Here is a 144,179-nt window from a genome sequence, read left to right as displayed (position 1 = left end):
CAATCGGAGGCGGTCCTCAACCCAATCCCAGAAGGAATCGTTGATGCCAGTGTCCAAGATTTTAAGCAGGAAATGAAGGAGCCGAGCAGAGTTACTCCCGTCAGCTGGGGGGACGCGTCCGACATCACGGTATACAATCAAAATACGTTAAATTTGGATAAAATATTTAATTTCAAAAAGAAACAGCGAGATCTAAACGTAGATAAGAAAGATGAATCTAGTGAAAATAATCAGAATAACTAATTAAGCGTGAAAAAGACTGAACGAAAGTTGATGTAATTATTGTTAATGAAGGAATGCAACTACGTAACACGGATGTACTGGTGTTCTTTATTTTATACTCGATTCAAACAAATTAATAGCAATAAAATGTTTGCTACAATTAATATACGAATTAGTTCTTTAACTAGTAAAATATTTAAAAAAAAATAACTACTACTACTGTAATTAGTTTAGAGATTATACTGATCAAACCCCAATGTAATTTTTTTTTAAGGTTGATATGTAAGTAAATTTAGGCCTTGTATATAATAATAAAATTAAAAAGTAAAAAGTAGTCTTATACTTTATAAAAGAATTAATTAACGGATTTATATAAATAATTTGGCCTAATACGTATCCGATCACGCGAGCTGCTCTCTAGATTTAACTAATTGTAAATATGTTTTCTCTATAGTAATGAATAATGATTAATTATCTATATTACACGAAAGGTTCTGTATTCGATCAATCGTGGTTTTCTACGTTAATACGATATAATTCCGACAATTTAATTACTGCCGAATGACAGATTATCAATGAATAAAAAAAAAATCCAAGGTCCAACCGCAAACGGCTTAGAGAAATAGTTTGGAATTAGTGACGAATATTTGCGATTGATTAATTTAGTATTTTAAAAACGTATGTTTTAGAGTAACCTTACAAGTGTAACGTGAGCTTATAAAAAGTCTAATATTACGGCGACTAGTCGATACTTGTTTTTTTTTTTTTGTAAACACGTTCTGATTTAAATTTTATGTATTTTTATAATAAATACTAAACATATGTAGTACTACAGTTTTCGGTGTTCATATTAATGTATTTATATACATATTGTAAGTCGCAATAATAGGACAGTTTTATAATTGATTTGCATTGAAACAAAGTACACGCGTACTATTGTGAGTCAATTTATTTTAATTGCACGCAAAGATGGCCGCCTATCAACTATATTTAATGTTTCCTGAATGTATATTGACAATTATTTTTCCTACACTATTATGTAGCTGAGAACTGATATGTTAATCGCAGATTGCGGATTCAATAACGAGTCGATTCAAGTCGCGTATACATATTATTGATGACAATTTTGATGCGTTTAAAATATCTTACTCCAATAACTCGCTCCCGATCTCTGTTTCGTATATATTCTGTATTATATAATCTGTGGGTTGTAATAAATATAACAATTATTGTAAGTGAAGCCTAAAGCGCCATATGGTACTTTTTGGGAAATTAGGTTTAAAGTTAAGTTGGTAAACTTCATTTTCCAAAAGGACCCTCTTCAACTATCAATTTATATTTATGAATTCAAGTTTATGGTTGAAAACTTTATGTAACGAAATAAAAATAGATTTGTAAATATGTAATGGAATTTTTAAGATTTATTCCAATGATGTAAAAATGTATGTTAATCGGCATTTATTTTGTACTTTCTTATCAAATGATTTTTTATTAGAATTTTGTTTTTTTTTTTTCGTATTTTAATATTTCCTATAAAGGGTTATTTTAAATAAAGGGTTCAAGGTTTGGGTAGCATTTTTAAGATAACCAATAGATGAGTAACAACAGATTAAACCTTAGAAGATTTAACCATTGACACAGTAATATTTTATTAATATTAATGCAGTATATACTAATATAATAGATTAATATGTTTCAATGACATTATTAATTTCATACGACAATATGTAGATTTCCGGATGATGTTTTTCTTCGCCGACCACGAGATGAATTAAGCACAGGATAACTCAAGCACTATCCTATAAAGCCAGGCAGGGCTTGAACCCTCATCTTTGGTAAATAAAGAAATAAATAAAATATGATTTTTTTTTATTGATATTTAAAAAAACGAAATCAAATTCCATCAATTGAATCATTATATTCAATGAATAATTAAAGAAATAGGGAAGAGGGGTCGTTTTATTGAAATAGTGCGTAATCTGTGAACTCACAAATTGTATGATAATGTTTTGTATGCCAGCGATACCTTTTTATACATTTCACAGCAGATTAAGCTTTTTCCGGGACTGTGTTGTAATTCAAATCAAATAAAATACCTTTATTTATTGTCAAACCAAATGCTACAACCGGTTCGGAAAAGAAAATACCCTGATCTGAGAAGAACCGGCAGGAGAAACTCAGCGGGTTTTTTGTCAATCAATTGTCTCTTTGCAGTCGACAGGAGTAATTAGTTTGTTTGTTCCTTGTACCAAGGTTATGAGTATCTCATATTCACACAAATCATTTAAATCGTTGTCCTCTATTGTTTAAATACTAGTTTTACTATTGTACATATACAGGAGACAAAAAATATGAGCCAAAGCTATGTAATTAAAAAATGCGTGAGTTTAAGTACTAAGTTGTAAAAACTCGTAAATGCAGCGTCGTCTAAAGCACAACAAGCACTCGAATTGTGTTCTTGCGATCTCTCCCCCAAAAAAATGTTTAAGAGACCTTTTGTGGCGCCTGGATGGTTTCAGTCTTGAACATTTACGGCGGGTCCTCTGCACCCCGGGTTAAAACAGTGAAGACTTAAACCACCACGATGCTCGATCGTCGAAAGGTATACATTCCTACATTCGACACATGAAAATTTCATAATTGTCATCAGCCCTAAGTTCGATGTGACTTATTAACACAAATTAAGCAAGTAAAATTCTGTGCTACTTGCGAAACTTTCAACCCAGAAGCGTCAATAACGATTGAAGTAAATTAAATACATTAAAACAAATTTGTGATGGTATAAAAAGTACCTTTATATGACATTAATGAAAATCTTCGCAAACAATGAAAAAAAAATCAATTGGTATTTTAAGTCAGTCAATTTCATTGGCACGAGGAGTAAAGATTAACAAACAAATTTGACCTTGAACTAAATTGTCGTTAGTCCGAAGATATATAGTACTCATAATTGATATTGGATACTTATATCTAGTTAAATTAATTGAATAGTGTTTTATAATATATATAAAAGAAGGATTCATTTTCTGCAGAGGAACGGAATTCCGATTCAACGGGGAAATGCTGCTAGCATTCTTGCCACCATTCCACGCGGTAATGAAATGTACAGTAACTATTTTTAATTCTCATTAGTATATAGTTAAGGTCTTAATGTTAATAATACTTTAGTAGTGCTTAATATCAGCAAATCGCATAGAATATGTAAAATTAAAATTATTTTAACTCCTCCTGCCATCGAAATATAGTATTATTATTTTTTGTAAATCTTCGCGTTAGTTCGTCGAACTGCACGTAAAAAATGTAACACATTTCTATAACAAATGAACGCTTTATACTCTTAAATTGCATTAGAATTTTTAATTTAAATTTTACTAATAGGAACAGAGAATAAAAAGGTACGACTTGTGTTCCAATTATTTAAAAAATAATTAGTTAAAAGTAGGTGCAGTGGTATTATGTAAGAAATCACTTCGTATTTCACTTGTGGAATATTGAAAACTGACTAACGGTGATACTACTACGCTACGCTATTTTCACGCGTGTATCCTTTAAGTATTATAATTTTATAGTGAATGTTGCAACACTCGGGACATCTCACGCTCGTGTTCAGCGGTGAGTGAGAGTTTGTTTTTACAGAATACCTCTAACAGCATTCCGAACATATTTTCGTGTTATTGTTACGTTCATCTAAGTATTTTAGATGATTTATTATCACGTAATGTTGAGTGGTCACAGTTACCGTGTTTACCACTTTTTATGCCGTCAATGCGTCACCGTCGGTCATTTTAAAATCTTTAATCAAAATAAGCGTTAGATTTGTTCATTGACTGTCATAATAATACACCACCGGTTCGACATACCTTAGACATTAGTAGAACCGGCAACAGAATCCTAGCAGGATCAGGGCCGGATCTACCATATGGCTTTTTGGGCTTCAGACCTGGATTCAAGGGGGTCCCAGCTAAGTCAAAGTCAAAAATAGAGGATAATGCGAAAGAATTACATAATTTTATTAAATTAAACAGATCGTATGGTTTGCAGCGCTGCGAGTCCTGCAATTAATCAAATCCATTCAATTAATTTCATTGAAATCTACGTTCCGATATGTCTTAGATGGGCCCGTATGTAGTGTTAGCCCAGAGCCCCCTAAAATTACGGTCCGGCCCTGAGCAGGATTTCACTTTATTATTGAAAATCAAAATATATGTATTCGAGTAGGCTTTTACAAGCACTTTTGAATCGTCATTTAACAAACTATTTAAAGTAAAGCTACCACCGGTTCGGAATGTTGATAATTTGTTTTTGAATAAAATTTATATTTTTTTGTTTCAAATGACGCAAAGGCCGCCGTTAATTTCTCACGTTGTTTCAAACATTTATTGTCTATTGATTTCGTATAATATCTGAAGTCAAGGAACCAGCTGAAAACACCGATTCAGCTGTACTCATCTGGCTCCATTTGCCATACGTATTAACGTGAAATTGAAATGGTCATTATGTATACAATTCTTTGCAATAAAAAGATTTTATGTAATAAAGTTCTTTTATGCGGTTTACAGTGAACATATTCGTCACGTCAGATTTGCTCCAGACAATATGCCTTTCCCTTTCTCATCTCTTCGTCTCTTTCTATTGTATACGTTTTTTTTATTATTTTAAAATAAGCATTGTTTTAATTGACCCGGGCTTTCATTAAAAATGTTGTCATTGTCATTTATTTATTCTCAAACGTTGTTAATTTAAGAAAGATTAAGAAAGAAAGCGACTTTGTACAAACACCGTCGCCTCTCGTTTTTTTCCATTCATATAGCAGTAATAAATAGAGCTTAGTAGCGTTTATAGTTATACAAGTTACCTTACAAACTTTTAGAGCAAAAATAAACACTAATTGAGCTATTAAATGCGTTCACAATATTGAACTTGAACGTCCCATAACAGATCTTGTACTTTACTTTTTTTAAGGTTGACGGTGGCATATGGGCCACCCGATAGTAAATCGTCACCACACCACACCACACACACCACAGGCAATGGCTCTGTAAGAAATTTTAACCATTCCTTACATCACTAACGCGCCACCAACCTTGGCAACTAACCCTTGTGCCTGTAGTTACACTGGCACACTCACCCTTCAAACCAGAACACATTACACAACAACACTGAGTACTGTTATTTGGCGGTGAAATTTGTAATGAGTAGGTGGTACCCAAACGGGCTTGCACAAAGCCCTACCAAGAGTAATCTCTCGTCTTTAGTATTTATGAAATACAAACTCCCGATGTTTTGTATACTTGATACCTTTTGTTATTCGATAACTTTCTCATTGAGTAATATGATATAGGAGGTATGCTCTTGGAAATATATATAATAATTATTGTTTATATCGAGTAATGTCACGCCCTGACCATGCCCCGTGAACAGTGTGTCTAAGCAAACGCTTCTTGGTTTTACTTGAGTATTGTATTATTTATATATTCTACTAGAGGTCACTTCCGTCTTCGTTCGCGTTTAGGGGTTTAGGGGTTGGTCGTATATACTCTTTGTCTTCCTTGAAGTTCAACCTTGCTTCATACCAGTCATCAAATTGGGTTCAGCGGCTTAACCGTAATGGGCAGACAGACAGTTTCGTAATTATCATATTAGTACAGATTATCTATTATTAAAAAGTAATGTATAATTATTTTCATAAAGTTAATATTCAAACTTAATTTGAAGTATTTTAACTAATTTACACTTCTGATTCTAACAATTGTAATGTAAAGGCGATAGTGCAGAGCAGTCTTTAAGAACTCGAGTGTTGCCATGGACAAATACTAGAATGTTAGACATTGTATAACAAAAATCAGTTTCGAAATATACTAGCGACCCGTCCTGGCTGCGCGCGAGTGCAATTTATTCATTTAATATATATATATATTTAGCGTACGAAGTGAAATAGATTAAAAAAAGACAAGAATGTAAGTTAGTTTAAACAATTTACTAACAAACCAAACAGTTCTAACTTCGAATGTATCTTAACATAAATAAATCACCAAATCATACATATTGAAGTAAATTACTTACTCAGTTGAGCTTACAAATCCAAATAAAACACAAATAACACTTTTAACAAATTACAAGTCGCGCCAATATTGACCTTACTGTCCGCGCCTAAAAAGCCAAAGTAATGACGGCTTGATACGGTTTCGCGCGCTTTTTTTTTTTTTATTTTATTCATTCCAGCCAATTGTATAGTTAAAGGAATCTCCTAAATATATGATATAATGTACCTTATATCACTGACGAATAAGATTTTCAGAACTGAATATTTAGTTTCCCATATTCTACATACAAGCAAATATTTCCTCTTTGTAATACTATTGAAATTGTGAATACGTGAACTTCGGTGAAATCGCTTGTTACAACACACAGTCATTGATTTAAATAGAATTCATGAATTGTTTTACATATCTTAACGTCGTTTTAATCATTACGCCCTTCCAATCGAAGGACTAAAGGCAAACAAACCTTAGGTTTATACATTCCATGCGATTTGCTAATAGCTCATCCGTATTATGCACTGCGGACAGTTCTCGATTAATATATATTTATACATAATATAATACTTCACGTAACTCGTAACTTAAATTTATTAAATTTAAACTTCGAAAGTTCCAATAACTGTTTCGGTGATTCAAAACGTATTTTTTTCGAAAATCCATAGTGAATATCATTTAAAATATCAACCAATGATATCGCATCATTTCGATGTCAAATATTGTTTATTTGGCTGCTGTCCTCTTGTGTTTTTAATAGACTATACTTAACTACTTATATCCAATTTTACTTTCAAACTTCCGAAGTCGATTTTGTCGAAATTCAAAATCCTATTTTTTATTTTACAAGCCCTACGATATCACGTCAATTCAGTGACAATTGTGTATATTTTTTATATTATACCTTTACTAAGCATGATAAGTATTAAAACTCCATAGAATACCCAAGATTAAGTATTGCATAAGACTGGCGACAGACATTGAAACGCTGAATCGTTAAACGTGGGCCGCAGTTGAAACAAATAAAAGCATCAAATTCAAGGGTGGGAATCGGCTCAACGTGACCCGCGGCTGCGACAAACATCGGCATCGAATTCAGAACTCCTCTCCACTTTCCATTCTCAAATCGAATAGGACGGTCATATTTTATAATTAGAATTTAAATTAGTTTATAATTTCATTAAATAATTGTATGCCGGACTACATTTTACATTTCGCCTGTCATTGGAATCCTTACTAATATTACAAATGCGAAAGTTCTTTTACTTTGTTCACTTGACGGTAGTCAACTATTTCACTTGGTAGGGTTTCACTGGGTAGTAATTCTTAGTATTGTTGTGTTCCGGTTTGAAGGGTAAGTGAGCCGTATAAAGGCTTCACTCCCAAGGTTGGAGCGCATTGGCGCTGCAAGGAATGTTTAATATTTCTTACAGCGATAATAAAATCTATGGACATTGGCCGGTGCACTGGCTCACTCACCATTCAAAACAAAACACAAAGTATTGCTGTTTGATTGTAGACAATTTGATGAGTGTTATCTACCAAGTTCATCTTACTTTTGAAATACATAAAGACACAACATTAATTCTTGAAATAATTTTATTCAACAGTACAAAGTATTAAAAAATAAATTTGTATAATATTAATAAATATATAATAATTAATGATATTCAAATGTCGGTTGTGTTCGAATTTCGACTGGCGTTGTGTAACTTCTCTTGAATATTTCCTGAAATAAATAAATATCATTATTTAGTATGGTAACATCGTTATAAAAAATGTTGGTAGTTTACAATAAATATTGTCTATGAATAATTGCAATGAAAAAAAACCATTTATAGTAAAAATTTTTTAATGGTTAATTCAAATTCTTTGCAAATATATATAATAGTTGCACAAATGTGAGTTTAATCTTATCGTATTTAATATTAGAAAAGTTAAAGTTTGGACAAAGAACAAAGAACTTATAGTCCTTGAAATATATTCTTAACATCTGCTGTCACCTCCGAGCTAGCGCTGTCCACTAGCGGGCACTAGTATTACATAAACAACTCACTCAAATCGTCACCAATGGGACATTTCTTGAGATGCTGTGTGATGATCAGTTTGAGGACCGCCTTCTCAGCGTTCAGCTTCTGATTGAGTTCCCGAAGGTGTCTGTTCTCTTCGCTCTGTTTATGCATCGCTTCTTTTAACTTTTGCCTGTTTAAAACAATACATAAGACTATTTTAGTATTACTGAATAAATTTCCCGCTGCTGGGATAAGGCCTGTTCTCGTGTTTAGAGGTTTGGTACATCCAATTCCAATCACAGGAGAAGTAACCCAAATGGGACAATTTTGAGATTAAATTGTCACGTTATCTTTGGTATCAAACCGTAATCTATATTATTGGCAATTCTTGAAAAAATGACATTTTGAATATCAGCAAAGTTGACATCGGAACTTTGAAAGCAAAATTTAAGTCAACACAAGTAGTTGAGTCGAACAGTATTGTATTATAAATAAAGATACATTCATCAAGAGCTGTTTGTATACCCTATTCCAATGGAAGTAGGAAAAAATATAAACAAACCTTAGATTTACGTATTTCAGCTATATCTATAACTCAGCTATATTTTGCACTACTAAGAGTTTATGATTTATATACCTTTATTACAATACAACAAAATTGCACTTAACCAATAATTTCCACTTTAATTTTACTTCCAAAATTCCGATAACAGTTTCGTCGACGTTCAAAACGCCATTTTTCCGCAAATCCATAGTGAATACCATAGATTAATCAAGATCTCAACATTGGTTGTTGTAATGTTATTCATTTGGGTTTTTTCCTGTTATGGTTCGAATAGACTATAGTGCATTATACAGCTGAACTATTAGCAAATCGCGTGTAAATCGAAGGTTTCTTCATATTATAACGGCTCCTTTCGCGATCGGAATAGGGTATGGATACATGACAGATTTCCTTCCTCCCATTGACAAACAACCCACATGAAAATTCTCCCATGAACTCACCCTCACATGAAGGTGCTTTTGCTCGGATATGAGCCGCAATCAAGTATTCTCTTCACAGAACCGTTGGGAAATTTCACTTGGACTATTAAAAATTAAGTGCTTCTATATTGAGTAAATTCGAAGTAAATAATATATCTATCTATAGATTTAAAAACTATCAATCTAAACTTAATAAACTACAACTCACCTATATCTTCTAGACGCGGCGCTTCGACTCTCCAGGAGCTGTCTAGCGTTCCTCTTAACGAGATCAGCTTTGTCCCAGTCACCGAAATGTTTTGCATCCGATTTTGTTTTGTCATCAAAACTTTTAACTCCATCGTTGTTGATTTTTCGCTTTACAGATTTATAATTAGTTTTAACAGTCGACGGAAGGGGTTCTATAGGTATCTTCTGGAGGGGACTAGCTACTATAGGTAGCGGGGGGTTGAGCACGGTCACCGGTATCAGAGTACCGGCCGTTATCGGTATGATATTCTGTACAATTGCATTCGGCATCGTTTGTTTCGGTTTGTTCTTAATGGATTTACTTTTGATAACTTTTTTTAATATCTCCTTCGTATTCTTCTGTACCGCTCTTTCGTTCTCATCCATACATTTCCTTCTATCGCGTTTACCGTCCGGTTGTTCGATTACAACGTCGTAGTCTTTCTTCCCTTTCATATTTTCAGATTTTATTGCATCGTTTTGAAGTATTTTCGTTTTAACCTTATCGTTATCACGACAGACATCCGACGTTAGACTGTCGACGACAAAATCTAGTGATTTCTGACTCATTATCGGCGGTAATTTGTCTTTTTTGTTTGTCAGCGACGCATCTTTCGTTGTCGAATCTTTTATAACTGAATCTGTGTATATAACCGTAGGCGTCTTATTAGCGTCTATGTTAACTAAGCTATATTTCCTTATTTCGACATTACTATGTATGTTTATGACATTATTTGTGTAGGAAACTGATGTTTCGTTAGCTCCGTCTTTGTTTTTAGCTAACTCCTCGTGACTGACGACGGACACGTCGTCTGTCGTCTTGACTCTGTCAATCGCATCTTTACCGACAACTCTACTTATCGTGGTGACTTCGTTTGTTAGTTTCGATATAGTTGTTGTTTCATATTCTTTGACGGCGCCGGATTCGTCACTTGATGATCTAGATGTTAAAATTATTTGAATTGTATTATAATCACAACTATTTTTTGTTATCACAATCTGCAGCGATATTCTGTAAAAACGAACTCGTATTTCAACAAAAGGATGAAGGTATGTTGGTGAAGAGTAACTACTGAGTTTCTTGCCAGTTATGCTCGGTAAAATCTACATTCCGAACCGGTGGTAGCTTTAAATTTAATTTATTCACGTAAAATGACGATCCAAAGTTCTAGCAAGAACCTTGAACAAGCTTGAATAGAGTATAATTTGATTTGATTTGGAGATAAATCGTGAGTTCTTACAGAATTGCACTGCTAGTATCTTTATGACAAAGGAGGTTATTTTAATTAAGGTTATTTTGTAAAATATTCTCATGCATTAACATTATATTAAATTAGAACATTTTAAACATACAATAATTGAATACAGCCACAAAGATACATATTACGATTTATGAAATAATCATCACATACCTGCTGATTGTGATGTTGCGTTGATTGTTAGCGGTGTACAGCGTACAGTCGCCTGGCTCCAGGGGGAAGAGGAGGTGTGGGGTGTGTAAAGCATCCTCCGTCGACGATCCAGCCTCCAGAGATAGTATGCCATGTCTGGAAGATCAACCTAGTCTTATATATTTACGTTAAGGTCACCACATGCACATCAAACATACCCACTCACGCATACATACAGTTTTTCTTCGCCGTCAATTTGAATTCATCATTAATTTAAATTATCTTTTCTTTATTTATATTAATTAAAAGTTATATATTCTTTTGTTGATTTTTTATAACAAACAGAGTTATGGAAGAGTTTGTTTCATGCTCACTAGAGTCGCAACATTAAATATTCGATGTATACTGTAGTAAAAAATAATATATTGTATATCATATCACAGTAAAAATTTATTTTCAAAGGTTATTGGTTATATATATCGAATGATATTAAAAAGAAAATAATAGAGATCCTGTCAAAAAGAAATTGCACCTTAACGGACCTAACTGAGACATATCGGTTAAGTACATTATAATTTCAGAATCCGTCAGACGAGGTGCTAAATTGACAGAGGTGGACATTGGTCAAATGGTGTCGAATTCTTTGAAACCCAAACAGATACATCATCTGTATGTAACGTACGTAAGTATATAGCCCTAAAAATGGGCGGAGCTAGCTACGTCACGGTGACGTTGTGGCGCCATTTGTGGGCGGAGTTGGATTGCACTCTGTTCAAAAGCCGGATCCATTCTTGTGATTGACATCAGGGCGGGTGGACGTGTTTAATAGACATTGATTTATAACTTAATACCCAATTAATTATTTTTATACTTTCTTAAAACAAATATCTGATTTCTATAATTAGAAAATATCTTCTTTGTGAAAGTGAAATTGTCGCACAAAACCTAAATTACAATCATAAAAATAATAAAAAAACACTAGGTTCATTTCACAAGATACTCTTACGTCTCAGAAATGCCTCAGAACCGACGGTAGATTTTATAAATCAACAACAAGCAAGTGTACCTAATCTATAAGGTAGAAAATTCAGGCGGTGAACTCTCTCATGTTCGATTGCCGTCCCAATGCGCATACTTACTGCTACCTGCACAAAGATACCATTCCACCGCCAAACAGCAACACTTAGTCGTGTTGTTTGAAAGGTCAGTCAGGCACAAGGGACATAACATCTTAGATCCCAAGGTTGTGGGCCAATTGTGATAATAAATAAATAAATAAATAAACATTGGACAACATCACATACATCACTCTGATCCCAATGTAAGTAGCTAAAGCACTCGTGTTATGGAAAATCAGAAGTAACGACGGTACCACAAACACCCAGACCCGAGACGACGTAGAGAACTAATGAACTTTTTCTACATCGACTCGGCCGGGAATCGAACCCGGGACCTCGGAGTGGCGTACCCATGAAAACCGGTGTACACACTTCTCGACCACGGAGGTCGTCGATCGAAGGGATGGTTAATATATTTTACAGCACCAATGGCTGTGTGCGGTGGTGACCACTTATCGTCAGCTGGCAGACTTCTTATCAATCAATAAGTTAAATAAATAGCACATACTTAGTCTCCATAGCTCTCTTAAAGCCTTCATCGAAGGGGTTCACATTCTGAAGATCTTGGAAGAGTCCGACCTCTTCGCAGTTCCGTATGAAGCGAGTCGGTGTCGGAGTTTGATCAGCTGTGAACAAGAAACACGTTTTATAATTCATTTCATTAATCTATATGAATATGAAACTGAAGAGTTTGTTTGTTTGAACGAACAAATCTTAAGATCCACCAGTCTGATTCAAAAAAACATAAGTGAGCGTCGCCGGGCGGCCGACAGAAGTGACAACTTAAACTATCTTAAATACGCCCAGCGCTGTGGGTTTGATTGCTGCCGTAGGCGTAAGAGTAAGGGAAGCCAAACAGACTGGCGCCGTAACGCGTTACGTTACGTTGTTATCGCTACAAAAATATTTTTGAGTTATGTGGCCCATTTATTGAGAAGCGTTATAAGCCACTTTCAAACCGAAGATGATAACAGAATCCAAGCAGGTAGACATTGTCATCAATGTAAACCTATTTGAATAGAGTACTCAAATATTTGAGGCAAATAATATCTTGATGACAGAAGATGACGAAGTCAGTAAGAGGATAAAGCACATGGCCGGCAGGAATATTTGTTGCTGAAAGAAGTTATGAAAATACCTATAAAGAATATACCTTTGGCACATGTGTTTTGCAATGATTACATATGGCTGCGAGTCTACGGCACTAACAAACTTTTATAGGGAGGAACTGTCGAAACTCCGTGCAATGGAACGCAGTGTGCAGGGGTGAGGCTAGATGACAAACTGACTGAAAACTATTAATGAAAACTAATATTACTAGCATAAGCGTCTGATTATGCTAGTAAATTCGGTCGTAATAAATAAGTCGGTCGATTCGGGCGAATTGACCGACTTAAATTGAAGTGGACAGGCACCCAGTGAGATGCAACACAGAACAATGGATGGATGTCACGCAGTGGTATCACACAGACAGTAAATGCCAAAGAGAATGCCAGCTACGAAGATGACGACGAAATTCGTTAAATAATAGGACAACTAAAGTTGCAATCGATTGAGTCCAGTCACTTCTAAGTGACGAATTTTTTTCGAAAAGGGACAAAGAAATCATAGATCCATTCAACGTCTTTTCATGTCAAATGCTTCCAGGACGAGACCATATGAGTCGCACTGTCAAAAAATTATCGGATCTCATGTAGAGTCAAGCTTTTAAGTCTACAAAGCCTAACTCCACAAACTCTACCTTAGTCAAAATAAGTGGTTTGGCAATTTTGTTACTACAAGAACTATTGTATAAGTTTACAACTACAACATTAAGTCTACCTAAAGATTTTTAAATTGAATTAGCTGTTATTTAAGAAACACTAAAAACGGTATCAACATCGGATTCAACATTAGCGTCGCCTCAGGGCCCAGTAAAAAATACCACCCATTATCAAGATGAAATGAAGAAGAGAATTGTTAAATTAATAAAACAACACATTCAGAGCAGAAAAATTTATTATAATATTTTTAAATTATTCATATTTTGGAAGAGATGAAAAGCTAACTTTTGTTAATTAAATTCAAATGATTTTTTTTCAACTAGGCTCGTAAAAGTGGGCTACGACTAGTTCGGAAAGTAGGTTCTATTGAGACAAACTGGCAAGAAACACAAAGTTGCTCTTTCCCAAAATTTTAATCACAGAGTAAGTCAAAGTATAATTTAATTATTAAAGACTCTGCCTATGAATAAATAAATGCAAAGAAAAAAACTAATTATCATCTTCTTCATACTAATGGGAGGAGTCCCCAGTGGCCCTAGTGTATGACCGGCCCTGGTAGTTGTGCTAAATGCCAATAGTATATAAGAAACGACTATCAAAAATCAAAAAACTACTATCAAATATATATATTTTACTGTAGTTTATTTTATTTCTAAAAAAATATAACATTTCTTAATACTTAAGTTTAACACTGTTGTCAAAAACTTTCTCGTGAAATAAGGGCTGATTAATTTTCTTGCCCAAAGGATCGGATTCCGATTCAAGGGGGAATTGCTGCTAGTATTCTAGCCTCCTTTCCACATTGTCAAAATTTATACAATAACTATTTTTAATTAATGTTGTTTACACCTTTAAAGACGTATCATTTTGTATGTTACCCAACAGATATTAATTTTAAGTGCTTAGTGATATGTTGATGGTGTAACTTTTCCAATAAATAAATAAATAATTCATATTTGTATATATTTAAGAACTTAATGTTAATAAATTTCTGTAAAGTTTAACCGTTTATAGAATATTAAATTTCTCTAGGGTGTCATAGCTATCTTGTAAAATATTTGTATACTTATTATTAATGTAATGATCTCTGGAGAGATTTTATGATTCAAGAATAAATAATAATACTGACATTTTGTATTCCATTTTATTTCTTATGAGAATAAAACTGCAGCTTTATTTGGAGTATAGGTGGTAGGTTTTATGTGTACAACTTTGTGCAAGCCCTCAAGTCTGGGTGAGCACCACCCACTCATCAGACATTCTACTACTAAACAGAAATATTTGGTGTTGTCTTATTCTGGTTTGAAAGAAGCCAGTGTAACAGCAGGCACAGAGGACATCTTATTTTCCAAAGGTCGGTTCCACATTGGTAATGTAAGGGATAGTAAATATTACTTAGTGCCAATATTTACAGGCAGTGGTGACCACTTAACATCAAATGGCTCCTTTTTCAGACTCAACCAACCTTCAATAAAAAATTATGTTTCTCCAGTGTATTTAACTAATCATATATTATATACATATATATATATTATATACCTACGAAAGCCGCCTTCTGTTCCATGCCCAACTGAAGCACCATGTCGTGTTTTTTCGTATGAACATGTAAATGATCTTCATTCGTGAATGTCATCCCACAATCGGGAAGTGTACAAGCGAATGGTTTCTGTGGCTCCATTTTTTGTCCACAATTTAAATTAGGAATGATAATATTTTTATTTTATTTTTTTCAATTTCGAGACTCTTATTCATTTTTCTGCTCATGTTTTACTATATATACAGCGTTTCTTCAATTTGTCTTGTATCATTCATTCTAATTATTGTTATATTATTAACAGTAAGTAGGATTATCCTTATTGATACTGTTGTAACATCTTATCGGAAATTAAATCTTTGAAATAGTTTGTTTATACACACAAACATCGTACACACAACACAAATGTCCAAATAAATATTTTATTAATATTATTATATAATCTTCATATAAACATTGTTTTTAATGTTTATTTAAATATAATTGTATTTCGATTCAAACAATCGAAGTATTTCGAAATATTGACATGTCTATTATGTCAGCGCTGTCAAAGTCTTATGACGTTTAATTTACAAAATATTTATATGCGTTCAATTTTTAAATTCATAAAGTAAAGTGTTAAAAGGCAAAAAAATATTTGTAAATATAATTAAATAAGACATAATTTTATTAAAATAAACAAGAATAAATTTACAAACAATAAAAAATTGCATTAATATCACTTACACATAATTTAATAATTGATTCTTAAAAGTAAAAATATACATAAACTTTTTAAGACATGTTTATCTGTAATTTAGAATTAGAAATGCTTTTGACGGTATTCGGAAAATAAGACGTATATCGTTCAGGGGAATAACCGTTTAGTTTTACTTGATGGGGCTGATAAGAGCGACCGTCTTTGACAGTTTCTCTGTTAAATAAAGGGTATATAGTTGATCTTTTTTTTCTTGGCGAGTCTTGTATCTGCTGGTTCGGGTACGGATCGACGAATCTGCGTGCACTAATATCGTTGCCATCCACTGTCGGGAATATCGTTGGCTAGATTAATGAAATATATGCATTAGGGGTTTATAAATGCTCGAGTTCGTAACTGTTAATTATTGAAGACCCAATCTTTTTTAAATTTCATTAGATTTAAAATTTTTGTTTTAAAAGAAAAATAATACTCGAATACTCATATTATTAAGTTCAAAAGCAATATTGGATGAAAATATCGGATATAACCATTCATAATTAACAAATAAAAGATCTAAAACAAGAAAATTATCAATTGGAATATGATCCAAATGATATTTCATGTAGAGTTCTGACAATAGTAAGCAGATAAGTCAATGACAAATCAATAAACTAATTAAGTTTGATACAGGTATAACTTTTGGTAAAAAAATTCTAACAATGCCTTTATTACATTATAGGATAATCTCCTACTTGTCCTCTATTCCAGCTGATGTTACGATCCATTCTGCTTCCACATCGCTAAGAAGCTTGTCTAATGTTGGACTACAGAGCAATTATCGAGTTGCATAAAAATCAATCAACGACTATAAGTATCTCACTTGGCTTGCCGGCACCTCTGCTGTTGAAAATGCCGGGAGCAGACTGCGTCTGAGGCTCCCCGCTCACTGTGTTCTGTTGTATGTTGGGCATGCCAACTACAGCTGGGTTGGGTTCGTTCTGTTGTCCTTTCCAAGGTCTAAACAAAAATATTCAATGTTTTGAAATTTATTTTTAAATACGGAAATAATATAACATACATTATATTCAGGGTTTATTAAGAAACTTACTAAACATTCATATTTGAGTGTGACAATTTTAATATTAAAAAAGCTTACTTATCCGGGAATAGTTCTCCAGGTTGTCCTCTAGTTTGAACAATCCGTTCACCATTAGCTTCCACGACGCACCTCAATCGAGCACAACACGTCGGAAACTCTTAAATAACAAATCAAAACCTTCAACAAAACCTACAATAGTCGTAGAGGTTTTACGATATCACATATCCTACGAATACATACCAACGTTCTCATCTTCGATATATTCGTGACATTCCAAAGCATTCTCCGGTATTTTCGGTTTACGGCAACTGAATTACACAAAATAATAAAATTATAAGTGCCGAGTGCCATATTACAATTTTAGATGCTATATTTAAGCGGTTATGACGCGTGTCACAGGAAATTGCTTCGTGAAAGTTATTTGTTTACAAAACATATAATGAAATGAAATAAATACATTATTTCATCTTTCAGCAATTGCACTTTTTACGAAAAATTGCTTATTTAATTGGTTGTATCCAACAATCCCCAGTGTGGAAAATCTAAATTTTTCACTTTCCCTTCTATAAGGGATTAGGTTAGGGATTCAAGAGTTGAATATAAACATATTTTTTTAATTTACCCGACAGCAGCTATAAAGTATTTCCCATCACGTATTTCGCATCTATAACGATGGCATGTATAGTGATCCGACCATTCCTGCCATGGCTGATAGCCTTTTCTTGAGTATTTATCGACGCATGCTTGATCTATAAAAACATATAGTTGCTATAAGAAATTTGCAGGAAATATTATAGTAAATAAGTGTGTGCGCCAACAAACTAAATCTACTATATATTCCCTCACTCTCAAAATCCAAACGAGCAGCAATTTTAAACAACTAGAGAGATTGTATGTGCTGGAACAACGACTTTACGTGTACAGTAGTGTAAACACTGCCAACTTTCAAACTTAGTGCTACTATAAAATATTTATTGGCACATATACTTAATAACAAAATCAAGATTAATCCTGCAGACGCTGCAGACTTAGTACTCTGGGTCTGCAGCATCATAAGCTCATCGCTGATTGGCGGATTTAAAAATAATTTTTAATTACCAACGGTTTTTCAAATGTCGGTATTTTAAATAAAAAGAATACTCACAGCTAACATCCTCTGCAAAAGTCAAAGTTAAAGCGATGTAAAATGGAAATAAAATAACAAAACGCTGCATTGTATTACTAAAGCTGGTCTGCAAAAAATATGTACGCTTCAATACACTAATACAAGAAAATCTCTTCAAAACTGAAAATATATAACATTTTCCGCCTAGAAATACACTTGGGGAAAGTTAATTATTTTGAAAACATTGAACTGAACGGTTTTGGTAAAAAAGATAATATTTTGTGAACCTCGTAGTGTTCGTTGATTATGTTGAAAAACATTTACTTAATCTTTATAAACATGCGTTTCCAATTTTTTTTTTTACATTGAGTTTTTTTTAATGAGAGTCAATTTAAAATAAGTGTAAAATACTTTCACTTTTCGTTTCAAATTATTTTCACTTTTATTTTAAAAAAATAAAGTTTTTTCACTTATTCATTGAAGTCTTACTATAATAATTATATATTTGTGCCTTGGGCTTTGTCAAAGAACGCCCGCTAAACTGAAAATCTTTGGAATAAGTGATAAACTGAATTGCATACAGTTCCTTTGTTTTCAAAAGAAAATTCTTAGAATTATAGCATTGTTTTCACTTCTTATTGTTGGATTTATGCTGTCAAGTTACTTTAATTTTGCGAAATGTATTATCAAATTATGTTGAAGTAAGAAGTCATTAAAACCAATAAGAAAACTTTTAATAATTTCAACTATTTAAATATAAAGTTATAATGTTAATTTTCCTTGAATTATTTACTTATCGGTTTAATAATCTGTTAAATTAAATATACAACTTGATTATTTATAATGACTTGGGAACCCTGATTTATTAATTCCGTGTAATTTGAACGCAGCGAAATTAGAAGCGAATGGTGAAATATCAAACCAAAAATAATACAATCCGTGATCCGTCAGAATGCGTCAGTCAAGAAGCGATTCACTATGAATGATTGCTCTTACAATTTAGGAAAAATAAAAAATATAATTATATGTAATTTTATAAATTTATTTAACATTTTTCGTGCTACAAATACCTTCAAATTCAGTGCTTTAATTAATAAGTTGTTAAGTTTAATAAGAAGATACAAATGAAGTAAGTTGTTTTTATTTATTGACGTAAATATTTTGTCGAGAACGGTTTTTGTGTTTTTTTGTTCAATATATTATTATTTTTTTCGCTGAAAAGCAGTGGAATATTTTCTCGTTAACTTAAGATTGCGTCAGCTATATAAGAATTTCGATTCGTCAACAAATTATAATGAAAAATTTGGTTCCACCCTCATTTGATTGAATATAATTATTGTAAACCGATCGCAAAATTGATTCCTACCTATATATACGATACCTAATTTAAATTTGGTAACATTTTTATAATCCAACCTTATTATAATTTAGCAAACTTTATGCTTCATTATTAATATCAATAAATAGTAGCTTTTTCAATTTTTTTGCAGGAATGTCAATAAAAACAATACAAATTATGATCTTGTAGGATATAAAAAAAATAAGACTTGAGAGACAAGCTAAGATGTAACATCAGGCAACTTTTGTAATTTAAAAAAAGTTTTTTTTTTTTATAAAATATATCCTTTGTATTAATTTTATTGATTATATCTCCACAATACAAACCAAAAGTTTGTTTGAAATATATTAATTAAGATATAAATAAAAATATTGTGACCAAAACACTTAAATTGACAATAATTAACAAAATTAAATTAATATAAAAAAAAATATAAAGAAATTCGAATCTACAGGAAAACTGATAAGAAACTTAGTAGTTACATTTTTATTATGAATAAAATAAATAAATATGAACAAAAGCCCTTTTGTCGTTTAAAAAATTATCACAGATAACAATATACAATATTTAATATATACATACATATTTACAAGTTATATATCAATCAAGATCTTAAGAACTTAAGGTTGGTTGTCCAAAATCTGAATTCAATATAAACTGTATGCCTTATTTATAGAAGTAAATATATATTATTTTACTAGTATATGTAGGCAGTCAGGCAAATGGGCCATCCGATGGTACCACCACTGGCCCCAGACATTGGCACTGTAGGAAATATTAACCATTCCTTACATCCCCAATGTGCAGCCAAGCTCGAGAGCTAAGTTATAATGTCCCTTGTGTCTGTAATCATCCATCCCTCTAACCAGAACAAAACTATCAACAATGCATAAAATAAAAATGTATATCGTAGCGAACACATCTTAAGAAATTTAAACCTGTCACAACTGACAGAGATGTATCTGCCATTAACACAATCTCATTTAAAATGACTAAACTATACTATTATATAAAAGGCAAATAATTAAAAGCGCGTCTGCCAAACAATGCCATAAAAAAAATGGATAAATAATTTAATAGTCTAAACGTATTATAAATGACCGGGAATGTTTGCTTGCATGTTATGAAATCATCTAAGAAGATTACTCCTTCGAATATTGGATATTGAGAAAACAATTCAAAATCTAAATATTCTTCATTCAAGTAGATTCATAAAAGCATTTAATGTAAAGCTAACACCAGTTCGGAAAATAGACATTGAAGAAGCATTTCGACAGGGGCAAGAAATTCACTCTTTTCCACCATTTTAATCACAGAGTATGTCTGTAATGTACAGTTAAATATATATATCCTCCATACAAAACAACAAATACTATGTACACAATTTTTTTACATCAATACAATGTATTGAGTAATATTACTTATTTTTATTTATCAATGGTTTTTGTCATGCGCTTTAAATTTTTTAAATGGCTAAGTAAGGAAATAACAGTGGAATTTTATTATGGAAACAAATACGGTGCCCCAGGAAGGATGTGACACAGCGATGTCGGAAACTAGGTGTTATTAGTTTACCTTTCCTCCTCATGTCTATACAATGTCATAATTTCTTTTAAAACTATCTATATTATTGTGAATATGTGTAATATTGTTGTAAACATACTGTGAAGCAGCTGTAAATATACTTCATAATAAACATCCCGGAGCGAGTCTCAAGATCATGATTAGATTCACAATATTATATGAAAAAAAAAAGTCCTAATGTGTTTCTTATGTTATTTGTCAGGGTATTTTGTTTTTAAAAAGGTTAGTAGGAACAACATGTAGGTGTTCCATATTGAATATGGTACTGTAAGGAGTCTCCGTACATGATTATCTAAAATCCATTTCCGATGCTAAGTATGTTAAAACCATTTTCCTGGATTTATTGGAACTATAGACTTTAAACAACACTTAAATACTTCTGTTTTGTTCTCTTAAATTATTCCGAGACACAAAACAATCTGTTACCTGCATATTTATTTATTTATTTATTTATTTATTTATTTATTGGAAAAGTTACACCATCAACATATCACTAAGCACTTAAAATTAATATCTGTTGGGTAACATACAAAATGATACGTCATTAAAGGTGTAAACAACATATATGCAGGATAAATTAATAGAAAGGGAAAATTGATTATTATATTTGTAATTACATTCTTGATCAAAATTAATAATTAGTATATTATTAACGTTAACATTATAAAGATAATAATTAAATTTTTTGATAGTGTTTATTAGCTTTAATGAGGGTCAGATAGATAAAGTTTTATTGTATTTGTAAATTAAATTATTGTTTTATACCAGTGGCTCTTGATCTTTCAATGGTTTGGTACCATTTGGTATTTTTTTTGTGTTGCCATGGATCACATCCTGTTTGAAATTAAGGATTGTTCTATCGTTCATTAAATAAATAATAAATATAAATATAAATATTGGACAACATCACATACATTACTCTGATCCCAATGTAAGTAGCTAAAGAACTTGTGTTATGGGCATCAGAAGTAACGACGGTACCACAAACACCCAGACCCAAGACAACATAGAAAACTAATGTAGTTTTTCTACATCGACTCGGCCGGGAATCGAACCCGGGACCTCGGAGTGGCGTACCCATGAAAACCGGTGTACACACTACTCGACCACGGAGGTCGTCGTTAAATAAAACAAACAGCTATTCAAATACATTATTATTTTTAATTTATGGCGGAATTAAACATTAGAGAGATAGTACGTGAGGTATTTTAGTGCAATTGTAGCCTGGAATTGGAAAGTTTTTACTTGGTGGTCTCTTTGCTAGCTCGGCAGCGTACTCCGCCTCGTACATCAGGTATTCTACCGACAAGCAGCAACATTTCGTATAGTGATCCGGTTCAAATGGTCGATTGAGTCAGCGTTACTACTGGTACCAGAGACATAACACCTTGGTTTCCAAGGTTGGTTGTGTATTCACGATATAAGGACTGGTTATTATTTTTTACATTACCAATGTCTTTGACAGTCACGAACTCTTACCGTCACGTGGCCCATTTGATATTTCGTTTACCTGCATGACAATAAAATACATTCTCGTGTCTAAGAAAAGACGTAATGAAATGGATTTGATTGATATATGTTTATCCAACACATCGGACTATAGTACTATGCACTAAAATATATCCAGCAACATGTCCAGCTCTTGAGATTTGCTCGTATGTTTAATGCTCGCCCAGTATTTGTTAATAAAGTATTTAGTGAACGATTTCAAAGCAAATTAACTCTTAAACTATTCCTACGTGCTCCGGGTACTAGAGACAAATTATATTTGATGAGGTTAATAGACTAACTACTAAGTTTCTTGGCGGTTGGTTGATATACATTTAACTTAAACTTGTTATTTCCTTTTAAATGTATTTACTTGGTAAATAAGAACCAATATTATTGAAGTATACATATATGTACATACACTCCCGGCTTCACATAGTACAATAAGAGTCTATACAGCTTTTACATAGAAGGGCAAAACTAAAAAGAAACATTCTTTTTTTCCGGTATGACATTTGTATCACTCTGTATATAGATGAATATAGCATTAAAATCCGTTGCGTTGTTTAAAAGATCTAGCCGTATAGATGGCGGGATGCGATTTTGTTCTGCGACTACTTGGTGGGAGGGCTTCGTGCAAGCCCGTTTGGGTAGCAAAACAAACAGCAATACATTCTATTATTGTGTTCCGGCTGTGTAGTCAGTGAATCTTCATTCTTCAGGCATAAGGGACATAATAACTTAGTTGCCAAGATTGGTGGCGCATTGGAGATGTGAGATGATGCGCCAAAGCCTATAGGCGGCGGTGACCACTTACCATCAGGTTGCCCGTATTGCCCGTATTGCCTACCGTATGTTTTTAGAGATTTAAAACAGCTGGTTTTGGTTACTGACTTTACGTGTTAAATTAATAAATCTATTTCCCCTTAAAGTTAAAATTAGTTTCGTCTGTGTCAGTCAGTAAGGACAAACAACTTTATATGTTTAGATTTTAGGTAGACTGACGAGCCAATAGTCTAGTACAGTAAATGGTCACCATTACCTTGCCATTGCCGACCATTTGACCAGACCACACGTGCCTGTAATAATACTGAATCACTCATCCTTCAATCCTGAATATATACAGAGCAATGCTTGTCAAATTTATGACTGTTGTTTAATTAAATCCTCGTTACAATATTTATGACTTGAATATCACCGTATAATATGACGCCATTTTATATTTAAGATAAGGCACGGAAAACAGATTCAATGATTCATCTCAACTTATCGTACAGTTGATTTTTTTTATTCATATAACTCGTGTTCAAATAAGCTTGATGATTAAAAATGTAATCAGAACAGCTGAGTAGATGATAAACGTCGGTCTCAGCTTCAATAAACTGTCGTGTGCTTCATCTGTGTGGACCTTCTCCTCAAAGGGACAGGAAACCTTTAGCAGTTTGAGAATGATTTATAGGTCTTTTCTTTTACGATATAACCGGTTATTATTTTGTTGAAAAAGTACCACCTCTAAGGATAAAAAGATTCATATTTTGTATGTGTTGGAATTTTATTTATATTTTCTCAAAGTATTGGAGTTATAGTAGGACCCAGCGGCGAGAGCTTTGTAAACAGACCTGCTCGAGTCAATATGTGCCACATGTCTGCCCAGCAACGAGTAAGTTCGAAATCATCTCAAGAGATGCCTTTGTTCATCAGCAGTAAAATCCCTGTAAATGTTTAACAGACTGTTACTATAATTTTCTATTGATATGATGGATGAATGTTACTATGAAGGATATCGCCATATAATATTTTTTATTGCATTCAATTACTTTCAAATTCATTTCTCTTTCTCATTATCATTCTACTCTTGTGGTCTTCTACTTCCTCTTCCATCATGTTATCAGTCAGAACCCATTCATATTTGGATCGGTCTTCCTCTTAAGAAAAAAATATGCTATAAAAGTACCAGTGCACCCAGTGTATAATCTATTCCAGCCATAAGAGGAGAAAAGCTAAATAAACAATATTTGACAGCAAATTGACGCGATATCATTGGTCGAGACGGGACGCGATATCTTTATTAATCTATGGATTTGCGAAAAAAATGCTTTTTGAATGTCGACAAAATGTCGGAATTTTGGAAGTCAAATTAAAGTGGATATAATTAGTTAAGTGTAATAGTATTGTAGTATAATTAAATATATATTAATCATAATCTCTAAATAGTGCACAGTATAACTGAGTTATTTGCATGATATACGTGAATCTAAGGTTTGTTTACCGTTATTCCTACTTCGATTGGAATAGGCTATAGTTGGACTGACTCACTCATTCAAATAGATAAGAAAATACAAAGTAATCCTTTTTGGAGGTCGCATACGTCCCCACCATACGTCACCACACATAACTAATTTTAAGAGTGAATGAAAAAGTTTAGTTAGAGGTACGAAAGTTACAGCACATCCGATGATCATTTTTGCGAACTAAAGCCTTTGCACATTTTTCGTCTAGAAATTAAGTAACCAAGACTACTGTGACACAATGATATCGTCATAAAATCTTACTCCGCAATAGTTCTGTAATAGTTTATCGGTACATACTGTAAGAGTTACTTCATTGATTACAATATTATATTTATAGATACCGTCCGTGGATTCGCCCGCGTGTTGGGATGTCAGATGTTAGGTTGGGTATCCGGTCTCCTATTTTTTTTTTCCCTGACAACGTGTGTCCACAATTTCGTCATCAGTTGATTAGTTATAGTAGTATCTTACTAATACTTATAGCAAACTTTTAGGGGAGTAGGCTGGAAGGGGGGGGGCGTTCTTAGGTTTTAGACGGAAAAAAGTAACTTTCGCATTTATAACATTATAACATAAGTATTATTACTAGCAGGTGAAATGAGGATTGTGATGGAATAAAACTAAATTTTACCTCATAATTAATAATGCATTCATTCTCCTAAATTGTTTTACGATCAAAACTGATACAGAAATAGTTCTTTAAAGTAAGAATGTCAATTTAAACGTTAACAAGCCCCTCCCCGTAATGTAGCAACATCCGGTTTTGATCTATTTTAAAATACAATTATTTTAATTAATATTTTTAATACATAACAACTATAAAATATAATCATATTAAAATATATATGCTAACAATTATATATATTGTTTAACTGTTGATATACAAACATTTAATACGTCAACCGATCAATTCGTCCGTACGTTAGTTTAAACATCACGCAATATTTCTATAACTGCCATTTAGAATAGCAAACTGTAAATTAAATATTTTATCGAAATATAATGTTATTTATGTTGATAAGAATGACTTTGGTTAAATTAAACGAATGCACTTGTTTTTTCATGACTCTTTTATGAAAAAAACTTGCTGTATGTTACCTCAAACTCTGGATTCCACATGTGGAATATTTTCATCTGCAACATGTAGGTTTCATCACGATGTTTGGCTTGACACGAAACGAATTATAGAAACAAATCGAGCACATGAAACTTCAATGGTGTTCTAACCACTGTCATGTCGGCTGTTATCACAGCTGAATCATTTTATTTTATTTATTTATTTGGGAAATAAACAATTGTAATTACACTCATTAATAAAAAACAAATATAAGAAAAACATAAATCGATCGAATTTCCACTTAAAATTAATACAAAAACCGAAAGTATACAAAGTAAGTAAAAGAGTTAGCTAAACTAACGTAAACTAAATTGAAATTCACTTATATTTGAGTCAAATATGTCTAATTCTTTACAGTGTTTATAATTTTCACATGCACGTAACAAGAACATATTCTTTGACTAGTCACACTTACAACGGCGTACCAATTATAAAGATTGTTGATAATTGACATTTAATATGTAAATTATTAAGGAGACTCTTAGAATCAAAAACTTTGTCACATTTATATCGAACCCATAGTCTATACAGCTATCCTAGGTGAGACGAAGCGAGAACAAATTCCAGCTTCATGGTTTCTGTACGAGCGAAGCAGTTCGTGTTAAATATACATGGTGTTTTTAAAGCGAATTTATGATCGCATTGATTTTACTCGACGCGACATTTTGCTCGCGTGAAATGTCAGTCACACTATGTATACTAATGTTTATATAATGTTTAGGTTATGTCGATACCTAATCCTTCTAGTATAATATTTATTTATTTGCATAAGACATGGACATTTTTACATGGTGGTTGTGCTTCGTGCAAATTCTGTCGTCTGGGTAGCCACTTATAACATTCTTTCGCCAAACGGCAGTTAGCCTGTGTTAGTACGGTAGTTAGGCTGCTTCAAATAACTAAAATATAATTATCATTGTACATAATAATGGTTAAAAAAAAATATATATATATATATATCCCGCTGAGTTTCTTTCGCCGGTTCTTCTCAGGTCCGAGGTGCTAAATTCCGAACCGGTGGTAGATTTTTGACAATCAATAAGCAAGTGTAAACACTTCTATATTGAATAAAGATTTTTGACTTTTTGACTTTTTGACTTTACTACAGGCACAAGGGGCATAAAATCTTACTTTCCGTATTTGGTGGCGAATTGTCGATGTAAGGAATGGTTAATGTTTTTGTTTATGATGTCAGTAGGCGGACGAGCAAATGGGCCACCTGATGGTAATTGGTCACCACCGCCCAAAGACAATGGCGCTGTAAAAAATATTAACTATTCCCTACATCACCCATGTGCCACCAACCTGGGGAACTAAGATCTTATGTCAACAATACTGAGTACTGCTTCTTGGCGGTAGAATATTTGATGAAGGGGTGGTACCTATCCAGCCGGGCTTGCAAAGGCCCTACCACCAAGCAGTTTCTTAGTTTATGTTTCTCACAACGGCAATGTCTATGAGCGGAGGTGACATCAGACTCATTTGCTCGTAATTAAATGTCAAAACGCATTCTCTTGTAATCGCTCGTTAGTTGAACAGATAATATACTGTGCATGTATTACGGAGTAAGACATTTGTCTTTTAATGATGACAGCAATAAGCACACACACACAAATAATACAAAAAAAAATAAAAGTGATATACGTGCACACGTGTTTGTTATAAAAAAAAACAAATGAACTCAAGGTTAAATTCATCATCACACATCACAATCTATTCCAATGAAAAGAGGATTTTAGACAAAATACATTTGACATCGATTTGAAGCGTCAGTGGTCGAGAGCTTGAGTAATCTATGATCTATCATTATGGATTTGCGAATAAATGCGTTTTGAATGTCGTCGAAGCTGTTATTGGAACTATATTTAGTGTACAGCTAATTGGATTAGTGTTGTGTTCAATAAAGTAGGAGAGTAAGGGGCTAGTTGTAACAATTAAACGCTTCTTGGCTATGGAATCTTACTTGTCGGGTATTTATGAAATCTAGCAGTACTATTCCAATTAACAACTATTCAACTATCGATCCCATATAAAATTTTGATCAAACATGTAACGATTTTGTAGAAACTGCTTTGAAAAGAAACTGACAAGTGTTACAACTGACCCCGTGATTGGGGATAGTCGTAACTGTGTCAATATAATAAAACAAATTTATATATGTCTTGCCTGAAAATCAACAAATACTAAGTCGGCACTTTTTCGTAATGAATATAACTTTGAATTGATCAATATAACAAAGCTTCAAACTTATAAATGACTAAAACAATACGATTAGCTAATTATTCATAACTTCCGTGAATGTTGACACTTTAAGAAAACAATAAACATCTTTTAAATCGCCGCAAAACACTTTATGTTTACTTTTTGTTCACAGGCTCACTCACTTTTCAACCCGAAATACAAAAATATTAAGCTATTTAGCAGTAGATTTCCTTGTACAAAGTCGTACCATATGAATAAATCTATTCCGGAAAAAAACATCCAAGGTTTAATTTCAAAATTCACCCTTTTTGAACTCCTCGTCCTGTTTTCCAGGCTTTAGTAAGGGTAGCTGTTGAAACCCCACTTGACATGTTCTGCCGTGAACTTAAAACATGACTCGGGTGGGAAGTGCGAGCGAGACAACAACAGGGTCGACACTACATTTGCGATGGAATGGATGACATTTTAAATACGAAATATATTTTTATGTGTAAATTGGAATACGTGGTAATTTTATTAAAATAGAAGGTATTAACTGATTAGTTATTGGCAAATCTTTTCGGTAGAATCTATACTTTTAGTAGAAGTTTTTTGTATAACAAGTTGTCGCCTGCGGGTTTTTTTGTCAGGTATAAAAAGTGACTTGTTTATTCTTGAAGTTCAAGCTTCTTTCATACCCCCATATATTTATTATACCCCCAATCAACAATCCTTGCTATTGTTGTGTTTATTATCGTTTATATTTATCACTAATGTCTATGGGCGGCGGTGACCACTTAACACCAAGTGGCCCAGTTCAAGAAACGATAGGTATTTGCTCTGGGATAGTAGAATCTTAATTAGTATTAATTCTTAATAAATTCGAAATTGAGTTTGTTTTTTTGTTAGACTTTAACGTCTTAACTTATCATCATTAAATTTAGCGTACATTAAAGGGTTACAGATAATGCACAAATGTACGTTACGTTACGTTACGTTATACATACATACAAGGTAGGATTTGATCCGAAACACACAGGTCTCATAATTACGTTTTTAAAATCAAAATAAACTTTATTCAAAGCACTGATAAGCAGATTTGAATCGTCATTTTACAAGATTAAATGTGTAATAAAAACCTGTTCGTAACGTAGATTCTGCCGAGAACAGACTAGAAACCAAGAAGTTTCTCGTTAGTACACATTAAATTAAATAGTTATGTATGAATAATAGAGCGGATATAGAATTTTCACGTGCTTAATTAATATTTATAATTAATCTCGAGGTGAAGGAAAACATGACCCGGCAAACCTGTATTTGTCGGATAAAATACAGCCTCGTGTTGCCAACAACCGGCATTGGAGCTGCGTGGTGGGATAAGCTCCATTCTCCTCAAAGGAGACGAAGCCTTAGCCCAGCTAAGGGATATATAAGTCCATTACGATGTTTCATTATTATATAAACAAGTTATTATTTTTATTGATAAAATAACTAATGATTTTCATATTTAATGCACCTCGACGGGAAGTTAATTACGATCGTTTCTATGTTTACATTTAAAGTGTTGGAAAAGGTTAATATATACACGTCAACCACGCACGCATATAAAACGTATTCCAATTAAAAGATGTATTCATAGTTGTATATCTTCCTATATATGCAGTGAATTATTCAAAACATATTCAGGCATTTACATTACATTAACAGTCTGTAAATTTCCCACTGCTGGGCTATGGCCTCCTGTCCCTTTGAGGAGAAGGTTTGGAGCATATTCACATGTGGCAGGATTTCGTTGAAATTAGACACATGCAGGTTTCCTCACGATGTTTTCCTTCACCGCCGACCACGAGATGAATTAGAAACACAAATTAAGCACATGATAATTCAGTGGTGCTTGCCTGGGTTTGAATCCGAAATCATCGGTTAAGATGTACGCGTTCTAACCACTGGGCCATCTCGGCTCCATTTTATTATTCGGGCATAACTACGATATATGTACATACTTACTAAACACGCGGCTTGTTCCGCGCGAGATATAAACTGTATAACTTCAACAACAATATTACGTATATTCACAGTAGCTTTGATCACTTTGATAGAATCAGTGATAAAATCATTGTATGTACACAAGAGGTGAGGATAAGCTTAGAACGCCAAGTTTCCGACTCCGCAAAGTCAATAAATCATTCTTGGGGCAAGGTATCCGTTTCTATAATAAAATTCCGCAGACATTTTTCACTTTGTCGTTTCATAGATTCAAATCATTTGTAAAAAATACATTGATAAAGAAGGCATATTATTCGATACAAGATTATATTGATGATAAAAAAGCGTGGAGCTAATGTTGTTGACTTCCAGGCAGGAGACATGACATACATATATAATTGTATTTAACTAACATGACTGTATTTTTATATGTTGAAAAAGAGTAACTACTGCGGCTTAAGCGTAAAACAAACAGGATTGCTTAAGTATTTACGATATTAGCAGGGAATTGCGTATGAATTTATTTAAGTACATAAGATTTATTATACACAAATAACAGTTAAAAATAGTTACTGCATAAATCTTGACCGCGTGGAATGGCGGCAAGGATGCTAGCATTTCGCCGTTCAATCGCAGTTCCGGGGGCAATAAATTAACCCCTGTCGCCAGTGGACGCAATAAACTCCTCGCAGGTTTACTTATAATGAAGGTTTTTGCACTATTACTCCGATCTCCGAATGTTTCTCTATTGTATTCGTGTAATTTTTATTTATCTGCTTACTAGCTGGGTTAAAAAAATTTACTGGACACTGAAACGATTTTGATGTAATTATCTTTATTATATAAAATCATAAACGGTACCTTGGGATACTAATATAATTCCGCAGATTAATTTTGCCGATTCATAAATGAAAATCATTTGTAAAAAATACATTAATAAATATACTTTATTTTCTATTATTATTCAAAACAAAATTATATAGATGATAAAAAAGCGTTAAGTTAATACTTGTTGACATCCAGGTAGGATGTATTATATACATAGGTATATAATTGTATTTAACTAACATTCAAATATTGGCAATGGTTAACTACTTAGTTTCTTGCCGGTTCTTTTCTATAGAATCTACATTCCGAATTGGTGGTAGCTTTATTTATTAATATAGTTCCATGAAATGACGATTACAAAGTGCCTGTAAAAGCCTACTTGAATTAAATATATTTTGATTCCATTTGACTAATCTATCATAATCAGACATACAGACTAAAATAAAAATAAGGGTTATTTTGATAGTTTACAAACGGGCTGCTCATTAATTTCAAAAGGGCAGTTACTATAAAATCACTGACATATAATTTAATCATTTATGTACTCATTTATTTAATAATTTATTTACTTTTACAAAAACTTTCAAATAAAATCAAATCAATTTTATTCAAGTATACTTCACAATTAAGCGTTTTTGAATCGTCAATATTTAAACACTACCACCGTTTCGGAAAGCAGCCTCCAGCGAGAAGAAATTTCAAGAAACTCGCATAGTTGCTCAAACAGATTTACAATGATTTCGATTTGAGTGTACGAGAACTCAAATGTCGCTCAACTGATGCACTGACGTTCCTCGCCTTTTTAAATTAGTGTTGCCAACTGCAATTAACGAACTATCCATCACGTTAATAGCGTTCCTAAACGAAATTCTGTGTTAACGCAAACAAAGCAAGCAAGAGCTATAACGAATACGACACAATTATTATTTTTCACAACAGAGGGTGTGTTGCTTGCGTTAGAAGCTATTGAAATGAGTGTGACGTCACATAACCTATAATCTCTAAATAAATGAAAAAGCTCAGGACGCTTCCAATGATATCTAACTTGTCACACTTTGATTGGTAGTTTAGAAGATATGCCGGAACAGACGAACAGACATACATTGTCTATTGAAATCATAACCCTCATTTGGCGTCATTGTAGTTTGGTATCAATTAAAAACCGGTACGATGTGTTAAAAATTTTCATTACGATTGTGTATAATTTAAACATGGCGACCACCTTTTCCTGGTTGTTTCCTGAAAGTACGGAAGGGAAAGTAGATAGCGAATTCAATTGTACTTCTAGACTTTATGCAAGTTTCGGTCCGTATAATTTCACGTTCATATAATTAAGAATACCTATTTGTAAAACAAAACCAGAATCTTGAACTAAAAATTGTCTGACTAAATTATTTTTACTAGAGGTAGGGTTTTGATAAGGCCCTTTCGGGTTACCCTCAATTCACAAGCTATTCCACTATATTGCAATGAAAAAAGGACCTTGAAAGTAAATAGTTAAAATTGGTATTAATGTTATTTTAAAAGTTTGTAAATAAAGAAATATTTAATTTGATTTAGCATTAGTCAAAATAGTTGTTCAATAAAGAATCATTACACTTGCTTCATTATTGTTTGAAATATAAATTTGTGAATTCGTTGAATATCATCATCCTCCTGCCCTTATCCCAATTTTACTCGGGGTCGGAGCAGCATGTCTTCTTCTTCCATACTTCTCTGTCGGACGTCATCTCACAAGTAACATTCTTTCTAACCATATCGTCTTTCACAATTTATTTATTTGTGAATTCGTTGAATGACGTTAAAAATAAGTATCCTACGAGTAGGACATCTAGAGTAGAATTAAATGGTGTTTGAATATGTTAAGACCTTTTTCGCTTAGTCTCCTTAGATGGTTATCGATTTTTACTTTATATTAAAACAACTGTTTTTGTTCCAGTAGCCTCCAACCATCAAGGCTCAGCGAGGACGACCTCTACAGTTCTCTGTCCTCAGATGAAAAGATGGACACAGCGTCCGAATCATTACGATCGACTCAAGACACTCCGAATTCGATCCTTTCCGATTCAGAGGAACGGGAAACTGAAGTCCTGAGGCTCCAAAATCCGAACGTCCTAAGATTATTAGAACCAGAAAAATTAGACAATAAATTACCATTAAAACCAGAACTCAACGATAGTCTTGTTACTCGAATGTCGAATTTAAGGATCGAGTCTCCGATCCGACCCAAGAACTTAGGGATAAGTCCGCCCAGACTCAGTTCGACCCTCACATTAACGACTAGTCATCCATTGATGACGTTAAGTAGTCCGGACGAAAATTTTCCGGACGTCGTCCCGAAAAAGGTGCCCAAAATCGATGAGGACAAAGATCTGAGTCTATCCAGTATAGAAGACGAAAGAGGTCCAACAAATGGGTACGAACTTTACACACCGTTACGGAATACTTCGAAGAATAACTTGTACTTTTCGGATAACTTCGTGACAGCAGACAGTCACATGTTAAGCGAATCTCTCAACGTGCCGCCGGATGTCGCGAGGGTCGAACAGAAGGAGAGGCGGAAGATCATACCGAGGTTCACGGAAACTCCGACGACTGATATTTCGACGCCTCATAAGAACATGGGTCGTTTGTCCGACGGAGATAAAGACTGTGCCATAAAATACAACGAAGAAAGACATAAGTTATCTAGTCATAGCACGCCCAAAACTATGGGCGTAGACGTTTCCGAATCGGAGGAGTTTCATTCGGTAAGTGGCTTATTATTTTGGAAAATTTCGCAAGTGTTCTCCGTGACGGTATTTGACAGAAAGTAAATATACGATCCGAAAATCATGGAATCTGAGGTCCATTAGTACACGTGGATCGCTGATATAGTTATTTTGTTTTCTTGTAAAATATTTTGTGTCTATAAATAAGTGATACCTATCATGGAGAGATGTGATGGTTGTGTTAGTCCTTATTTGCATAATAGCTCGTAAATAATTAATGCTATAATTTAATGACATATTTAGTTTTTTTTTTTAGAGCCGAGATGGCCCAGTGGTTAGAACGCGTGCATCTTAACTGATGATTTCGGGTTCAAACCCAGGCAGGAACCACTGAATTTTCATGTGCTTAATTTGTGTTTATAATTCATCTCGTGCTCGGCGGTGAAGGAAAACATCGTGAGGAAACCTGCATGTGTGTAATGTCAACGAAATTCTGCCACACGTGTATTCCACCAACCCGCATTGTAGCAGCGTGGTGGAATATGCTCCATACCTTCTCCTCAACGGGAGAGGAGGCCTTAGCCCAGCAGTGGGAAATTTACAGGCTGATTATGTTATGTTTATGTATTTATTTAGTTTTTATTTTCTTACAACTACTGTTTTATCAAATTGAAAATGTACTGCCATGGCAGCCAGTGTTATCCAAAAGAGCCTAGCAGAGTGCTCAGGGTCATATCGTTATTCTCCAAGTATACTGCTGCCACCTGTGCAGGACATATTTAGTGCATACGTTTATTTGGTAGTAGTGCTTTGTGCAAGCCTATCTGGTCAGGTGCCATCCAGGCATCATATCTACCGCAAAAGATCTATTAGTATTGTAATGTACCGGTTTGAAGGGTAAGTGAGCCAGTCCCTTGCAGGCGCAAGGGACATAATATCTTAGTTCCCAATACACCGCCAGTATTGGTGATGTAAGGAATGGTCAATGTTTCTTACAGCGCCAATGTCTATGGGTGGTGATGAGCGACGGTAAGTGATCATCACCGCCCATGGACCTTTCGCTAGTCCGCCTACCTATGTTATAAAAAAAAAACTTCGTCTTCCCACTAGAGATGAATTATGGTTAAAAAAAAAAAAAAACAAAAAAATAAATATATATATATATATCCCGCTGAGTTTCTTTCGCCGGTTCTTCTCAGGTCCGAGGTGTTAAATTCCGAACCGGTGGTAGATTTTTGACTATAAATAAGCAAGTGTAAACACTTCTATATTGAATAAAAAATTTTGACTTTGACTTTGACTTATTAACGTTTAACGCGCAGAGGTGAGCGAGCTGGTGTTGTGTGCATATGTGCCACGCATGTCATTGCTTGCGGCTTACGAAATACGACTATACCTAAACTATAAAAAGTTATCACTTTGAAGATAATAATTAAACTAGACGGTGCGTCGATGGTTTTGAAAGGAAATCGATTCGTATTGTTTTGCTTTCTAATAACAAACTAGGTCAGTATTTTGCATTAATTTCACTTCGAGCATCATTTGTTGGTAGTACAATCATAGGTTTAGGCTGACTGTCTCGTCGGTCTCGTGGCTAGAAAAGGCTACAGATACCGAGGGTCTTGGTTCAAACCCTAAGTCGGACCGATAGAGTTTTTGAGTTTTTGTGTTTAAAAATTCTCAGCAACAGCCCAGTCTGTAATTTGGAACAGTATACACTTCCATGCTTCGGAGCACGTGTGACCGTTGGTCCTGCATCTGAAATCTTTGCAGTCCTGTCGAATTAGCCGTTCCGAGTGAAGGAATAGAGAGTGGTAGACGAGCATGTGAGCCACCTTATGGTATGTGGTCACCACCGCCCATAGACAATGGCGCTGTAAGAAATATTAGCCACTCCTTGCATCGCTAATGTGCCACCAACTTTGGAAATTAAAATGTTATATCTCTTGTGCCTGTAGTTAAACTGGCTCACTCAACCTTCAAACCGGAACACAATAATACTGAGTACTGTTGTTTGGTGATAGAATATCTGATGTGTGGGTGGTACCTACATAGACAGGCTTGCACAAAGCCCTACCACCAAGAACTTGTGCAGTATAATGTCCTGTGTATTTGGCTCATTTCTCTTAAGATGGTGACCGAAATCGGTCAGGACGGCATCTAACTCTAGGCTTAAAATTTATTATTTTCAACAAGCTCTGACGCTTATCGGCGACGGTGACCACTCACCATCGCGTTGGCTCTTCTGTCTTGATAGGATGTTTGTGTGACTTTTGTATAATGATCTTATAGTAATCCGATTATATAATTTTTATGTTATTTTGAAGATTTCAATATTGGTATTTTTAATTTCTTAACCTTGTGTTTCAATTTTAAATCTTAACAAATTTTTATTTCTGTTATTATGGTTTGGTTAACTGCACAAATTGTCTGGTGCGACCGTATTTGTTGATTAAGTTGGTAAATATCGTGACGCCTGAGAGCTTACATAGCGTGCGCTAAGTAAATCGATAAAGTTAAATGCATATATATTTATATAAAGAGTGCATGGTATACTTGATGCTGTTCCTGCAAATCCGGTGCTCTACTAATCAGATAAAGCTTATCCGTTGTGAGTGACTAAATACTTCTTGGTGGATCTATCGAGATTCAGTGAAAGATATCTGTTAGATGCTGGCAGTTCCTTGTTATATGTGTTGTTCCAAGGTCGCGGAATGGTGCGAGTCCCCGGCCCACATCCGCGCGAGGCCGAACTTCGATCTTCCAATCGAGATGTCAAGCAATGTCGGAATACAGAATGTAAGTACTTGAATAATAGCTAGTTTTAATCAGTCTAATACAAATATTCTGTATTAAAGTAGGCTTTCACGAGCAATCGTAATTTTATGAGATTTTATTAAGTTTAAAGCTACCGGTTCGGAATGTATACCTAACCATATTCAGTATTGTTGTGTTCCGATTTGAAGGGTGAGTGTTCCAGTGTAACTACAGGCACAGGGGACGTAACATCTCAGTTCCAAAAATGGGTGGCGCGTTATTTATACCGCGTCTTACCACTAGGGAGCCTCCTATATGCATTATTGCATTAACAGTCCTTTTTGAGGAGAAGTTTTGGAGCATATTCCACCACGCTGCTCCAATGTGGTTTGGTGGATACACGTGTGGCAGACACATGCAGGTTTCCTGACGATGTTTTCCTTCACCGCCGAGCACGAGATGAATTATAAACACAAATTAAGCGCATGAAAATTCAGTGGTGCTTGCCTGGGCTTGAAACCGAAATCATCAGTTAAAATGCACGCGTTCTAACCACTGGGCCATCTCGGCTCCCTTATGCACGTCTTACCGATTTTATAAAATAACATATTCAAGTCAATAGTCAATTTGGAACAGGATCTGGATTCACCGGACGTGATATCATCGTCGACGCAGGAAGACAGGTCGGCGTACCAGGCGCTGCTCGACCCGTACACGGGATCGGTGGCGCTGCGCCACACCGCGCCCAAGAGCAACCCGCCCAGAAGGAAAGTGCAACTGGTGAGCGTTCTATTTCATGATCTGAACCAATCAATAGCTCTGTCTGTTTGTTAATCCGTCACGGTCAAATCACTTCAAGAAATTTGTTAATAAGCGAGTTTGAACCACAAGGAACGACGTGGACTTTTTTATGTCCAACCCCCAAAACGGGAGCAAAGCCGCGGGCGACATCTTCTATTTTGTAGCGTTACTAGAACCTGCGGCTTTACTTTGAAATTTATAATTATATTAGGCACCCCTAAGGGGGACATCCGCCAAAATTTTAGGAAATTCCGTGGAAATCTTAGTCTACACTCTATAAGGCACCTACTTGCCAAATTTCGAGTTTGTACGTGTTATAGTTTCTGAGATTTCGTGATTAATTAGTGAGCGGTATTTCGCTTTTATAGAGATTGTGAATTACTACACACAAATGTTTATCAAAATCAAAATATTCTTTATTCAAGTGGGCTCATAAAAACACTTGAATCGTCATGTTAAAGTGTTGAATTGTTGTAAAGCCATCGGTTCGGAATGTTAATTCTACCGAGAAGAACCGGCAAGAAACTCAGTAGTTACTCTTTTGCGACATTTTTATTACAGAGTTTGTCAGTGAAGTAATTAATCTTTAAGTATCGTGCCTAGAAGTCAACAAATACTGAGTACACGCTTTTTGATCTTTAATATAATCTTGTATTGAATATGCCTTATTTATCAATGTATTTTTGACATGAGCTTTAAATTTTTAAATACACAATGAAACATGAAATTCACGAGTAAAACTGCAACACACAGCCTGTACACTAAAACCTTTTTCGAAACGCGTTGTATGTTCTGGTATAAGTTTTATAATAATATTAAATTATTATTTTTTTAATTTCAAGTAACATCCACTCATTTTGTTCGTAACACAAAACTTAAATGTCTATGTTAGTACTTAACCTAAGGTTATCTAAAAATGAAAATAAAAATATGAATCTTTTGAAATTTATGGATATTGGTTAATTTTTTCAACTAGCCATGACAAAACGCGTCGCCTTATTTTGAAGCTACGTTTATATATAAATATATATGCTATAATAAAATGTTAACGTTGTAATGGAAAATATATTTCGCGAATTGAACAGATGTGTGTGTTTTGCACGTCGTTTCCGAGTATATTGTTTACAAACACACCGTGAGACCGCGTCGTTACAACATCAATTTCACAATCGCTCAGTTCATTAGTTTATGGCGAACGACGTAATCCCAGCGGCCTAAAGATATGTATATAAAAATCTTCCGTACGGATAAATCAAAATATATGTATTCGAGTAGGCTTTTACAAGCACTTTTGAATCGTCATTTAACAAACTATTTAAAGTAAAGCTACCACCGGTTCGGAATGTCGATTCTACCGAGAAGAACCGGCATGAAACTCAGTAGTTACTCTTTTTCAACATATAAATATACAGTCATGTTAGTTAAATACAATTATACATGTATGTCATGTCTCCTGCCTGGAAGTCAACGAGCGTTAACTCCACGCTTTTTTATCATCAATATAATCTTGTGTCGAATAATATGCCTTCTTTACGAATGTATTTTTTACAATTAACTTGAATCTACGAAACGGCAAAGTTAAAAACGTACGTTTGTAACTAAAGTTTTATACTGACTGATGAAATTTTTTGGGTGTACTTGGTTGGGTCGTTGAGACCAATCTCAAATTATTAAATATATTCTTTTTCTACTCAGCCACCGGAAGACGAAGACGACAGATGCAGCCTGGACAGCATCAGCGGTTGTTCCATGGACTCAGAAGACGAGCCCCCCCCTCCCGCACAGCAACCTGACACCAGCGAGGAGGACAACACCAAGAGGTTTGTGGGCTGCACTCTAATGTTAGATTAGCATTTATTTCGCATCGTGGTAGGTATTTTGCTTCATCACAGAGTAAAAAATGATCATATTGTTTAATTGGTGGAAAATACCAGCAATGAGTCTTGCTGGTAGCTCTTGGTAGAATCAACATTGAACTTTGAAATTGAGTCGAATGTTGTATATAAAATGACGACTACGTAAGAGCCGACTCGACTGAAGTATATTTTTATTACTTTGTCAAATGATATCGAAATATCTCGATTATACAGACATTTTTAACTTTGCCGTTTCGTAGATTCAAGTCATTTGTAACAAATACATCGGTAAAGAAGGCATATTATTCGATACAAGATTATATAGATGATAAAAAAGCCTGGAGTTAATGCTTGTTGACTTCCAGGCAGGAGACATGACATACATATATAATTGTATTTAACTAACATGACTGTATTTTTAAATCTTGAAAAAGAGTAACTACTAAGTTTCTTGTTGGTTCTTCTCGGTAGAATCTGCATTCTGAGCCGGTGGTAGCTTTACTTAATAAAGTTTGTTAAATGACGATTCAAAAGTGCTTGCAAAAGCCTAATTGAATAAAGTATATTTGATGAGATCACAGTAAGTCGGTTGTCAATATATCTCGAGTGAGATACGAAGTGATTTCTTACAGAATCGCACCGCTGACTCGATATCATTGGTCGAGATCTTAAATTAAATGTGGTATTTATTATGTATACGTAAAAATCATGGCGTTTTGAGTGTCGTCGAAGTTGTCATCGGAACTTTGGAAGTGAAATAAAAGTGGGGAGCAATGTTGAATTATAAATGAAGATTTAATCAAGAACGGCGCATAATATCTCATAGACCAGTATCATTAATTAGAATAGATAAACACTCCTCCACCCGACCGTGCCGAGGAAAGTTTGGTTATATAATTCGTAATTAATAATGGCGTTCAAGATTGGGTTGTTTAGGAGATGTTTTTCTTCAAACACGCAAGGTCTGGCCGATAATGGCCCAGTGGTTAGAACGCGTACATCTTAACCTACGATTGCGGGTTCAAACCCAGGCAAGCACTGAATTTTCATGTGCTTAATTTGTGTTTTTTATTTCATCTCGAGTGTGGTGAAGGAAAATATCGTGAGGAAAACTGCATGTGTTTAATTTCAACGAAATTCTGCCACATGTGTATCCACCGACCCTCATTGGAGCAAGGTGGAATACTCCATACCTTGTCCTCAAAAGGAGAGGAGGTCTTAGCCCAGTAGTGGGAATTTACAGGCTGTTAATGTTGATTACAAGAAAACAAAAGTTAAGTACTGTATCAGCCCTTCAATGTCCCATTGTTGGGTATTTCCTTCCGTGCTCAGGAATAAAGGCAAATAATGTGAGGTAACCTGCACGCGTCGAATGTAGATAGATTATATGTCGACCAACAATAACTGGAGACATGGTAGAATAAATTCTGAGTCTTCATAAGAGGAATCAAGGTTTTTGTCCAGCTGTGAAAAGTGTTCGGTGGGTACTTTACTTCTTTCCGCTCAATTACAGATCCAAATCAACAAACACAGTGAGCGAGTGCAGTGACCCGATACCGGAGTACTCCGCCGCCGAGGAGTTCAGAGACGAGCGGTCATGGCTCACTGTGCAGCACAGCGGGGGGAGGGCTATTTGTGATATGAAGGTGAGTCTAATTATGGGAGGGGCTCGTAAGGTTATTTTTTTATGTAATAGTAGTTTATAGGCGAACGGTCAAATGGACCACCTTATGGTAAGTGCTCATAACTGCCTATCGACTTTGGCGCTGGAAGAAATAGTAACCTTTCCTTATGCCAATGCGCCACCAAGCTTGGGAGCTGAGATGTTATGTCCCTTGTGCCAGTTGTTTGGCGGTAGAATATCTGATAAGTGGGCAGTGCCCACAAGACGGGCTTGCACAGAACCCTACCACCACATAAGATAAGTTAAGTCAGTAAATGCCCATGAGGATTATGGCTCAAGGATCACTTTTAGGTCCTCTTATTCTTAGTATATACAATTGATTTTCTTTTCTTTATTGTGAGGTTGTGAATTTGTACTGTTTGCCAATGTAATGACTAGATCGTCTACATAATAAGGTCTCGTATTTCGAGGTCCTTTTCCGTTCCCCCCACGTGAGGTGAAGTGGGCAGGGCGGCCAGCATATCTCAAGGTCCGGGCGCCCCCGCAGGTGATCGAGCCGTTCAAGCGCGTGGTGTCGCACGGCGGCTACGAGGCGGGCGGCGCCGCGCTCATCGTGTTCAGCGCCTGCCACCTGCCCGACTCGGCGCGCCCCGACTACCGCTACGTCATGGACAACCTGTTCCTGTGAGTAGCGCCTCTGCAGATCCGCACGGTCGCTCGTGCCGACCTGCTGCCGCTTCCGCACACTGTCGGCGGTGTCGTCGACGACAGATGGTTCGGTGGAGAAGTGGGTACTCACCGACCTGGTCTGGAGCAGCGTGATGGAATACAATCTACACTTGTACAAGTGTGATGTTTACAAGTACTTACTAAATAAGTAAGTTAAGACACATCCCTCCCCCCGTGTCGCAGGTACGTGATGTGGAGCCTGGAGCGGCTGGTGACGGACGAGTACGTGCTGGTGTACCTGCACGGGAGCGCCGGCCGCCGACGGATGCCGACCTTCGCGTGGCTGCACGAGTGCTACAAACTGCTAGATAGGAGGTGATGACGAGCTCCTCCAATGAGTACTAAATACCCCCTTAAATATATAAGTAACTAGAGAATTGAATGATTCACAATGTTTAGTTAGAGCCGTACGAATTGTATTTAAACTCCATCATACGTCCATCTGATATTAATATATTTCAAATAAATACTACCTACGTGTATCAAATACAATTTCATACATTTACTAATTTTGCTTTACTGACTCTGTAAGTGATGGAAAAGAGTAACTACTGAGTTTCTGGCCGGTTCTTCTCGTTTGAATCTACTTTCCAAACCGATGGCTCTACATTTAATTCAACACAGTAATATAATGATTCGAGAGTGTTTTTATTAGTGACTTGAATAAAGTATATTTTGATTTCTATTGTCAAACTAAACAGTACCGCCGGTTCAGAACAAACAAACCTCTGATTTGTTACCGGCTCAGAGGATTTTTTTGTCAATTTGTCATTGTATATTCAATATCATAATGTTATATACACATGTATATATAATATATGTAGTATTAGTATTTGTCTTATATCCCCCCCCCCCCCCCCCGTTATCGCACGAGGACGAATTTAAAGGGTGGGCGGTTATTTGTACCTGATCTCGTTTCAGGTTAAGAAAGAGTCTGAAACACTTGTACCTGGTGCACCCGACGTTCTGGCTGAAGTCGTTCGTGATCGTCACCAAGCCCTTCGTGAGGTGAGCACGAGACACGGCATACCCATCTGGACTGTTATTGTATGTATATCAAGTGCATTGAGCAGGACTTTGCAAGCCCGTCTGCCTGTAGACATCCTACCGACGAACAGCAATACTAGTATCGTTGTTTTCCGGTTTGAAGGGTGAGTGAGCCAGTGTAACTACAGGCAGAAGATAGAAGACGTATCCGTTTCCAGGATTTAGTCATATTTATTTTTTTACTCTTTATATGTTTGTGTGTATGTTTTCATGTTTCGAATAATGATGTTTAATTTTTTTTAAATTTCAGTTCCAAATTCTTCCGAAAGTTGACGTACGTGAAAAGTCTCGAGGAGCTGCTGGAGAAGGTGCCCGTCGAGCCGAACGCTATTCCCGAAATCGTGAAACAGTACGATGCGAACAGACGATAGGGCTCCGGGAAACGTTTGAATCCAACCGACTATATACAAAATATCTTTGCATAAATCGTTCTAATTTATACATAAAAAAATCTTTTAAAGTTAATAATATTTTGGTGAACAATAAAAAAAGCGGCGGTGTGTCCGAGTCATAAAATTACGCTGAAGACATGTCGCACGTGTGCCCGACGCTTTATAACGCTACGGTGACGTAAGCAACGCGGTTTCTAATGGATTTTACACATTACAGCTTGTAAATATTTACCATTTGATGTAATCCGCGCGTAATTTTCGGTTCCCGACCGAAGGAGCGTCAGCAAAAAAAGGTTTAATAATAATTATCTGTCCGTGGCATTATCCATAGTTGGTATTGTACTCTGACATTGTTTATGGAAAAGAATTGTTACTAGAGGTTGTGCTAACTTAACTTTTGCATAGTTATTTCGTTATTTGGTTTTAAAATCTAAATTGCCCCGTTATAAGACAACAAATATAAGATTAAATCGTGTTTTGCGACACGCTTCAGTCTGCGTCTGTATAACTTGCTCTTTTAAAGAAGTTATATCGAAGTTTTGCTCGTGATTTTAAATTGTAACTCGACTGAGGAACTGATCTCGCGTATGCCATACGTCAAAAAGTGATGAAAATTTATGCAACAACTCACGACGTGTACCGAAATCGTTGAAGTTGATCTTTGTTAAATAATATTTTATTCGTATAACATAGGACCTGATTGTGCAGATATTTTGTATATCGTCGAAGGTTTTTGTAAGATATTTCCTCCGCTAGAGGGCGTAGTCAAAATTTAGAGAATATTTTCTTTTTCGACGCACAGAAAGATTTGATCCGCGAGAGCATGGCGTTCAAGCTTTAAAACCAATGCTTTAATGAGAATGCCATTTAAAATATTTTTTATTAGATATAAATATATATAAATCTATTAAATATTAGACTAATGCAATATTAGGCGCCATTGTGTTTGAGAAATTTGATAAGAAATACCCGACAGTACGAATAGTGCTCAGAGTAAGAGTACGTTAGAAGTGGCAACGTGCTCATTGCAAACGTATCCGTCCCGTCCGCACGGTTAGAAATATATATCAGGTTTATATTGAAGGAGAAACGTGCGAAAAATATTGTTTCATTGAACCAGAAATGCAGAACATTTCGCCAAAGTTTGATCACAATCGAAAGGATCGTTCAGGGCGTAAAGACTAATATTATGTTTTATTTATTGAGATAATGTTAAACGCGTTAGCGCAATGGCTTTAAAATTGAAGTGTTTCAACTTAATTCAAAGTTCAAACTTATTTAAAAAATGATATACAAAAAAAAAACATTTTAAACCATTTATTTACATAAGTAGTGTTTACATTAAGGATTAATACTGATTGAATAAGTGACCCTCCCTGTCACCAGTGGAGGGAATAAGAGAGGGTGATATTTGTTTTAGGAATGCTGCGAGGCTATCACCCAAAGATTCAACTGTTTCAGCTGCGAATTCATTTATATCACAGCTCGCTCTATTCTCTTAATATACTAAAACCGACGAATGTGTTGCATTCGTAGTAACGCGTGTCACTTCTGACGTGTTCTTGTTCTGTGCTCGCGCGCAGACGCAGCGCGGTGAACATTTTTTATAACAATAGCTTTTTATAGAATTTTGCACAATTTGATATCGTTTGGAGGTAAAAATTCAGTAACAAAATAATTTGTACGAATCCAATGAGTGGTTAGTGATAGGTTCTGTCACGAATGCTCAAATCGCTACAAATTTTACAATATGGTAGAGATTTTTTTAATATGGCTTAAATGTTTCAATATAATGGTTACTATGATGTGGTCTAAAAATTGGAGTTTTCTTTAAATTGGAGTTTAAAATTTTGCGGTGTCGTCTGCAATATTCAATTCATCGTGACGTCATAAACTCATACACGGCACATATATTTACGGAGAAAATACTGTTTATTGCTTCGTACAAATTATTTTCTTACATAAAAATAGATTTTAGAGTTACAACGATAGCGAGATAAGATTTTTTTTTTAATTAATATTGTATTTTTGTACTTTTCTCTCCCCCCTCTCTCAACCCCCTACTCGTAATCTCATTAAATATACACTTTTATTTTATAACCTTTGCCCAGCTGTGGGATTGTTTACTTAGTATTTCTGTGCGATGAAGCCATTGATATCGCGCCCAAATGCAACTTCTATTCGATACTATATAACTATAATTAGATTTTAGTCTAAAACTCTATTTTTTCTAATTCCCACTTTCAAAAAGATCTCGTATATTTTAAAATTCTATTTTTTATCTTCGTTCATTAATAAATATATTATGTGAAATGTCGTGTCACTAAAGAAAACCAACTTCTGTCCGCAGTCGTGTTGTTTGTACTCGTTGGTCCTGAGGCGCGTAACCGCACACCAACAGTCGGAATCGGATTAGAGAGTGTTTCTGTCTACTTGCATAATTATACCATGATATTTTCCTATAAATGACAACTACAGACTAAAATATATATCAGGATTATTCAAGATAAGTGGGCGTATATTCAAACGATTTTATATAAACAAATCAATTACACTGATATATACACAATAGTCATCAATATCGATTCGTTAGTTAATCATACACACAAACACACATAAATCACTGAATCTATTACAATAGAATAATGTTGGAAATTAGCGATTCGTCGCAAACGTGGTGCGCGGGAAAATGTAACCGTCGATCCAAGATGGCCGCCGCGCCCTCGACGCGACGACGCCGCTCCACTAGAGCGCCGGTCAGCTCCCATTGGCGCTCTTTTCCGACGAGTACGAATAAACAAGATGGCGCACCACGCGCCGTCACATAAACTCGAAAAATAATAAATGACAGTTGGCAGAATATTTTATGCAGAGTTCAAGTTTCCCGGTGACATGACATGACCTCCCCGCGCGCACGACTTTGTTGCCATATCATAAATAATGTACATAATTTATTTTTAGTGAAATTTTTAGTATTAATTGTATTTAAATAATTCGTTCGGTCACGACAACGAATTAAGATAACTTCTTTTCTTAGATTATTTAAAATTAAATCGGAAGCAATAAAAATACGTTATACAATACAATACAGATAATAAAATAAAAAGAAATTAAAATAAGCATATATTTTAGTAGTAACACTTTGATATTGTGACAGAAACAAACGTAACTTTATCATATCTCCTGCTTAAGATCGCTTTGAAACGGCGATATTTAAAAGAGCTTTTAACATTATACTCGAGACGAAAAGGGTAAAATTTCATATCCTGCATAAAGATATATTTTGAATCTAATACTCGAATGTTTTATGTCAAAAGAAAATTCAAATTATATGTCACAAACGATAATCAAACCTGCAACGCTCACCACTGCCACGACAGTAGTGACTTGTAACGATATATAAAGCATCGTGTAATATAATATATAAATGATTCTATAATAAAAGCAATAATTTGTGTTAGAACCGTATCGCAGTCGTACTTCGATCGAGGTCGTATGTAGTACTTTGATATGTTATTGTGACACAGTTGTATATGTAATGAATATATAATGTTTACTATATGCCAATTGCAGGAGTCGAGATAAACAACTCTTATATTTACATATTCCATGTGCTTTGCTAATAGTTCTGTTATCTACAGACAGTGACTTGATTAGTATATATTTATTTATAATACAACACTTCCGCTTAACTACCACTTTAATAAATATGTATATCCACATATACATATATACTCTTTAATTTTACTTCCAAAGTTCAGATGATAGAGATTGTTTAACTCAACTCCTTCCATTGGAACCGACTATCTTTATCTAAACATAATATTACCGTAAGGGAATTCTATGTCCGGAATTAATTTTAAGTTATACAAAATAGATATTTAATTTGAAACAATAACTCGGTAAGTGTCATTCAACATTCCAAGTTGTTCGTAACGTTTGTTGGAACGAAGGTCCTTATTGCGTCAGACCCCGCACACGAATCAGAGCGAGGCGGAAATAAGTTTAAGAATTCTACCGTCGCGACACTCGCTTTAACATATCGCAGCCCCGCGTGAGAGCGTCACTTTTGCGAGAATGCAATTGTACAGGAGAAGCATTTAAAACTTTGACATTGTCCAAGCGTCGCCGTGATTCGCGCCAAAACCTAATGACACGCCATCTTACGGAAACTACACCAAGTAAAGGGTTGGTTCAGGATACTTATTACGCATTTAACAAAAGTGACGGTCTCGCAACGGGGATGCGATATGTATTTATAAAGTATATTTCTGCAGTACAAACGTGCGGGGTTGCCAGTTGTCTTTATTTTATAATTATCACGTGGCCCGGTGTTGCCAGGGCCAAAGTACGTTTTTAAGTTAATTGTAAACCAAACGTAGCCTTTAATTTGTGTTTAAACGACATGAACTTAATATTATCAACACAGATGCAGTTGGATACACAGCCGACTTGACTTATGTCTGTTCTGATTATCAAAAGGATATTGGCCCTTTTAACACTAGGACACTTATATTAATCATTATTTAACTATCTTCGTACGTTTTTCATGTAATTGTTCTCAAACTGAGTGAATAACTAATTTAATATATATATAATAGCAAAGGAACTTCGTTCCGTCCGGGTGTCGGTGCACCGCGACGGCGCTCTTTAATTGTATGGGAACATTGAGTACACATTATGTTTAAGTGTATAAGAGTATATTACAAATCCAATACGTTTTTATGATTATATTATTGTAAGTAAATATATATATATATATACATGTGCGAAGTGATTCGTATGTTTAAGTGTATTTGTGTGATAGATGCGTTATCGAGATCGCGGGCTCGTTACAGAGTATATCTGCTTTTTGTTTTGCAATGGATACCTACAATTTTTAAGAATTGTGTTTAGTTAAACAGTGAGATTAGAGAACAGAAAGATACATAATTTCTTAATTCACCATGCACCCCCCCCCCCCCCCCCCCCACATCCCTTCTTGAAGTTCTTTTATAGATTAAGCATTTAGTTTTTAAACGAATCCGTGTATCTTCGTATGTCTTGTGTGTAGAAAGTTTAATAAATCGAATATATAAAGGATTGTAAACGAAATTATCGTGAGTGTAGAAAATATATTTAACAAAATGATGCGCAAAGAATTCAAGGCTTTAATTTTTTTTTGTAAAATTTGTTAAGTGATTTTGATAATTTAATCGACTGTTGTACTGCATTCCATTTTCGCGTAATTGCTTGATTTTGCACATTTCGTGGAAAATAAATAAAAACTGTTTGTATTTAATTTTTCGTGCAAATCGTCTCCATCCAAAAAGACGAGACCAAAAATATCAGTTATTATTGTCAACAAAATAAACAGTGCTAAATAATGTGTCGTTTTATTTACCTTATTTTCTTTGCTTCAATTTTTCTTTATTTCAACTTGGCATCAACGGTTTGGCCAAGAAATTCAGCGACTCAACTGGATCCATCGATAATTACAGCTTTACATTTTTCACATTTGGTGAACTAAATTTTATAATATTGTTATTTACGCTAAACTAGTGTACTATATCTGAGGTGGCATTGCTCATCGTCATACTGTAACTACTTTATAATATTTTTAAAACTATGGATGCATAATCAGCAAACATCAAATCATGTTTGTTCACAACAAGAAACGACAAGTTATTTATTTATAAAAGGAATAGAAAAGATCCAAGAATTGATCCCTTAGGGGACCATACCAAGTGAGAACCCAGGATACCCTATATTGTTGAGATAAAAAGTCAAAAGGTAGAGCGCACATTTTCTAATTTCGTAGTGATAGTTTCCTGACCAGAGATAAATTGTATATTGGATAAGGGATTTTAATTCGATTTTTAACTTTGCTGTTTCGTAGATTCAAGTCATTTGTAAAAAAATCATTGGTAAATAAGGCATATTATTCGATACAAGATTATATTGATGATAAAAAAGCGTGGAGTTAATGCTTGTTGACTTCCAGGCAGGAGACATGACATACATATATAATTGTATTTAACTAACATGACTGTATTTTTATATGTTGAAAAAAAGTAACTACTGAATTTCTTGCCGGTTCTCCTTGGTAGAATCTACATTCCGGACCGGTGGTAGCTTTACTTTAAATGGTTTGTTAAATAACGATTCAAAAGTGCTTGTAAAAGCCTACTTGAATAGAGTATATTTTGATTGATCATCTAAATATATTTGTATGCCGGATACTCTTACAGTGTTTACTTGGGGATACAGGGTCACAGTCACGGGTTATAGTTGAGTATTTACTATAATTCAGTATGTGTATAACGATTTTCACTAAAATTCGAGTTAGCGTAGTATAAATTGTAGGTGTCGAAATAATGGTGATGATTATTATATTAGCACCAAATGTAATATTACTCGTTGAATAAAGGATTTTGATTTGTTTTAACAATGCGATTGTCTTTGTCTTTGTATGCTAGATAGGTACTCTTACAGTGACTAATATATATATATATTTAATTTAGAGACGAATTCTGACAATAATATAGTAAGAATAAGCATAAAAAAGCTTTTAAGAGGAGTTTCATTGCATTCATAGCAACCGACATTCTCGTGGGGCCCAGATGGAATGGATGGAATTTACCAATTTCTGCTATATGAATTAATTATAATAATTAATATGACAATAATGTTTCATGAAATGTCTAATTTAAAATTAAATTTGTTTTTTGATTTCATAATACTATTTTTGTCAAGTTGTCACATAAAATATTATCAATCAATTATACATAGATATCGTCAGGCTAGAATTATACATGATGAAATTCTTATAAAGGCGGATGGTTGTAAATAAAAACGTCAAGTAGAATTAGTAAATATTTATTACAGATATAAGTCATACAATGCCCCAACTACACGTGACAGCTACCGGCGGAGCGCAATTGGATAAAATCTCTAAATAATATTAACAAATACTAATCCGTTAGTACAAAAATCAAAACGATGAAATTATTACTAAGGAAATATTGAAAATTAGTACAAATTTATTTGGTTCATTATACTGAGATTATATACCGTACTATATACTTAAAACTATGTAATTATATATCAATTTGAAATTACATACTAAAAAAGTATTAATTTTGACATGACTCTGTAAGATTATAAAAAAAAATTAACAATTTCATATAGAATTTAAACAACATTTTAAATAAAATTGAATTGTTAAAATATTATTTGAACGTATTATAATTCAGAATGGAATACAACTTTACACAGATACAAAATACGATACAGGTATAAAATACACGTTACTCCTAGTTATAATAACGTAAACTACAGATAATAATCATGTTACTGTTAAAAGCAATTACATTATAATTTGAAATGGTATCTCTTAACATTAGACGAAGTTTAAAATATTTAATTAGCCCTTTAAATAGAAAATATACATATATGTTGCCATTACTAAAAATATATGATTAAATGCGACTTGTATATTTCGTATGAAAAGAGCTGGTTCTTACCTACGAATTATTTGAGTATATATTTTGCATCAAGACATTGTACTTGAAATACAGATTTAAAAGTGTTTTTTTTTCTTTTACGTCAATGCAAACGTGTCAAAATATATACAAGTTCATTAATGTATTATAATTGGTGTTTCCATACCTCCAGTGGACGTATCGCTTTCGCGGGCATCGCTTTACTTAATACTATTATATTTAAATAAATAAGCTGCGTTAAGGCACCGTTCGTTTACTTAATATTATTTATAACCTGTCGAGACGCTCACGAGACTCGTCGATGTCGACACTACACTTCTACAAAGAAAATACATAATATTTTTTTATATATTTATTTTTAATTCAAATTTCATCTTAACGTTTATAAATAATCGTGCATTTTGTTAATTTTAAGAGATTTCATAAGCTTTTTTTTTTAAATCAGCTGCTCAATCATTTTTTCTATATTGATGTTTCAACGTTTCCATAAAAAAACCTCAAAAAGTATATAGTCCCATTAACTTCGTGATTTCATTTCAATATTTGAATATTTTAGATTGAACTGTTCAAAATCTTTACGATATACAAATTTGAGTTTTTAAGCCATAAAAAGGTGAAAATTATAGTTTTAATAGCAGCTTATGAAATCAGTCAGAATATTAAACATATTTAGTCCGTTAGTTAAATAAAATCATACACATTAGTTATATTAAATGTTGAATTACATAAACGATTGCACCAAACATCACTACACACTAAACGTACATCGTATTATATACACTTAAGTTAGGGCTGTCTATGGCACTTGTTATATGCTATATTTTAAAACTAATAGAATATAAAAAAAAACATATGAGTAGACATACTCCGTACAAAATAGCGACCACATTGCTAATTCATAAACAATTTGTTTTAAATCTTTTACGGTCGGTTTTTTGTGGAATTTCATAGTCCACATACGTTGTATAGTCTGTCAAATTAAAAAAAAACAGTAATTTATGTGCGATTACATATATCTATATATTTGTTATTTCTCTTAAAGGCACTCCCGTATTAAAATTTAGGTGGCACACGTTTTAGGCACAGTATGAGATTTTTAATAAATATTTTCTGACGTGAAGACTTTCACTATCTTCCAAACATTATCAAACATCATCAGTAGCAGAAATGCCACGACCTACACATTAGGAAGTTCACCGAACCCCTTAAGTGTATGGATACACAGTCACAATTAGTTTTACAAATTGTTTTATTAATTTTGACAAAATATATTTTATTTAAGGCAACTCTAGTAAGGATCCCGGAGGATTACACTTCGTGAGATTTATTTCGGCCAGAATGTTTTTAAATGTGTTTTATATCCAATGAATTCCCGCTGTTTGGAATATGGTGGTTGGTTTAGATCCGAAAATAGATACTCATTTATATTGATGGCAGGTATTGATCAATAAACTATTAACCTCTGGCCGAGTTTCCTTTAAAACCGTAAATTTTAATAAATAATTTTTCGCAAATCTTAATTCAAGTCTTTAGGCACCGAGTGTCTAATCTAAGAGCACCGAAGATTATATTAATTATAAATAATTCGTGTTAATAATTTCCGTATTATTATATTATAATATTTATTAATTAACGAACTACTAGCCACACTAATTTAAATACAAAACCACTTCATTTTAAATATTAATATTTTTAGAATCACACGAGACGTGCACACGAAATGACTGAACGACAACACACACAAAGCCAGTAACGATTAGATGTATGTATGTATGTCAAGTAGTTTGGAAGCTCGAAACTACGAAACTACGAATGCATAAATGATGATAAACTTCAAACACACCGATACTAATGCTCAAACCTTTAAAAGTTCCCAAACTTCTTGGTGACCGTCGAACTCGTCTCGGATTTGTGCGAGCTGGTCATCACCGACTTCTTCTCGATGATTTCGGAGGTGATCGTCTGCTTGGAGAACTTCTTGTCCAAGCTATCGATCTCTTTCACCAGATCGGAGGGTTTCTTCGCAGTGGTGCTGGTTGTCGCCTGGTAGTCGGACGACTGAAACTCCGAGGGTCTCATGAAGGAGCGACTCGTGTCCGAGCTCATCTTCGACTCCAACGTGTTGAAGCGAGAGTCGAGCGTGCTGTACCTCGAATCGTTATCGAATTTCGACAATTCGTCGATCCCTTCGAGTTTTATCGGTTCGTACTTCGTGCTGGTGCTCGTCAAGTTGACGGGCGAGGAGCTGTATATCTTCGTCATTGTAATCTTTTGGGTACCATTCGGTATCTCCTTGACTTCGGTGGTCGTCTCCTCGAAGAAATTCGGTCCACCGTAGCTATGGACGTCTTTGCCATAGGGGGACGATATTCTTTCGTACTCCGGCGTGGGAGCTTTCACGAGGTCCATGTTTTTGGAGAAGTCAGCGTAGTCCGTCTTGTCGAACTTCGATGGAGTCGAAGTCGCGAACGGAGATTTAACCTCTTGTCGCGTTTCCGTTTTAAAGAATTCCGTCTTTGGGTAACTTTGATACGATTCGCTCTTCACGGTAAATTCCGACTGCTTGGTGCCTCCGGGGATCGCCTCGGTAGACTTCCGGTGCTCGGAGAAAGTCTGCCCGACACCATCGAACGTAGAAGTCGGTTTTTTGAGAGTGGAATAAATAGGTTCGGGTTTTTCATCGAATTTAAGATCGCGGGCATTGAACTTGGGACTCATTGGCGCTTTCGGGGCGTCGTAGCCGCCGAACTTCTGTTCCTTATAATATTGGTTGGTCGATTCAAAGTGGCGTTGTTCGTCCGTCTTCGCGTAATACTCGTTGATGGGTCGCGGCGTGTCGTACAGTTTCGTCTCGTAGCTGAAATGTCACCGTCGTCTATTATACCGTCAGGTTAGCTTATGGGTAAGAAAACAGTGTTATTCCCACAACCCGCGTTTGTTAAACCGACACCAACATGCCATGCTCTGTTGTTAAACACAAAACACGTAATTAATAAAACAAATCGATGATAAATTGTCGTCCATGTCATGAATGATATTTAACCCCCTTTTACATATTGAACATGATAGATTGTAGTTCGACGTGCTATCCCCCCCCCCCCCCTGTGCGTATATAAATAGTCTAGAACGAACCAAAATCACGAACTAGCTTCGTCTTCGTACTTTAGTAGCGAGACGCGCCTCGGTGGTGGCGGCGGTGGTCTCTCGCGACGGTAGAATATCTTCTCGGCCGTCTCGCCCTCCTCTATCAAATAGGCCGTACGAACCTCCGGCAGTTGCAACGACTTGACGACCACCGTCTCCTCGGTCATGCTCGTCCTAATATTACATCAGTCACCCGCATGCAGGTTAGGAGGGAAAAGACAAAAAACATTAAACATGTTAGTAGCTACGGCGTCGCTACGTCGCATGTAAACAGACATATCGACATCGTATTATCATATATCGACGCACAGACGTCCGACATGTCTAATTACATTGCTATTAATTATTAGATAATTCATTAATTATAAAAGCTTCATTAAATAAAATTTAGACATTGAAAGCTTTATTCGATGCGATTTTTTATTTATTTAATATCAGATTAATTTAGATGCGGTAAAAGAGAAAAAAAAGATAGATAGGAAATAAAGATTAACAGATAGATTGATATTTAAATAAACGCGTAAATATGTACAGAACGATGTTTTTTATATAACAATGTATGACGCTGTTGCAATCTTCAGTCACCATATCAAAAGTTCCGCCGCAGCAGACGAGCTCAGTAATAATATTCTGTTGAATCTATGTTATGCTGCGTCGCGACTTTCGATACGATTACGTATCGATACAAGCGTGTCAAGGATAAAACGATGACAACATTCGGGGAAAGCGCCGTTCAAACAATATTCAACGACTTACTTAGATCCCATCGTTCTGTCATTGGTTGTTTTTTCTCTGGAAAACGAAACAACTAAACGTAAACTACGGAAAAGATCTAGACGGAAGTGTAGTCGGAGCAGAATTTAAAAAGATCTTCAGCATATTTGACTAATACGACGAAATATTTCCAAAAGAAGTTGTGTTGGCAAGTTTTTATTTTAACCAATTAGTTGACCACCAACTGTCAGTTTATTTAAATTTAATTCGTCGCTTTTTTCCGATCCGGGGTGACCTTAGGATGTGCATCCCTAAAAGCTAGCCAGTAGACCCATTAAACCGAAGGACACATCATGTATTTATACTGATGTTAGTGAACATAAATCCATGTGTAATCACAAGAATGGCAAAGAAATTACGTGATTTTTGGCCTAGAGTGGATAATCAGGGGGACCGATTTTTATCATCACCGAAAATCACACAGACGTGACATATAAACAGCCTCGATACTGAAGATCTTTTACACATTTACGACAGAAAATGTTAATTTAGAAGATCCTTACACCGATGGGCCACAACGTTTTCGACCTTGAAACATTCTCAACCGACTTACATTGAAACAATGTCTTGATAAAAAATTGAGCTGTTTAAAGTACTTAACAATTGCTATTTCTCCCTGTCTCTGTGAATGTGTACGTGAATGTCTGTATATATATTCGTGACCACATATAATTGTCGTAGTAAAATATTTAAAGTTCTTCTCTGTGTTTGTCAAATTTGGTGTCTGTGAATGTGTATTTATATTTCAATGTTAATGTTAATTTGTACTTACGATTATACCGGAAATAACTGTAACCTTGTAAGTAAAATCAGCGACAGGGCGGAGGATGGTGTCTGTTTTGTAACATTGCATCGAGATAGTTTCAAATGTTTCAAGGTCAAATTAAACGTTTCGAATAATCGTTTTATAAACCTGGTCCTGACAGTTTTAAGCGGTAAAGAGCATGCTCAGAACTGTAGCGTATATAGACAACAATACATTTTATCAAAATGTTATAAACTCCATCGAAATCGTCAAATTCTTATGACTATACATTGTTTCTTTTTTTTTTTTGGTAATTTTGTTTTTTTTTTGTTTGCATTTGAAAGGCCAATTACATCGAATTAGTTCAGCGTAACAATGCGTAGACAATTTTGAATAATATTCCTTCTAATGCTATATTTTTAAAACATTGAATATTTATACAGAATGTTACAAAAAATCTGTTTGTAATATTCAATATTTTAATTTAACTTACACTAATGAATATTATAAACTAAACTTAAATCTAATGTGTAGGCACTGATCATAAGTCGGAAGGCACTTTATACAGGATGTTCAGAAGTATATTAATCATCTATTTGTGATGTCCAGCAGCGTGTAAGAGAAGCAAATGATTAGAAATATGTTAATGAGGTATTATGGTTGAGACGTTTTGGTCAAAATTTAATTTAAGTAATAAAAACTATCATTTCAACAACGTTCAATTATGATATTATTAAAATTGATTAATAAGCATAATGTAATATTACGAACTAATTATTATTTAAGTCATTAGTTAAATTGCAAGTTAAAAAGTGATATCATTTTTAGATGATTGTTTGTGATACGAATTAAAAGTTAAATTTGAAATGTTTTTGTCACAATTGAACGCAAATTAGATTACGAATAAAATTAAATTTTGACCATTAAAACTTCAGCGAATACAACTCACCGTGTCGTGAACCCCTCGTAGTTCTGCTTCGGGGTGTCCTCCTGGGGTCGGAAGCTGGTGAAGGAGGGGCTGCGCGGTTTGTCGTCGCGCTGGTAGCCGTTCGTGGACTGCGGGGGGCGCGGGCTGGGCGACGTGGGCGAGGCCGGCGCGCCGTGCACGGCCTGGCTCAGGTTGGACACGTGCTGGCTGAGGTTGGTCACGTGCTGGCTCAGGTTGGTCACGTGCTGGCTGCTGTTGGTCACGTGCTGGCTGCTGTTGGTCACGTTCTGCGTGGTGTGCTGCGACGTGTACGTGCTGTTGGGACTGTACGTCGTGTTCGCGAAGCTGCTGTTCGGGGTCTTGAACCTGCGAATAATGTTTAGTCGAATCATTCATTCCCGAGACAAATACTCCGCAGTCGAGCAGATCACTGACGAATATAACACGATAACAAGATCGTCGTGATAGACAAAGTGAGCAGCGACCGCACCTGTTGGGCCCGGGCGAGGCGTCGCTGGAGTAGCCGGCGTGGTCGGGGTCGGTGTCGTCGCCGGAGGTGTCGCGCAGCTTGTACTTGGCCTGGCGGATGGCCGTGAGCCTCCCGCGGGCCTCCTCCAGCTCCCGCTCGATGCGCAGCACCTCGGAGCGCGCGTCGATCTCCTGCGCGATGCCGCCCACCATGCGGCGGTTGAGCACCAGGCTGCGCTCGTCGTCGCACGTGATGGCGTCGCGCGCGGCGCGCACCAGGTTGTCGGTGGAGCGGATCACCTCCGCGCCCGCCGCCTGCAGGCGCCGCGTGGACTCCGACGTGGGGTCCGCCTTCACCTTGCAGGCGACCAGCAGTTGCGCCGTGGAGGAGGCCACCTGCCTGGCGCTGGATATGAGCCTCTCCTCGGAGGCGGCTCCCTGCACGAGGGCGTTGGCCGCCTCCACCAGAGCGTGAGCGGCCGCCGCCACCAGTCGCGCCGCGGACACCAGTCCCTCCGACCACTGACCGTCGTCCGACGACGACGCCGGCCGGCGGGCCACCTTGCCCTGCAAAAATAATAACGTGTTGTACTAATGGTCCTTCTGGCCGGATATCAATCGCGAGTGCTAACCCAGCATCGAGAAGAAAATAGAGTGCACAAGAGTTTGTTGTATCTATTCGGTACTGTCATAGTGAGATGTAACACTCGTAGACACAGAGAAAGAGAGAGAGACCAACGCTTTACAGTTCTAGAGCTAAACCTTGAAACTGTTATCCTTAAGCCGTGTTAATCGGCTATCGATATAAACTGATCGTGTCCACCTTGACTTAAGAGTTTTATGACGACGCGGAGTCGGGTGATGTTACCTGGTCAATGAGTTCCCTCTGTGCGGCGGATGCGGCCCTCACGAGAGCGGAGGTCGCCGCGATGATAGACTTGGCCGCCTCCAGGATCATCTCGTCGAAGTTCAAATTCTCGTCCGTCTCCTAAACGAGATATACATAACTTATTTTATAAATTTCCATTATGATTTATATTAATATATATTATAATGGAAATATAACTTTAATAACTTGCACACATAATATATATTCTGAGAAAATCACTAGTTTGTATAACTACAATGACATAGTATAATTGCTGGTCTACACTTATGTTCCAATAAAATATATATAAATAAAATAGTTGATCAGAATCTTTGTTTCAGGCCGCGTCTCCACAATTTCTATGTTGTCAACACGCGATGCAGACAAAATTCATAAGCTTTTGTCCACAAAAATCGATAAAATACTACACAATTTTTATGTTAAATAACAGGCAGATTGTCACAGTCCGTCGTAACTACATCGTGTACCATTGAAAATCACCGTTAGTTTTGGAACCCAACTTGGGAGCTGAATTATACACGGTTCATTGCTTATCAAATCTTTTTTTGTTTTGTTTTTTTTTTCTTTTATTCTTTTCTTTGGATGTATTGTAGATAAAGTAGTATATAGGTTGTTTATTTTTAACTATGTTTTTTATTATCATAATATATATGTGTTTTTTTTTTAATATACTTTTTATAATCGTGCAGTATTTTCTAAACAAACTTTTCTTTTCTTCCTTTCAATCGTTGGTGATTTTATGAAGATTTGCTAACATAGAAATTTCAGTGGAAATGCATCAATTGTTAAGAGTTGCATACATGTAGTATCAATACGGGTACAGGGCAATGTCATAATACATAGGGAAGTACAAGGCAGGCTGCGATCCACGTTTTCGTATAATCTCGTCACGTCGTCCGCGCCACGGTCGATGGGTAATATGTTTGATTCCTGGGTGATACGAAAACAACCAAGAATATCAAACATATCTCACCGACGCGTGGCATTTTCTCTCTTCATGTTGTTCTTCTGAATGTTTCGATTTTCAATTCCATACGAGTATTGGCAGATGTTCTACATTCCCGACGACGGCAAAGGGTCACGTAACGGGAGAGATGCATACAGAGGTACATAGAGAGGAGTAAGACGCGAGCGGCTGACCTGGGTGTTGGGGGCGACGCGCGGGCGGAGCGCGTCCAGCTTGCGCGCCGCCGCGTCGATGGAGGCCGCGGCGCCCAGCAGCTCCTGCTCCGCGATCACCGTGGGGTCGGCCGGGTCCACCCACTCGGAGCCTGCGCAGGGAGCGGGGCGGTCAGCGGTCGGCGGGCGGGTGAGGGCGTGAGGGGGCGAGGGGGCGTCGGGCACTCACCCTTGAGCAGGTCGGCGGCGGCCAGCATGTCGGCCACGGCGCGCGCCACGCGGCGGCTGAGCTCGGGCAGCTGCGCGCGCGCGCCGGGCGCCAGCAGCGCCGCCAGCAGCGCGCGGTAGGCCTCGGCCGCCGTCTGCGTGGCCGCCAGCGTGCGCGTGCGCAGCTCCTCCGTCTCCGCGCCGTGCGCCGCGCCCTGCCGGCGACGGTTGGATTACGTTAATGATTAAATAAAAACATGTCTATTAGAGAAGAACCTCATATCCTCACGGAACACCCACTTTTAGTTCAGATCCACGGGACCGTTCCTTTGATGTGAGGCGTTTGAACACTTTGAATCGAGTACGAAGCAATGAGGTCGAGATCTATAGCTCGAATACGGTGACGTTTTCGCGTAATAGTCCAAGGGCCCTCGCGTACCTTGGCGGCGGCCAGCATGTCGAGCACGGTGCGGCGACCCAGGTTGGCGGCGGCCACGAGCTGGTCCTGCCCGGCGGCGGCCACGGCGCGCGCGGTGGCGGCCGTCATGAGGCGCGTGCAGCGCATCAGCTCCTCCACGGACGCCGTGTTCTTGGGCGCCGCCGGCGACATCAGCACCTGGCGACGGAGCATCGTTCAGTACGTGCCTCCAGCGAGTGGGCGGGACTAAATTGCCGTCGAGGTGATCCTGGACGGAATAAACTGACCTCGATTTCCTGGGATATGGCCTCAATGGTCGACTCCAGGGCTCGGGTGCCACGAGTGTGCTCGTCTTCCACCGCCTTCACGGTTTTCAGCAGTGACGTCACATTGGTCACCATCACCTTTAATACGTTTAATATTATATTACAGAGTACACGATTGCAAACGATTTTTCTTACTTTGAACTCATATTTGAAAACACGAACGTATCAATTAGAAATTTATTACGAATAATTAATACTTTTAACAGTTACAAAAGCTTTGGGTTGCCAACTAAGTTAGGGCAGACATTGAAAAAAAAAACAACAAAATTAAATAATAAAAATTAATTAAAAAAAAACAAAAAAAATTACACCCAGTGCGAAAAAGCTCATGCCATAGCGGGAAACCCATAAGCTTTCAACCATAGATACATATATAAACATAAAAAGCTCGTCGAATGTACGTCAATATTGGACTTCCAAAGCTCCGCTGTGACATAACCTCCTCGGTCGGAGTCGGTTAATAAAATGCTTGTGGCTTTTAGTAATACACTCGATGGTATTCAAAATAACATGATATGAATGGCTAGAAGGGTGAAATGTGTTTAGGAAATGGGGGTTGGAGGGGGGGGGGGTACCGACTATTATACAAAAGATAATATACTTAAAAGATTCATCGTAATAAATATCTACATAAGATCACAGAAACAATAATAAATGTTCAGTAATATAGGACGTATAGACAAGGAATACAATAGTGGGCAAGTGTATATCAAGTGCGCACACACAACAGACAGACAGCTAAACACATTTCTGTCATCGCATGATTCTGTGATGGGCGATCGGTGTGGTGTGAATGAATGAAGCTGTTTAAGTTCCAATTATTTTGTCAAAAGCTGAATCACTTGTCGACATAGCAGTACTTACAGACTACAGCTGCCCCTTCAACTGACTGCAAAATATTCGATCTTGTTCACATTTAAACGGAACATTTATTATAAAGAACTCATAATCTTCCATTGGTATTTGTTAAATGCACGACATTTGTAATGTAATGACGTCATCAAGTCCAAACTGTTTATTGCAATTGTTGTGAAGAGTCCTCCTAGCACAAGTAGTCTTTTACTTAAAAAGAAAACCTTACTTAGGTTCATTTATGTTTGTAGATCTTGTATAGTTTTTATCTACGATGATCAAATTGATGATCGACAAGAGGATCGTGAAGCTGGAGGTCTAAATACATACACAACATTTTGTTTCGTTTAGTCAGGTGTTCTAAAATTTCTGAGACGATTTGCTGAATCAAGGGATTGTTGGCCAACTCTAATGTTACTACGAAGAACTATTAAAACAATTGGAACTCAAACAGCTGTTGATAGTGAAAACATCTTCATACACCACAAGTTAAAATGAGACGATGGAACGATGAAAGCTATTGAACAGCATGCCATCCATCGCGTGCTCGCTCGCGTGTTAGATCGACCGTGCGTTGTCAGCGGTTAATGTACACCAATGTATCAGTTCTGACCGATTCGTTTCCGCTGGTCGCCACGTCCTCGCTCTCGTGGAACTGCGCGTTCTTCACTTCGTCTAGCATCTTTAGCTGCTCCTCCATTCGACTGTTTGGTCGTTTCTTTAGTCTACTTTCGACGATCGCGCGTATTCGTCTCAAGTCGTCATCACTCGTGTCTCCCCTGTTCAACATCGCTTCGTAGAAACTCCACCAATTATCGATACTGCCGAATTGTTGTTCCCGATTTTTGAGAACGTCTTCGTAAATTTTCCACCAGTTGTTCGCGTAATATTCGCTAGGGTAAGTTCGTGTGAGGTCGAAGATTTCCAAATTATTTCCGACGTTATCTCTTTTTAAAGTGTTGCTCTTTGAGATACTTCGTGTACTGTAATCGTTTATCGTTGCTAGTAAATTGTGTCTGGAACGTTCGACGGTAATGTTCTCGTTACTATTGGGGGGAGCTGTTCGTGTGATATTTTCTCTATTGACTTGTTCAATGGGAATAATATTCTCTTTCCGACGCGTCTCACTTTTGTATTTCCTGATAATTTCTTTGTAATATTTCTCCAACAAGCAAAGTTCTTCGTATGTGTATTTGGATATATCAATCTTTGTATAGACGTCGATTATTTCCTCAATATTGACGAGCTTTTTCTTTCGTCCTTCAACATGTATATTGGATAAGAGTTTTAATTTCTCAATGAGAGGATCGAAACCCTTATAAACAAAGTCTTTCTTAGCGAATTCTATTAATTTTAAGACCATATCTTCATACTTCTGGTCGTATTCTAAATCTTTATTGACTGCTTTAGATTTGTCAACTTCTTCGATAAAGTTTTGCAATGTCTCTTTCTCTCTCTCATATTTGTCTATTTCCGTCTTTATCTCGCCCAGAACCAGCTCATGTCCGCTGAAACGTTCCAATTCACGTCTCGTTTCTTCCATTTTGTCTAAATTACGTTTTGCCAGAGCCTTCCACCATTCGGTATCATCCTTGAACATGTTCCAGAAGTAATGTTTATTTTCTTTATGGATTTCAACTTTATTTACTTTAATATCGTCTGTTTGATCTTTTATATCATTTTGAGACGATTTCGGCTCCGCACTAAGCTCCACATTGACTGTTAAGTTAATCGGTTTCACCTTTTTAACTTTAAATACTGGACTTTTTAATTTAGGCTTCTCGAATTTAGATTTTTTGGACACGCTGTGTACCGTTGTCGTTACTGTTGTTCTGACGTTCTCATTAACAACATCCTGCCAATCTAAATCGTCCATAACCTGCGACAGCCTCTTCATCTCAATGTCTAGGTCTGTGCTAGGTTTATTAGCGTCTTGGGCGTTTCTTCTCTTTCTACTATCGGCTTTATCAAAGGAGTCGACACATAAATCGACCAATTTTCGTAGCTCCCCCAGGAATATGCTCTCCCCGTATTTCAGTACGCGCCATTCCATATCGAAAAGACTATTCCTCGATGTCAGATTATATCTCATATTGACATCGTCGTTGATGAGTCTCGGTGATGGTTTTAACATTTTACTCTCAATATACGAGATCATTTCTTCACAACTATCGTGAAATATCGTCGGAGACACGTCATCATCGTGGCTAGAGTAGTCTAGGAGTTTTATTAGTTCATCTTCTTGATCAGATTGGAATATATCCGTCTCTGAATCGCACGAATTGTAATCCCTTATGTTAATAGAGCGTCGCTTGCTTCTAGGTATAGTGTTAGTTTTGACGGGTAGGCTCCAACGCTTCGGATCCGACAAACGCTATAAGGCAAGAAAGTCCAATATTGACATATACAGAGACGAACACAAACATAAAACAACACGTGTGTGTGAAGTGAGTGACAAAACCTAGAATTTCGAACATAATGAAAGATAAAATATATTAAAACGAAATCGAATATGTACAGGAGTCCAGATAGACTTCATAATTAAAATTAATGCCTCAGTTATTCCACAGTGAGTAGTGCTTTTCGATAAAAATAAATTAATACCTATTAGACTGTACCAAGTATTAGACCTGATTTATTATACTGATGGTGGTCTCGTCTACTCACCCCGTGGGATCGACCGTCCTACCCAATGAGCATCCATCATCGCAGTTATATATCGTTAGTGAGGTCTAGAGGTCCAGTTCAGAAATGGTATCGGACCACTTCTGAACCGAATTTCGGATTAGGTGTCAATAGGCGGTCGTCACCGGGGGAGGGGGTGGGGGCGTACCTTGGCGGCGTGCTTGAGGCGCTGCATGTCGGGGTGCGCGACGTGCTTGCCGCTGGCGGCGGCGGTGGCGGCGGCCAGGTCCCGCAGCGCGGCCGCCGCGTCCCGCGCCGCGTGCAGCACCAGCACCTGCGGCTCCGCGCCGCCGTCGCTCAGCGACGTGGCGCCCTGCTTCACCACCTCGCACAGTTGCACTGCGCACACGCCACGCACATTGTAGGAATCAACTCGTAAATTAACCGGTCGAGATAACAGGTGTCAACTTCGGCTCTATTTCGACTTTATTCTAATGAGAGAGAATCTCGCACAAAGAGAAGGTATACAAAATAAGCTGAAAGATTTTTTATCAAAACATGCAGTATTTTGTCAAACTTGAGTCACTTACCGATAGTACTGACTGCGCTCTGGGCTGCAGCAGCCAGCTGCTCCTGGCTGCCTGCAGCACCTCCGACCAAGGTCTTGGTGTCCTCGACCAGGGTCTTGGCAGTTTTTAGAATGTTCTCCCGATGGTTAGAGAATGTATCGCCTTCCTTGTCCGATTGAAGTGTACCTGGATGATTTAAAAAAAAACATTTCAATTAGAAATACCGTTGACAGCGATGAAAGGGATAAGATGGCGACAAATCGACAAGCGGATAATGTTTTTGCTATTCTATGAACGACCATAACTATTCTAAATTAAAAAATATATACTGATCGCCGACAAACCTTTTAAAAAAGGTATTTTTTTTACGCTTGATAATTACAAGTGAATATTTTACCTGCACTCGCGAAGAGGATGGTGGTGTCGAGGTCCCCGAGGATGGTGGCGATGGTGGCGGCGGCGTCGATGCAGGCCTGCGTGCCGCGGGAGCCCGCCTGAAGCGCGCTCAGCACGGCCACCGCCTGCGACACAGCACTCGAGTTGTAAGCATGCCCTCGGCTCACCAGCGGGCCCGCGCCGCGTGCGACGTGCGTGTGCACGTGCGTGTGTACGTGTGCACCTTCTCGTTGACGGCGCGCGCGGCGTCGGCCACGGCGCGCCTCTGCGGCGGCGCGGCGGACAGGCGGCAGCGCCCGCCGGCGCGCACCAGCTCCGACACCGCCTCGCCCAGCTCCACCGCTGACACGCGGATCCTGCCCGATACCGACGACGAGCGTTAGTTTGCCGCTTTCGCTCCCGGAAGCGTTCATCCGGCTCGGAGGACCGGCGCATAATTTCAAGGTGTAGCAAACGGTCACCTGTTGGCTATATCCGCATTAGGAGTGGTGGCAGAGGCGCCCACGCTGTCGGCCGCTAGCTTCTCATACTTCCCGCACATTTCGTTGCCGACCTCCACCAGCTTGGAGGGTTCCGTGGCCGATTTTGCCGTCTAGAATATTGAAGCATCGGTATTTTATATAATACTGATCTTATATATATCTTATGTAATAATAAACTTCTATATACATATGAAAATAAAAATATTAATAAAACTTATCAAATTGATGCTTAAATCGCCAAAACCTTACCATATCGGTGGCCAATCTTGCAATGTCCTTCGCGGCACCGACCATCCTCGTCTGGTAGTCCACGAACGAGTCCGTCTCATCGTAGCTACCGATCAGTGACATCCTGATAAACGTACATATATGTGATTACTAACTATTACAAATGTAATTTAACCGAAACTATTAAAACACTTTAAAAAAACGTATCTGTTCATTGTCGCGTACGGATTTACATCTAAAGATACAATCTACACTAGCCACTAGACCAATGTGCAATTATAATTCGTTGGTGACGTTTGTTTATTCGTTTCTACGATACGAGACGCACGCTTTATTCGATTTTCTACGAAATATATTTAACGAGTATATTAACACACGACTACATTCATAAACATGTTTCCTCACAATCAAAACAAATACGTATATCGTTTTTAAACTACAACAATACCAATACTGAACAAGATCGACTAAATTATATAAAAAGATTCATGTAAACCTTTTAATCATATTTATAACAGGTTTATAGCTTATTTATGTCAAGAACGATCTGCAGTGGTTCTCTGGGTCCACTAAAACAAATGAGCTGAAATATTTGCACAGACTATTGTTGCCAGTGGCAATACAAACTGCTAACATATAGTATTTAATCTTCTCTACATATACGTACGAAGATTAACAAGGCATAACGATATAAACAAATAATATTAATAATAAATACAAACAGTTTCTTCATGCTTGACACTGACACTAAAAGCGTTCGTTACGCAAACCGCTCGCGGACTGCGCGCGCGCGACGCACATGTATGTATGGTCTGTAATGAGGTCACTTACACTAATTAGACTGAATTCACTTTTATTAGCGGTATTACGATTTCGATATATTTTGATATTCATATTTTGTATAAGATTATATGTGTACAAATGAATTTATTTAACAAAAATGATGATTAAACTTTACGTTGTGTTTTTTTATAACTCTATAGATAAAAAATATTGTTTATCCGTCGCTCGATCTGATCCCCTAAAGCTAAAAGCAATGCCTATCGTTTTATCTTTTATTTTTTAATTCTTATTAAGTGATTCAAGTACAGAAAATGTTTATAAATGTGTTTGTTAGATTATAAATAGCATTTAAACAATTTTTACAATTTAAATGACTTCTATAAATCTTTATTTGGTAACCTTTAAGACGTAAACACATTTCTCTAATAATAATCACCGCATTAATTTCGTACGTAAAGTTAATTATAGTTGAGGAAGGTTATGAAGCTAAGAGTTTAGTTAGTACTTACTGACGCTGTTTCTATAAATATAGTTACACGAATTATGACGAATATAAAGGCAAAATTTTGTTCATCATTCGTAATGTAAATATTATACGGGTATTGAGCGCTGATTGATTTTTAAAAATAACCTCGCGTTATAACTCATAACATTAATTTTGTTGCATTTGTTTGTATGGTACACGTATCCCATAAAAATTTTCAAGGTGAACCAATTCTTAGTTACGTAACAGCTCTACGAGTGTGTACTCATATACAGGTCCCCCAGCTGTCTGTCCAGAATACTTACGAGAAAAATTCTTTCAAAAACTAAATCTAAGCGTATTGGACCTATAATAACGGAGATCCTGCGGTAGTTTATCACTTATCAAAATAATATTTTTAATAGCTTTGTTACATTATGTTAAATACGACGGGCAGCAAACCCGGAGAATGTACTAGTCAATTCATAACAGCGATCGAGTTTGGCTCTCGGCCAGGCTTAGCTCGCATCGGTGACCTAAGCGCTGCATCACTAACTAATATAGGTTTATTAGCGTTCTAAGAAACTGTTCGTCTGTCGGTCCTAACTCATATCGATATGATGAGTAATATTTGATTACGAATTTTATTTTGGTATTTACGGGACATATCATTTATATATTTTTAGTATGTTTATAGAAGCCAAAATGTCTTAGTATTAAACCAAAATATAACCATAAAATAGAACACGTAAATATGTAGAGTTAGAAAAAAATACCGGCCAAGTCCGAGTCCGACACGCGAACGAAGGGTTCTGTACCATTATCTATAAGAGTCTGTTGTTTTTTAGTATTCGTGGTTATACATTATCTGTGAAAATTACGACTGTCTAAATATTACGGTTCATGATATACAGCCCGGTGACAGTCTTAGTAATGGGATCCCGTTTTACCGTCTGGGTTATGAAACCCTAGAAACGAAAGCTATGATCACAATAAAAATGCCTAGACGTCTTGATTACAAATAGATTTTTTACGAGAACCTTGCTCTTTGAACGTATTACATCTTGTTACATAATTAGGTACAAGATTATTGACATTTAGTTCGAGAAATTTGAAATCAAGGCGCATTGTATATAGTGAATCGGATTGTCGATTAACTGTAATCGGTTTAACTTAAAATACCAGACGAGAGACGAGAGACGCTGTCCTTAACCGCGCGCTCCTCGGTCGCGGCTATATATAGCCGGACAGGAGCTGTTTGTAAATAACCGCCGTACATGTTATGTATTTTGTTTACGCTTGTTCGAGTCGAATTTCTACATTCAATATATCGACGCTACACTTATTGACTATCAAAGTAAATAACCGCCGTCGGTTCCGAAACGTAAGTACCGTGAGTATTTTTGTCGAATACGAATTACTTAAATCTTTGAAATGAAGAACAAGCCAAGAGAGGGCGGATCCTTCGTACACTAATTGTGTAACCTCGTGCACGCCTTTATGTAACTATATATTTTTTAATTGAACGCGTACCGGTGCTCGGTGAGGCGCGCCACGGCCCGCGCCACGGCCTCCAGCAGCGGCCCCACGGCGCCGCGCTGCGTGCTCAGCTCGCGCACGTGCGCCGTCAGCTCGCCCAGCGCCGCGCGCGCCAGCCCGCCCTGCGCGTCCAGCTCGCCGTGCGCCGACACCGCCTGCGGGAGAGAGACACGTTACTCCTCTGCCAAGCTCATTGCGGCGACCACGACCAGGTGGTCCCGAGCGCTCACCCTGGGGTTCCCGGCGGACTGCTTGGCGGCGTGCACGAGCAGCGCCAGCGTCTCCAGCACGGTGCGCGCGTGCTGCAGCAGCGCAGCCTGCGCCGCCGAGTCCGTCGTGTGCGAGGCCGCGCCCGCCGTGCCGCTCACTAGGGGCTCGGCGTACGACACCTGACCGACACGACTGTGTTTTACTGATTGTAATGTAGATCATATTCTACGGTGACTATAATATTTTCTGCACAATTGACTCGTGTTTGAGAGAGAGCCGTCTTGGCCGAATTTGGTCACGGGGATGTTATTATGTTATATATTTGTGTGTATCTTTTAAATAGGTTAAATTTATTCCTGCTCTTGAAACGAACTAACTAAAACGTTGACAAGGACCGGCCGAATGATGACCGAATTCTGACAGTTCGCATTACCACACGTGTGGTGCGCGACTCACCAGCTGCGTGACAGCGTGCCCTAAGTTTTCGGCCTCGCTGCGAGCCGCCACACGCAGCGGCTCCAGTCTCTCCAGCATCTCCGCGGCGCTGTTCTCTATCTGCTCGGAGTAACCTGTTATAGGAACACACGTTTTATTAACTGCTATAGTATAATTGTATATATGTACTGTTAAGGAAATGAGATTTTTTTTCAACGTGAATGCTCACCTTGAAGTGTGTTAACGTGTCTCGGCTGCAACTCAAGCCCCACAGCCTGCAAGGCCACCTGGTCCAGCTCGCGGAGCTGCTTATTGAGCGTGTCCAGGGCGGTCGCACACTCTCGCTGACCGGGAGCCATTTCGCTGTCATATGTATAGTAAAAATATTGTAAAATATCATCTAGTGTCTGCTAAATGCTACATGTCAGTATTGTAAATATGGTCAGAAAGTGAAATGGCAGGAGAGGTCATTACCGTATCCCGGAGACGAGGTTCTTGACGGTGTCCGAGACGGACTTGCTGTGCGCCGCCAGCGCGTGCCACTGCGTGCGCTCGGCCGGGCTCAGCGCCAGCGCGCGCGCCGCCTCCACCATCGCGCACGAGTACGTGATGATGTCGCTGCGGGAAGGGACGGGTCAGTCAGCGGTCAGCGGCTACGTGCGGGGCGGGGCGGGGCGGGCGGGGCGTACCGTCCGCAGGCCAGCACGGGCTGCTGGCGCTCGCGCGCGCTGTGCGAGAGGCGCGCGGGCACGGCGGCGAACTCGGGGCTGTCGGCGAACTGGCGCAGGCTGCGCACGGCGTCCAGCAGCGGGCCCGTGGCGGCGGCGCAGCGCGCGCGGTTGCGGTCGCTCCAGTCGGCGTCCAGCGCCTTGATGTCCTTGACGAGCGCGGCCGTGCACTCGGCCACGTCCTTGGCCACCTGCACGAAGTGCCGGCGGCCGCGCGGCTCGGCGCAGCGCGCGGACGCGGCGCGGCACGCGTTGCACAGCGCGCTGGTGTGGTGCGCCACGGCCGTGGCCGCCGCCATGACGCGCGGCTGCTCGGCCGAGCGCTCGGCCAGCGTGGCGCACGCCTGCTCGATGGCCTGCGCGGCGCGCGCGAACTGCGCGCGGTCCACCAGCCCGGCGCGGCCCGCCGTCGACGTCTCGTCGGACGCCGCCACCAGGTAGGCGGCCTGCGCGATGCACTCCACCAGCCCGTGCACGGCGGACGCCACGGCGGCCACGCTGCGCGCGAACGGCTCGGCCTCCGCCTTCTTGACCGCGCTCGCCATGCCCGACATGCCCTCGCCTGAGGACGGCCGCATTGTAGTTTTGTCTCACTTTACATAGATGTATCAACAGAAACTAATTTGAGACAATATTTATACTACGGAACTACGTACTCAGCAGCTTGCTCTGATCGACGACCGCGTCGAGGCAGGCGAAGTACCCGAGCTCGCTGAGCGGCTGCGAGGGCGCAGTTAGCAGCGGGCGGCAGCTCTCCATGCTGCGGATGGCGGCGGCGCACTCCTTCTGTCCCGGCGCCGCCTCCGTGCACACGTCCACCTGCGAGCACTAAAGCTATGACCATCCCCGTCGACTTCACTCGAAAATACGTCCGGCTCGAGGGACCAATATAAACTGATATTCTTATGACATCGACTATATGGAGTTACTAGACAAATTAACTCTTAGAACCGATTGTTCCTACGAGGTATCGCAAGAGTTCTCATATCGCAAATGTTTACTCACAAGGTGATTGATGCTCTCAGTGACTGCGCGCGCCGCGTCCGTCAGCTGGTTCTTCGCATTCGGTCGGGTCAGATCCTGTTATCGAAACGGAACGATTATCATTCCATTAAATCACAATTGGGTTTCGCGCTGATTTTTTATTTTTAGAACAAGACTTTTTATCTCGATTTTTGTTGTCGCTTAAGAGATAGCCAAATAATGTTCGAGCAAGGGAAGTAACAGAAGAATCAGTATAAGTTATTATATACTGTATACTGAGTATGAAGATAAGCCGACCTGACTGACTGATTTGGCGGTGCCGAGGAGCTTGGACGAGTTGATGGTGACCGTCTTAAGCGAGCTGACCATCTGCGTACGACTCTCCACTTCCTGTGAACATAAATATCGAGGGATAAACGTGTTAGACATTTGCCAATGAATAAGACATATAATGCAACAAAATGCGGCTCGCACCTCGGTCTGGCCGGCCATGTCGAGGCAGACGGCGGCCAGGCGGTCGAAGGCGTGCTGGAAGTGCTCGGCGGCCGGCGCCAGCGCGCCCCCCTCCGCGGCCGACGCCACGTCCGCCGCCGCGCCGCTCAGCCCGGCCGCCGCTCCGTTCAGCTCGTTTTGCAGCGTGCTGACAAAGGGAACCACACTTTGGTAAATATTATGATACTACTACTAAGTTTACTTGAGAACCTTACCTTATCTTTTTATATTCAACGAAAAAAATAACGCTTGTGCGATCGTTAGCAGACTGAAAAGAATAATCTACGTTACGAAACAATAGTAACAAGAAAACGTGATTGGAATTTAATTAAAAAAGCACTAATTCACATTTAATGCACAAATCACTTAAACTACATACAAAGCGATCAATGATATAACTGCAATAAAGCCATTAGTAGAGGTGAAAGCAAATGGGCAACTTTTGCATTCGAATGACGCGATGTCATTGGTCGAAATTTTGAATAATCTATGGTATACGTTATGGATTCGCGATGAAATGGCATTTTGAATGTCGGCAACGTGGCTATCGGAACTTTGGAGGTCAAATTAAAGTGGAAATGAGTATAGTGAGTCGTGTAGTGTTGTATTATAAATATATCAATCAAGAACTGTTTGAGTGCAAATCGCGTGGTATATATCAATCTATGGTTTGATTATCTTTACCCTTATCTCCAAATAACAAATGAATCAACGTAATATCAACACCATGAATGAGAAAATTAAACTTGAAATCTTGGGCACGGCGGACATCCGGATTAACGAACAGAAACAAGTTATGTCGCGATGCGTGTGACTTACCCGTGTTATTTATTACCTAACTATGTAAATTAAGATATTGATAGATCATTTCATTTAATAGTGTTTCCCGTCTCGTTTTATGATATGAAATTAGATTTTCATAATAAATAATTTCTCTTAATAAAGATTTATCTTTATATATACTAGCGGGTCGCTCATGAAAAGAAATTCGACCGTAATTAAAGCGAAAAAAATGTGGCTCCGCCGGACTGTATACGTTATTATAATAAAACAAAACTAGTATAAAAAAGCGTCATGGATTTGTAATTATGACATGAAGTTTTGTCATTGGTAAACTATGAATGTTTATGTTAAATGAGTGAGCGGTAGACGCATGTTAATTTAAAGTATTTCTAATGCATATAATATACATTTCAACTGTGACAATTTTCATACTCTTCCGTCCGCGTAAATATCGTAAAAAGGTTTAAAGTGTTTCGTTTCACGTAATAATATATAGATGTAGTTGTAGTTACCCGTAGCTCTTGTCTGTGAGCGGGAACTCGCCCATGTCGAGTATGTCCAGAGTCTGGTTGATGCTCTCCATGGCGGCGTCCAGCTCCGCGGTCGACGGTACCGACTCGATCGTTTGTTCTATGCCCTGGGATATATGAATACATTTTACTATGTTGACTTTCCTTTATAAAAAATGAACTGCATAAAGATATTAGAAATTTTTTAGAGTTCGCACCTGAGAGACATCTTTAGCGATAGCCATTATTCTGGAAGTGTCAACTTCCTCGGAGCTGGCCAACTGGTGCTTCACGGTCTCCACGAGGGTCAGCGACGAGTGCAGGACTTGTCGACCCGATGTTATCACTCTGGAGGATAAAGTATATACCGTAGAGGAGTACGATCACATCTAATAAACGAGAGCGACGTCGGGTGCGTTACCGGTGCCGGTTGTGCTGCGGCGCCACGGCGAGCGCGGCGCGCAGCGGGGGGGCGAAGTCCCGCAGCGCGCCGGCCAGGTCGGCGGCGGCCCGCGCGCAGGCCGCGCCCTCCCCGCGCCGCGCGCTGCCCGCCAGCTGCGCCGACGCCGACGCGGCGCTGCGCCCCGCGCTCTGCAGCCCGCTGTACGCCCACTCCGCCTGCGCGCCGACACATCGTTACGGGTCCGGGCGACACGTGCGAGGCCGGGGGCGGGGGTGCGGGGGTGCGTGCGTACCGTCTGTCCGGGCAGCGGGCGCAGCTCCAGCGCGCGCGCCGCCTCCTCCAGCTCGTCGAGCTCGGCCTGCAGGCTGCGGATGATCTCGGCCGCCGCGTCCAGCTCCAGCCCCTTGCACGACACGCGAGCGCGACTCACGGCCGACCTGGTGATGTCACTCGCATGTTTGTACTCGCGCTTTAACGTGTCGCCCGTGTTGTTTGTTGTGAGTAAAATATTTGTGGCATATGACGCGTGAGCGAATCGTCACCTGAGGTCGGCACAGCTGGTCGTGAACTGGTGAGTGGTGTCGGCCAGCTGCTTGGCGGTTGGGACGTCGTTGATGGTGGGCAGAACTCCACGCGCCGCCTGTATCACGTGACCACTCGGCTGTCGGGGAAAGAGTGCGTGACTTGTTAATATGGATTATTATTATTAACCGATCGAATTTTGTGCAAAAAAAGCAACTGATTCTTTCGATAGTTCTCATCATCGTATGAACGTTAATATGATGAGGTCACAGACATTTTAAAATTGAATAATATGATTAAGTTATTCAATTAAATTAAATACAATGTACGCATTGTTAGGAATAGTCACAAGCGTAGTGCGCACCTGCAGGAAGGTCTCGGCGGCGGTGATGAGGTCGAGGTGCGCGGCGGGCTCGCCGGGCCGCGCCACCGCGCTGCGCACCGCCTGCGTCACGCGCGGGACCTGCTCGCCCAGCACGCCGCACTCCGACAGCAGGCTCTCCTGCGGAACGGGATGTTTTAATAGAAGCTCGGAGAATGCGATCGGCTTGCGTTAACTCCCCGTGTCTCAGGGAGCACCTAAACACTCTCATCGGACGTGTCGGATTCAAGTTCCATCAGATCATGAGAGAGATGAGGCATTGCGCCTACTTGTACACACGCTTGCTGCCTATAATATCTTCCACACAATTTAATAGTATCTTCTATACTTTTATAATTACATTCAAATACGACAAAACAATAAAATGAATCAATCTAATCTGTATTAAGTGTTTTTGCTACCCGTACTAAAGTGTGTCGGTCGTGTACGTCGAACATAGCGCACGTACCTGCGAGTACTTGTTGGTGTTGTACTGCGTCGCGTTCTGCGCCGACGTGATCAGCTGCGTCGCGCTCGACGTCGCCTGGCGGGCGCTCTCCTGTAATATCGGTGGGTGCTGTAGCGGCGCCTACTTCACTTACATTTTTCATTGAATCGAGGTTCGGAATCAACATTATTGTTATTACATTTTTAAGATTTCAATCATCTTTTTGTGAATTTGGCAAATGTCTCAAAGCAGTTTATAAAAATAATTTCAATATTTAATGTATCATCTGCTACGGTGGTGAGGCGGTCGGCGGTACGTACAGTAAGTCGCGCTAGCTGCGAGCTGACGATGTCCTGTCCCTGTGCGTAGTCGACGGTTATGAAACGCAGCTCCTTGGCAGCGCGACGGAGCGCCTCCTGCTTCTCGCGATCCTGTTTACAACGATAATATTTGTAATACCGAATTCCACAATAAGGTCTGATTATAGAATCTTATTCAAAATTAATACATAATCGATATAAACAAACAGTATTCGTGCGTATAAATGGTACCTGTGGGGAGGAGGCGCAGAGCCGCGCCGCCTCCACCATGCGGGTGGTGGCGTCGGCCAGCAGCTTGGCGGCCGCCAGCAGCTTGCACTGGGTGTCCGAAGGCTGCTTCTCGGCCTCCGTCTACGCAGATGGGAATATGTAATAGAAGCAAGTTATAGAATGGAAGTTATAGAAGACGACTAGACGGGCACCTTGATGTCGGCGATGAGGCGCGCCGTGGCGTGGCCCAGCAGGCGCGCGCGGCGCACCATCTCGGGCGCGTCGGGCGCGTCGGCCACGCGCTCGCTGGCGCTCACCACGCTCTCCACCGCCTGCTCCAGCACCGTGGCCTGCGCGCGCCGGTCTGCGGGCACGGGGCCGTTAGGGGGGCTCGCGGGGTCGCCGGCGGCGGTCGGCCGGGGCTCACCTAGGTCGCAGTGCGCCAGGAGCCTCTCGAGCTCCTCGGACACCCGCTGCGCGGCCGCCGTCAGCTGCTCCACTCCGGGGCCCGCGGACTCCGGGGCCTGCTGGCACGCCGTCACCAGCTTCTCCACCGCCTGGGCCACTTGGCGAGCGGCGCTGGTGAGCTGCTCCCTGCAGGCGGGGTTGTGAAGAGTCGGCGCTACCACCTGGTGGATTTTAAACATCATTAATTTGAATAGTCATTATATTAATATATTATAACAGTTTTATATACTCAAATTTTGGGTAATACGCACCATATTTACAAAGATTTATAGGAGAACATTTTTATTACCTTATTTTGCATAACCTTGAAAAAATCTCAATGTCGAAAACTCTCCATAGTAAATTTTGAATATATTTAGTCAAACATTATGCTTACTCTTATTTAGAGCAATAAAGTTATCAAAGTGTTGCAGGCGTACCTTCGCGCAGGCGACGAGCTGGCTGGTGGCGAGCGCGCAGTGCGTGGCGGCCGCGATGATGCTGTTCTGCAGCGGCTGCTCGTCCTTGCACAGAGCGGCCACGTTCTTCGCCTTCAGGACCAAAGCCGCGGTGGTGTTGGCGACCGCCTTGGCCAAGGATAGCAGGATGTCCTGATTGGAAAGATATGCTCGTTTATGTAATCTATGACATATTTATTCTTCTTCATCGTAGAATTTAATCCAAATTATTTTAACGTTATTCACGTAATTTTTTCGCGTTTTACACGAACCCATCACGATTCGCTATCCGATAAATTTTCATTTCAAATAATAACGGACAATGACGATCCCATCAACAGTTACACACTTGCCATAATTCTGCAGGAACGGCACCCAAAGACAAACGATTATAAGCAGTAATCTATGTCGTATAAAGGTCATTATTGGATGACAATATATCTTGTTAGAATATACATTTTGAACCGTCCATAGCTCTGCATTAAAGCTTGTAATATCATTCAAAAGTACTCAATAGAAGTCTACTCGAATAGATTACAATTTTATATTAGTAATTTTCTAGTAAATTACAAAGATTTGTGATCTTAATAAAACAAAATCCATTAAATCAAAAGATATTACTCTCTATGTCATCATAGAGTTTTATTATAAAAATGTTTGGCAAAACAGCTGAGTTTTTAATGCTCATAAAGACATTTGAATTGTCATGCGACAGTCATGAATTAAATGTAAAACTACAGGTTCTGTAAGTAGATTCTACCGGGAAGAACCGGCAAGTAACCCAGTAATTACTCTTCACCAACATTTTGTATACAGAGTGTGTCAGTAAATCCTGCCAAGAAATCAACAAATAAATCCACGCGTCCTTATATTTAATACAATCTTGTATTGAGCAATATGCCTTATTTATCAATGTATTTTTGACATGAACTTTAAATACTTCAATAGGCCAGTTTAAAAATAACTCTTCAATAAATCTTTGATCATAATCTCAAGATTCTTCTCCGCACGTCATCATAATATCATAGTCCTACTATCTCTAACCTAACCCTATCTCCATTGAAATCACTCATTTCGACATTTTATGACATATATCTCCAAAACACGAGTCACAATTAACTAACAATGATTCTACATCACAAACGCATCTCTAATGACTTATTTTCTTTGAGTTTCGCGTTAAGATTTATCTGTAAAACTCGATATTTTAAGTGCTCGTTGAACACTCGTTATATGTCCATTCACTCATGAAGGCGCACCACGTTAAATTATAATCGGCGTGCATCCATACGAGCGAGTGACACCAGCTTACAATATGTTTCAGTTCGTTTTACTAAGAGTAACGACAGCAAAACAATACAATATTTGTTAAGTATGTTTTATCAAAACGCCGATAATTTAACTTTTCATTCGTGAGTAAATATATCAACAAAAATAGACCTATTTACCGAGTTCTGAGTTATATTTTATACATTATCTGACTTATATTTGTAGTATTTTTATTCTTCAATTGAATATCTTTTCTGGCACTTATAACCTTATTACATCGATATATTATCTGACATCAGCGATTCTGAGATGTGACGTCATTATCTGCTGTAGGTATTATTGAGTTATATACAGGGTGTATTAGTGTTAGTATATAATTATTTTTGTCATTACATTCACTTTTTCGGACAGTTAGTCGTAAATAAAAACCCAAGTATTTAATAAAAGCAAATGTATTAACAAAAATAAAATATGGCGTATTATGGCAAGAGCCGAAACCGGAATAGTTATGGTACATCCAGTTACAAAAATTTAAGTAAAATATAAAATAATAATATTAAAGAAAAAAAACGTGCTCGATGACTATGAGTGTGATTTTTGAACATGACTGTACCAAATGAATTAATGACATAAGTATGGAAAATATACAAATATGCTTTGCGGGCTAACTTATATAGTAAATTTTGAAAGTCAAATCGAATATTACTTTTAAATAATTGAATTAATTTAATAATATATTTAGTAACGTTATTTTTAGCCTTTATAATTTCATAAAATGTAATTTCTTTCACCAAATGTTATTAAGTTACATTGTTATAGGATTTAGAATATGTCATATCAAAATTGTTAACAAACCAGTTCGGTACTTATAGTATATTCCAATGGCATGGGGAGTAAAGATATATAAACAGCTATGACCTTGAATTGACATGATATCATTGGTCGAGATGTAAAACATCTATGGTATTCGGCCTTCATAATGGATTCGCGAAAAATATTTTATGACGATTTTTTTTATTTTGAATGACGGCGAAATTGTTATCTAGAATAGTGAGACATTATAAATAAAGATAAATTTATCAAGTCTCTATTTGTAGCACTATTGTATATAGAATATTCAAATCGGAGGTATGTATATCTCAACTCCGCATGCCATTGGAATGTACATCAAACGGGCATCGTCTTAAATTGTTTGCCGATGATGCTACAACTGCCTGCCGTCCAAATTGTTGATGTGACAACATCGAAGGTGGCGCCATCTCTTATAAAATTTCTATGATCAAGTCTAGTACAATGAGTTATTCGAAGAGACGACGCATTTATTTAACACGATCTATTTATAACATTCCAACATTTTTATAGTATTTTTTAGAGTTTGGAACACTAAATTAAATAGATATGCCAATTTAAGTTTACTGTTATGATTTGTTTGATTGGTACAAAATCCATCGAACAGAATTATTTGGGATAAACTTGATTCCTATTCAAACATTTTAATCGAATGAGATTCTTGAAAATATATATCTTATATTGGTACGTAAAGAACAAATTCATCCCAAATAAAAATAATACAACAACATAAAAAAAAAATGTGATGAAAATATCGTAAATTATAAAAACAAGCATTAAAACCATGAAATGGATACACTGAGACATTGTAACAAAAAATATACGTCATCAACACAAAAATTGCTCAACAAAACAACTACTAAAAAAAAAAAAACATAGAGTTTCGCACTTTTGTGTCAATGACCTAAAAATAATATCTTTATCAACTAACTATTAAAATGGAACCCAACAACCAATAAAAATAAATTAAAAAATATAGCGCGTGCAATTCACGTGCACGTGTAAAACATCTCGGCACCAGTAACGTTACATGTTCAAACGTTGTATTGGACCAAAGAAACCTTACTTCTATAACATCGTTAGCTGTCTAGAAATAAACCGTTTCCAGATGCTCCTATTGGGTTCTCCTATTAGTAACGCGAGGACCTTTTCGCCCTTGTGGTAATATTAAACGGTACAATATTTATGAATGTAATAATATTAGTTAATGGGTGGAATACCAGAAGAAACCAGTGGAGCATGTGGAATTAAAAAAAAAACATAAATTTTATAATATTTTTTTTAAAAATGACCAGATATTAATTCGAAAACTTTCAAATAAACAATATTAGGAACTCGTGTGTGTTAATTAATCAATTATTATAATTATTAAGTCAATATGTTCTGGTCAGACTTTTAAAACTAAATGCCAATTGTTAAATTATTACGACTAGATCTAGTATCAACTTATTAATATGGACGTTTAAAAAATTACAAAACAAACACAATGAAAATAAAAATATCACTACGATCGACACTTGTAAGGGATTATCGGCGAGAATATTGTGCTTAACAAACAAGAATTATATCATTAATAATGTTTATTACAAATGTCGATCAAACACAAAAAAAAAAATATTAAAATTGCAGTCTTTTTCCTAATGCTTTAGTCTTTATGTTAATTTTCTTTAAGAACATTTAGCCGAATAATGAGAGTCGTGTAAACACTTCAATCTTAACCAAAGACAGCGGGTTCAAATCCGACAAATTTAAAATTCATCTCATGCTCGATGGCGACGGAAATCAACGCAAGACATGCTACATTTGTCGGATTAAATTCTAACGCATGAATATCCCGAATTGGAGAGCGGCGGAATAAACTCCAAACCTTTTCAGAGCCCTAATCCCACCAGTGGACATTTAGTCTTTTACGAATATTAGCCGAGTAAATTCACGAAAACCGAACAGTAACAAGGAAAATGACGGCAAGTTTGATAGGTCCCCTAACATAATGACACTGCAAGCGTGGAAGTCAAAACACACATTACTGGAATGGACGATTCCATAAGGACATAATATTTACATAAAATACAATTAGTTTAACTGTTATTTGTAATATAAAGACTGTTATATTGAAACATTAACATCTCGATAGGTGAAGGGATATAATGGCACAACTGGACTTTTAATTCATATTATTCTCGACGGCGAAGGAAAACATCGTGAGGAAATCTTCATGTGTCTAAATTTTTTTAACCCGCATTGGAGCAGCGTTTTGGCATAAACTCCAAACCTTCTCAAAGGGGATAAGTCCTTAGCCTACAGTGGTACATTTACAGGATGTTACTGTACTATATCGATACAGTTGTAGCCAATAATGCGTATTCAAATATTATGGTGATAGAAGCTCTAATTATCTACTTAAGAGGGGATGTCCACGGACTATTTACCTTGGATATACAGACACGATGTTGGTACGATTTTTTATAGTGGTATTTATTAGAAGATATAATTATAAAAGTTGATATTATCGATACAAAAAGGACGGATCGACTTCCATATTACTTTTTAAACAGTCATTATTTTCGTTTACATAAACGTGTGCCATTTTATTATCACCTACCGTTCTATCAAAGTCATATAACGTTGTCCAGTTGTAATATTTTAATCTGTTGTAAATGATTTCACATCAAATCATAGGAACATAACTACGAGCGCTGTGTTTGAATTACTTTTTAAAACAATCACTACACGATACGAGACGGCATTAGTTAGAAAAACCTTCGTGGTAACTTTATCATCAACGTCATGGATATTAGTCGATTTGATTGGCGGGAGATGACGCGATAGGCGACCAATGAGCGTTCAGTATTGGTAAGTCTGACTTTATTTATCAATTAAAGCTCCAACATTTTATTGTATGTATGTAGATTGTATTGTATTGTAATTATAGCAGCAAGTTGATATGATGTTGTGATTTATATATGTTAAGTGTCTTTAAAACTATACGAAATCAATCCCTTTAATCTACTAATCATAAACTAGACGACAATTAATAGAAATCTAATACCGCACCCCCTTATCTATATTATTAACAATATATAATCATTGATATCAAAAATAAATTCATTAAAACGTTAAATAAAATATATTTGTATAAAAATTACAGTAAATATTTTGATACTCTTGAAATGTTTACGATATTAGTTCGCAAGTTACCCATTCGCTTGCGACTTACGGATCAGAAGGTTACGGGTAGATTAGACAGTTATGTTATATATTAAACGGACTTAGGAACGTAACTATGATTGACTATTAATCAGACGGGTATCGAATATTTTACCTCCTTCATATTGTGTTATAGGATAATTCGAGCAAGACATTTTCAATACTTTTAAAACTATACAAAACTTGCGAGGGTGGAGTACTAACAATTACAAGTATTCTGTTTGGGGAAAAAAATGTACTTTTCGTGAAATATTTGTATTATGCTCTAGTATTAAATATTAGATTGTTGACTCGTGCGTGTCTTAAATCATAAAGTAGATTATAAAATTCTATTGATATATAAGGAACCTCTCTCAGTTACGTATTTAAACATAAATATTTAACAAACAATTACAAGTAGAAGTATATCATTCAATATATTTTCACCTGTGCACTTCCTAGTATTATAAATAGTGAAAAGATTTTTTTTGTTTGTCTGTTAGACTTTATGGCAAAACAATCTATACCGACCGATAAATGAGACGGTTTTTTTGTAGAATCTCCTAAACAATAGACGATACAGAAGGTTATATATCACGTAAGTAGCTGCGTGTCGCGGCCTCGCTCGCTCTAAATATACTTTTGACGTTTCAAGTGAGAATTTTACGTATATATATATAAGGAATTTAACAAGTGTTGTTTAATAATTGGCTCGTATGTTTTACGATTGTAATGCAATAGCTCAGTCTAATAATATTTAATATTGATTAAAAAATGGACGAGATACTACGAATACGAGTTATCGACCTAACTTTGTTACATCAAGAAGTCATTTCAAAGCATGTGTTCGTCTCACCGTCGCAGCCGACTTTTCTCAGAAACCACTGAACGAGCATCGCTATTGCAACGAAGAGCAACGTCAATATCAATAAGATATTCAACCAGTTCTCGTTCCAGATGTCTCTGAGCTCCAAGTCGAGGCAAACGCATTCCGAGCAACACTTTGGCGCTTTCCTCGGACAGTGTTTGTTACAGAAATGGCACACGCCCTTCGAATCGACCCTACTGGCGAAGAAGGTCGGATTGTAGACAATACGTATTTCGGTCTGACCTTTGGGGGGGTCGGTCTCGTTATTCAAATGCACTTCAGTCTGCCTGTCCCTGTGTTCGCTCGTGTAATACTTTTCGCTACGTTTGACGAAACTTTCGAGATCGTCCCGTTTGATATTCAATTCTTTTTTCGTGAAACTGGCTTCGGCCGACTGCGCGAACGTCTCGGTCGTGGTCAGAACGCGACTGTACTCGCCGCGGTTGAGCAACTTCGTGCTCGGAGCGGCCGACGCTCCGACGGCCGGCCCCGCTGGCGTGACGTCGTTCCTAATACTGTGACACTCGATTTTTTTCTCGTTGATACGATTAACCTTGTCGTTGATGACGTTTTTATCGGCGTAGCTACTGAATTTATCGTTAACGTTCCGCTTGTCGTCGTTATTCGAGAGGAAGAACTGCTGCCGTAACCTTTCGTTTTTCGTTCGCCTGTCGAGGTTTATGTTGGACCTGTGGAAGTCGACGTTCGCGTAGTCGTGATGGGAGAAGTCATTTTTGAAATTGAAAATTTTATCGGAAATCGACTTCGGGTACAACTCGAGATCGGTCTCGGAGGAGTCCGTGTCCGGGCTGCGGTCCTTGTCCAGGTAGCCCTTACAGGACGTCAGTATGTCCTCGTAATCGCCGTTTCGATCGGACCTCGAATCGCGGGAGGCCGCGACCACGTTCGAGGATGGGGTGGCATTGCAGTACTCCAGACCCCTGTAGTACTCGCTATCCGTCTCCTCCTGGATGACGTCGAGCGCCTTGCCCCAGACGGCGCCCGGGTCGACGTCCTCGTAGATGCCGTCGTCGTCGTAGCGCTCGCCCCCCCCTCGGCCGCGGCCGGTTACCTGCGTCTCCTTGTCCTCGTCGGTCTCCTCCCCGATGGTGTGCAGCACGCTGGTCGACGCCTCGCCCACGCGCGACGCCGCGTTGAGCAGGCTCTGGCGCGGCTGCAGACAAGACACAAGGCGGGTGAGACGGCGGGCGGCGGGGCGGGCGGGGCTCTGGGGCGGGGCTCGGGGGCCGTGGCACCTCCTTGGCGTGCGGCTCGGCGGCGCGCAGCAGGTCGGAGAAGGCGCAGCACAGCGCGCGCGTGGCGTCCAGCAGGCGCTCGCCGTCCGGCGCGTCCTCCAGCAGCGCCGCGATCAGCTGCACGCCTGCAACACCGACACCGCGTTGCAGCCTCGAAGGACGAGACGAGCAGACGAGGAGACGCGTCGCTCGTCGCCGCGACTCACTCACCCTTGGTCATCTCCGGGAGGTTCGTCGTGATGGTCGTGATGGCCGCGCCCACCGCCGTGTGGTCCACCTCCTCCGTGGGGCCTGAAAGTGAACGTCGACTGTAGGTCCGGCTGGCCGTTTGTGGCGTGCGTTACGACGGGAGTGCGGCGGCGGCCGTACCGGCGGTGAGCGTGACGACCTGCGCGGTGGCGGCGTTCATGGCGGCGATGTGCGAGGTGACCACCTGCTTGCTGTTGTCCAGCTTCACGCGCTTCCACTTCACGGAGCCGGCGTCCTGCCCCAGCGCCGGCAGCGACGCCTGCGACCAGATACACTTCGTTAGGCTCGGAGATTAAGACCCGACTAGACTTCGCTACTGGGGATCGTGTATGATGGAATAGAGGCAACTCAGTTTTTTTCCGGTTCATTGGAATAGTTTTATATTTGAACAAATTAAAAACTGATTTTAAGCGCTCACTTCAACAAACAAACGTTTATATTTGTATATTAGATTAATAAAGTGTATTGATTATAAACCAAAAAATACTGACCCTGGTGAGTCCCTCCTCGGTCTGCTTGATGATTTCCTTGCCACTGGTGATGGTGGACAGCAGCGCCCGCTGGGGCTCAGTCAGTATCGATGTAACCTTCGTTTGTTGGATTTGGGTCGTCTGAAAATATATTTTTGATTATTGTAGCTAAGTTAATGGACAAGATCTAAAACAAATTTTACCTTTCTCATATAACTTCCGTCAAAAAAAATTGGAAACATAAAAACAATACACTTTATAGCCCCAATAGCTCAACGACATACGGCCCACTTAGCGACGTAAAAGTCGCAGGTCTCATTTACCCCCACCCCTAAATACCTAGGGGTGTAAAATTACTTTAAAAATCTAGCATCAAAAAAGACATGTTTAACCCATAACAATCCACAAAACAAAAATACAACACACATTTCCTGTATCAAATTTGTTTACATGTTATAACTTAATATAATAATGTGGTTAATTCAAAGTATGTTAGTGATACTATATGTAATATATTAGTTGTGTTAGGTACCTACAGAACCAAGAACGTAGACTGCACCGTTCGTGAACAAGCGTGAAACAATAACAGACACAAATGTCACATTTGTTAAACAAATAAAATACACGTAATTAAAAAAATTATATATATTAACGAACAATTATGAAAAAATACAATACGACACAATATATAATATAATCTCGGAAGGTATGTTGTATCAAGTTGAAACAAATAGCGCGCATTGTCAATGTGAGCGAACGAGATAGATATATCAACAGATTAAAAAGACAATTTTATCTAAATGTCTATAAGAGTACCGTTCACATAGACATATGAAATGATAATGTATGTACTATATTAATAGTTAGGTAGATTAAAATAATATATATATTTAAATACTTAAATATGTTCAAAATTACATAATAAGTTAGTAGTTAGTAGTTATTTATATATGGTAAATGAAGACATGCAATATTATAATATAAGCAAAATTAACGATTATATACACACATACGAAACATACATTTACATTTCAATCCAAATTGTTAAATATCTAAATTTAGAGTCAATAGTATATTTATGAAAAATTTCTTCTTTAACGTGTTCTTTTCTTTAATCTTTTAAGTAAATAATTTGGCTCCCATGTCTCCGGATGAAAACGGAAAAAATTAACATTAGTAAAGTAACTATTAAAATTTATAGTCTGTAGAACATCAGCTTCCTGTGACTTGGAAATCAACCCGTGTGGAGCCGTTGGTTCTGCGCCTGACCGCTTTTCAATCGTCAAATTTGCCGGCCAATCGTAGAATGAGGAGTACATTTATGTTTTTTCGCACACATGTGTTACAATAGCATATGGCTAGTCGTCGTTGAGAATGGCCGCGGTGACAGAAGAACATGATCACCACCACTTTGAATCTATACGTATAATAAAATTGTAGTGTCTGTTCGAAGTATTAAAATAATTGCTTTTAACTAAATGCACATGTATGTATATACACGGTACATATAGCAAAATAACATTTTTTCAATTGTCATTTCATTTGTCTGTCTGTCTGTTTGTTCCGACTAATATCTGGAACGGCTTGACCGATTTCGACGGAACTCTCACTCGCAGAAAGCTGATGTAATAAGGCTACATCGATAACTAATTTATTAAATGAAATTCATACGCGCGCCAAGTCGCGGGCACAGCTAGTATTTAATAACAACATGTGGACGCATTTCGCAATGTGGATTGAAACGTAGACGAGAATACTGACAGAGGGCGGCGCGTGTCCCGTGATGGCCTGGCCGGACACCGTGGTCTGCTGCGCGCCCGTCAGGTGCCCCACCGCGAACGACTTCGCCCCTACGCAACGGGACACGGCTTTAGCGGCCGGCTCGCACTCCGTGTCTATTGGGGGACTCTCGGGCGGGTCTCTAACGTTTGGTATCGACGAACCGAAAGTTTCACTATACAGTGTGTTCTTTTATAAATTCATGTGCTGTATACTATTTTTTTATGCACGTGACTTCCGCAAGGCCAAAAAGAAATTGACTCATACAAAACCTTATAATTAGAACCGCTACCTTTTGCCTTCTCTAAGTTGTGTATATCTATGGTTTATGGCAACTCCATAATCTCACATTGAAACAACACACTGTATAATAACTACCCAGAAACCTCAATAGAACACAGAGAACAAAAACTAAATGCTGCAAAATAAATCATAAAATTATCATATACAAATAAATTCAATAAGCTAACTAGCGACTGCATATTGTAGCGAGATTGTACATATATACAATTATTATACATTATATAAAATATAAAAACAATTATTTTTCATCAATGTACAAGAGGCGAGACAGTCCAGTGGATAGAACTCGTGTGTTTGAACAAAAGTTCGAATATATTGTTATTTTAAATGAAGAAAACCATCGTGAGGGATCGTAACGTAGACGACAAGTGTCAAGGATTCGTCGACATATAAGGTAAAATATATATATATATATATTTCAAAATTATCAAAAACAAAAAGTGATGTTTAAAAAACAGAAGAGAAAATGCTGGTGAACCGTTTCGAGTCTGCACTCACCCTCGGCCCCGGGGCGCAGCACGGCGGGCTTGGCCACGGACTCCGTGTTCACCTTGCCCGACTTGAACGTGTCGTGCTGGATGATGTTCGCCCTGCATTTACATGTTTGCTAAAGGTTATTTTCTGCAGTACCATAAGCAAATATTCCTACGTATGTATGGTGCACGTTGGCAAATCAAATTGTAAGCATATAAGAACGGAAAGCGGAGCCACCGACTTGGAGGGCGAGACGGAGTCCTCGAGCATGGCGGAGCCCTCGTCGCCCTCGATGCCGAGGTGGTCGCGCGCGCGGCGGCGCCGCACGATGATGTCGATGTAGCCCGCGATCACCTGCAGGATCTGCTCCGCCTCCGTCGTCTGCACGCTGTAGTACTGGTCGCTGCGGGGGACGTCCACCAATGAACACCTCAGCTCAGTTCCATCATCGTGTAACATGTGCAGCGAAGCGTACCTGTAGTCACCGAAGTCCAGCGTGAAGGTGTTGGGGCTGGCACACCAGCGCCGCACGGTGGTGAGGGGCCAGGTCTGCAGCACCTCCTTGGTCTTCTCGTCCAGTCGCAGCACGGAGTCCTTCGTCACGCCGAGCAGTCGCGGCACGAGCTTATTCTTGCCTTTCATCTTTTCCTATATTTATATTTCATTAGCGTTAGAATATTGTAGTGTAACATTATCAAAGGCGAATTTTGTTTGTTTTTTTTTTATGGTATAAGTAGGCGGACGAGCATATGGGTCACCTGATGGTGAGTGGTCACCACAACCCATAGACAATGACGCTGTAAGAAATACTAACCATTCCTTACGTCGCCAATACGCCACCAACCTTGGGAACTAAAATGTTATGTCCCTTTTGTCTGTAGTCACCCATGAAATAGGAACACAACAATACTGAGAACTGTTGTGGGGCGGTAGAATATCTGATGAGTGGGAGGTACCTACCCAGACGGGCTTGCACTAAGCCCTACCACCAAGGAAACTCAGTACTGTTGTACTCAATATAGAGTATGTCATCTTGTACGCACCTTCACGAGGAAGAAGGCGACGCCGTAGGTCTTGAGGTCCCTGGCGCTCTTGGTGTAGAGCACCTTGGCGTCCAGCTCGCTGAGGCCGGCGTGCTTGCGATGCTCCTTGAATACTTTCTTCTCTATACCCTTCACCTTCACGTATGATGCCGGGAGGAATTCTTTTAAACTGAAAAATATATATATATTTAGTAAATATATTATTCATTTGTGTAATTATAAGTCTTGTGCTCGGAAGTAGTTAAGGTAAAGATCGTAAGCAGCTCTACATAAGACGAAGGTGTTGTATGAAGTTGGGCAAAAGGTGTGATACCCACAAATTTTACTGAAAGGATTTGAGACGAGGAACGGCTGTTTTACGACCGGTTTCTTAAGCACAGGAGTGTGACTCTGACAAATTCCAAACTGTGCGTGTTACTGTATTTCTTGGCAAAATAACTCAATAGGTATCTATATCTTCAGACCAACGAATCATTGAGCATTAACAAGAAAATAAAACTCACTCCAAGAATCCAGTTGTGTGTTTGTCTTCCTTGTGATCTCCGAACTGTATCTGACACTGGATCCCAGCGAACTCGCACGCTGCAACAGATTATATACAGTTAAATAATAATCTAAATTTCATATTGCTGACAAACTTTTGGTATCGTAATAAAAAATAGACAGTTCAACATATTGAATTAGTCAGTACCATTTTTAGGTCATGGATTTATGCGTGCTTATGCCAACAAGTCGTCGACCGACTTTTAGGGGGTTGTCGTAATGTGTTAAGCATAAAATGTCTATATCCTTCCATGGAGTTTAATCTTGCTTCATACCAAATATCTTCTAATTCGGTTGGGTGGATTATTATTATTATTATATGAAACCACGAGTGATATCTACGGCGCCGTACCCTTGTCCTGCGTGATGGGGTGCGTGCCGGCCAGGATGGCGTCGCGCGCCTGCACGTAGAGCAGCGTGAGCTGCACGGGGTCGCGCGAGTCCACGTTGCGGTCCGAGAAGAACAGCCGGCGCCGCAGCAGCAGCGTCTCCGAGCCCTCCACGCCCTGTTCGCGCAGCGTCTTCGAGCCCTCCACCCAGTTCACTGCGGGCCACGGGGATGGTTAATCGTCGGGGAAACATTACACCTCCACACCGTTACCCTTACCGCCGGCAAAAAAGATGGCCAGTGGTGTAGTTCCATGAGAAGTGCTCCCCGCCATCGATTACACCCTTAGCCGAGATACGATACGGTAGGATGTACTTCATTCGGAGCCCAAAATTGCTCAAACTCAAAGGCCAGGTAATGAGGAATTACACAATCAGGAAAATATTTTGGATATATATTCTAACTGACTAGTAAGTTTACGCAAGGGTTTTCTTTTTTGAGTCATAATATGTAGGGAAGTTAAACATATAGAACAACATATTTTATGGATATACTGCAGGAAGCGGTGAGCTCTAAATAAATGTCTAATGTGACTTCAATGCTGTACTTTGTTATGGATAAAGACCAATGTTATCTAAATTTACCTTCATCATCAGTCCGTAGTTTCTTCCGGAGCTGCTCCATCTTCGCATCACGCTCCTTTTCTTGATGCCGTCTCTTCAACGTTAAGGTTCCGTAGTTGGGCTTCTCGCAGGGATCCGCCTCCTCTTTCTGTTCTTCGCGGACCTGGAGACAAGTATCACGGTTGAATTTGTTGCTTGGATATAACACAGATTCAAAGTATCATGACAACAAGCAACGTTTTATAAATGTGCCACTACTGGGCAGACTTAAGCTTTAAACACGAGATGTATGCATGATATAAGCATAAATTTAGCAGAAGAGAACTAAGCGGAACTTATCAAGTGGATCATCTCTGTGATGACTATCGCCTTTCTGTCGCTCATAGACAGTGAGCCAGGGCATCAAACACCTTCACCCTAAAAAAAAGACTTTGCCATCGTGTTTCGGGTCGAAGAGTGAGCCAGTATAAACTTATCTTAGATACCAAGATTGGCGACACGTTGGACAGTACCAGTGTCTATGGGTGCAGTTTTTGTAAACTGCCTGTAGATGTCAAACTGCTGAATAAGCTCCTCGTCTCTTAGGGAGAGAGTTTGTTCCAATTTATCAGTAATCGTATATCCTCACCAGTCCATACTCGTCGTAATTGGTGATGCCGATCTTGGTGCAAATGACGACCATCAAGTTTGCAACTATCTGACTGTCGTCGACGAGCAGCGTTTTGACGGTACCTTGAGAAAAACAAATTAATTACAATTCAAATTATCTAATATGGCCGATACCGCTAATTATAAGTAGACATTTTTATATAGATATTTTTTTACAACTTCCATAGCTTAGGAGTTATGACACACACACAAACTTTTTTTGTAACCACAAAAATTTAATAAAAAAAAAAGTACCAAATCCTCATTTCTTTGAGAAGTTTGGAAGCCTCAACATGTTCAATTTGTTGTTTTACATGCGGCAGAATTACGTGAATGTTTTCTCACGGTGTTTCCCTTCACCGCCGAGCATAAGATCAATTATAAACAAATCAAGCACTTGATAAAACATTATTACTGTACAGGATTTAAATATGCAATCATCGGTTAAGCTTTCGTCGTTCGGTTATAAATTCGTCCCGGCATCGCCCGGTTATACTAAAGGACCAACATATAAAGAAAATTTCTAGCTATTTTTGGCCACGCATTGACCTTCTCATAGGCAGAAGAACTCACAATAGTTTTACCAAAATCGATCAATGGTTAGAAAGGCAAAGACAAAACACAAAGATTAATTTAAAACTCACCATCCAACATTCGAACCCTGAGATTTCTGGTCTTCTTATTGTACTCCAGCAAATCTCCATTCCTTAGCATGTAATAGTCCAGACTGCGGGACGCCTCCAACCAGATGCCCTTTTTGTTGTCTTCCTCTGAAGCGAGGAACAGTCCGTACTCTTTGGCTATGGAAACGAAACAGGTATACATTTTGATGTTACGCTACTAAAAAATAATTTAAAATAATGTTCAAGTTACTGGATTAACTTGAAGGTAAAGCTAATACCGCTTCGAAATTTGAAGAACCATCAGTGACAATTATGGACCAAAAGCTTGTATTTCTTGCTTAAAAAACAATGATAATATTTCATTGTTTTGCTAATGGTATAGTAAGGTTCACAGTGGAATGAATTGAAGCATTTTTTAACGAAAAAACTCAATATATATTCCGAAGTGATAGCTTTAGATTAAGTTTAATCTTGTAGAATGTTGACCCATAAATACTTCTGCGGGCTTACTTGAATGAAGTATATTTTATTTTTGATTTAAAAAATGTGGGTTCACATAACCAGGACCTTGGCATACTTAGGTATTTATGAGTAGAAACCCAAATCTAAACACAATACTAACGATCATTGGCATTCGCTTCCAGAATCTTCTCTCGTATGATTCGGCACGCGTCGTACACGCTGGTCGAGGGGTCGAACTGGATGGTCTTAACCACCTTACCACCCTCGAGTGATATCTTTAGAGACAGCGTCGCCATCTTGGATAGGGAACGCGCTCTGTTGAAAGAAAAAAATACAGATAACTATCAAAACAAAGTAGTCACAGCTTAATCCAGAATAAAATAAAACATATGTAAACTTTTTTTGTGCAACAGAGATGCGAATACTGTGCGAGCGAGATGGCGCGAGATTTTCACATCTTTTCTATATTGGGATGGATAACATAAAAATGTTTAATGGTCCTACCATTTAAACTGATTAGGTTTACATTCTAGCGTGTTATCAGTCAAAAATCAGTCTAAAAATCAGTATAAAAATAGGCAGTTTACACTCCTGTGTCTCGGAAGGCACGTAAAACAATCGGTCCTGTACCTGAACTCTAGATGTAGCAGAATTTCCGTCCCATCGAATAATAAGAGGGAGCATGCTTGCAAACATTTGTGAGCTTATGTTTGCACACATTTTTTACGATCTATCTTGCAGTCGGCTCTCTTGAGGATAGAGCCGTTATCGAAATCGATCAGTATAATACCACTAAGTGTATAAATATATGAAATACAGCCTTTATTTACCTGTGTATAGTAGCTGTCTGTTGTTCAAGGTCTAAGGAGTGGGCACTGCTCCTCCTATGCTCTTGGTTGGGTCTTCGTCTCTCGTGGCTAAAGGATCGATGGCGGGGCCGGCTTTGAAATGAACCCTGGAAGTTTAGTTTAATTTTAATTGTATGGTTTTAACTTCAAGTCGAGTTCTTATGATTCCGTGATACCGTGTTGGTATCGATGGTTAGAATTATTTTAATTCAGGGCCAATATCTATAGGCGGTGACTGTTAAATTATTTACTACTATAATATATGTAAATTGATTTAAATAAATACATACAGATCTCGTAGATGTCAGCCGTCTCCAGCTGTCCTGTAGCGCGTGTTCGATGCGCTCGCGCAGGCGTCACGCGCCCGACGATGCTTCCTGTGGACGGCCGCTCGATCCCTGATGACGTAACAATTTACTTTTATTTCTTTTCTAACACATATAATGAGGCCGTGGGAATCTATACGACGCTTCATTTCTATTTACATTACCTATATTTATATATAAGTTGAACTTGTAACTTAAGTAAAGCATTTTATTAATAATGTCACTATCGGCGGTGTCGCTAAAATCATCCATCATTAGTCGTGTTTTAAATTTTAGAATAATCGTCCTAGGTAAATTTAAGGCGTAAATAGCGCAATGGTTTAAGGCCCGTCTAGCGATGAAAAAGTCGCAGGTACGTTCCTGAAGGCAGGGCCGTTGCCGTCTCCACTTCTAACTGAAGCTTTCCTTATAATGGAGAAAAAAATAAATATGACATTTTTTAATAATCAAAGTATTCGCAGCTTTTTATGGTTGCGAAAACTTTGTCCGATGACGGATAAATTAACTTCGACGAAGACGGAAGCTTGGTGTTACAAGTTTTAATTTACATCTCTATAGAATCTATATATAAGCTATTGTTGATAGATAATAAAAACAAGCTTACCTCCACCTGTCAAACGATGTATTTATATACATCTATAATTAAACGTCTCCATTTTGAAATATGATATATTGTGACGACATTAATTGACAAGACACGTCTAAGATAGGATTCATTTTTAAAATAAATCAAAATCAGATCGAATATTTTTTATTTGAGTAGACTCTTATCGTCTACATAATCTTGTAGGTACTTGTGCATGAGCTTTATTTATTGGTATACTAACGACCTTACCTGACTTCGCATGGGTGCAATTTATTAACATAGGAATGATATATATCTATAGCGCTCAGATTTTTAGACCCCCTATATATAGACACACAAAATGTTACCTCTTTTTAATATTAGTGTAGTAAAGTTTTTTTACATATTATTTAAGACTTAATTAATTCAAATCTACCTCTGGCTAGGCTGGATTATTATATGCATTGGACAGTTTAGGCAGCTGCCAAGTGATCCCATCGACTAGACGCCTACACATTCCAACATAGAAATAAGGCTTTAAATTATTTAGTAATGAAAATGTTGAGATGTATATTTTTCGTATTTGAATAGGACGACGCCCCAACCTTTGAAACATTGAAGATAAACACGGCAATTATGGATAAAATTGCGATGTGATAGACATTACATATCCGAGGAAAAGGGTTTAGGGTATTTTTCTAGGAGCCCTGACGTGACCTGACCATTAATTTGGAATGTAGATTCAAGTATAAAAAACACACAACAGTTACTATTTTCTTCGTAGTATTAAGTACAATATATATTATATAAATTCATTATATTTGCTTGTTGGTAGGTGGTTTATTGCAAGCCTTTCTGGGTAGGTACCACCACATATTCTACCGTCAAGCAGCGATACTCAGTATTGTTGTGTTCCGGTTTGAAGAGTGAGCGAGGCAGTGTAACTACAAGCACAAGGGACATAACATCTTAGCTCCCAACGTTGGAGGCGCATTGATGATGTAAGGTATGGTTAATAGTTACCGTACTAATGTCTATGGGCACAAAAAAAAATTACACATATTTAACAGCCTTTTATATATCATATAGGTGTATAAAATCGTAGTTTATTTTATACACGATTGAATGAATGAATGGAATTATCCCGTCGAAAACGGAACGGTTGGACACTCTTCATTACGATCACGGTCAATGACCGGAATATATCCAAGTTATTTCTGGACAAACGTTCCATGGAAAAAGACTAAAAGTTAAAGAATTAGTTAAAAAAAAAAAGTTTTAGATATTGAATAATGACAGTATTATTTTAAGCAAACACATGACCATTGAATTAGAAACGTCGATCGTAAGAATTATAAATAAAATTACATTATAAAGTGGAGGATGTACTTTTGCGAAATGAGTTTTAAAGTTAAGTCAGTAAATCTCATTTCTTAAAAAAAGCATTTCTGCGCTTATGACTTCTTGCTTTCCACTGACGATATACATATATATATATATATATAATATACGTGTATATTTGTTACTAGCGACCCGTTCCGCTATAGCTCACATGAAAAATTTTAGCTTCCTACTATGGAATTATTATTTTTTAGAATTGTGTCATTATTAGTAAAGAATTCCAAAGATGTGTCATCGAAAACAACTTTAAGACTTGAGAACTAGACTAGAAGACATAAACATAAAACATAATCAGCCTGTAAATTTCCCACTGCTGGGCTAAGGCCTCCTCTCCCGTTGAGGAGAAGGTATGGAGCATATTCCACCACGCTGCTCCAATGCGGGTTGGTGGAATACACATGTGGCAGAATTTCGTTGAAAATTAGACACATGCAGGTTTCCTCACGATGTTTTCCTTCACCGCCGAGCACGAGATGAATTATAAACACAAATTAAGCACATGAAAATTCAGTGGTGCCTGCCTGGGTTGGAACCCGAAATCATCGGTTAAGATGCACGCGTTCTAACCACTGGGCCATCTCGGCTACTAGAGACTAGAAGACACGTAGATTTAATTTCATTAATTCAATTGCGACCAAATAAAACATTCCTCAAACGTCCCGCTGCAACCGTCAATATGCAATAAAAATAAGATGTATTCGACTGGGGATAATTTCAACCCCTTTTTTTTCGGTCATGAAATGTAAATCGCTATAATAAAAAAAACTGTACACAGGGGTGAGTTTGTTCATTGCACGTTTTACGTATTAATAAAAGTATTCGTAATTTAGATAATTTCACGAGTCTATAACTTACGATATAGAGTTGGTAGTTATGGTCTATTCCGATCGAAGAAGGAATAAAGATAATCATACCCGCGATGCTACGCGATTTGCAGATCGCTCAGCTATATTGTGCAGTTCTTAATTAATACATATTTATTTATGATGTACTATTTTACTAAACTAATTACATCCCCTTCGATTTTACTTCCAAAGTTCCGATTACAGTTTCGTTAACGTTCAAAACCGTAATGAATACCGTAGATTATTCAATCTCTCGACCTGATCGAATGATATCGCATCAATTCGACGTCAAATATTGTTTATTTGGATTTTGTCTTCTTGTGGTTATAGACTATAGACTTGGGCTAAATGATAATAAGTCTTCTGTAGAATCCAAGAAATATCAACATTAAATTCACCACCAACATTGTTAACTTAGATGTTTTTCCTTAGTTACCGTATTTCCTCGCCCACTAATTTTAACACAACAGTACTAAGTATTGTTGCGAGGCGGTAGGTTTAGATGAGTGGGTCATTTTTATTTTTTAATTATTTATTTTATTTGATTCTTCAACAATGTGTACACTGATTAAAATAATATAATATAACAGCGACCTCAGTGGTCGAGTACTGTCTACCCCGGTTTTATGGGTACGCCACTCCGAAATCCCGGGTTCGATTCACGGCCTAATCGATGTAGAAAAAGTTCATTAGTTCTCTACGTCGTCTCGGGTCTGGGTGTTTGTGGTACCGTCGTTACTTCTGATTTTCCATAACACAAGTGCTTTAGCTACTTACATTGGGATCAGAGAAATGTACGTGATGTTGTCCAATAATTATATAACAAAAGTAAAATTATATAAGTGTAACGATTACTTAAAGAGGAACACATGCACAAAGAGAAGACAAATTACCATCTTCAACGAATGTGGCTTGGCTAGTTACGAGTGCCAACTCAGAGATGCTAACAGCTCAGTCATCAAGTATTCCCATTAAAACAGTAACGGCGGTCATAATGCGTATTATTGACACTAGTTTTGCATAAAAGGGCAGTTTGGTAGCCCTTCGGCTTCGTGGAATTTTAATAGTACTAAACGCTCGCGGCTCACTCGCACTAGACTATACTGGCCATAAATTTCAAATGCTCAAAATTCTTCTCTTTTATTAATCCGTTAAATATTTTAACCGACTTTAATAAAGGGAGTGTTCGCTGGAGTAATCTACATTTAATCAAAATACTAATATAAGCGCGTTTAAATCGTCATGTTACAACGTTGAATTAAAGATAAATCTACCACCGGTTCGGAAAGTAGATTCTACCGGAAGAACCGGCAAGAAACTCGGCAGTTACTCTCTTCCACAATTTTAATTACAGAGTAGAAATCAACAAATACTGAGTCCACGCCTTATTATATCTAATATAATCTTGTATTAAGTCATATGGTTTAATTATCAATGTTTTTTTGACATGAGCTCTAAATTTTTGATCATACAGCAGTGTTTCGATTAGAATTGACGTCGTATATCCACTGAGCTACTTTGATCAAATAAATACATTTAACGTTGCATACCAAACAGTTTTATTATATGTAAATATGATAATATTCATTATTAAATAACTTAAACAAACAGAACAAGTGCACTTGATTGTATAGTACACACATTATTTATATTTATTTTGTATATTAGGAGATATGTGTATTGACATAAGTCTTAATCACATTTGAAAATATATAATGGCGTTAGAGAAGACATACCTTTTGGACTGTTAAAGCTGTATGTATGTAAATAGAGTTTGATTATATTTGAAAAATCGTTATATAATGTATCGAATGAAACTATTTATTTAATATATACACTAGTTACTCGCTTTGGGCACAAAAATAGTCTATATACAACATTTAAACTGCAGAACAATCATAAATAAAAATTCCTGATATTTTCCAGCTGTTACAGTTGAAATTCTCGGCTATTCTCTACTATAATATGTATATATTATACATATAAACCTTCCTCTTGAATCACTCTGCTTATTGATAGTAATCGCATTAAAATCCGTTGCGTAGTTTACAAGATCTAAGCGTAGAGACGAGAAGCGACTTTGTCTATACAAAGTAATAAATTAGTATGAACAAAGTATGTAGCAGTAAATTACACCTATTTACGTATGTTATTAAAACCGGAAGTCAAAGTTCAAATCGTAATTTTATATAGAGACGTCACAATTATAAAAAATCTACTACCAGTTCTAAAGATATACCTGACCTGCAAACCAACGGAAGAAATACTTCAAGATTTTTTCATTTCAAATACATATAACAATATACAAACAGAAATATATATGTATAAATTAATCTCTACGTCTCTTGGTCACTCTATAACTTGAGAACGATTTGACCGATTTTATTAAGGTTTTTTTTTTTAAATATATATATATATATAATGTTTATACTTTACTAATACTTTATAGAAGGTACAAGGGAAAAATAAAATAGATATTTCCAGAATGTTTATGCGGTATATAGCAGTTTAACAGGTTTTCTAATAAGAACTGAATCACACAATTTACAAGTGCCATTAATAAAATAGAAGTAGGACGTCTGTCGAGTTAGCCGGTGTGATTTACAAAAAAAAAACAGCAAAGACAGCCTCGCCGCTACATAACAAAATCTCCAACATCGATAGCCAATTTAAATCAACACCTTAATCATTGGAATGCACTTTACATCATGTTTTTACAATTATTTTAACTTTCATCCCAAATCGGTGAAAGCGTGAACGGTGACGTTAAATCTGAGCGACTGTAACGGGGCGATACTTTCGCGATAAATTACGTCAGCGGCGAGGGGATCGTGTTCCAGTCAACCTGACAGTTCAAGTGTTATAAACTTACAATACAACAATATTTGCCAACGACGGTTATACGTTTATGAGTGTTGTTTGTTACTCAATCAACGAAAAAGATTTAAAATTGGAATATCGTTAGCTCATATCCTGATTTAACACAGGCTACCTAATAACCCTACTCTCACACTCCGGCTGAGCCACAGGTAGCTGAAGCTAGTAGGTATAGAGACAAGTATTCTAGGAAATATACTTCGCACCGCTATGAAAGTTGTTGTATGTTTAAATACTGTCTACTCCATCGTTTAAAGACTCAAACAGTTCATCAAAATCAACTTCTGTTGTATATATTTCCCAATAATAGATCGGACAAATAAAAAGGTTTTTTAGCTTCATATATTTGTATAGATAACAATTGTTGGTTACCATTTTATGCTGTATCGTATTCCATGAAACAAACACAGGATATAACCGTAACCCATGTGTGGGACAGCCATGCGAAGGAGCAACCTCAGTTGGTTCACATGTTTGTAGCGAATGTTTTTGAGGCATAAGGGATACAATATCTTTGAAACAAAGATTGGTGGCGCATTGGCGATTTAAGGAGTGGTTAAAGATTCCCTTCGATTCGCCTGTCTACCTATGCAATAAAAAAAAATGAATGCATGGTAACCACTTGTAATCATGACAGTAGAAAATAACGTGAGTAGAAGGTTTGACCCAGACGGGTTTGCAATAACTATGAAAAAGATTTTTGTATAACATGTTGGGTTATTGTCTGTCTTTTTTCATGAAATCTGAGTCCAATAATAGAACCGTAACAAGCATTCCGGTCAGTGACCGTGATCGCAACAAGAAACTAATAAAAACAAACGAATAATTCAACCCGGGGACGAAATAAATACGAAACGGATACTAAAGAAATGGCATTAAAATAAAATCATCTATTTGGCTACCTGGTAGGCATTCAGGAACGCCCATAAACATTGGTGCCGTAAGAAATATTAATTAATTCTTAAATCTCCATATAACTTCCTTGCACTCACTCACTCATACTGGTAGAATCGGTGATGATTGGGTGGTACATACCCAAAAGGGCTTGGACAAAGCATGAACTAGTGCTTTTGTATTTTGGTATAGCTCATACTATATTTTTATTAATTTCTCCAAATATAATATACGTTAGAGCCTTAGAGCAACTATGCGAGTTTCTTGTCGTTTCTTCTCGCTGGAGAATGCTTTCCGAAACGGTAGTAGTGTTTAAATATTGACGATTCAAAAACGCTTCATTGTGAAGTTTACTTGAATAAAATTGATTTGATTTGATTTGACCTACAGCCTGTTCCAACGTTAAGAGCTAAGACATATGAACTCGAGATCTCTAATATCGAGTTGAGATCTATGATAGTCATTATGGATTTGCGAAAAATTTAACATCGGCGAATTTGTTATAGGAACTTTTGAAAACAATAAATATAACTAGTTTTTATTGTAAATTAATAACAAAACAATTCACATGAAATACATAAATGTATGGTTTGTTAACATATAAACCTTCGATTGGAAATTGTGTGTAGATATATAATCGACTAAAGATACAGGATCTTGAGTAGTTCTCGAAACTTGTGTTATTATAACGTCGATACATCTCGTGACGTATGTTCACCTCAAACAAAGGATTGGAAGGGTTGACGAGATGACAGAAGCCACCATTGATACATCAAACTATTATGGTGTATAGTTTCCAATTGTTCATATGCCGTATAGAGGAAAATGACACGTGACAAATTTCTCTATTGACGTCTTCGTTAATGGTTTTTCTTGTGGATTATCAGATTACATTAGCTAATACTAACTGTTGCTTGTTTTTGGAGGAAAGAGGTTTGGTGCGATTTGTGTTATTTACAAGAACATACCTTGTCACGTCAATAGTTTAAAAGTTGAAGAGTCAGACTGAATGACATTGGTAAGCGCAGAAACTATGCTAATACAACATGATATACGAAAACCGTCTCTGAAACAGGCTGTATAATAATGGCATAACTTTAATGGTGACTTTAGTAGCTTTTTACAATAATATATAACTTATACATAATGGAATGCGTTAGTCCAGAGCCTGTACTCTCCGCATGCCCTCATGCGATGAATAGAGTGCACCTTGTGCATTATAATATGTCCTAGCTGGCTGGTCTCTCTTACGATTGGCTGCCGTAACCGAAATCAGGATGATATCATAATCATATATAATTTCATATTAATTGAACATACTATGAAAAAAATATAAAGATCTTTGATTATAGTATATATTTTGAGTTTCGTTTATTCATCTGTATTCTAAGGTATTTTCATCAATTTTTTCTGTCACATTTAAAGATTGCCGACGAGCAAAACGTCCACCTGATCGAAACGATGAGCAAGCAAGTAAACGCATTCCTTACTCTGAGCGACAAAGGATTAAGGGAAGCTGGAGTACTAACAACAAATGTCCACCGATATAACACTATACTTAATCAAGTGTAAAGCGACCGCGAGTGAAACCGGCGTCTACAGCTAGTTTAGAATACAGATTCCGATTACCATGTTTGACTTCAATAGATTTTCGTAACGCGAATGCATGCGAATTATCAGATAAGCGTACCTGTATCGAGTTTAGGTAAATTAAACATTCCCACAAGATAAGATATTTATATATTTACATAAGAGATAATATTTGTTCAGAAATACTCGAACCGTTTTTAGTACTAGCACACGCTCCGCACAAAACATTAAACGTCTTATACATTTTATATTTCGGAAGGACTCCGGCCAAAGCTTTATACCACCTACATAGAATCTTCTAGAAATACTTGTCTTCAGAATTAAAATAAAATAATGTACATATTTTATTATGGAATAGGTTGGCGGAGAGACAAATGGACCACCTGATGAGTGGTCGACACTGCCCAAAGACATTAGCGCTTTAATATCAATTTAACCGATCCTTTCAGTGCCAATGCTCAACCGACCTTGGGAACTAAGGTGTAATGGCCCTTGTGCCTGAAAAAAACAATACTAAGTACTTTAAGGCTTTAGCGAGAGTGGATTGATTCCACGAGCGGCATGATTTTGGGCGATTAACGTATTGCAAATTACGTCTTCATAAAAATAATTAATAAAAGAGACGAACTTCTATGGATCCACCGTGCGGGTGTCAAGTCCATCGAGAGAGGGACTCCGAGCAATTCCCGAGACTAGCGACCCGATATAATTGCAAAAAAAGTTATTAAACAGACAAAAAATCTCGTGTAAAGTTCAAATGGAAATCAATTTAAAAATATACTTATTCAATGAGCCTCCACGCTTTTCCACCAACTGACCGACTATCATAATATACGTTTCAGAAAACACCACCCCAATGAATGAATACTATTATCGTTAAAAGCATATTTTGTAATTCATAAATTAAGATTAAGTTGAAAAAGAGAAAAGTTAACCCATTAATCGTTACGCGTGATGAAAATATATATTATATATCTGGAAGAATCGACGCAAACAAGTTATACGCATGCGTGACCCCCCCCTTTTATGAGCGGGAGGGGGTGATCGATAGACTCCGGCGCCGACGTGTCTGGCGCCTGGTTGGTCTCTATCGTACGTAATTTTTAATCTTATGTACTCATTATATACATAAGGGTTTTAGAAATAGGTGTGGTTTTTATGTTATGTATTTTAAGTGACAAAACAGTTAAGTTTGGTTATGTATATGATCGCATATCATTTGAATCAATAGTAATGGCGGGCGCCATATTAGAATGAGTTATATAAGATCGATCAATCATTGACTAACAAACAATTCGCCAATATTTTTCGTTGCAAATACCTAAGTATTACTTATACGAAAAATATGTACAAACAAATATAAATATTTCATCAATTATTTTTTTAATGAAATTGTAAAATTTTGTAGTACTAGTTTACCATATGAATTATTTAGAGACTCAGTAGCTTATCCTATTCATAATTTTGCCAAAGCTATTCGTAAGACCCCAAGATAACTTATAACTATCTAAATATAATAACATAAGCCGAAAATAAACAATATTGCCTCCATATATATCGAACTTCCGACAACCACCGGAAGTCGTCACGCTGTCCGAATCGGGAAATCGGATAGTCTGTTTTCTATTAGCGAATTAGGGGATCCGAGATGACAGAGGGACATCGGGAACATGCTTTCACAATATAGGAGATTATAATAATGGGGCGATGTTTCTACGTCAATTTTTGCGTAGGATGAGCATTCAAAATCAAGATGTTCCGACTATAGCCAGAGACAAAATTAAAGTAGAATAATTATTTAATTACTTTGATTCGTCAAAAATCGGTACTACGGATTCAGAGTGCCATTTAACCATCAAGAATATACTTTAATGCAAGTAAGATCTTACAAGCAATTTTGAATTGCATTTTACACGTTGAGCTACCACCGGTTTTTACGGATTCCACGGAGAGTAGCCAGCAAGAAGATCAGTAGATAGTACATACTCTCTTCCAATATTTTAAATGTATACTGCCTGAAAGTCAACAAGAATTAGCTCCACACTTTTTAACATCTATATATTATTGTGTTTAAGATATGCCTTATTTATTTTTGTTTTATTAAATAAGGACTAAAATCAAAAAATAATATTAATACAAAAGCGCAAGCCTCATTGTGTTACGATTGACACCATATCTTATGACGTCATGACCGTACGTCTAAAGATCTCTTATTCTGATATCATTCACTAAAATCTGCGAAGGAGTTACAGCTCTTTGGACGTGGTAATTATTTAGATCGATTCGTCGAATGAAATAAAATTAGCAGTCAAACTAAATCGATATTTACTTTCAACTCAAGAAGGCTGTAATGCCATCGAGAACAATCGGTAAGAGAATCAATATTATCTCATACAGTTAAATCTATATCCTGTATGACAATCAAGGAATACTATATCCATAAAACCTTGTATAGTATAACATATCCTATCTAATAAATACTTTACCAAAATGCGCTTTAAAATTATTTATTGGTAAATGTAAACAGAGAATCGGTCAATTAGTACAACGTTACAAAGATCATATTAAACAAGATGTTGATCCAGGGGGAGGATCCCTATAATCAATCAGCTTTGCAAGCATTCAGACCAATCATCACCACGGGAGACGATCACAAACGGACCCCTGAGGACGCTAAAGAATAACTAATGAATGACTTGAAACTTACCCGGATAATCTATGGACTAGAAAATAATTTTGTCTTATCAAATGAACATGAAAAAGGATACATCCGTAATTCAAAACAAATTATACTTTATCCTAGTAGGATCAAACGACATTTGAATCGTAATTTTACAGGATACTCTTCCATATAAAGCCAACAGAGGTTCGGAATGTACGAGAACCACGGAGGATCTTAATACTTTCCATCAATTTAATCATATAAATACATTAATTTATGGATAACGGAACTACGGAAAATATTAAATCATAATATATAAGTTTATTCAACAGTACAATCACTGTGAGTTTACAATTTTCAAGACGTCTATTGATAACCAGCGTTTGTAATCGTGACAATGTCGTAACATCAACAAAGTTGACTGATCAACTTTTAGCAACATCATACTCATTCGTCTAATAGAACTTTTTAGGCTTAGTTAGGTAATGATTTTGTTTTTATCGTTTTTTATAATGTGTATCTATAAACAACCCATTGTGGTGTCTGGTTATTTGAAAAGAGTTAATCGACTTCCTTGCCGAACTTTTAGAGGCTGCTGTTCTGTGGTAAATTGAAATATATCCGATTCAAAAATGCTTTACTGTACAGTTTACTTTTTGTCGAAATCATTACTACCATAAACTCCATCTAAACCTTCAGTGAAATTAGGAGGAAGAATATAATTGATATGTTCGAATGAATCAAAAACAAGTGTTTCAATTCGACTTTAAGCAAGTAAGTAAATCAACCCTGCGGACGGCACGCGTCAATCCGTTAAAAGAGATCTAACGAAGTATAATCACAGGATGCAGTTTGTGAATCAACGGATTATACTTATTGAGAGGGAGAAGCTAATAAAGGCCTCGCAATTGATTTAATTAAATTACTCCATTTGAAACACTTAACGTTACTTATTAATTTATTAATCTGTGCATTTTTTATTAAAGATTAATAATGGTGGACGAAGTTTTGGAAATTAATTCGAAAAGTATTTCTTTCGGTGAGATTTTATGCTGATGATTTAAATATGACGAAAACAAAAAGTACCTTTAAAAAGACCTTCAAATATGTCTCTGAAGATTTACGCACGAATAAATCGATCAGTTACATTTATACGTGTACAACAATGAAATCATCAAATAATTAGGTAATTATCTGTTTAACATCTAACAGACCTCGACGACCCTCCCTAAGCACGTAGTTGAATAGGAAATAATAGACCGAAAGGAATTTAAAGTGAATAGACTTGAAACCCAAAAACTAAAGTTCGAGCACGTGGCTCACAAGTGGCACTTACCTCGACCGGTAGCGGCGATTCATGTTGTCGTCTCGTTCCCACTTTAAATAATACTATATCCCTTCTCGCTCTCTCACGCCCTGGTAACCCTCTAAGCGGCAATAAGGCTTGGATTTATTACAACTTTCAGGCAAATATTGAAAGGTTTGGAAATAGATTTAATGTTGGATTGGAAATCAAAGAAAGTTGTACGAGACTAGAGTTAGTGCAACTAGCCTACTGGCTTGCGTGTGCCCAAGTAACAGTAGTATCCTCTTGTTAGAGTTTGAAGTGGTTTTATCCCGGGTATGAGAGAGCGGGACCTCCGCCTCCGCGGACGATCCACGGAGGAATGCTTCTCTACCCCGGCAACACGCCAGGATCTCTTGTTCACCACTATCAACCTTCTCCAACGTTCATGAGGGGTCGGTCCGCGCACGCGCCTTGACTATCACCCGTCCCCTTCGCACTCATACAAGATGGGAACGATTTAGGGATGATATTCGGAGGGTGAAAAGACGGTGAAACATGGAAATGCATCTCGGAGTCCGTTCGGATTTCCGGCGCCTGTGATTTTGTTTATTGATTCGTATCGAAGCGAGGATACGAAGCTTTTTGGGGCTGCTGTGGGAGTTATTAATCCTCTTATCATGTCACGAGTAGATTTAGTGTCGATGAACTTTGGTCAATGACCAATAAAAAAACGTCATTAATTTTATAGTTCACTCAGCAAGTTTGTCAATTAAAGTCAACATATACGGCTCGTACATTACTAACGAATTACATCGTACTAGTTTATTATCTACAAAGACTTATATGAAAAACAGTATTAATATTAATGATCCTATACTTATTGCTCGTTCATCACGGGAGATATATTAGATATTTAAGTTAAATAATGAATCTATCTATATTAATCAATGCGGAGAAGTTTTTTTCTTTGCAATGCCTAACTGAAATCTACGAAACAAATATTTATAAAACTTATACCGGAACATGCAGCGCGGTTTGGAGAAGGTTTTAGTATAAAATATTATTACAGAACTGTGCCTTGCAGTTTTACCTGTTTTTATTTAGACTATCGACGTGACAAGAGTGATACTTATCATAACATATATAACGTAAGGCATTGAATATTTATAATTGATACAATATGCTCGACCCCTCGGACGAACCACAAAGGATCACAAATTGACATTCAATAATGAAAACACGCAAACGTTACTCCATTCAAATTCTCTCGAAGTGGCAAAAAAAAAGGGTACGATGAAATAAGACGGCAAAGCGTTGGTTTATGATGATGAACAATTATGCATATTTACGTAGAGAGCGATGGCTCGGAACAAATTCGCGAGGACGGGAAGGGTGAGTGTTTTGCTAGCATTTGACAGTTCGATTGCAGCAATCTGATGTTTCGCAGATAAGAGCCCTTCGGGATACGTGATTGGACCACATGTACTTGAAATCATAATAAAATATAATTATATCGTATTGAAAGAAATACTATCTAAATTATTTGGATGTAAATTGTGACGAGCGAATTGTTATTTGTTTTTTTTTTTAAATTCATCTTCAAATTGTTTTTAGTTTTTGTATTATTTATTTCTGCACAACAACATTGCACTGAATGTGAGCTTAGCTTAGAATAACTACAGAGCTCTGTACCAAGTAACCATAAAATGTACAAGAAAGGATACTCGTTGTGGCATATAAAGGTTTAATTCAAAATAATTTAATAGTTATTTAAATTTTATATACAAAATATACATACAAATACAATATATGTATACTGTGAAAGCTTAAAACCATGTATAAGTTATTCCTGTTTCAATTTTAAATATTATTACGAAAATTTACAGTAAGAATATCAAATCAAAATATACTTACAAGCGAGCACTTTTTATCGTTATTTTTTTAATATCATTTAATTGAATGCAAAGCAACTTTCTAGATAAAAAACAAGGGGTTCGTATTCGTTGAAGTTCTTACAGGACATTTGTAAAAAATTCATTGGTAACGAAGGCAAATTATTCGATACAAGATTATATAGATGATAAAAAAGCGTGGAGTTAATGCTTGTTGACTTCCAGGCAGGAGACATGACATACATATATAATTGTATTCAACTAACATGACTGTGTTTTTAGATGTTGAAAAAGAGTAACTACTGAATTACTTGCCGGTTCTTCTCGGTAGAATCTACATTCCGAACCGGTGGTAGCTTTACTTTAAATAGTTTGTTAAATGACGATTTAAAAGTGCTTGTAAAAGCCTACTCGAATAGAGTATATTTTGATTTTGACAAAAAATTTAATTGTATATTGTATTTGTGAAAATTAGTAACTACTGAGTTTTACGGATTCTCTTATATCAAATCAATATATGCTACATTGTCAGGCGTCATACTAATATTATAACTAAAGTACAGAAAGATCTGTCCGTTGCTCATTAAACAGAATTTAATGAAATTCGGTATGAAGCAATCTTGAACATTAAGAACATGGGCTAATTTTTATACTTATTATCAGACGCCCGCTAAGACACTTGCGAAGGCACGACCGACGACTAATTTTATATACATATAATTGTATTTGATCGACATAATTATATATTTCAAATGTTGCAGGAACTTCTCGGTAGACTACACTAAGAACCTTCGCTGTTGCTTTATTAACGTCGTATTTCAAAATTCTGTAAAATGACGATAAGCCTACTTGAATAAAGTATATTTTGATTTAATTCGATAACTCTTCAAAGTGGATGATCAGAACAGTTTCGGACCAAATATTATTTTAGGTTTACATGTCAAGTCCATAAACAGCTAGCGTTGTCTTTGCATATTGTCTTCAAGTACTCCGAAGTAATTACGCGCTCAGGCGACCAACTGAATTCAACTTTAAATTTGAACGAATAAGATGCATTTTGATTTCAGTGCGAATCTTTTAGAACTGGAGCCAATTTTGCACTCAGTCTTGAAGTGGCTCTTCATTAGTTCAATTTCATCATTGAATAATTTATATTTCAAGATATGTGGACGAGGTGTTTCTTATATTATGACACTTTGCTTAATGGCTACCAGGCTTAGTTACGGCGAACTTAAATTGGTCTATTAAAAAATTTAAGGCTCATGTCAAAAAACATTGATAAATAAGGCATATTACTCAATACAAGATTATACTAAAGATAAAAACCGCGCGCAGGATATAATAATTTAATTGTAGTTTACTGATATAATCTGTAATTGAAATGGTGGAAAAGAGTACCTACTGAGTTTCTTGCCGGTTCTCAGTAGAATCTACTACTAGTGGTAGCTTTACAACTTTAGAACAATTCAATACTGTAACACGACGATTCAAAAGTGCTTTTATGAGCATACTTGAATAAAGTTTTTTTTTTTTTTATTTCACCTACCGCCAAACAGCAATACTCTTGTCGTGTTCTGATTTGAAGGGTGAACAAGTCAGAGGAACAGGCGCAAGGGACATAACATTTTACTTAGCAAAGTTGGTGGTGCATTGAGATGTTAATGTTTAGTGTCAATATATATTTGTATGGTGTCACGCCATCAGATTCATTTGACAGTCCACCTTTTTATTTTTTTTTATTTTTATGTTAGAGGTGGCAAACGAGCAGGAGGCTCACCTGATGGAAAGTGACTACCACCGCCCATGGACATCTGCAACACCGGGGGGCTTGCAGGTGCGTTGCCGGCCTTTCAGGAAAGAGTACGCTCTTTTCTTGAAGGTTCCTAAGTCGTATCGGTTCGGAAAAACCGCCGGCGAAAGCTGGTTCCACAGAGTGGTTGTGCGAGGCATAAAGTGTCTTAAAAATCGCGCTGTTGTGGATTTTCGGACATCTAGGTGGAAAATCACCTAATATTTATCAAACAAAATTATTATGTGATGATTATGAGACAAAAAATCACGATGTACCCGAAATTACGAAAATAATACGTAAATGTTCACACGTCAAAGATTTAATACTAAATGTAAGGAAAGAACCCGTAAGAAAATTATTTATATTGTTTACTATCAAACTCGAACTATAAAAAATTTGAAATTTTATGCCTTTTTTTAATCTGGCTTGCTTAGCTTTTTGCTAAATTTAAGCAAATAGTTACAATAAATTTATACATTGGCAACAAACAAATTGGTGTTGATATAATTGGTACGTAGGTCTTGCATAATCTTTATCTATACTAATATTATAAATACGAAAGTTTCTTTTTCTCTGTTACTATTTCACGGACAAACCGGTGAACATCAAAATCATTAAACGTTAGTATGAAGCAACCTTAATGTACGACCAATCGCTAAAACGATAATTCAGAAAAAGGAAGTAATTTCCAAAGTCATACATATTTCGCTCCGCATTATAATTTCAAATTCAAAACCCATTCGTACCCATTAAAAACTCAAATAGGTTCGATATTTGAATCAAATATTTTTTTAAACATTTCGAACTCCTCGGTAGCAGAGGTCGCAGTCCATAAGTAAGATTAATATAAAATTTTGTATTGCTATCCCGTGTACATTCACATGGACCTTCCCTTTATCGTGTAGATGATGAAAAATAGCAGCTGAAACGACGTTTTTTATCAACAAATCCACCCACGCGTGCACATCCCGCTGTGAGGCATTGAAATGGTTTTAGTTCTGCACTCGATATTGTACAAACAAGATTAAATCTCGACGCACTCTCAAATCAATCTATAGACGCTGGCAAACGTTATTTCTTTAGCCAAACTTAATAATAGTTACAATTTTGTTATGGAGATTTAGTGCATCTCGTAAGCGCTATTATTTGGGTATTCTTTATTGCATAGCAATTCTTAAACCAAATTTGACATTTGGGTTGAAAAAGTTGCATTAGGTGCATCGGCAGGTCTTATTGCTAAAGCAGCGATCTCTTCCGGAGCCTTTGAGCAGAGAACTAATTAGTCCTTTGCTCAGAAAAAACAAAAAGACAAAAGGGTAAGAATAGGGTATATTCGTTGGTGAAAAATAAATTATGAAATTTGATAAAAGTTAAAATACATTTAGAAATACACTTAAATATTTTGATTTGGAGTCATAAAAGCGCATTATTATTTTATTACATTACGCTCCAACGATAGTGATTGTAATTCATTATTTTCCCAAAAAACACCAAATATTTATAGCTGTTAACGTTGTATGAGTGCCAGTCGTACACACATAACTGCTGTTTTTACCATGTGACGTCACCAAAATGACTGAAAGCGTTTTCGCGGGAATAAAAAAGTTCAAAATATACTTTAATTTTATGGCAAGAAAACGTGTTTATTTTCCCGAAATATACTTTTTGTGACTTTTATTAGGAAAATCAAAATTTTGCCTTTACTTTTTCAAACATAGTAGAATATCGTATTAAGGCAATATCATTAGTCGAGAACATAAATAATACATGATATAATCATGGATTTTGAAAAACTGGCATTTTTGAACGTCGAAGATTGTTTTAGCGGAACTTTGGAAGTAAAGTCAAAGGTTATAAGTAGTTAAGCGGAATAGATTTGTTTTATAAATAAAGATGTATTAATGAACTGCTTGTAGTGCATAACACAGGAGAGCTATTAGCAAATCGCATGTAATACGTATCCAAATCTAAGGTGCGAACTGTATTTCTTCTGCGATTTAACAGGCTAGACATATGCGTAGACCAATGAGGATTTAGTAGCTATTTCCGTAATAACTTTAAAGTCTTAAGTAAACTCACCAAGTAATAAATTCGTTTTTTCGTAAATTGTCGTTCGTATGCACTCCTCGCTTCTATAGGCACTTGTTTATAACTAATTAAGGCACAGTTTTGGCGTGTTTCCTTTTGTTCTTCTTCTTCACATTTCAACTTGTATTATACCTGAAAAGAAATAAACTAAATTATAATAAATACCTTTGAAATACATCATAAAATAAAAATTAATTTTGTAGAAAATTCGAAAAAAATAGAATTCAAATAACTACTAATACGAGTTCACGTGCGTTTAAATGGTCATCCTGGTGCTGTTTATAAATTGTTACAAATAGACAATATATGAAATCAACTCATTAAAATAATAAAACAAGTTATTTGGTCATAAAATGGAAAAAAACTTAAAATGTTTTACGAATCATCCCGATTAATGAGGCTTTTTAATAAGAAACATTTTCGATTTTTTTTAAATATATCAAGAAATTCAATAAAAATCCTTTGCAATTTAAATTATACGATTATTTTCTACTTTAGATTGTGACAATGATACTTCAGTAAAAATGCTGAATCCTCTTGTTATCTATAATGTAATTTCTATAAATTATGTGAAAATTAAAAACACACATATATAATGTCCACATATTACGTAAATAATTATAATCAGCATTAAATAACTTAATAAATTTATTTATTTATAAAACTAGTCAAAATTTGCCTCGAAATAAAGTTCACGTTTTCAAAACTTAAGAAAACAGCCCTAGCCTCAACAAATGTTAAATCTTTGGAGCCTCAGACATCGGTCCCACGCTGGGCGCCACTACTATTCATGCCGCCTCCCCAACGGCGCCAGTCGTCCCGGCGCCGTCGTTACATAACCTGAGCCTGGAGGATCGAAATGGCTCCAGTGAGTCAAGGAAATGCTCTGAAGGATTTCCTATTTGTTATAATAAACTCGTCAGTTTTCTTTTCATAAGAGGCCAAAGATATATAGTTACAGAACACATTAGGGATGTTTTTGAAACTTTGCTAAATATATAACATTTATTACTATTTTTTAAATACAAACCGATGTTCATTTTGAATTTTTATAAATTGCAATAACAAGATGCCTTTTTATCGCAGATGTTGTTAAAACACTTTTTATAGCTAATAAAAGTAGTTTTTGAAAATAAACCATTGAATCTTATTAAAAAAAAAAAAACTTGGAAAGTACTTTAGTTGTTATGTAGGTAATAAACTCGGTCGCAATACATTATTCCCTAAGTTTGGTAACTTTGAAGATTATATGATGTTTTTATGCGTTACAGCAATCAAAGTTTATACATAGATCACGTAAATACACCTTACTCTTCAACTACATAAAGTATTTGTAACCAAAAATTGCTACATTAGCGGATTATGTAATCGTAACTTACATTATACGAATGTGTTCGTTTATCTGTTTGTTACTCGACGTCTTAGCTACTCAGGGTTACAGATAAGAACATAGGGTACCTAACGCAAGTTTCAGAACAAATACTTTATTATTAATATTTTTCCTACGACTTTTACGTTCAATTCTTTTTCAAAATCAAAATATACTTTATTCGAGTAGGTTTTTACAAGCACTTTTGAATCGTCATTTAACAAACTATATTAAGTAAGTTAAGCTACCACCGGTTCGGAATGTAGATTCTACCGAGGAGATCCGGCAAAAAAACTGAGTAGTTACTCTTTTTCTGTTTTTTTTTTTGGAGTTCCCGTTCGTTCTGTGATTATTACTTTTTTTATCTTTTATGGCTCCATTACATTCTTACTAATATGTCATTTAGATAATTATTACTACAACCGAATAATTATAAACTATCTAACGATTACTCTAATTACTTATACAATTAAAGTTTGCTGACGTTAATTAAACCGTATTGTAACTACTCAATTTGGTTGTGCACTTAAAATGTATAGAAAAGATCATCTGTTAGACTGCTTTAAGAATACTTGTGTAGATATACTGACATGGCAAGTTTTCGAAAAGAAATATTGCAAGTTTAATCCTTTCTTGTTATTCCTCTACTATGATATTATCTTCATAACATATCTGTTTTTATTTTTGCTTAATAGATATGTATTTTCACTCCAATGATTATTTATCAGATGCATAATTAGAATTTATCCAAATAGGCTTACACCAGTACATTTGAATAAATATTTAATTCATTGATTGTGGAACAAAAATTTACATATTATCAATTAAAATATGATTGCTGTTATTAAGACAGGACTTAGATAAATCTTTAATATAAACAGTGCATTCCTGATTATAGGTAGATCCTCAATACGGATTCTAAATGTGACAAAGCGTAGTAGCATGTATGTTAATCATCTCATTATCATGGCGGGCGCGTTTATCGTGCGCGCGCGCAGATAGGGCACGCGTCAACACCGCCGGTTTGTTGACAACACTGTTTGTATGATACAATTATGTTACTATGATAATGATGTACGAAAACGAATTGAAAATTAAACTCTTTTGTGCAAGTGTTTGGTAACTTATGTTATTTTCTAGACCACGAACAACATGTATGATAATTTCATGATGATCGAACAAACTAGTCTATATTAGTGACAGTACAGTACAGTTGTTATAGCAATATATACTAAATACAAGAACTTAATATTTCTAGTCTATGTGTATAAAATGAACGTATGTTCGTTCTATATATGTTTATTTCCTACTAGCTGGACCTGTGGCTTCACCCGAGCAAAATTTATAAAACATTATCTAAAGCACACAAACCGTCAACCCCTACTTTACCCCCTAGAGGTGTTAGATTTTTTTTTTAAAAAGTAGTCTATGTCCTTCGCCGGTACTCAAACTATCTCCATAGCAAATTTCATTTCCATCAGTTCAACGGTTTCAGTGTGAAGAAGTCACAGACAGAGTTACTTTCGCGTTTATAATATTAGTATGGATACCATTAACCCATTAAATACTTCGATAAGATTTAGGCACAGGTTTTTGAATTAATATCGACATCACGCAATTGTTTTAACAACTAGTTTTCATAATTTTCAGTCTAATCCCATTCAACTACTGATAAAAAGACAATTTTTTTTATGGCATCGGTTGGCGGAAGAGCATATGGGCCACCTGATGGTAAGTGGTCACCACCTCACATCACCAATGATGTTATGTCCCTTGTGCCTGTGATTACACTGGCTCACTCACCCATCTAACCGGAAAACAACAATACAGAGTACTGTTCTTTGGCGGTAGAATATCTGATGAGTGGGTGGTACCTACCCAGACGCGCTTGAACAAAGCCCTACCACCAAGTTATTTAAATATACTACAAAGATTTAATTCTCGAAACCTACTACGATAAATGTTTTATCTTTGCTTGTTAGTCCAGGTCAAATTTTAAAATTTGAAATTTTACATTTTGCTTCAGTTCAGATGAAATTTCATTGGTATGGTCACCCTGCTGTGATTCCAGGCCATGGAACTCCTTAACTGTCATCATCATAGCCATGAATATTTGTATCGCAAGGTTTTTTTTCAATTGATTTATTCGTTGCTTGTTCTGCACACGTCGTTTTGCTTTATCAAAAATATTTATAAAGTTTTTTTTAATAATATTCTGTACTAGTATTATATAGATGATGATGATTTTCAAAGAGTATCTACACGTATATTTTATTGTATATGTATTTGTTGTAAAGATTGATATTAATTTGTAAAAGCCTTGATAGAGAATATTTATGTTTTGATATTTAATATATCTTCAATTATTAATCAACACGAAATAATAACTCGACATTTAAAACGTGTTTCGTTTCCTTATTACGGCCTCCGAACATAATATTCTTCTAACAAATCTAGCGGGCACGTAATCTCAGCAGATGCGTTACCTTACATCATTAAGATAAAACGACAGTGACGAAATATCCGCTAGGTTGACTGAGATTATTTTTACGATGTAATATTTTCGGTTGCCCCAATTGTCAGTAGTAAATTTTTTGGAGTTATCTCAAAGAACATTCACTTTTAGTGTTGATGATATATTTATAAGGAATAGTCCTTTCGTGCCAGAACTGTTATTATAAAGGTATTGTTTCTTCGTTTAAATAAACTCTCCGTATCGAAGTTATTAGTCATTAAATAAAGAAAGTCTTAAGAGCTCTTAAAGATCACGAGTCCACGTGGACTGATATTATAACGCTGTCGATATTCAATGTGAACTATTTTCCTTTATAAGTCATACGCTCACCTACGCTGTTTTTCCTCAAAGCACTCATGACATAAGACAGATATGACGTCATTACTTCCATCCATTACGTCATTGGTCGATGACCAATTCGTAAACTTGAATGCATGTTATCTTTGGACAATTTTAACACATACTCTTAATGGAACCTAAATTTATATAACAATGACAAAATAGGTGAGTCTTTAAAACTATTTTCTAGATAGATAAATATTACATTCAATAAAATATATTATCGCCTGTTAAGGATAAAGTTGATTTATAATATCAATGATTCATTAGTTGTTTATTTTTGACAATAGCTATCTGAAGAACAGACATCCTCTCCAATGAACAGCTCGCCACCACCACCATCGGTCAGCGTATGTTTCAATGTTTTCCAAAAATATTGATGACTAATAGTAAAATGATTCCATGATTTTATAACCTCTAACTGTGATTAACATTTAGTCAATTTCATTGTCCACTCACTGACTCACACCGGCTAGATTCATATATAATAAATTGTAATTCGTTACGTTTCATGCCCAAAAGTTACAACTTTTCCAAAATTGTAAATACATTCATCTCAATATTTAAATTATCAAAGTAACTTGTATTTATTTGGCGTATGAATCTACTTTATAAAGTTGTATTTATAACATAATAATATAGTTATGTCGTAATACATCCGGCGGTGGGCGACAATAACCCACGCAATTATCAAAGGGCTTCTAGAGAAAGTTGCTCTAATCGTACCAAGACATTCTAAGTGTCGATCGTTGCGTTATATTATATTCTATAAGTTAATACGGTCCTAATATGACAGCGAGTGTTCCCTTCTTAATGGATTTTTCATCTACACATTATGAGAACAGAAAAAAACAAAGTACAGCCATACGATTTGACGATCTTATGGTTACAACAGACTTACTTCGTGACGTCAACCGCTACGTAATTAAGTCTTTTGACTGGCAATTATCATTAACGCCAAAGTTATTCGTATCGTTAATAAAGTGTAGTGCCAATATTACAAGGACATAACTCGAATAACAAGAGTTATAAAACACTTGTACTTTAGGCTGTACATAATACATTATAGCACTTAGCACCAATTACTTGTTTTCCTCTTGTTATATTGATCTCGTAAACATCAGAATATTTTGAAATTAACTACAACAGTGTAACTACAGGCACAAGGGACATACAATCTTGGTTCCAAGGTTGGTGGCACATTGGCGATGTATTTGTGGTCGGTTTACAAAATAACATGAAGGAGATCATTCAAAGAATTCGTATCATAAAATGAATTAAACATAATTTTCCTTATATAATTATGAATGAATTTATTGTAACTGGTGATCTAACAATTTATTGAAATATGTGTGTCAAGTACGGAATCGTTGAAAAACCTGTTTTCGATTTGTAAATAAACTTGCGGTCACGACTGCAACAACAATTTAAATAAAGTATAATATATATATATAACATAGTATGATATATAGGTTTAAGGTTTTTACAGGGTCTACGTGACAATAGGTGCCTAGCTTTCTAGTGTCTATCTAACCAGTCATGACATTCAATGAACTATTATATGTTGAATTATTAACAATGTGCTATGCAACACACTATTAACATATAACAAGCGATCAATCCTGAATTTTCACGAATAGCACTGATTAGATAGATATAGTATGTTACAATCGAAGACGGAATAAAGATAAACAAATCTCAGATTTACGTATGCCACGCGGTTTGTTAATAGCTCATATTACTATATCCTATTATATTTTTTTTATGATATCGGTAGGCGGACGAGCGAATACGTCACCTGATGGTAAGTGGTCATTACCGCCCATAGACAATTGCGCTGTAAGAAATATTAACCATTCCTTACATCACCAATGTGCCACCAACCTCGGGAACTAAGGTGTTATGTCCTTTGTGCCTGTAGTTACACTGGCTCACTGTGTACTGAGTACTGCTGTTTGGCGGTAGAATACCTGATGAGTGGGTGGTACCTACCCAGACGGGTTTGCACAAAGCCCTACCACCAAGTGTTATAATACAACACTATTCCACTAAACTACTTATATCAACTTTAACGTTACTTCCAAAGTTTCTATAAAATTTCCTCCGACGTTCACAGCGCCATGTTTTTCCCAAATCCATAATTTATATCATAGATAATTTACTCGACCAATGACATCGCGTCAATTCGACGTCAAATGTTATTTATTAGGAACAGACTATACAGGTCCGTGGACTTCTCATCAGAAATGTTTGAGACAAACAATTCCATTGACACGATCTATAAATCATAACATCAATTTAAGTATTCAACGTACATGTAAATTAAACGACGATCGATTGAATAAAGCGTAACAAACAAACAAACTCGCTTTTGCATATACTATTAGTTAAGATGAAGACCAGCGTTGACACTATCCTCAACATCAAGCTTAATGGTAGCCCATTTTTAGCCCTTGCTAAGAAACAATAAAATTCATAATTGAACGAACGAACTGTTATATATTGGTGACGCCAGTAAAAGAGCTGACTATCATCTTTGTATCTCCTAACTCATCATCACCCGGTTAAGCTGTAGTGAGGAGATAGGCAGTCGAATCTCAAACTCGGTACGGGCTACCGAAGTCACATTCCTAAATCGATAATATTATCTAAACAAGAAATACTCATTCTTTATTAATTAAAATACTTTATTCTAATTCTATAATAAATATTAAAAAAAAAAAACTAACATTAAAACCCGTGTAACAGAACGAACTGCTTCATCCTCTTTTAAATTCATAAATTGTTTTATATATATTTATAATATGTATTAAGTTAAAGTAGGACGTTCAACAAATATATATTATTATTATATAATATGATTCATATATATATCAATAGAAATTCCCCAAACGGTCACGGTGACACAGAAATCATTTCCATGGACTTGATAGTCGTTTTTAGAACAATGATTTGTAAAACAATTTTGTTGCTGTGCCTGAGACCATGACTAACTTTTATTTATAAACTAAAATAGTATTATAAAGATATATATTAAATACATATACACGAAGTTACTATGATTTTCTTTAATACATTTGATTTTGGGGCTGAATTATTTAATTAGTTCATTAGATGATCTATCTAGAGTCTTATCGGTTCTAGGCAACTTCCGATTCGGTCTGACTGACCGAATTTACATTGATTTGTGTACTTCAATGAAGTGTGTTGTTACCTTTTTTCTGTGGGTATGGATTTGAAGAAAACAGTTTTGTTATATAACTATTTAATTGTAGAAACCAAAATTTATAAATCTTACAATAAGTTTAGTTAATTAATTTAGTTTCAGCTTTTGTACTGTAATTAAAAAATATGCCAGCTTGACTCAGCGTAGGTCACTTGGGATAAAAGGAATGTTTGAAGATTCAATGCATTATAATTTATCTTATTAAATATTAAAATGTAGGCGCCACTGACGATTCAAAGATTGTATGTTTATTTATTTAGTACACCGTTCGCCAGGCCGGTGTAACTAAGTTTGTATAAAAAATTAAAGTGGGTACATCACCAAATTTCCAGCTACACGTGGATATTGTTTATATCTAAGGGAACAGGCATGCCATCCTTGGAGTTGCACCAGCAACTATCTGGACACACTTAATATTTTAAATCCATGTGGTCGGTAAAAAAAAAACCTCCTGCAATACGAAATATACAGGTTCAATAATCAAGTAAATAACCAAGAGATAAATACCTTTAACGAGGGATGTAAGCAGTAATTTACCTTCTAGAGGTTTAAAGTCCTGCTTACTTTAAATAACGATTTGAACTTCGGAGAATCATTCCAATGGGTCAAAAATCACTGTACATCACAAATTAAACATGACTACGACTTTCTGAATTGCAAACCAACGCTTTTAAGCAAAAACAAGAATTAAAGACTTACAATTTATTAAAGTCGGTAGAAATATGTTGTATAAAGTTTTTATCGAACTTCAAAACTCAATTATAAATATATTCTCAAAAGATATATGATGTTAAAGCACCGAAGTAATAATCAATCACAAATTAAGAAACTCAACTATTAAGGTAACTCACCGATATATTCAGTATATCGAATTTGAAGTTTGAATTCGGTGTTTAACTGAAGATGTAAAAATGCAAAAAGAACGAAATCGAAAGTTCTTGAAACTTTGAAAGGTGCGGGAGTGTGGCCAGTATCACCACCAAAATTAAATGGAAATTATATCCATATTTAAATCAAAGAAATAATTATGGAATAATTATTTTATTTAATAAAAGCCAATTATAAGGCGAAATAAATCTGTCATAATAAACTTCCGACATTTTCAAACAAAAACCAACCCTTTATTGGATGACAGCTAATAAATTAATCTGAAACGATGCAAAATGACTTCCAACAAATACAACAAACGAATTAGATAATAAAATCTAATTTTAATAATTATTTCACTGCACTAATATGAAAATGCCAAAATGATGTATTAAGCTAGCAACACCGATATATGGGAAGTGGGAAATGGGTTAACGGCACGGATTTTAGCGAATTGACACGTCAGGTTTATATAATTTAAAAAAGAGTTAAAATTATAAAAATAATTTTTAATGTAACAGTGTATTACTTTTATAAATCATATCATATATTTTAATCAAATTGTTTTATTTTTTTTATAGGCTAAAGGGCAATTTTAGGGAATTAGTTCTTTATACTATGTTTTAAAGTATTTTTATCATATCATTATCATAACCATATAGTAAGATTTTATTATTATAATTCTTAAAAATACATCGCGCTGAGGTACAATCTGTTCGTCGTTCAACGAACTTCGCAGCTCCATCAAGTAAGATAGTTCAATATAAAACCAGGATCTACCATAGGTCTTACAATACAACTAACATACAAGATATCAAATAAAGTATTCAAGTCAACGCAAATAAACCTAGAAAGTCGTGTTATAAAAAAACCCCAAGCATTTATAATACATGAAATATATGTATGTAGATTTCATATATACATTTATGTATATTAATACGATTTTCCTCAATAAAACCGATCTCTTGCTTTTAAATTATGGCAAAAAAACACATCGCCGGAATGTTATTAACCTAGAAAAAAAAATCTTATTGTCATTGAAAAGAAGGCTGGCGCCTTCTATTTGCCAACTCGCCATGACCAATTAGCACTTGATCAAACGTTCGGCAAACTTTGGCGCATAGCCAAGTGATACTGGCAAAGAAATAGGGCTTCTTAGTAGCCCTATTGACTACAAAGCGGTTTAAGTTGTGTAACACATCCTTCATTTCCTATGTGAATAATCTTTCCATAAAATAAAAGTATCGCTCGTCTGTAACTACATTTTTTTATACATTAATCTCTGTGTATCTTATTGTCTATTAGCGATACGCACAGATACAATTTTATTATCTCTCAATCCCTATTTGATAATCCTTATAAACTCATAAGAAGGCATTAGTTTGTAAAGCTTTATAGTAAAGTAAGTTATAAAAAAATCCAATTGCTGTTCATTACTATAAATTTTTGTTTCCATAAGAAATTCTAAGTATTAAAACATCAATAAAAGGATGAATTAAATTGGTTAAGTCGTTTTAAAGTTATGACGTGACCAGGGGAAATAGAGATTCATTTTTATATATATAGAACTAAAATTAGACGAAAAATGTGTCAAACATACTTAAAAGGAGTTTACATAAACAATTCAAATACTCTTACAAGGACTATCGTCAATCTCCAAGTTATTTAAGTAAAACCCTCCGGATCAGAATGTAGATTCTAATTGAAGAAACGATAAGAAACTCGCATACATACAATTACAATAAGCGAATTAGTTGAAATTATATATTTTTCTCCGTCTGTTTCTTTGAAGCATAAATCGTGATTTTGAAGTCGAAATTAATATTCAGATAGAACTTTAGTAAATATGTACGAATACATATTCGGTACTTATTAGTCCGTTGACAAGTAAGTTTTGAATATATGTTTTAGATTTGCTACTAGACGGGACCTACCAACTAATCCTCTTGGGCTACCTAAGGGCAGTCTACAATTCCTTAAATCGTCAAAGACCCACCGTCCATAGGATCAATGATTTTATGAAACTGGCTGGAGTATAGCTGTTTTGGTTGAATATAAATAGCTGATTCTATATATTATTACCAAATCACGATCGATTTGTACAGAACCATTAAAGGTAAATATGGTATGAGCTTATCAACATTTTGAATATGCTCTGAACGATTTCGGTCCGGGCGAGGATACTCCAAAAAATACAAAATATATTACAGCTTATAATTGGGCAGCAATCTGATTCGAGAGAGTTAATGCAAGAGCATTTCACGTGTTTTTCGAGGCATATTTAAAATTAATTGTACCTTAAAATTGGTTAGATTAAAAGTCTTCAACAAATCATTGATACACATAAGTTAAGATTATTTTAGAAATGATAATTATTAAAAGTTTTCTGGGACCCTTTACATCTGATACACATTTCGCTGAATTCCACCTATCACCCGCACGTTTTCGTTCATTCTCATCGACGAGATAACTTATACTAATATAAATGAAGTACATACATTCAGTGGTGCTTCAAGACCTACAGGTGAACCTAGAGTGAATGTAGACAACAAGCAACAAACGGAAGTCCAAAGCGCAGACAAACCTACTTCATTCGATATAAGTACTTGATTTTCACACAAACTATAAATATATCATGAATGACAACTATATACATTTTATACCTGAGCGTTTAGCTTATTTTTTTCTCCTATTATAGTTGCAACACGGATCCGATAACAGTAACCGTCACACTGGACAGTACTTAGTAAACAAAACTGCTATGTCCAAGGCGGTATGCGATGGCTTTTTTTACATCGCTTCCGAGAATTATTAACTAACAAGGCTGAATCGAGCATATCTAGATAGAAACCTAACAGGCCGCTGCGTTTGCAACATTCGTTGGACACGCTTTAATCGTTTGGAACAAGATATTAGCAAATGGCGTTTTAATATTAATGTTGTAATGATTAAGACGATCTTTTGAGATTTTAAAAAGATTTTTTGTGAGCAAAAATTTATGTTGGTTGGACTTTACGGCAAATAAATACCCAATATAGTCAGAATCCTATCTGTTATGGTTTTACGGTTAAAACGCCAAAATTCCAAAAGCCAAAACATGCTATATTTCAATCTCTCAATTAACCCTTAGAATAGCACAAAATACTAATTGAACGCACGACTAATTCAGGGGTAAGGACTAATATTTAATCAACCCCTATTATTATAACGCAGGAATCACTGAATAGGTTTAAATTCAACACGACATAATTATAACACTTTCCCTGGCGTACTTTTGGGCGCATACATTTCGCGTTACTTTAGATATAAAGAATTATTTTAAAAAAGGCATATACTGACACACACGGACAAATTGTGATATTTACTCAAAATATGGATATATTTCGTAAAATTAAGATGGAAATAAGTATTGGTGGCAGTAATTTTTGAAAGTTAAATACTTTTCAATGTCCCTTTTTTAAGTTAAAAGACTTAAACTTAACAAAGTACAAGATTTTATGAGGGCCATATTATTTAAAATCAGTGTCACGATTCGAGCTTGACCTAATTGATTTAAACTAAAAAAAAAATAAGCCAACTCTTATGCCAAAGAAAACATCAATTCTATTTAAATATCGCTTCGCGAAAACAAGACTATCGTATTTATGTTCTCGACGTTTGTTTTGATAAAACTCATAAAACATTACATAGTTTCCATAACAAACATCCCACAGTTGGGCAAAGGTGTAAAAAACACAAACAATATCACTGTTTCCATGTCGATTTATTTAATTTTTCATGGAGTAATTGCACATATTCATTAGATACGTTACAATACACAGAAATGAATGAGAATGCTGTTCTTGGTGACGGAAGAACTGAAATTTATACATTATAGATGGACTATAAACAAAGATCATAGGCAAACGAAAATAAGTTGTTATTATAAGTTGCGTTGTAAGAAATATTAACAATTTCCTTACATCGCAAATGCGCCAACAAGCTTGGGAACTAAGATGTTATATCCCTTGTGCATGTAGTTACACTAGATCACTCACCCTTCCAACCCAAACACGACAATACTAATATCTAATGACTACCCAGACCGACTAGCACAAAGCCCTACCACCATAATTTAAAGGATTTTTAAACATATTTTGCATACAGAAGGATCCGAGTTTTTATGTAAAGTATACATGGAAGAGGGTTTCAAACTTATATTCATATGTTACAAATACTAGAAATTAAAAAAAAAAATCATTGTTTACGTCCATACTAGCAATTTCAGTCTGATGCCAAACTTAAAAACGATTATACTTAAAGCTTTCTAGGTATACTGAACAGGTTTCGCCGAGACGAACCAAATTTTCCTATTCTTTTTATTTTCATATAATAATTATTCATGTTTGCCTACGGAGTTATATAGGCATATTACATCCGTCCCGATGATGCATTTTTATGTTAAATATGACTTGATTCTACACTCTGGTTGTTCCAGACGAAGGAACTCTTCACAGTCAACAGCGTAGACACGAATATTTGTATACTATGGAAGCTTGTTTTTTAAAATTGGTATTTACTATTAAATTATATACGCGTATAATATACGTGTATCTTATACATGCCTTTATCATTTTACCAGCAATGATGCAGAGAAGAATTTTGAACAATAGACCAGGCCAGTTATAATTAGTAAGAATTTTCTCAGACTACAAATACTAACCAATGAAGTCAAATAAACGTTACTGAAAGTTTGCTCCTACTTATTTCGCCTAAAAACTAAAACATTATTCCAATCAAGTAAGTTATTTTTAGCGCAACTGTGTAATAGCCGTATAATGTGTTTCGCAGCTTCCTGCAGTTTTCGGGCGCAAAACCACTGGATGGACAAAGCTTTGGTATTAATTACCGAATATTGTGACATTACATTGTTTTTTTTTTCGTATTAGACAAAAAGATAATTTAGACCGTACCAGTACAAGCGTTCTGGTGATATTATAGGGTAATTAGAGCACTGGCAATTAATGCCTTGATGTGTTTCTAGAATTGCTAACGATTTTCATAAAACGAGCTAATGTTTTCGAAGATTTTAAATAACAAAATATTTTGGTCACAATATTGTTAAAGAAATTAATGCCAACAGAGCCTGTTTTGTAGTTGCATTCGATGAATAGTTATGTCACGTTACATAAAAAAATCTTTATTGGAGGGGTTGCATGCGTTATATCGAGACATTTCTTCAACTCTCGCGAAGGTGGCCCTTAATAGGGTAAGAATCCAACATAGACCAGTTCTCCTCCACAGGGGCCCGAGTATTTTTCTAAACCCATATGTAAAAAAACACGCCTTCTTTTAGGTAGTCGTCACATACTTCCAGCTCTCACAATTATATGTTTTATCTATACTAAAATCCTCTGCCTACAGTATTGTTTTGATTCGGATGGTTATTAACAATTCCGTCGCCTTGTCTGTCAAAGACCATAATTTTTATTTTTATATTTGTAGCTCTATAGATATTTTGGCCTTTGACATATCTTATCTTTAAATTCTAACTAGCATATCGTTGTTTCCAGGCAACATCACTGTTTAAACATTCTCCTTAATGAAAATAAAATGCTCAGAGGGAAAGCCATTGCTGGGAGTGAGACGTTTTAAGATTATTTTTTAAATCTAAATATGATATTCATTTTCAATATAAGTATCGGACTGCATTAGTAATCGTAGATCTCAATTAGCATTATGGAAGTTTATAATAGACATTATAAATGTTAAATATCAAGACTATTAACGAAGGTATAGCATAGCATTCAGTGGACATGACTAATATTGCCCTATTTACTTTACATCTAGGCCAGCTCGTGGATGCAACCAGCACATTTCTGTATTTTATGGTCTATGAGTAAATGAATCGAAAGAGATTTCCAACTGTGTATATCAATACTGAATTTTTGACATCAGAAAATTACAATAAATTATATAATACCGATTATTCGAACTATAACGATTTGTTACTAAGCAATTAAACGATACATTTAGCACTTCGAATAAGTGTCCTATTATTAATATTATATGTTATTGTATCTGCAACCTTCGTTGAAGATATCTGACGCTCGACAGTCACTATAAAAAATATGCTTTTTAATGTATAGCATTAAAATCTTATGTCATTATATACAAGTCACATTGAGGTATGTAGGAAGCATTATATATTCATTTAAACATCACAGAACTGGCCATTTATAGTAAGGTACGAGTATCTATTAAAATATATCTCACTAACATTATATACTTAATAAGATCATATCACACCTTATATGTTGAACCAGAATCACTATTATTATGATAATGACGTGCTCCTAACCGATTTTAAACAACATCCATTCTCAAACCACAAATAACTGCTCAGGAGATATTCTCATTACGCTCAGTGTGTGCGCAAGCACCTGGGCACCTTCAATCCAATACAACAAGAGTTCAGAAATGGGATCAACGTCTTTATGTGCTTTCTGAAGCACGGAAGAACACTGCCAGCTTCCAATTGCTACTGAGAATTCAATAACTATTTAAGCGCCATCCGTGGTTTGAAGCCGTATAAACTAGCACCTAGTCCAACGAGGCAGTCAGTGATCGGATATTACACATAGTAATATTAGTAGAATATTTGCTGTGTGAGTCACATGTTAGTTATTCCATTGCCAAACATCAATACTTTATATTATAGTGTTACTATTTCAATCGTTATCGAGCCAGTGTAATCAGAGGCACGAGGGATTGACGTAATTAGTTAGTTCGTCTTGCAGTGAGTGTACTCATTGAACATTTAAGAAAATGTATGGTTTATCGACAAAATTTTCACCTGATGTTTGGTGACCTTCCAACAATTTTTTTCTAGACCAAAACATGACTGTGTTAATAAATAGGTACATGAATCCACGATGAACTTATAAGCTAAGCTTTGTCAACTCCCGTTTGTCATTCACATTATAGTACACACATTTTAACATTTCAAAGCCGAGCATTAGCATTGAGAGAGTGAGAAAAACTGACCATTGCTGACCCAGTGTGATAATACTAATTGTATCCAATAGTAAAATTAAATGGCTTTAACTACAGGCACATGCTCTGTTAAATTACAGGCGAATAGTCCCCGTGCAACATTACATATTTGATTCAATATAAAGGCAGTCATGGAGTCTTGTAATTTGTCAATTTTGGGAAACCAAACAAGCTTGGTAATATAGTTGTCTATGTATTTCATTTGGGAACAAGTATAACTACTGAGTTTATATTTTGTTTTCCATACAATTGATATACACCTGTCACAGTTTAACATTCTGTATTTCAGTAACATGATTCAAATATACCTTTATAAGCCTAGAGTAGTATATATATAATTTCATTTACTTTATACTTGAATATAAGTATAAAGTAAATGAAATTATATTTGCTTCTTCTCGGCTTATATTGTGCTCAGATATAATTTGTTTTCTTAGTAACGCTATTTTTATTAATCATATATATATCAAATTGATTATGATTTTTTTTGAGGTCGATTTGAATTAAGTATTTAGTTTTTCATATTAAAAATCAGGGACCAACATTGTATACATGTAATAGCTTGAGGTAATCGAGAACCTTTCCCTGGATAAGTCTATAATGACCCCTAATTACATAACATTAATGGGAGTAATTTTAAAAAAATTTAAATATATTATTTTAGAATTAGATACTTTAACTTGAATATATCAACCAATTTAATTTATTAACTTCTATATGTAAACATATGCTTTTTTTGGTGATAGTGCTTTGTGCATTGTGGGCATGGCCATCTGGGTAGGTAACCACCATAACTGGTGTAACTACTGGCACAAGGTACACAGCATCTTAGATCCCAACATTGGCCTTGTATTGACCGTTTAAGGAATGCTTAATATTTATTAGTGTCAATGTCTATGGGCGGTGGTGACCACTCACCCTCACACAGGCCAGCTGCCCGACCCTTACCTATTTGACAAAAAATATATATAAGACATTTTATTTGAACAACAACCTATTCCTATTTAAGTCTAGTAATTATTTTTATATATTTTGAAGCATGTCAATTTGCTTGTAGTTTATTTTGATAATTATACATTTAATTTAGTAATTTTGTTATAGATAATTCGGACAGGGTATAAAAAAAAATAGCAGTTATATTATCTGTAGAGAGAGTAGCAACCCATTTATTTGAAAATATTGATTATTGTGTCTACATGCATCACAGAGACTTGTCGAAATATAGCCTGGAATTTAATGTAACTCACGATGAGTTCATATACCTAAAGTATGGAATATTTAGACATGATCCCAAGGAGGCTAGAAAAACGAAATTAATTTCAACACAAATGTGTTTACAGATCGCAGGTATTAAATTATATTTAATACGAATTGTATGAATAAAATTTACTTGTTTACTATAGCGACAACCTACAAAGAACAATATTACGCCTCTACAATGTTCGAGTTTTTCTTAAAACACATTAACCGTGAATTCTATTTAAAATTTGTGATGTCACCTTTTCTACTCGTTAGTATACGTCCTAAAAGAAAACTGAAACACCAAGATAAAATAAAAAAGCTATGAACTACAACATTTTTAGGGTGTAAAGAATAATATATTATATCTATGATAAAAAATCTAATAATATTAACCCATAAAACCAGTGCAAAACTAACCTGAACTAAGATTTCATAATGTCAACAAAACTATGACTCATATCACTACAAATGTGAATGAATACAACATTTATTTAAATTGGTTTCCACAAGCGATAAATTAAATTGAATGGGAATAATATAAAAATTAAGTTACATGCAGCTTTCGATCAATAATTATATTTATACAAAATCCTGAAAGCTCAACTCACAAGATGGCGGGAGTACAACCCGACCGAATAGTATTGAACGGGAGCAATAGGAAGCGCAGCACTAATGACGCGACCTAAATTCGATCGGGTTATACGTCTGATCAGACAGATGTACGGATTCTTATTTTTTAAGGAATTACATCTATGTTTCAAGCTTTGTTATTATTTTATATCGTTTCTAGCATAGTTCTTAACGTTTACTTACCAATTTTGTTGTCCATTAGCGCTTGAAATATCACGAAACACTTAATTTTTTACACAAGCACTCACACGCCCTTACAGTATGTAACAACATCACGAGTACACTGCGCCATCTGGTGAGTAGTTAATCAACTGCTTTTTCACCTGCAGCTAAGTTCACAGCAGTGTTAATTTAATTTTTGCCTCTCTAATTATCACAGTTGATGTTAATTTCGCCTAATATTCGACAAAACAAGGCCATGTACACTATAAAATGAATATTAGTCTCAAATTTGAAACGTCTAAGTCATTCTAAAGCCATAAAGTAGGGTTATATCTGCATGCAGACAGTGTAGTATTGATTTTTTCGTAGCAGCTGATTCATAACACATTGAGAGGGCGATTTCGCGCAAAATTATAACATTCTTGACTCATCGTTATTTTTATTCTTTTAAATGGAAACACTTTTAGTGTTATTTATCAAGATGACAAAATGGTTTATTCACAACCTTATTTGGGTTATGACCTCGTTTCAAATATTAAGTACATTTCCATCGAGTTTAAACAGAACGTGGGCTTGAATACTACTGTGTTACATCATTTAGGTTGTATACATTAAGAAAAATGCACATGTGTAGAAAGTTTTTATTGACACAATATTCACGAATTATTCTGAAAAATATGTGTATATTTATATATATAAATAAACCCTTTATGTTATTATACAAATATACGGTAGGCAAATCTTAAATAATTTGTTGTAATTTTTAGTAAGTTTTTCTCGATGTATTTCGCGACTCATAGCAAATCACATTTAAGCATTATACCTAATACCGAGAGCTTTACTAGTACTACTAGCCAATAAAGAGTCGACTATACACCATCCTGTCACCCAGTTCCGACTTCGCGGTCGCAGGCCCCTATGATACGAGCTTTCATAGTTTAGGGAGCATTTTAAACGCATTTTTATATGTACAACATTTGAAGTTGGAAAGGAATATAATTAGGATGGTTCCGTAGTCAAAACAATACGTAGAATTGGCCCTCAGTTACGATTAAGGCAGTTTTATTTATTGTGACATATAGTCGAAGTATGATCGGAATCGGGAACTTATCACCGTTACATGCTTGAAAAATTCTCCCCCTTTACAAATAAAGATTAAATAAAAATAACAGGAGACCTGTTACTTACCCCCTTAAGGGTAATTTATGGTGGTGGAAGACCACCACGTTTCTCCAGTGCGCGTTAGTGGATCCACATATTACAGACACATCTGAAATGTGCAGGTTTCCTCAAAAAGTTTTCCCTCAAACAGGAAATAAACAAACAAACAAACTAAAGGCGAAATCTTAAGTAGTGCTGTAAGGTTTAGTGTAGGGTAATTTGCAAAATCAAGCTAGTTCAAAGCTTATTACACAATACAATAATAATATTTATATATATAGATGTTAAAAATGCGATGTTTTTATTCATATGACAAACATAAATTGTACAAATACATTTAGATAACTTTTTATACTCTTCCAACCATAAGACGAGAAAAGCCAAATAAACACCATTTGACAGCAAATTGACTCGATATCATTGGTCGAGAGATTGATTAATCTAGGTATGTTATCCACTATGGATTTACAAAAAAATGCGTTTTGAACGTTGACGAAACTGTTATCGGAATTTTTGGAAGTAAAATTAAAGTGGAAATACGTAGTTGACTGTAATTGTGTTGTATTATAAATAAATATATATTAATCATAAACTCTAAATAGTGCACAATATAGCTGAGTTATTAGCAAATCGCATGAAATACGTAAATCAAAAGTTTATTCTTACTTCCATTGGAACAGAATATACCAATTTTATTTAAAATTAATAGTAAATATTTGGCTCTCTTGTGGAGGCCCCGGGGCAGTTGCCCCGGTTGCCTTCCCCAAAATCTGGTCCTGTTAAAAAACAAAACAAGAACTAAATAAGTTCAATTATATATTATTTGCTGAACCAGCGGCTTTGCTCATGTAGCCCAAATTCAGTTTGCGACGAAAATGCTTCAATAATTTGTCTACAACTCCTTTTTCCCAAAATCACTCCCTCAAAGGATGGTAAAAGTAGCCTAAGTCTTCCTTGGCGTTCAAGCTTGCTTCGTACCAAATTTTATCCAAATCGTAACAGACAGACAGAGTTACTTTTGCATTTATAATATTAAGTACAGATTATATAGTAAAATAATCCAATTTCAATTAATTCAACCCAAAACATTTTATTTCCATAGTAAATAAGTTTTTTATTAACAAAGTTTACGCTTAATGGGGGCTGTCTGATAGCTCGTAAATATTTTCCGTTCACCGATCGATAGAACAAGGACCGCCATCTTGTGTGAAATAGCGCGAATTAACGAACAATAACGAATTAAATTAATATTTAAATCAAAAATCTTGAATTTTCATGGATAAAATTAGTATTTTAATAAACATAATGGTGTAATATAAAATAAATTTTACGTGGGATAAAAGCAAAAACAAAAAAAAAATGTTAATGTCTCTTGATTAAAAATTAGTATAGCCTAAAAACTTGTTTTGACCGTACTTGGTCAGGATAGGCAGCTAAATAAAGTCTTAAAAAATATATTTTTGTCTAAAAGTATCCTGTACTTAATTTTTATAGTTTTGGCAGCATTCACTTCGATACAAACTATCGACGTATTATAATTATACTATACAGTATCGTTAATCGTAATTTTCCCGGACAACTATTTGGCGCTCTATCTTGGCAACACTATATTATTTGTACGAAATTTTGAATTAAATACAATTTAAATAAAAAGGAATATGTAGGCTGCAAAATAAAAGGTCTTTGCTTATTGAAAGGAAAATAAAGACAGCAATCAAAATTCTTCTATAAAAAACAAATAGACCTGTCAAATGGTCAAAATTATACTTTAGTAACACCATCATGAAAGCCGCTTGTATTCTCTTAACCGTTATAATAGTGGTGGCCATAATGGCTGTATGCGTGATGGTAAAATTCGCCACAGATATCACAGTGGAGGAAAGAAAAAGGGATTACTTGCCGGGAACTGGAGTGTACCAAGTCGCGAAATCGATCGCAATCCCATTGAATGAAGTAAAGAATTATCCAATCGCAGAGAGATTTCCATACGTCGCTGCGATTGCTCGGAATTCTTCACGATCGTGGACGTTTTCTTGTTTCGCAAGTGTGGTGTTAGTCAAATGGGTCGTCACTTCCGGCCACTGTCGGCATAAAGGGGCAACCCATCGCGTGTTATTATTGAACGATTTCGCTCGAAATGTTACGCGATCTTTTCCAATTTTATTTTGGAGGATTCATGAAAAATATCACATAAACAACACGGCACCGTTCTATGATATAGCGGTCGCAAAGTTTAATGTAGATGATTATCCATTTTCAATAAAGCCTTCGCTATTTGACGAGAGCTCCGTCATGACATGCGAAGCTAGTATCTGGAAAACTGTTTCGACAATGGACAGACGTGTTTATCTTATTAATGATTTTGATAAATTACAAGTTAAAATAACACCCGCAATTGATTGTCACGAAAGTTTTGGAGTCGATATAAATGAGAGTATGATTTGTATTGATTTAACGAAGTACGATGACTGTTTTATACACGAATTCGGTCCGTTGTACAACGGTGACAAGTTGGTAGGAATTTTGGCGCGAAGGCCGAGGGACTGCGACGTGAAGTTCGCGATATTCACGAACGTATCCTACTATTCGAATTGGATCTTAAAATTGACGCATACGACTTCGTATGGGTAGATTTTTGTATGTTTTTGTGATTTTATATTTTTTATGTAATATAATATACATACTTACTAAACAAATAAAGTTGTGGCAATTTATTTTTTTTTCAAATATTTTTTTTTTATGATGTTCTCAAGGCTGATGGCCACAATAGACAACTCAAGAGAGACTGGCCAACTACGGGGGTCATGTTTGTCAGAAAAGTGTGCAAAAACAACAGTGCGCTCTCATGATCCGATAGGACTGTAAATCACGATCGGAAAGAGTTCAGGCACAAGACCAACGGTTTTAATTGCTTTTAGAGGCACGTGAATGTACACAAATCCAACTTTCATACTCTGAGTTGCCACTGAGAACTTTTTTATAGCTTTGACCTGGGATTATTCAGGGCCCGCAGTGTTATATCTAGCCACTAACAAACGAGGTAGGCAGTTTCAAATTTCTTTAGTCATTATAATTTAACACTTATTGGTTGAACTAAAATACAATTACAGGTTCGGAAAAGAATATACTATACTCAAACTTCAAAAGTACCGACGGAAGAAAATAAGTTTTTTTATGGTCTATTCTCTTCTAAAAGAATATTCTTCGCATATACCTTTGGCAATTCATTAATTTAAATCACGTGTTACGAAAATTTTCATCGACATGAGCATATATTTGTATGTATATATATTTAAGAAATTATTACGCTCTTTTCTTTAAGGTTCCCAATTCGTATCGGTTCGGAAAAACCGCCGGCGAAAGCTAGTTCCAGGAGTTGTTGTGTTTGGCAGAAATTATCTTAAAAATGGCGCTTTTCTGGATTTCCAGACATTTAGGACTATTCTACTCAATTACTTATATCCACATTAACTTTACTTCCAAAGTTACAGTAAATTAACAGTTTCGTCGACGTTCAAAACACAATTTGTCTCAAATCCATAATAAATATCATAGATTGTTCAAGCTCTCGACCAATGACGCGTCAAGTCGATGTCAAATGTTGTTTATTTGGCTTTAATTCCTAAGATGCGCTGATGTGCTTATGATCGCAAGAATATGGTTAACTATTTATGAATGAAGTGCTTGTAATATAAATTGGGACTGTCGCATCAGTTTTTGGTGTTATGACGTAAGTTCATAAGATGGTAATTATTAATAGAAGTACTATTAACTAATTTCCGCCAATAGTATTAGTACCCTATGTACTTTTTATGCCCTTGACGACATTTATGCAATTCTATGTTGACCGGTTGAGTATCTGACTGTTTCTTGCATATCTTAATTAATATATTATAATTATAAGTTTATATATTTAATATTCAAATATCGGTTCGGCTCGTGATTTTTTAACATAGTTAGTTGGGATCTATCTAACGTCGTTTTTGTGTGATAGTTGCGTTCGTTTACAAATTCAATCGACTGTAGAGGAGTCAAATAAAACAGGTTCAAGTAAAACGTGAAATCGTAATAGATTTACATTCGCATATTTGTCATTAATAAAGATTCATTAAATACGTGATTGAAAAAAAAAAAACTTTGAGCAAAAACCGTAGTTTGAGGAGGCGGATAATAAATGATTTTGTTTTTTAGATTGTTCAGAAACGTTTTTGTGCAAAACTACAATTGACTCCCTAGCTGTTCTGACTTCGCGATTATTATAACACAAAGTCAATTACACGGGTATGTTAATTACATTAAATTAATTTATTATTGTTCTGCATTAACAAAAAATAATGACTCATCACTGTACCCTACTCTACTTCACAAACATATCATAGAGATTATGTTTGACCTGAAATATAAATATTACAAATCAAAATTAATGCGTTCCAATCTAAGCCATTCATCCGATTGTGATAAAATCTCGATTGAGTGGTTCTGCATACGCTTACGAAGATACCTTCTACCCATGTAAAGCCCGGGCGGATAGCTAGTATTATATAAAAGTTATGTTAAATATAAACAAGAAGTCTTTCAACAATTTTATTATATAACGCAGTTTGGGAATTAACATTGATAAGTTAAAAATATCAAACGAAAATGTTACAAATATTAAAATATCACGCAACATTACACATTGCAAATAAACGAAGCTAATGAAGGAACCCTCCAAGAATTAGGGTTCCCCGGAACAAATGCTCACAAATATTGACAGCCGAATTGATCTGCTAAGTGCCCTCGCTTTGTTATATTAGTAACAACGCAGATACGATTACTGGAATAGAAATTCGATAATATATTCTGATAGCAAGAGGACTATCCATAAACAGCCCCAGATTTATCTTTTATGTACATATAATTTAAAAACGCCATTTTTTACTAAAAAATCATTTTAGAAATTGACCAATGACATCACTTTAATTCAAGGTCCTTTATTCATTTTAAAGGATTTAACGTCCTTGGAATCAGATTTTATTACAGTGATAGTTATTTTTAACTGACATAATTTTTATTTTGTTAATTAAATATAGGTATGTTTTACTATAAATTCATTGAACGACTGTAAATTAAAAGTATTGCCAATCTCGTGTATTCTTTTATAGATTTGATGACATTCGAAATTATAAAAGTGTTTTCAAACAAGTAAAAAAAGTAACGTATCGTTATATAAAATAAGTTTATTCTGAGACAGAATTATATACTCATAAAAGAACGCCGAAAAGGCTCTCCTCTGTAACTGCCTTGAGGTATTCTATCAAAAAGAAACATTAATATGTATCAATACTTATATTATAAATGGAAAAGTAACTCGGACGTTATGTTATGTTTTATGAAATTATGTTATATTTTGATCACATTAAAAAAAAATAGGTTGAAGGTTTGTGTGCTTATTTAGCTAGTGTATAAATAAATCAGAATTTATTAGAAGTTAAACAATGATAGAACAGATAAAAATTCTTGGTCTCTTCCAGTAAATATGATACAGCATCCATGTAATTCTGAATCAGGAAGACTTACTATATTCAATGTGATTTGTCCATCGACACGCTCCATAGACGGGGCGACAGATTATACTGAACTTACGATAATATTTTAACCGCCGGCAACTTTAGCTTTTAGTTTATGCTATTTTCATTGTTACAGTATCATAAATCCGTTCATTTGAAAAGAGCAACTATGCGAGTTTCTTGACATTTCTTCTCGCTGGAGACCGCATTCCGAAACGATGGTAGAGTTTAAATTAAGCTACGGTTACATGTACGTATTTTTATTTTGAATAACGCTTATTGTACTGTACAGGATTATATAAATGATAGAAGATCTCAGCGTCGTAGAATAAACTCCAAAGTAGTCTTTGCCTTGTGCCGAGATGGCCCAGTGGTAATGCGTACATGATTGATGATTACTGGTTCAAGCACCACTGAATTTTCATGTATTTAATTTGTGTCTATAATTCATCCCGTGCTGGGCGGTGAAGGAAAACGTCGTGAGGAAACCTGCATGTATCTACTTCAACGAAATTCTGCCACATGCCACCAACCCGCATTTGAGCAGCATGGTGAAAGACCAGCAGTGGGAACTTTACATGCTGTTATTATTATCGCCCAGCAGTAGAACATATATGTATGTATATTGGTCTAAATATTTATAAATTTTTATTCCAATTTAAAAGTATATAACTAAATAATAAACTTGACGTGATAATTATTTTTAATGACTTTGAATTTTATGAGCTGGCAAACTTAACGGTTGCGGGATTTTATTATGAATGCAAATTACTATCTCACCCTAGAGAAACGTTTTAAAACCTCAGGACAGACTAAAAATATCATAAAGTAATTTTGTCAAATACTTTTAATCAAAATAATTACAAAAGTAATACGAAAAGGAAAGATATATATTGCCTATTCCAATAGAAGTAGGAGAAAAGATAAACAGACCTTAGATTTACGTATTTCATGCGATTTACTAATAAGTCAGTTATATTGCACTATTAAGAGTTGATGCACTTATTTCCAGTTTAATTTTACTTTCAAAATTCCGATAACAGTTTTGTCGACGTTCAAAACGCAATTTTTTCGCAAATCCTTAGTGAAAATCATAGATTAATCAAGCTCTCGACCAATGATATCGCGTTAATTTTCTGTCAAATGTTATTTATTTGGCTCTTTTCCTGTAATGGTTGGAATAGACTTAAAAAAACTAACTTAGTGTTTATTTGCTTCGTTCACTTCATATTTTTGATTAAATCTTTCAAAGTTGTATTTCTCATGGCGTTTATATAAATTCAGAAAGTAAATTTTTATGTAAATACTGGATGTTGTTGCTCGATGAGCGCCATGAAATGTCAAGTCGATCGAAATAGACAAATATACACATTACTTTGTTTTAAAATATTTATTTTATTACAAATTTAAATTGTTAATGTTTTGTGAGTGTCATTGTCGTGGACAAAATAATATATTTTTTCTTGTGTCAATATAATCAGACCTAAAGCTATGAGCAAATGTGTTCCGTGATGCTGTCATGCGGAGCGGCTTTAAATTAGAGGCATCACTCATCTGTTGCTCAGAGCTATTTATGATGAAAAAAAAATAACGTTACTAAAATTTCTAAAAAATATATAATTTAATCATAGACAAGGAAATATATTATGTTAGAACAACACGACACTCATCACAGAACACGTTCGTGAATCAGAATGTAATACGAGATAGAACATTAAAAAGTTACACGTATAAAAATGGCGTATCACTGTAAGTCGGCTGTCAACATTTCACGAGTGAGATGCGAAGTTCTTATAGAATACTGCAGTGCGGTACATTAGTGCCAAGGATCCTCCCCTAGCAATAAAAATATTATTCATAACTTCCCCCAAATGGCTCCACTTTAATGAATTGAAACAAATCCCTGGCCCCCTGTTCTTGTTTATGACAGAGTGTCGGCAGTAAACAGTCTGTTTGTTCCACTGAAGTCGAGCCGAGTGGATTAAACATGTCGCTACTAACCACAGATAATATGTTCAAGTTCTTTTTCTAATGTAGACGTAGATGCAGTATTATACATTTTATTGAACACAACTAAGACAAAATAATCAACATGGATACAGCCCAAATAAACCAAACGTACAATTATGGCGACATCATCGCAACTCTTCCTCTGATCTCTTCCAGGCGACCAGCGGTGTAGGTGATAGCTCATAGAATATGAGGTGGGTGGAGCTGTAATGATAAATAAAATATACATACATATATATACTAAATTATTGATAGTAAAATTAAAAACAAGCACACAAATACAGTCATTTATTTTATTAATAAACTCGAAAGTTAAGTTATGTATCGAAAATCGAATTTGAAAGAAACATATTTTTACTAAATTTTCGACCATGGTTTCACTTGCGTTTAAAGAGGGGATCGTGGGTTTTATGTATACAGGAAGGTATAAAATCTATGTCCTACCGTGGTGTTAAACTTCATAGCAAATTTCATCAAAATCAGTTCAGTAGTTTACCCGTGAAATCGTAACAGATAGACAGAGTTACTTTCGCGTTTATGATATTAGTATAGATTTATATAGTTACACATGCAGTTTACATAATTGTACATAATATGTGTAATACCACTCAATAGGATACACAGCTTATCTTGAACATATAATTTATATTATTTAAGTATTATTTATTCTGTATGTAGATTAATGAACTAGCAACTCGCCTTTTTTAATATAAAATTCTAAATTATTAATTAGAAGGTATTTGCGGTATTTTATTGGAGAAGCGATTTGCCAAAAAAGGATTAATTGACTTTCTGGAGACGGAAACTTTGTGTTTTTTTTACTTTCGTTTATGCAAGGATCACATGTTAAGTGTACCAAATATAGTTAAGTATTATCTTAAATGAAATACGCTGAAATGTAACACCGCACTAATACGTACGCAAACATACAAATGTTTGCTCCGTCAAGTTGAGATCAAACATCTCGATACCAGGGTATCATAGAGCGGAGGAATTATTCACTAAAGATAAAAATAATTTGATAGCAAAAGCCTCCTTTGTTCTTGAGAAGTTTTGTTTATTAAACCAAACCCAAATAAATGTTAAATAACATAATTAATTAATATTTTAATTAATTTGGTCAAAGTATTAATAAATAAAATAAATTTCATTAATATATCCATCAATGAAAACATTATAAAATTAATAGAAAGATTTAAACTCTCATTTAGACAAGTCTAAGGATTCTATTTTGGACAAATTTTTGAAAAGATTATGTGAAATTTTGAAAGGATTATGTGAAATTAAAAAATATATATGTAATTCCTTCTTTCAAGTCGTCTCATACAAGATCTTGAAAGAATTAATAACCTGTACAGAAATCAACAATAACAACAACTAACAACATTTATATAAACTAGAATTGAGTATTATGCCTTATACGAGGTAGGTACTTTAGTATTTTTTTACTTTAGTATTTTTTTAAATCGAATATAAAACTCTCACCTTAAAATATTATCGTTTATGACGTAAGAATTTATTATAATAGGAAGTAAGAATTATTTAAGAAAGTAAATACAAAACTAAAAATATAAATATATACTCTACAAAATCGTAGCTGCGTGGAATGGAGACGAGAGTGCCAACAGCTGTGTTTTTAACCCTTGAATTGTGTAAAAGTAAAAAAATATTTGTGTGAAAACAAAACATTCTTTCCAAAATACCAAAAAGAGAGGTTGTTCATATTTAAGGTTTTCATTCCAAGATATTTTATCACGGTATATAAAATAATTATATTCGTACTTATATATGTATGTTTTTATAGATTTTAAGCTCTCCAATGTATTGTAATTCTCCGCTTCAGCATATATACTTCTATGACTATTGTTATATACACAGACCGACAATGTCTACCGTTATATTATATAACGTCCCTACGTTCTAGGGACTAATTCCGTTAAACTAATCAACTTGAGTATAAGTTAGTACGTGTTACAACATCACGTGATCAGCTTAAGTTCACGAGGATTCTGTGTCTCAATTCTGTTGGTCATATTACTGGCAGCCTCGTTGGTCTAGCGATTAGCTTATGAGACCGCATATCCTGAGAGTTCGAGCCCCAATTCGGACTAATAGAAAGTAATTGATATTGGGTTTTTTTCTTCCAAAAAATCGAAGATATATACCTCTTGTCCTGACCGAAATCTGTCAAGCGGACATCTTCATTACAGTTAATATTACAAACCAAAAAACGGTTTTTCCGAACCGATGTGATTTGGGAACCTTCAAGAAAAGAGCTTACACATTTCTGAAAGGCCGGCAACGCACCTGCAAGCCGCCCGGTGTTGCAGATGTCCATGAGCGGTGGTAGTCACTTTCTGAGCCTCCTGCTCGTTTAACACGTATAGAAAAAGAAGATTTTTTGTTTGTTTTCTTGAAATTATGCAGGAAGTCAGATATAATATTTTTTGTTAAAGTTAATTATTTAAATTGAGTATTAATTAATTTATAATTAGAATATAAAAAATATCGGCGAACTATCTGAGGAGACGGTAGGAACTACATAGTAATTTCAAATCGTATTTAATAAAAAATATATCACCCTCAAAACTCATAACAATATTATCCAAAATATCTCAAAGACTAATGGTATTCGATTCCGCACTACAGATACCGAACTATAGCAAATCTTAGAGTTATCGCTCCCCAACTCATAAATCATACAACTGTATGAGTCCGTGTTATATTTATAGATAGAGGAATACTTTCACGATAGGAGTCATGTCTCTAGGACGAACCTTCGACTTTGTCCATTAAACTGTTTTTATCTAACGTCGGAAAGAAAGATACTCGTAAACTATTGAACTCTTCACAATTGTAATGTTTACACAGAGCCGTCTGAAGCTATGCTGGGGCCTTTGGGCACACATGAACGACCTCCGTGGTCGAGTAGTGTGTACATCGGTTTTAATGGGTACTCTACTCTGAGTTCCCGGGTTCGATTCCCGGCCGAATCGATGTAGAAAAAATTCATTAATTTTATATGTTGTCTTGGGTATGGGTGTTTGTGGTATCATCGTTGCTACTGATTTACCATAACACAAGTGCTTCAGCTACTTACATTGGGATCAGAGTAATGTATGTCATGTAGTCCAATATTTATTTCTTATTATTATTTTTGAATATGGGGGAAGTGATAAAGATGTTGCTTACTTATTCCATTCTTCTATTGTTAGTTCTTCGGGGCCTCCTCAGGATAGGGGCACGGGCCCCGTATACTCTTATGGTAAAGACGGTAATGTGCTTCCACGAGAAGGAAAGATAGTTTCTGACTTCGTAAAGTACAAAATACATCACATCATCACGGGATAACGTACCTACTCTACGTGGCCATTAAAATTTAAGTCTTATGTCAAAAATAATATTAATAAATAAAGCATACTGCTCAATACATGATTATATTCAAGATAGAAAATCCTGGATTATCTGTTCATTTATGGGCAAGGTATATGTACTTTTCTGACATACTATGTTATGTAATTAATATAATGGTAAAGAGTAACTACTAGTAGTAGCTTTTTTTGCCGGTTTTCATCAATGAACAGAGAGATTCAAGAGGAAGATTTATACGTTATATGTTTAAAATTTCAACTTTCCTAAACGAAAAACATGAATTTTCCATTTAACCTATATTTGTTGTTCAATCTAAAAATTGTTTACAATTATCGTACCCGTGTCACGCGGGAATGTAAAGTTAGTAGATTATAATTTAATAGTATCGATACAGAATCGATTTTTAACGGCTGTAATAAATTATCGGTTGGGGTCGTCTGTCTGTCGCGTTATCTGTTATCTGCATTGTTTGGGATTGGGTAGGGGATAGACAGACATTTAAAACCGGCTCTTCATCTTCTATGCTTTGTATAGAGCTTTGATATTTTTAACTTTGCCGCTTTACAAATTCAAATCATTTGTAAAAAATACATTGGTAAAGAAGGCATATTATTCGATACAAGATTATATAGATGATAAAACACTCCATAGAATTATTGATAGGAATATAAATATGGGATGTTCGATCCATACCTATATACATTTTACCTAAACATTCATAAACTAACGTTGGTAAACATCTTCCTTTAAATTAGATGGATAGAATTTAATTAGTTAACTTCAATTAGAATAACTTCAATTAGATGGATAGAATTTAATTAGTTAACTTCAATTAGAATAACTTCAATTAGATGGATAGAATTTAATTAGTTAAATTCAATTAGTTAACTTCATTAGAAGACGTTGATGTTATCATTCATGTTATTAGCAATTTTTTTGGAACACAACAATACTTCAAACCGGAATGATTTTGCCGTTGACGGTAGGATGACTGATGAGTGAATGGTACTTACCCATACGGATTTGTACAAAGAAGTACCTTTACCATAAGGTAAAGGTACGTTAATACTATTATTATTATGTTTAGAGATTTGTCTATGGTTATCTTATCCTATAAATAAATAAATAGACCCAGATGATGCTCATCTTACTATGATCGGCGATCATTCCCTTACCTGTGAATGCAGATATCAACTAAAATAATAATAATTGCAGATTTTGACAGTTCATCTTATATTTTTGGTTCACTTTTATACATCTTGATTTTGAGTAAGTGTTGAACCGTTGTGAACCATGTTGAATTTTTTTTTTTATTAAATAATTATTACAAAATAATGATCTTTTTTACGTATAATTTTAATATTTTATTTAGATACGTATTCAAGAGCTATAATAAAATAATTACAATTATAAAAAAAGGAATTATAGCTAAGTTTTATCCAAACATATTTGTTTTTTTTTTTTTATTATAGCAATACCGACAAATGTGGCGCGGATTAATATAAGTTATCACTATTGACAGTAGAGAGTGGCATTGTACAAAATATAACCAACTATTCCAACCATAACAGGAAAAACCCCAAATAAACAACATTTGACAGCAAATAGACGCGATCTCATTGGTCGAGAGCTTGATTAATCTATGATATTCACTACGGATTTGCGAAAGAATTGCGTTTTCGAACGTCGACGTTTGGAAGTAAAATTAAAGTGGAAATAAGAAGTTAAGTGTGTATTATAAATAAAGATATATTAATCATAAACTCTCAGTAGCGCACAGTATAACTGAGTTATTAGCAAATCGCATGAAATACGTAAATCTAAGATCTTTTTTCCTACTTCCTTCTGTTCTTACCGAGGTGCCAAACTATCTTTATGTCAATTTCATCATTAGTTTCATTTCCTCGTATATTATTAAAGAAACCGTAAGAGTTATTATTGAATTTATCATGTTAGTCTCATTCAAACACCTTTAAGTCAGAACACAGCAATACAGTATTGATCTCTGGCGGCTAAACTGACTGAAGGTAACTACCCACACTTCCAAGTCTGTATTAAAAAGTTATAACGAAAGAGGTAAGTTTTTTTCTTGATAAATTAACAAACCAAATCGAAATATATAGATAGAATAAAAATATATACAATTTAAATTTTATAGTTCTCATAGTAACATTATAATATGTATTTTAAAAAAAATCTTATTCAATAGAATAAAAAATAATGTTCTTTTTTTTTATTTTATAACTGTCATTGAAACTTTTTAGAATGTTTCTTCACAAAACCGAGAAGATTAATGTAATGATCTGCGAAAAAATAACATTTGTAAGAACAATAACCATTAGATGATTAGTATCTTTGTTATTCCGCGGTTCATCCCATAAAATTAATTAAAATATTGTTATAATGGCATTATGGCTGTGGATTCAACGGACTATGTCTTAATAAAAAAAAAACTTGTCAGAAAGATGGGATGTCTTGCGTTAATGTCGCCGCGTTTGATGTTAAAATAAAATAACAGTATCTCAATAAACATAAATTAGTGTTACGTAAATTAAAGTCTTAAATATCCTAATTTTATACAAAATATTGAGAGAAAGAAAATTGTGTAAATTTGTATTTATTATAATTATAAATCGTACCTATTATTGAAGCAAAACAACGACTATATGTACATACCATGTGTTTTTTAATATAAATAACCTACTAACGTAGATACGTTATTTTCGAACCATTTAACTTTTTATAATAAGTAAAGATTAATAAAATAGTTATATCAAATAGTCAAAGTACTAAGATACTTCTTTTAATTGTGTGCGTTACTTCAAAAAATATTCGAAACTAATTTTAATAGAACGTTTATAATTTCTTTTAATTTTCTAATAATAAATACTGCTAATACTTCAGTAAAAAAATAAATAATATTTTATATTAAAAAATACAAATATAAATTCAAACCATTTTTCGTCAGATCAAATGAACAGCAACACAAATCACCCTCGACCCTCATCTCTAAAACACCCCTCCGGGACAAACATTTGTTATTGTAACCATTAACAACATTTTAATTGTCACCGGAATTGGCGCGAAGCCATCGCTACATAAATGATATTGTTTTAACGGAGTGCCGAACATGACTCGCGTTATAGGAGTAATCCTCTTTTGTTCGTAGCTGTCATGTTTTATTGAGTTAATATAATATATATTTAGTGATCATTCGGATAATATTAACAAAAAAGCAACACGAAATGAATAAAATATATATTTTTTTGTTTAATGAATAAAATAAAATAATTATATTTCTGACATTCTAAATGACAGCTGTCAAAGTCAAAGTCAATAATCTTTATTGAATGTAGAAGTGATTACACTTGCTGATTGATAGTCAAAAATCTACCACCGGTTCGGAATTTAACACCTCGGACCTGAGAGGAACCGGCGAAAAAAACAATTAACGAGATATTTGTTTTTTTTTTAAATTATAGTTTATTTTACAAATATAGTTTAGTTCTTGAACAATAATAATAAACACATTATCGTTATTTGAAACAGCCTAGAGGCGATCATCTCGTTCCTATGGTGTGCAATCAACTAAAAAGTCATTAGTGTTATTACATATCCTTTAGCACAAAAACGCTCTTTAACGATGCTTTTAAATTTTACAATGGAATATTTTTGAAAGTTTTCTGGGAACCTGTTGTAAAAACATATACATTGCCCCAAAAAAGAGTTACTAACCCTGTGTAATCGGGTACTTGGAGTAACAAGTTTATTCTTGTTCCTAGTATTAATGGAATGTACGTCACAATTTCTGGAAAAATCATTTATGTTTTTGCGTACATACATAACATTATCAAAAACAAATTGACAAGCGACAGTCATTGTTTTAATTTCTTTAAATTGACATCTTAACGAATCAAACATATAAATATCGTGCCATGATGTGTTTCCTACGTTCACGGTCCACAGATAATATATTCTTATGTCAAACTGAGATAATATTTTTGAATAGCTTAATCCAACTCGCTCTTCCAATGCGTGATGACTAATTTAAGAATAAAGAAAAATACAAAGGAGATTTAGTACAAATTAGATTATTATATTTGTTAATTATTAGACAATTTAGCGTATTCTATAAGAGTTTAGTATATAGTATATTCTATTGCATAAAAAGCTATGCTTCACAATTATACTCGCTTTAAATTTAGAATATTGACGTGACAAGCGTGAAGCTATGATTGTATTTTTTTAACATAACATTTATATTTATTAATACACAAAGGTAAAAATGTCTACAGTAAGGTATAATAAATAAAATTTATGCAAATAAATAACAACGTTGTATTCAAAGAAAACATCTTACATTTTTGTTTTACATAATAAATAATTTCTTCGTCAATCGACAATACACAAACCCATCTGAACACTAATGGCCTTCCAAGAGTTGCCACAGTAACGAATCATTCTTGCAACAAAAGGCTGTGACTTGCTATATCGTAACTATAAAAATAAAATATAAGTATATAGCAATAAATGTTTATGAGATACGAACACAATGAATCGTGTCTCTGACAAATTGATGCAATGCTAGGGTTACCATAAATTATGTTAATGGTAATGGTAACATACTTTATTGTACCCCAAAAAAAAAAAGATTACAAAAAACTAAGTATTAAACAAAAAAAAAAACTATAACAAAAATAGAAATAATGCTCAAAACAAAAATATAACCAATTATTTTATGTGTGTACAATGGGTGGACTTATCAAATCAAATCAAATCAAAATATACTTTATTCAAGTAGGCTTTTACAAGCACTTTTGAATCGTCATTTAACAAACTATTTAAATTAAAACTACCACCGGTTCGGAATGTAGATTCTACCGAGAAGAACCGGCAAGAAACTCAGTAGTTATTCTTTTTCAACATCTAAAAATACAGTCATGTTAGTTAAATACAATTATATATGTATGTATGTTATGTTCGCTGTCCGGAAGTCAACAAGAATTAACTCCACGCACATATTCGTTCGTAAAATAGATTGTACCGAGGAGAACAAAATCAATATTCTTTATTCAAATAGGATCATAAAAGCACTTTTGAATCGGCATGTTACAGTGTGGAATTAAATTTAAAGCTGTAAATTACAATTACATGTTTATATACAGTGTAAACTAAATAAAAAAATTAACGCTTACTAATAAAATGTTTTGATCCCGTATACTGGTCCTAAGCTGAGTTAAAATTATGGTTACTCTAGTTGTTCGACGTATAAGGGACGAGTCATGGCGGAAATACGCTTCGGAAGTTACGAAATCTGCTCGGAGATGTTTTTTTTTGGCGAATTGCACTTTTGTAACTTCCGCCCATGGAATATATATCGTCAATATACATAATAAAACATCTAGCAGTCTCTGTACATGGAATATAATATTATAAGAATAATTTTGATTGTATATAATTAAAAATTAAAATACAATGTTTGTCATGAAGAGCGATTAATATATTCTGTATATATGAGCTGAACCTTTGCTTCGCCAGCATCGAATTCAGTTTCTGAACAAAATTCTTCAAGATTTGCATGCAACTCTTCATCTACAAATGTATCTCCTTGAAAGATGACAATAAGTAGCATAAGTCCATCCTTGGGATTCTTGGTTCGTACTAAAATTCATAAAAAATGTTTTAATAATTTAGCGTGAAAGCGTAACACATAGACAAAAATGTTTATCGATATTTAATACTATGTAATAATATAGCTCACAAACCTTCAACCAAAATTTACCCCTCTCGAGACATAAATTAAAAAAAAAAATGCTTATGTCCTTCCCCGGGCCTCAAACTATCTCCACGACAAATTTCATCTTAATCGGTTCAGCGGTTTAAGAGTAAAGACGTAACAGTTAATTTTCAATATATATATATGTACTGTATGAATATTACATATTATTTAAAACTCAATCACCAAAAATATACATTACTCAAAAAAAAAATTGGAGATAAATTCATCGTAA

General features: G+C 36.0%; 6 protein-coding genes across 20 annotated transcripts in view; 3 read left to right on the top strand and 3 right to left on the bottom strand.

The window, feature by feature from the left end:
* LOC113391790 (uncharacterized) overlaps nucleotides 1–721 on the top strand; it is a 1,909-nt gene extending 1,188 nt beyond the window's left edge. Inside the window, exon 1 of the mRNA XM_026627868.2 lies at nucleotides 1–721. This exon is cut by the window's left edge and continues 1,188 nt beyond it. Within this exon, the coding sequence (XP_026483653.2) occupies nucleotides 1–243 (243 nt within the window). The 3' untranslated portion in view covers nucleotides 244–721.
* Nucleotides 722–7,850: 7,129 nt separating this feature from the next.
* On the bottom strand, nucleotides 7,851–15,782 carry Atf-2 (Activating transcription factor-2). Of its 2 annotated transcripts, none has more exons than XM_026627866.2 (6): nucleotides 15,293–15,782; nucleotides 12,499–12,616; nucleotides 10,894–11,028; nucleotides 9,462–10,421; nucleotides 8,314–8,459; nucleotides 7,851–7,986 (listed from the first exon to the last, which is right to left on the bottom strand). In XM_026627866.2, the coding sequence occupies exons 1-6, from the start codon at nucleotides 15,429–15,431 to the stop codon at nucleotides 7,928–7,930; spliced, it is 1,557 nt and encodes a 518-aa protein (XP_026483651.2). In that variant the 5' UTR covers nucleotides 15,432–15,782; the 3' UTR covers nucleotides 7,851–7,927. The 2 variants fall into 2 exon arrangements, with proteins under 2 accessions (XP_026483651.2, XP_026483652.2); XM_026627867.2 differs by having other exon boundaries at nucleotides 15,297–15,421.
* A 217-nt stretch (nucleotides 15,783–15,999) lies between these two features.
* Nucleotides 16,000–18,358, bottom strand: LOC113391892 (uncharacterized). 2 transcript variants are annotated; one of them, XM_026628020.2, is made up of 6 exons: nucleotides 18,210–18,358; nucleotides 17,688–17,814; nucleotides 17,306–17,373; nucleotides 17,123–17,222; nucleotides 16,847–16,983; nucleotides 16,000–16,309 (listed from the first exon to the last, which is right to left on the bottom strand). In XM_026628020.2, the coding sequence occupies exons 1-6, from the start codon at nucleotides 18,277–18,279 to the stop codon at nucleotides 16,062–16,064; spliced, it is 750 nt and encodes a 249-aa protein (XP_026483805.1). In that variant the 5' UTR covers nucleotides 18,280–18,358; the 3' UTR covers nucleotides 16,000–16,061. The 2 variants fall into 2 exon arrangements, with proteins under 2 accessions (XP_026483805.1, XP_064075574.1); XM_064219504.1 differs by having other exon boundaries at nucleotides 16,060–16,328.
* Nucleotides 18,359–19,118: 760 nt separating this feature from the next.
* LOC113391785 (BCL2/adenovirus E1B 19 kDa protein-interacting protein 2) lies at nucleotides 19,119–42,942 on the top strand. Of its 3 annotated transcripts, none has more exons than XM_026627863.2 (10): nucleotides 19,119–19,299; nucleotides 32,927–33,734; nucleotides 36,402–36,494; nucleotides 37,089–37,232; nucleotides 38,949–39,073; nucleotides 40,623–40,755; nucleotides 41,281–41,417; nucleotides 41,646–41,777; nucleotides 42,384–42,470; nucleotides 42,760–42,942. In XM_026627863.2, exons 1-10 carry the CDS (start codon nucleotides 19,295–19,297, stop codon nucleotides 42,878–42,880), a joined length of 1,785 nt encoding a protein of 594 aa, XP_026483648.2. In that variant the 5' UTR covers nucleotides 19,119–19,294; the 3' UTR covers nucleotides 42,881–42,942. The 3 variants fall into 3 exon arrangements, with proteins under 3 accessions (XP_026483648.2, XP_026483647.2, XP_064075622.1); XM_026627862.2 differs by having other exon boundaries at nucleotides 32,924–33,734; XM_064219552.1 differs by lacking the exon at nucleotides 36,402–36,494 and having other exon boundaries at nucleotides 32,924–33,734.
* Nucleotides 42,943–49,743: 6,801 nt separating this feature from the next.
* Nucleotides 49,744–126,408, bottom strand: Rhea (rhea). 11 transcript variants are annotated; one of them, XM_064219555.1, is made up of 59 exons: nucleotides 126,098–126,401; nucleotides 108,683–108,823; nucleotides 90,762–90,869; nucleotides 90,454–90,578; nucleotides 89,784–89,938; nucleotides 89,183–89,338; nucleotides 88,519–88,622; nucleotides 87,912–88,053; nucleotides 87,292–87,483; nucleotides 86,900–86,978; nucleotides 86,397–86,565; nucleotides 85,829–86,001; nucleotides 85,595–85,756; nucleotides 85,378–85,469; nucleotides 84,559–84,647; nucleotides 82,819–82,938; nucleotides 82,448–82,586; nucleotides 82,289–82,369; nucleotides 82,079–82,203; nucleotides 81,895–81,996; nucleotides 74,633–74,803; nucleotides 73,958–74,374; nucleotides 73,767–73,886; nucleotides 73,536–73,646; nucleotides 73,237–73,326; nucleotides 72,771–72,908; nucleotides 72,427–72,545; nucleotides 72,177–72,321; nucleotides 71,903–72,099; nucleotides 71,700–71,829; nucleotides 71,485–71,609; nucleotides 70,172–70,337; nucleotides 69,995–70,087; nucleotides 69,719–69,793; nucleotides 69,370–69,532; nucleotides 68,675–69,275; nucleotides 68,460–68,603; nucleotides 68,215–68,348; nucleotides 68,007–68,119; nucleotides 67,571–67,729; nucleotides 67,335–67,495; nucleotides 64,577–64,679; nucleotides 64,307–64,437; nucleotides 64,069–64,201; nucleotides 63,847–63,970; nucleotides 63,471–63,635; nucleotides 63,089–63,279; nucleotides 60,869–62,629; nucleotides 59,365–59,481; nucleotides 59,099–59,275; nucleotides 58,682–58,874; nucleotides 58,474–58,604; nucleotides 57,313–57,432; nucleotides 56,467–57,011; nucleotides 55,998–56,342; nucleotides 54,286–54,321; nucleotides 53,548–53,703; nucleotides 52,247–53,242; nucleotides 49,744–50,703 (listed from the first exon to the last, which is right to left on the bottom strand). In XM_064219555.1, the coding sequence occupies exons 5-58, from the start codon at nucleotides 89,917–89,919 to the stop codon at nucleotides 52,249–52,251; spliced, it is 11,055 nt and encodes a 3,684-aa protein (XP_064075625.1). In that variant the 5' UTR covers nucleotides 89,920–89,938; nucleotides 90,454–90,578; nucleotides 90,762–90,869; nucleotides 108,683–108,823; nucleotides 126,098–126,401; the 3' UTR covers nucleotides 49,744–50,703; nucleotides 52,247–52,248. The 11 variants fall into 11 exon arrangements, with proteins under 11 accessions (XP_064075625.1, XP_064075627.1, XP_026483645.2 ...); XM_064219557.1 differs by having other exon boundaries at nucleotides 49,744–53,242; nucleotides 73,958–74,109; nucleotides 74,173–74,374; XM_026627860.2 differs by having other exon boundaries at nucleotides 49,744–53,242; nucleotides 126,098–126,402.
* A 2,571-nt stretch (nucleotides 126,409–128,979) lies between these two features.
* LOC113391786 (chymotrypsin-like elastase family member 1) lies at nucleotides 128,980–129,868 on the top strand. Its single transcript, XM_026627864.2, has one exon. It carries the CDS (start codon nucleotides 129,020–129,022, stop codon nucleotides 129,866–129,868), a length of 849 nt encoding a protein of 282 aa, XP_026483649.2. The 5' UTR covers nucleotides 128,980–129,019.
* The last annotated feature ends 14,311 nt before the right edge of the window (nucleotides 129,869–144,179 follow it).

Source organism: Vanessa tameamea, chromosome 28 (genome assembly GCF_037043105.1).
Source record: "Vanessa tameamea isolate UH-Manoa-2023 chromosome 28, ilVanTame1 primary haplotype, whole genome shotgun sequence".
Lineage (NCBI taxonomy): Eukaryota > Metazoa > Arthropoda > Insecta > Lepidoptera > Nymphalidae > Vanessa > Vanessa tameamea.
Note: the sequence above shows the minus strand (reverse complement) of the source record. Positions and strands in the feature narration are given on the sequence as shown.

What these genes read in the sequence shown, in the direction of transcription:
- Atf-2 (XM_026627866.2), bottom strand. Translation starts at nt 15,431, where the DNA reads ATGGAGCCACAGAAACCATTCGCTTGTACACTTCCCGATTGTGGGATG. An exon ending in ACAGAAGGCGGCTTTCGTAG is followed by an intron (nt 12,617 to 15,292) that starts GTATATAATATA and finishes TCTTGTTCACAG; the next exon opens with CTGATCAAACTCCGACACCG. An exon ending in TCCCATTGGTGACGATTTGA is followed by an intron (nt 7,987 to 8,313) that starts GTGAGTTGTTTA and finishes TATTTATTTCAG; the next exon opens with GAAATATTCAAGAGAAGTTA.
- LOC113391892 (XM_026628020.2), bottom strand. Translation starts at nt 18,279, where the DNA reads ATGCAGCGTTTTGTTATTTTATTTCCATTTTACATCGCTTTAACTTTG. An exon ending in TACTTTATAGCTGCTGTCGG is followed by an intron (nt 17,374 to 17,687) that starts GTAAATTAAAAA and finishes TGTGTAATTCAG; the next exon opens with TTGCCGTAAACCGAAAATAC. An exon ending in TATCGAAGATGAGAACGTTG is followed by an intron (nt 17,223 to 17,305) that starts GTATGTATTCGT and finishes TTGTTATTTAAG; the next exon opens with AGTTTCCGACGTGTTGTGCT.
- LOC113391785 (XM_026627862.2), top strand. An exon ending in AATCGGAGGAGTTTCATTCG is followed by an intron (nt 33,735 to 36,401) that starts GTAAGTGGCTTA and finishes TGTTGTTCCAAG; the next exon opens with GTCGCGGAATGGTGCGAGTC. An exon ending in GTCATGGACAACCTGTTCCT is followed by an intron (nt 41,418 to 41,645) that starts GTGAGTAGCGCC and finishes CCCGTGTCGCAG; the next exon opens with GTACGTGATGTGGAGCCTGG.
- Rhea (XM_026627860.2), bottom strand. Translation starts at nt 89,919, where the DNA reads ATGGCGACGCTGTCTCTAAAGATATCACTCGAGGGTGGTAAGGTGGTT. An exon ending in CTCACAGACAAGAGCTACGG is followed by an intron (nt 70,338 to 71,484) that starts GTAACTACAACT and finishes TCCCTTTGTCAG; the next exon opens with CACGCTGCAAAACGAGCTGA. An exon ending in ACACGTTAACACACTTCAAG is followed by an intron (nt 68,120 to 68,214) that starts GTGAGCATTCAC and finishes TTCCTATAACAG; the next exon opens with GTTACTCCGAGCAGATAGAG.
- LOC113391786 (XM_026627864.2), top strand. Translation starts at nt 129,020, where the DNA reads ATGAAAGCCGCTTGTATTCTCTTAACCGTTATAATAGTGGTGGCCATA.